This window comes from Canis aureus, chromosome 27, assembly GCF_053574225.1.
Source record: "Canis aureus isolate CA01 chromosome 27, VMU_Caureus_v.1.0, whole genome shotgun sequence".
NCBI lineage: Eukaryota > Metazoa > Chordata > Mammalia > Carnivora > Canidae > Canis > Canis aureus.
Window position 1 is genome coordinate 43,494,252 of NC_135637.1, and position 144,179 is coordinate 43,638,430.

Genomic DNA, 144,179 nt, shown 5'->3' on the forward strand with positions numbered 1-144,179 from the left:
CAATTATTGTATGTCAATTGTATTCAATTAAATATAGTATAATTACCTATTTTAATTCTGATAGGTTATATTAAAATAACATATGGATAATGCTTTTTAATTGTTTATTGACTTTTTTGTCTATGTATGTCATTGCTAGAACAATTACCAGAATTCAAATGTGAGTAAATATATTTTAATGTACCAAATGAATTCAGGTATTAAAGCTATTAATGATAATCCAATTATTTCCCCTTAGAAATTTAAAAAATCACAAACCCACCCTTTCTCAAGTTGCAGTGGTTGATAGCTTTACTATCACGTCTTACTGGATATTGTGAATGCTATTTTGAGGAAGTCAGTACAATTTTTGGTGACATAAGATAACAAACCAGGGGGAAAATGAAGCATCTTTGTTTCCTGAAGTTTTGTTGATATTGTTGTTGCTGTTTTTCTTATTTATATTATATGCCACAAGACTCAGCCAAATAGCCGTCTCAGCTAAAAAGTGAAACATGAAAGCACCTTCAGCTTCAGTATAAAAACCAAGATCCCACTGCACGTTTCACTCTCTTACTTTCCCTATGTGAGAGGTGAATTAGGTCATCTCCAAGACCTACAAAGAATCACGGGGACTATTAATGAGCCTTAGTAGAGAGGAAAACCACATAAACAAAGTTCTAGACTGTCTGATCATAGAGATAAAATAAAAGATGAAAAATTATATGAAACTCCTTGCATCTCAATGTAGACTTCTAGTGCTCTGGCTGACAACTTGACTAAATATTGAAGCCTGGGGGTTAGGTGGTAACTTGGAATATTATTTGCCTACTGAATAGTCATAATGAATACTTTGAAATTAAATAATGAATCTAAAACTCTCTTTTTTTTTAAATATTTTATTTATTTATTTGAGAAAGAGAGAGAGAGAACACAAGCAGGGGTGAGGGGCAGAGGGAGAAGCAGACTCCCCGCTGAGCAGGGAGCCCAATGTGGGACTTGATCCCAGGACCCTGAGATCATGACCTGAGCTGAAGGCAGACACTTCACCGACAAAACCACCCAGGCCATCCAAGTATCTAAAACTCTTTAGTGCTTGAATATCAAGGTGACAATACTCTTTTAAAAAATCCTTTGGTATTAAAAAATTAAACAGAAATATAAATTTGTGAATATTCTGTTAATTCTTAGGGGTCAGACCTTAGCTCTACTTCTGTGTATTTGTTCCTTTCTTACACGTAGATCATGTTGGTGGTTTGAGGTTTGTTGTTGTTGTTTTTTTTTTAAGATTTTATTTATTTATTCATGAGAGACACCGAGAGAGAGGCAGAGACACAGGCAGAGGGAGAAGCGGCTCCCTGCAGGGAGACCCTGGGATCATGACCTGAGCCAAAGGCAGATGCTTAACCACTGAGCCACCCAGGCGCCCTGGTATTTTGAGTTTTATGTTATTATTAAGTCAAAAAAATATTAGATTGTTTACAAAGTCTTTCCTGAATATAATTTTGAATCACAAGAATAATATAATAGGTTCATTCAAAAACTTTTGTGAAGGTTTATATGATTCTACATATTATATTTTAAATAATTCTATTTCCTATGAATAATTTAACATGCCACCTATGATGTTTATTTAGAAGTTTCTCAAAACTACTATACCTAAATATTTTCACCTCTCTTCATATACCTTTTCTTTTCGTTACCTTTAGCAAAAATACCTAACTTCTACTAAATTCCTAAGATATGTCAGAAGATTTTATCTTTACCTCAATTCATCTTTACAACTAAACATCTTATAGGACAGGAAAGAGAATAAGAATCTGCCTTCATTGGATGCCTTGTACAGGACATATCTCAATTTCCATCTAACCCTAAAGTTTTCTTAATTTCCATCTAACCATAAAGTTTTCGTGCTACATATAATGCTCCCTAATAAGGGGAACACCTAGGTGGCTCAGTTGGTGAAGTATCTACTTTGGCTCAGGTCATGATCTCAGGGTCCTGGGATCGAGTCCCATGTCGGGCTCCCTGCTCAGCGGGGTGTCTATTTTTCCCTCTGCCCCTCCATCTGCTCATGCTCTCTTTCTCTTTCTCTGTGAAATAAATATTTTTTAAATTAAATAAATACATCTTTAAAAAAAAAGTACTGAATGCTCACTACTGTTTTCTTGTCCCATTAAACTTGACCCAAACTCATTTGTCTATAACTGAGATTCTGGATGTTTGTACTTGTTGCCCTAACACCCATCACATCACAGAGAATTAACATTCTCTTACCACTTTAATGATTTGGAAATGCAGGTCTTATTAGAGCTACACAATGGCAAATATCACCCTTGTGTTGTCACTTTTGAGGAGAGTGCAATAGACAAAGATATTCACTTAAAATATTTGGTTATTCATCGAAAACTTCAAAATGTTCAATACTATAAAGCCAGCTTCAAAAAATTACAATTTTTCCCAAATATGTATTGCACATTTGAAAACACAACTTCTGGGGATCCCTGGGTGGCTCAGCAGTTTAGCGCCTGCCTTCAGCCCAGGGTGTGATCCTGGGGTCCTGGGATCGAGTCCCATGTTGGGATCCCTACATGGAGCCTCCTTCTCCCTCTGCCTGTGTCTCTGCCTCTCTCTCTCTCCCTCTCTCTCTCATGAATAAATAAATAAAATCTTAAAAAAAAAAAAAACACATCTGCTATTGGTTATTTTAGCCCTAACCAGTCTCCAACATCTCTATCCCAATTAACCGGAAAATGGGATGTCAACTGTACAATGTTGAGTCCTGAACTGTGAAGGATCTGATATGTTATGCTAACTTGTAAATTAAGAAATCTGCTTGTTACTATTGTCAGATTCTCTAGTCGGTTAGAATTCAGACTCTTGCAATGGTTTGGGAGGAGAGCACCAGAGCATCTGCCTTCTGAGTAAGGCTCCACGAGCATTCTGAAAAACGGAGATCATCAACACACCTCTCTCTTGCACCTTTTGGGGTCTAACGTGTTCTTTCCTTAGATATAAGGAAAGATATAGGGACTTGTACCATCCCTCCAACGTCATAGAATCTCATGTCAGTAGTTATAATTTCATTTCTTCCCCAATCTTCCCCCACTTACAGATAGACCTTTGCCCAAAAGGGTTGAAGGCAAGATGCAAGAGGAACAAGACATTTTCATAAAAGTTAACCTGATTTAGTTTCAAATCCCCTAGACAATCCTTCAACCAGGCTGCCAGCCATGGGGTTTTCCCACCAGAGTGGCCTAGTTGCTGTGACGATAAAGGGATACATTATGCCCAGGACTGATCACAGCAAAATTTTCAAACTACCTCTATGTGATCCCCGGCTCTTTCCTTGTGATCACTACTCTGGAAGCCGCTTAGTGGAGATTATCCCATTGTAGGAATGGCTGCCTTTAATAATCAAACTGCCTTATTAATGCATATGGACCAGGAAAAGGTGAGGGAAGTAGATGACCAGCTTGCTGTTGAATAGCTTCTGCCTTTCTTACAATCATTTTTCATGAATACAAAATGAAACGCTGTGACAGTGAAATGCCAAGTAAATAGGGCTCTCTGGGCTTCTGGGGAAGTAATTTTTATTTGATAAGGAAGGAGATAAGGCAAGAACTTCCCACTCTATCCTTCCAAGGAGGTTTTCCAAAGATGGCAATATATCTTCAGGTTTCAACATAAATCACCATCATCATGGTATCCAAGTGGATATTGGCAACGGCCTGTGCTTTGGGCAAGCCTCGGACTCTACGGCATAGTCCAGACCCACGGCTTCCTGATTCTCAGGGCTTCTGTAGGATTGTAGCAACTACTGTGGGATCTGCTCTGCTGTTTCTTTAACTCTGTCCCCGTGACTCCAGGTGCCCACCAGTGACTTAACGTGTCCTGCAGTGTTACCTGCTATTGAGTGGATGGGGAAGGATGTAAGAATTATTTTTTTTTCTCACTACAGGTTTTACTTCTGCTAGTCATTATCATCAAGATGCCAAGTACTCCAATAAGCAACATGAAGCTATAATCTAATTTATTCCTAATCTCCTTAATCATATATTATAGTGATTGCTACAGTTCATATTTTACGAATGGGAAAACTGAGGAATGATGGATTCAATCACTTACACCAGGTCCCACTGCTGAAAATGCTGGAGCAGCTTTTTTTTCTTTTTTTAAGATTTTATTTGTTAATTCATGAGAGACACAAAGAGAGGCAGAGACATAGGCAGAGGGAAAAGCAGGCTCCCTGCGGGGAGCCCGATGTGGGACTTGATCCCAGGACCCCAGGATCACATCCCGAGCCGAAGGCAGATGCTCAACCACAGAGGCACCCAGGTGTCCCATTGGAGTAGCTTTTGAATATGAGCCTCAGACGCCAAATGTAAGCTCTTAACATGGACCTATAGTTTTATATTTTACAAGATACTCACCGATATTTACTTAAGTACAGTCCCAAACTATGTGTCCATGACTACCAGGAATAAGAAGTTCAATAAAATCACTATCCTAAAAGCCATGATCAACTTTGCCATATATAGTACAGTTCTGTGGACTCTAGTCACGGAGACGTGCATCACCTGGTCACAACTTCTTCATTTTACAACTGCGGGCTGGTCCCCTGTGACCAGCTTCTCCCTGACTCCTCCAACCCCAGCCCCTGCTGACCACACTCTACTCTCTGTTTCTGAGAATGTGGCATTTTCAGATTCCACACATTGGTGATATCATACAGCCCTGGTCTTTCTCTGATTTATCTCCTTTGCATAAGGTTCACAAGGTCCCCTCAAGTTGGTGCAGATGCCAGGATTTCTGTCTGTAAATTGCATTGCAGATATGCCACATCTTTATCTACTCATCCATCGACGCTTGGGTCGTTTCCAAGTCTTGGCTGTTGTGACTGATGTGATCATGGAAATACAGATATCTTTTCAGAGCCCTGTTTTCATTCCTTTGGCTATATACCTAGCCATTGGATGGCTGGAGTACGTGGTAATTCTATTTTAAATTTTTTGAGGCATCTTCATACTGTTTTCCAAAGTAACTGAGCCAGTTTGCATTCCCAAACAAGACCCAAAAGTGTCTTTTTTCTCTACATCCACACCAACACATTATCTCTTGTGTTTTTGATGACAGCCATTCTAACAGATTTAAGGGTGTACCTCACTGTGGTTTTGACTATTGCCATTTCCCTGATAATGAGTGATGATGTTGAGTGTCTTTTCATGTGTCTGTTGGCCATCTGGATGTCTTCTTTGTTTTTTTTAATAATAAATTTATTTTTTATTGGTGTTCAATTTTCCAACATACAGAATAACACCCAGTGCTCATCCCGTCAAGTGCCCCCCTCAGTGCCCGTCACCCAGTCACCCCCACCCCCCGCCCTCCTCCCCTTCCACCACCCCTAGTTCGTTTCCCAGAGTTAGGAGTCTTTATGTTCTGTCTCCCTTTCTGATATTTCCCACACATTTCTTCTACCTTCCCTTATATTCCCTTTCACTATTACTTATATTCCCCAAATGAATGAGAACATATAATGTTTGTCCTTCTCCGATTGACTTATTTCACTCAGCATAATACCCTGGATGTCTTCTTTGGAGAAATGTCTATTCAGTTGCTCTGCCAATTACTTATTTATCTATCTATTTATCTATTTATTTATTTTTAAATATTTTATTTATTATTCATGAAAGACACACACAGAGAGAGAGAGAGAGGCAGAGACACAAGCAGAGAGAGAAAGCAGGCTCTATGCAGAGAGCCTGATGTGGGACTCAATCCCGGGACTGTGGGATCACGCCCCAGGCCGAAGGTAGGCACTTAACCACTGAGCCACCCAGGCGTCATTCCTCTGCCAATTTTTTAATCAGATTTTGTTGTTGTTGTTGTTCTTGAGGTGTATAAGTTCCTTGTATATTTTGGATATTAATCATTTGCAAACATTATCTCTTGCTCTGTAAGCTGTTTTCTCATTTAGTCAGTGGTTACCTTTGCTGTGTAGAAGCTTTTCCACTTGATGCAGTCCTGTTTGTTGATTGCTGCTTTTGCTGCTTTTGCTTTTTGTGTCTTTGCCAGGAAATCACTGCCAAGACCAATGTCAAGAAGCTTATCCGCTGTGTTTTCTTCTGGCACTTTTATGGCTTCAGGTCTCATGTTTAAGTCTTTTAATCTCTTTTGAGTTAATTTTTGTGAGTAATGTAAGATAGAGACTAGATTTCAAATATTCTCACCACAAAAAAGAAATGATGATCAATGTGATATGATAGAGATGTTTGCTAACCCTGTGCTGGGAATCATATTGCAACATATAAATGCCTCACCTCCAAATAGTACACCTGAAAATTATACAATGTTATATGTCATTTATAGGTCAATTTCAAAAAGACGTCCTCAACTCAGTGATCTTACCTCATTTCTCAGGTTAAGGGCCTCAATTTTACCTTTTGTAAAACATCAGTTCCTTAGTGCTTTATGCTAATCTCTGGTGGAGTTAAGGTCGTGTGTTTTAATTGCAACAGTAGATCAAAATCATTGACTCTTTTTGAAACAATGGGAAATTTCCAGTTAAATGTAAATCTTAGGTGTGCAGTGGGATCACAAACGAGAGCTACATTTATCTTGATTTTGAAGCCTGTTAAATGATTCTGGATTGGAAGACTCTCCAGCAGTTGGTTCTCAGTCAGTTGGTCACCAGAGCTTACTTGAGCTGACTAAAAGTCAACATTACATTATTGGAATAATTTTAGTTCTGTTTCCATAGAAATAGTTTTGCACATAAGACAAATGCTAACATTTGTATTTAGCTTTCTATTTTTTCTTGCAGATGACAGCAGTGTTGTCTTTTAAATCACACATCTGAAGTAGTTGAGCTTTGGGGGTAAAGATAAAAGCGCCATCATATTTCATCGCATCTGTCATTCTCAATATGATCTTTAGGTAGGATCACATACTGCTAATTCTTTCTTCTCCTTGATGTGTTTTTATCTGAACTTTAATAAACATTATTAGGAAAAGTTACCCTATAGAAATGGCTATTGAAGATGAGATGAAATATAATATATATAAATATATAAAATATATAAATATAAATACAACCTGTATTATGTAACTAGATTGAAACATCTCACATACAGCAGCTCGTGTGAAAGGAAAATAAAGATTAAGTGTGGACAAGCTCAATATAGTCATTGAAATAGAAAACCTTTCTGGGGATCCCTGGGTGGTGCAGCGGTTTAGCGTCTGCCTTTGGCCCAGGGCGCGATCCTGGAGATCCGGGATCGAATCCCACGTCGGGCTCCCGGTGCATGGAGCCTGCTTCTCCCTCTGCCTGTGTCTCTGCCTCTCTCTCTCTCTCTCTCTGTGTGACTATCATAAATAAATAAAAATTTTAAAAAAATATAAAAAAAAAGAAAACCTTTCTGCTACACTGGCCATCTTTAATGGAAGTATTCTGTTGTAAACAAAGGGGACCCTCTTTCTCAACTCATACTTTGAAATCTATTGCTTGAAGGTGATGCTCATTTCTATCTTCCATTCTTAGACCAGCTGAGGAAACATAACTCAAAGAGTTAATGAAGGATCTTGATGTCTTAAAACAACTCAAATGTTAAAGAAACTCAACAGCCAGACCTGGGGGGAGGGGGGGGGCTAGAAGATACTATGGGTATCTTAAAATCGTGTCCCTTTCGAGGGCAGAGGTAAACTTCATTAGTTATCTGAAGTTGTATGGAAGCAGTTTTTGACACCAAATAACAAAACCTCTGATTTTTACTTTCCTTTTCTATAATCACTTAACTAGCTCTTTTACTATTTTTTAAGATTTTATTTATGTATTTGAGAGAGAGCGATCGCACATGAGTGGGGGGGAGGGGCAAAGGGAGAGAGAGAGAGAAAATCTCAAACAGACTACCGGCTAATTGCAGAGCCCAGTGCTGCTAGGGTTAATCCTGGGACCCTGAGATCATCACCTGAGCCAAAATCAAGAGTCCATTGCTCACCAACTGAGCCACCCAGGTGCTCCTTTACTAACTCCTTTATATACATTATGACATTTAATACCCCAACAGTTCCATAAATGTACTTTTTCATATCTTTTATGGATCACAAAGTTGTAGTTCAGAGAGGCTAGGTAACTTGCCAAAAGTCACACAGCTTCTAATTATTGGTATTGAGTTTGTACTACCTGTTCCCTGTTTCTTTCACTATTCCAAACTATCTCCTTACAGACTATCCTATACTCTGATGAATATTATATGGATAGTGTTTTCCTATTAGGTTCATAAGAAAAATAAAAAATCCTTTTCAATTCCTTTAGCTTTTTTTTTTTTTTCAGATTTTATTTATTTATTCATGAGAGACACAAAGAGAGCCAGAGACATAGGCAGAGGAAGAAGCAGGTTCCCTGCAGGGATCCTGATGCGGGACTCGATCCCGGGACCCCAGGATCACACCCTGAGCCAAAGGCAGATGCTCAACCCCTGAGCCACCCACATGTCCCACAATTGCTTTAGCTTTCAATAAACTCCTCCTGTACCTAATTTTAGTTGTTTGAAAATACCTCCCAAGCATACATATTCTTATACTAAAACTTAAGGATCTTGAAAAAACCTTCAAATTTCCTCACAATGAATAGGGTTCCATCTTTTGAAAGAGATGAATTCAGAGACACTTCAAAGTCCCCTAGACACTCTCCACTTTTACAATGGGTAGTATGTTTCTTTAAATTATGCTCATAAAATGATGAATTAAGTCAAGGAATGACTAGTCCTATTGTCAAATTTAATGAATTAATGTTTATTTCTATTATGTTCTCTCTCTAAATAGATGGCTTACAACATAATGCATTTTTTTCATACATTCCAGGTTACACAATTTGAGTTAATTCCTCTGCCTACTTTAATTCAGAGCCCACAACCTAATCCTAGGAATTGACGGCAATGGTTTATAGCAATTCTATAGCCAATATTTGCTCAAATAAACAAACAAAACAAAGTCCCATACCCAATACAACATGCATCACTGGCTATTCTTCAAGATCTCTGATTCTTTTCTAAAATTAAGCGTTATATGCAATGTAATGTGTGTGTTCACATGCATACGTGTGTGAGTAAAATAGGGTAAAAAAAAGTAAAAGGAAGATAGAATTGGAATTGTTTGGATCAAAGAAGAGGAACTATGTCCATTTCAGGCAACCGTACTCATTTTGCAATTGTTATTGTTGACTGATCAATGGTTGTTTATTTGTAAAAGGCTGGCCAGCTTTGTAAACAATGACTGTGTTTTAAACACATGACTTTCTAAACCCCGTCTTCCACTTTATAATTTGGAGCAAACTCAAGTTCTAATTCGACCATTTTCTTGACTGAAGAGAGAGGAGGCCACTGTAAAAACTCTCATGCGATCCCAACTAAAACATGACATTACCATGAACACATATTAACCATGTGACATGGCATCCCTGCAGAGCTCTGATTTAAAATATCTGAAAACTAAACTAAGGCTAACCTGAAAGTAAACTAATTGCATGATGTATAGCTACAGAGTCGGAAAATGTATGGACGTTGGGTTTGCTTCTGAGATCCGAAGCTGCTGGAGAGTAACCGGATACCATTACAGCACCCGTTGACGTAACCTACACTCTAAGCTCCTAAGGGATCCCTAAAGGGCAGGGCACCTCAAGGAATGAATATCCTGCATATTCCATATGAAAATACAAAACAGATTAAGCCATGGTTTACACTTGAGATCATCAGTACATAACACCTGTATTTAGAACTGTGAATCTAGGAGGTTGAGTTATGCAAATGGAAATTTATATATCACTTTTTAGTTATCAAATGCATTAGGTTAGAGCTTGTTCTCACAGTTGAATATAAGGCCCATAATTTTACTGGCAAAAAATAAAAAAAAATAAAATAAAAACAGCTATTTTCCTCTGACAAGACAGCAGCCATCAAGAATAAACTCATAAAAGCCTCCATAATATAAAAAAAAAAAAGCAATTTTGTGCTGAGGTCAGTATAAGCTAAACCTAAATGTGGATCCATACCAAATATTGAAACAGCCTGTTATAATTACTACGGCAGCATACTTACACAATCAAACCTATTCTTGAAAAAAACATCGGTTGGTTAATTTTAGTTATCTTTAAATCTAAATTAACTATCTGCGCAACGGTGTTTGGCATATTGACAACCTGGATCTGGTAGTCGGAATTCTAGAGCGGCTCCACCCCTTGGTATTATTCCTTGGTTATATCATATCACAGGATGGAAAGCATTTTCCAGATGTTGCTAAGGTCATTTATCAGTTAATCTTAGAGGATCTGGACACTGCTCACCTAATCACATGACTGCTTTCATAGCAGAGCGCTGCTGGCTATGTAGTGTAGAAGTTCATGATTCTTCCCTGGAGGGGGATCTGATGTCTTGTGTTTTCTGCTGCGTGAAGGACCCACAGCACAGGGACCTGCAGGCAGTGGAAAGAGGCACGCAGCACACAGCCGACCAACAAAGCAGGACTGCAGTCCTGGAACTTCAAGGAGCTGAGTTCTGCCAATGACATACATTAGACTAACAGAAGGAGCCCAGCCTAGCCAACACCCTGATGAGGGCTGTGACACCCCGAACAGAGACCAAGCCACACTATGCTGGCCCGCTGACCTACAGGACCATGAGCAATACAAGCAATACATAGGGGCTGTTTTCAACTATTGTGATAGTTGTGATACCTTGTTAGGCAGAAAGAGAAAATCAAGTCAATGACCCATACTGAGTGAGTCTCAATTAATTGTTACATAATGTGTATCTTGTACCCGATTAGCCAAAAAATCCTATGGGCACACACAGAAAATCAAAACCTCAGACTAAAATACTTGTTTTAAAAACCTCACTCTTGCAATTCCAAGATCCTCACACATTTTTTGTTCATCTATCCATTCATTCATCCATCCATAGATTCTCTCAAAAAATTACGAGGAATTGTATTTGTCTCTACAAATTCAATGCTGAACAACATCATACATTTTCTGCCCTTATTGATTTTATAACCACCTCTATAAGAGTGATTTCTTCTTTGCTCACTTAAATTTGAGCCAAGTGTGATAACTGTATTTTTAGTAATATAAGTTGCATGACATTCCCATACTTTTGAACTTAAATTTGAACATATATGTTGTAGGGACGTGAGTTTTCATAAACTCTAATTAACGTGTTTGTCATTAGTGATTCTACAACAGCAAATTATATATTATTAGAAATGAAAAAAATGTTATGAGGTAGGGTAGGCATACATATTAAGATGAATTTGGCCTGTTCTACAAATTATTTGGACAATAATGGAATGTGTAAATAACTGACAGGGCACCTTTGAAATATATCAACTAAGAACATCGTGATAGTCTAAAATCTCTGTGTGCTGCAGATAATTAGAAACATTAGAGTGGAATCTTCAAAACTTCTCTTAGACGTTGATGTATTATTCCTAGTTTCTTAGAGAAGGGAAGAACAAATAGGGGATATTGTGATACGATAATGAAGATCTATTCTGAGGGTAGGACAAGATTCTAGGAAAGATGAAACTGTTTGCTGGAAGATACCAAAAAGTTCTCAGTGACACAGTGTACCTGCTTGTACCACCAGCCCACCTCACTGATAGAACGGGTAAGAACCAGGCATGAAAGATGATAAGGATGGTGAAGAAGAGGAGGAATTCCAGGCAGGCAACGTTATTTATCATATTTGGGAGATTCTTTTATGTGCCAAGATCTCTGGGAAGAACAGTATATATATTTTATGTTTATTCCTCACTGCATAACAGTAAGTTAAGAATCAGTTATTCCTATTTTAGAAATGTTCCTATTTTATATAAGTGAGCAGCAAACTGTTAGATTTTAAATAATTTGTCCTGCCTTTTTTTTTAAAGAGATTTTATTTATTTATTCATGAGAGACACAGAGAGAGAGAGAGGCAGAGACACAGGCAGAGGGAGAAGCAGGCTCCACTCAGGGAGCCCGAAGTGGGACTCGATCCCGGGTCTCCCAAGATCACACCCTGGACTGAAGGCGCCGCTCAACTGCTGAGCCACCGGGGCTGCCCGGTAATTTTAAATGACCCATTTTCCTGACATATTTATCCTATTGTATTTGTTACACAACATTGGAAACATTGAATACACATTTTTGAAAGTGCCCAACTTCATTTAATAATATATCATGCGGTCATATAATTAATGACTAAAGCATTTCAACAAAGGATTTGAACCAAAGACCATGCCAACATCTATGCCCTGAAAAATAATAACCACGAATTTGCCTCTTCCAAAGCCGCTTGTCTAAGCCAATCCACCCAGACTTCTAAGTCAACTTTATGAGAACATAAAAAATCTCCAGCTCTGGAAATAGGAATAGAAATCAGAGCAGACGGGCTTCCTGCAGGGAGGGATGGGTGGCACGGCCTGGGAATCAGACTCCACTTCAGCCTTCCTAGCCTTTGGGGCGTCTTTGTAGAACAGCCTCGTGTCAGACTCGTACATTCAACTACTTACTAAAGGTCTCCCCCTACATTTACAAGGTCTCAGCAGACAGTATCATCTCCCCCTTTTTCTTTGCTTTCCCACATTTACACCCCCTCTCTTTGTAAATCAGAGTGATGCCGTGTCCCAGGCCAGCTACGTGACTCATTCAACCTACGTCTCCATCCCCGCCCAAGCTCTCCACCCAGCTCCAGCCAGGCCCTCATTGTCTCTTTCCTAACCTCCTCCCACCACCTCGTAGCTGCACTCTCTTTGTCCAGCGCCTTGTTATTATGATCACACTGATGCCGTGATGGCCCTTTGGGGGATGCATGGCCAGTCGTCTGCATGGCAACCATAGACTCAACTTGCCTATCACACAGGACCTCACGTCCATCTTCCATTCTCTTTAGTCTCATCTCACGTCATCCTTGCAAACTCACTGCTTTCTGCAGCTGTACTTCAGTGCCTGGGTTTGGGGAAGGCGTTACATGGTCCACGACTCTGTGTTTTTGATTCGTTTGCTCCCTGTCCTTGTGTCCTCCACACTGTCCCAGTTGCTCCTCTGCTATTGGGCACAAATCTTCAGCTTTCTTATGTCTCTCTGCCCCTGGATCCTGAGTCTCTGGAGGGTAAACTAGTACCAAGTAGTTGAATACCTGTGGTTCCTTACCAGATACTTGAAGGGTCAAGATGAGAGAAGAAAAAACACTATTTACATAGAGCCCTCCATTATGCCAAGTGTTTTCAATCTGCATAATTGGTGCTTTGAAAGAGAGATTCAAGCCAAGTATCAATTCAATCCTGAAAGAGAAACAAAGGTGTTAGACTAACATTCATGAGAGTGGTAGACATTGACTTACACCTAAAAAGAGACAATTTTTAGTAGCATGAGTGATATTCTAGGGCACACGCAAAGGCATTGTCAGGAACGCGTAGATTGTGGCCAGGGAATACAAATCTAAATTCCATTTTATTGGGCATTTACACAGGAGTCCTAGGAGACGACAGTAGAAAGCTTGGGTCATGACATCAAACGCTTTTAGAAACGAGCGGGAAAATCTATAATTAATTCTGAAAGCAATAGGGAGTTAGTAAAGATTACTTCTGATTTCCTTGAGACCTAATTAAATCTCTGTTTAAGCAGATCATGGAAAGTTCTTTTATGACTCAAAATGAGATTTATCAATATCCAAACTTCCAATCTTATTTAAAAGTAAGAATATTTCAAATTATTACTATCACACAATTATATAAAATAGTTGGATATTTACTTAGCCCCACTACTAAATGAAAAACAAGTTGGGAAAGTGTCCTACCTTTTTCCTAATGAACCTAAATCTAGTTTATTCCTCTTTTTAATTTTTCCAGGCACTTTGGGATTTTGCAGTCATCGGGGCGATCGTTATAAATTCTCACTCACTCTTTAGGATTAAAAAAAATGAGTATATAAGATTTTTTTCTTCCTGTTTTCAATTCTGAATACGTTCAGTGTTCAGAAAGAAATCTTTGCTCAGGGTTCAACTCAAGAGTCAGATCTGTACTTACTAAACATCTCCATTCAGACTTACCTTACTATACTATATATTTAGTCCATTTAAGAAGTTTTACCTGCTTATTACTGCACTAGACCATTCCAAGGGTTCTCTGTTGCAAGCACCAGCTTCACGTTGTTTAGGAGATACTTCCTACATTCTGTTACCCCTACAGGCACTTCTGTGCTTGTCACACTTCTGTGCATTGTGGTTTCTAGCTCTTAGGAGGCTGCAAAAAGGATAATTTTTTTTTTTTTTTGCATTGAAGCTACACAAGGAACTTGGTAGCTATTTTACAGTTAACATAATTCTTCTTTTTAAAAATCTTCTATCCTCTTGGTTGTGTTGGGCACATGATATAGGATAAGGGGACACAGAGTGTACAAAAGACCAGATCAAATATGATCACCTAATAGGGTCTAGAACATTCAAACAGTTCTCCATGTGTAGTTATATAATCTCTCCCAGGGTAAGTGTTGCCTCGTTAACTTGCTTCATTATGTAAGTGCCATCATCAACGAATTAAATAAAAAATATCAAGCCAACAAAAACTTATTAAGCACCTTTTAATGTGCAAATTGCTTCCCTGGGCACCCAGAGTAAGATGGGTTTTCAAATAGGTAGATGAACATACTCTCTCCTCTGTTTTATCTTTTTTTTTTTTTTTTTAAGATTTTATTTACTTATTCATAAGAGACACAGAGAGAGAGGCAGAGACACAGGCAGGAGAAGCAGGCTCCCTGAGGGGACCCCTCTGAGGGACCCCGGGATCATGCCTTGAGCCAATAGCAGAGACGTTCAACCACCGAGCCATCCAGGTGTCCCTCCTCTGTTTTATTTTATAATTATTTTCTAATGATCACCGGTATGTCTTTAAGTCTCTTTATCTATTTTCATGCTTTCTTGTGGTGAAAGCTTGGGTATTTGAGAAAGTTCAGTTCACTTTGCTGAGGATGTAACATGGCAGAGAAAGTGGCAGGTAGACCTTCGCTTGCCCTGTCTCCATCCGTTGTGCCTCCACCACCGTGTTACTGGGCCAAGGAAGTGACGGACATTCCCAGGAGGATACGCGGAGCATTTGCCCAGTGCGGGGCCACTTCACGGAGAGTACACGAAGTTGTCCACACCTTCCAGGCGCCTGCACTTAATTGGACTCATTATGACTGGAATGGAGCACTTCCTTTAGGGTAAGACATTACTTCTCTGAACGAGGTACTGTTGGGTCCACTAGTCTCATTTTATAGATGACATTACCTGCTCTCCTTTGTAGGTGGCAGAAATAAACATCTAAAGGGCAGTCTGCTGGACACCAAGCTCGCAGCCTAGAACCCTGTTCTATGCTCGGCTCCCTGTAACTTACTTCCTTCTGAGTCTGGATCCAGAAGACAGTGCAGCCCCGCAGGGCCCAGATCCCCCATTGCAACACACAGCCCTACGTACAGTCTCCTTTACCCTCTCAAAAATGAAACAGTTCAGGGAAAATAGAATCAAAGCATACTCTGTGATATAAGCAAGTGCTATCCTCAGAGAATAGCCTGGAAAATTTGGGGAAGAGTGTACATCGGGCTCCCTTCCTACCTAAATTCCAACAGAGCTATCCAGCAGCTACAATGATGCCCCGATGAGAAGGACTGGATGCTGCACAACTTCTAGTTTGAACTCAGTAAAAATGAAACTTCCTGAAAGACGTTTTTCTGTCATGTTTAGAAGCCCAGTGGGTGACGGAGTCGGATATGAACAGTTAGGATAGCTGGCTGTTTTGAGGATTTCCGAACGGAGTTAACTTATTGCCATCATCTGCTTCCTAAGCTCATTTGCAGTCACCAGCTGTTAAGGGGAGGTTTTTATATTTAACAATAGGAAACATGCATCTGGACACCAGATTTCTTGTAGTTTTTACAGACATCTATAATATACTACGAGAAAGGAGAGAACCAATTCAGTTTTAGTTGTAAAATTATCTCAGAATATTTATTATGGATTCGTTTTATTTATGTGTATGTTTATGTGTGTCTGCATATGTGTGTGTGGCTATAGTTTTAGTTTTAGAAGACTCCTCTAACCCATAATTCTAATTTTTCATTGATCCTGAAGTATACTCAGTGATATTAAAAAAATAAAGTAGAAATTACCAAAAGATGACTATAGTACAGTTTATTGATAGTTTTCCATTCTCTGAAAATGAGTTCAACAGCACTTGTGAATTTTCTATATAATTGAGAGCAAAATCTTTCATGTCCAGTATAACAATTTTTTTTCCAGCAGAAAATACATTATCATAGATTTGTAATGTTCTTTGGGAATAGATCCTAATGCCATTTTAATTCTGTTTTGCTGACACTTTGATAAGTAGTTAGCTTATCTAATGAGGTAGGACATATTGTAAATCATCCTATACATATCAATTAAAGAAAAGTAATTCTGAGTTGTGGATTGGACAGTGCCTGGGCTCTTGCTCTCTGCCCTCCATTCCTTCAAATATTAATGTCATTTAGATTTTGTGTTAGATTTGTGTCCCAAATAATTACGTAGTATGGAACTTCAAACTCAGTCTTGAATAATAAATACCACAAATATTAAAAGTAAAAGAATTATTCTGGCTGTTTTTAGGCTCTTTTCAATCACTTTTTATTTTTGAACCATGATCTATAAGCTATAAATGACATAAACATTAAATAAGTGAAGTGTGGTTTCTCCAAATACATTAAAGACTTAAAATTGTCAAATGGGCTATTTGTGGGAAAGAAGGGCAAGGAATAAAGTATTCTAAATATATCTGTATTATAGATATATAATTACAGCCTGCTTGGAAGAAATTCAGTAAAATAGAATCTGATAGGCATGTATATTATTTAATTTATGATATCTAATACATTATTTCTGGGGCAACTGGGTGGCTCAGTTGGTTAAGTGTCAGACTCTTGGATTAGGTTCAGGTTGTAATCTCAGGGTCATGAGATCGAGCCCCACATCAGGCTCTGTGCTTAACTGAGTCTGCCTGGGATTCTCTCTCTCCCTCTTCCCTTCCCCCTCCTCTCTCTCTCTCTCTCTCTCTCTCAAATAAATAAATAAATAAATCTTCAAAAAATAAATAAAATAACACTGCACATGTAAGTAAGCTCATACAGCATCACATACTAATTGACCACATAAGCTTTAGGTTTATTTCTGGGCTCTCTATTCTGTTCCATTGGTCTAGGTGTCTATTTTTCTGTCAATACCATACTGTCTTTTATTACTATGACTTTGTGATATACTTTGAAATTACGAAGTGTGATGCCTCAAGCTTTGTTCTCTTTACTCAGGATTGCTTTGATTAATTTAAAAAAATAGCAGAATTAAACTACTAGGGCTATACCAGATTTGAAAGTTTTTGCACAGCAAAGGAAACCATCAACAAAATAAATAGGCAACCTATCGAATGGGAGAATATATGATACAGGAGAATATATAAATGATATATCCAATAAGAGGTTAATATCCAAAATATATAAAGAACTTATGCAACTCAACACCAAAAAGCCCCCAAATAATCCAATGAAAAATGGGCAGAGGACCTGAATAAACACTTTCCAAAGAATGCAACAGACACATGAGAAGATGTTCAACATCATGCATCAAGGGAAATTCAATTTAAAAATCACAATGTGGTATCACCTCATACCTGTCAGAATGGCTAGAAACAACAACAGAAGAAACAAGTATTGACGAGGATGTGGAGAAGAGGGAACCCTTGTGCACTGTCGGTGGGAATGCAAACTGGTGCAGCCATTCTGGAAAACAGTATGGAGGTTCTTCAAAAAAAATAAAAATAGAATAATCATGGGATCCAGTCATTCCACTACTGGGTATTTACCCAAATAATGTAAAAACACTAATTCAGAAAGATATGAACACTCTGATGTTTATTGAAATATTATTTACAATAGCCAAGATATGGAAGTAACCCAAGTGTCTATGAAGATGTGACTCTCTGTCTGTCTCTCTCTCTCTCTCTCTCTCTCCCTATATATATATATATATATGTATATATATAAAATCTGTCAGGAATATTATTCAGCCATAAAAAATGGAATCTTGCACATTGTACAGCAACCACATGGATGGATCTAGAGGGGATAATGCTAAGTGAATAAGTCAGAGGATGACAAATACCATATAATTTCACTCATATGTGGAATTTGAGAAAAAAAATGTACAAAGGAAAAAAGAGAAACAATGGACTCCTAAATACAGAGTCAGATACAGGGGATTGCCAGAGGGGAGTTGGGTGGGAGGATGGGTAACATAAGAGATGGGGATTAGGGACTACTATCCTTGCTGTGATGAGCACTGAGTAATGTACAGAAGTCTCCTTTTTTTCTTACATCTTTATTTCATTTATTCATGAGAGAGAGAGAGGCAGAGGGAGAAGCAGGCCCCCTCCCAGAGAGCCCGATGTGGGAATCCATTCCAGGACCCCAAGATCACACTTTGACCCTAAGGCAGATGCTCAGCCACTGAGCCACCCAGGTGTCCCAATGTACAGAATTCTTGAATGGCTACATTGTACACTTGAAACTAATATAACACTCTATGTTAATTATACTTCAATAAAAAAAAAAAGAAGAAAAAGAAAAAAATTAAAAAGGAGTAATTGATAATATCAGAATTAATTAGTTAATTAATGAGCTTATTTACTGACTAACTGACTAACCGGTCACTTCATTATTTAAATTATTTACTTCAATAGACTACTTTCTCCTCACCCTGTTAGATAGGAGAGTACCCTGATCTTCCATTAGCTAAGTCATTTTGCCAGCTAACGTCACTTTCAACCAGTTCCTAAGTACCTCAACAGTACCTAAGTACCTTTAGGGCTGTGTCTGTCTTTATGCCTCACTGTTACCTTGATCCCTATGGGTAAATTATTAACATATAATGGAAATTATATAGTTTTGGAAGTTCGGTGGTGCTGGGTCTGCATCCTAGTTGAGACGGTCCCTATGTGTGTAACTTAGAGGAAGTCATTTCTCAAGCTTAGGCTGTATGAACGTGAAGTGCACCACACAGTCCTGCTCATCCAGCACATTCACAATACACATCCGGCACTGTTTTACCACTAAACAGACTCAGGTTTTGTGTTTAACAATCTAACTCTCAGTAAGACAAGATGACTCCCGCCTGTAGACTCACAACAATTAGTTGGAATCCTTATTTATTTATTTATTTATTTATTTATTTATTTATTTATTTATTTATTTATTTTTACATCTCTTATCAGACTGGTTCTCTGGGGAGCTGAACGGTGGTTCCCATCTGGCCCACTATCTTACGGTCTCATGCAATATGCGGACTTCTCACCAAGAACCATGGATGACTTTGATGGCTGTTGGCTACCTGAACAGGTTCTACCAGGATGTTTATCTGAAGCTTCTTGGGTATGACATGTTGTTTGACCCACAAAAATGTCTTACTTTCCTCATCTCTACACTGGAAATAATACTATGAACACAATGCATTGTTTAATTAACTATCATTACCAAACATTTATCACGATGCCTGACACACGTAGACTGTTCAAAATATGGTAGCTGCAATTATAAATGTCTTTAGTGTTATACACGAATGAATATTGTAATATTCCTAAACCAAGGTCAGGATCCTCATGTCCCTTTTGTCCTTAAAGGGCTTAGATGATTTAGCTACCTAATAGAGGCAATTCTGCATTTCAGCAATTTTCCCTGGGCCCTTACTCCATTTGGTTTTGCTTCTTTATCCATCTTATTCATTGATATTTGTAGACCTGTCAGACAATCTTATAATGTCATTTATTTAAATAAAGCAATGCACCTTGTACATTAGGGATTGCTCTATAATCCTGATGGTACAAAAGAGATTTACAATATGGTTCCAAGTGCAGTGAGACTTTGCCCCACCCTAGACCAATATGAATCTGTTAAAAGTAATCTAACAGTGATACCTTAGATCTTCCGATGCAAATCGACCTTCTTTTACATTTAAATTATACAAAAGTCTCAGAATATTCTACTCATGAAATTCTAATATTTCACCTTCATGTATTCTTAAATTTCCTGTTCTTTTGTAGCTGACTGGATTCAATCCCTGGAGTTCTGAGAAAAGTCTTGTCCTGAGAAAATGTAGGGAAGAAGCAATACCCATCCGTACATGTGGTTCTTTGATCGGGTCTAGGTAAAACATCTGAATTATTTTAATGTTTGTTCCACATGGGTGTAGGTTTTGAGGCAAAGGGTATATTCTTTAATCCTTTCTATGTTTCTCTTTATCAGAATGCTTGATCAAGAGCACTGATAATCTGCTGCCTGGTATTTCCCCAATCATGCTATATTGACAATGAAAAATCTAGAATGAAATGCCTGAGAATTTTTATTCCCTCCTGAGGGCATATTTTTATGACTATATGTTAGCACGCTAATTATCTTACCTAATGCCTGTGATTGCAAGTAAAAAAATAATGATAAAATTTGCATCCAGAAGTGATAAAAGTAATTGTTTAATGTATATCTTTAGGTCTTATTCTCACAGCTGAGTGGATAAAATCTTATCGTGCCAAATTAATGTGATTTAAAGACCTAGGCAATTATTCCCAACCATCACCAGTCAATCAGGACCACGTTAAGTACAAGAAACCCCACTATTTAGTAGGATTTAATGTCAAGATACATGGACTTCAAAGTCTTTGAATTCAACAGGCATCATCTACCATGAGTCTGGCTCTGTACATACCATCTCTGTCTTGCAAGGATAGCCTGTGTGCAAACATCTTTGAAAAGATAATTGAGATAAAAAGTAGTTCTTCTGCTCACATGACAGGCAGAAACACAAGAACCTGTGGCGCGGTCTCCCCCAGAAAGCATGCAGTCAATTCATCCTGAGTGATCATGATTTATGGAGATTTAGTAATATATTTGATCAATTCCACTCACCAGTCTGGAATCAATATTAATGATGCTGTTGAAGGAACATATGTCACAGGAGTAATAATGGGAAAGCAGAGGAGGGGGAGGGGGAGGTAAATGAACATCTGATCAACACCCTTGGGTCCTCCACTTCTGGCTGAGGCAGAGTAAGAGGCATAGCAGTCACCCTTCCACCCAGAACAGGGAAACAACGGGACAAAGACACAAAACGACTGGTACCACACCCTGTGCAACAGATGGGCAGGACAGAGATCTCTGATGAGGGGAAGAAGAATGAAGTGATCCTGGTGATGGCCCTGGCTGCCTCGAAGTAGCTCCCAGGCTGTGGCTCAGGCCCGAGGAACACCCAGCCCACATGTCCTGCTGGAGGGAGGGGACAGAGCTGGACGTCCAGGGAGGCTCGACGAGCTAGGGCACATGGGCAGACACAGAGGGGAAAGCAGCGAGCAGAGCGACGCCAGCTTCGGGGGTGTGAGTCCTTGTCGTGTCTTTTTTTTTTTTATATATAAATTTATTTTTTATTGGTGTTCCATTTGCCAACATATAGAATAACACCCAGTGCTCATCCCATCAAGTGCCTACCTCAGTGCCCGTCACCCAGTCACCCCCACCCCCTGCTCACCTCCCTTTCTACCTTGTCATGTCTTTTGATGAGAACTGGCCTCCAGAGGGAGGACCACCCTGGAAGGGTACAGGGCATAAATACAGGGCCACATGGGGCTGAGAACAGCAACGCTTTCCAGCAGCCTGACTGGAGAAAATACTTGCTTCAGGCAAAGTTTTATTGCTCACAGCACCACTGCAGGGACCATAAAAAGAAACAATTGGTCAATTAGAATTTCTGCTCTTCCGCAGACAAGAGAATGAAAAATAAAACTATAAGTTGTTTTCAGATTATATATTTAATAAAGAACTTGTATTTGCAATATACAAAGACTCACAAAATGAAGAAGACCACTGATTTCTGACAAATAGGCAAATGATCTGAGCTGGCACTTTAGCAAATAAGATATACGAGGGTAAATGAGTACATGAAAAGATGCTCAGCGTAATTAGCTACAAACTAATTAAAAATTAAAACCTCAGTGACACACCTTTCAGAGTAACACTACCCCCTCCAAAAATGACTAAAATTAATGAAGCTGGCTGTACCAAGTGTTGAGGACAAGGAATGGCTGGGATTCTCTTTCACTATCATGAGATTGTAAAGTGGTTTTAGAAACACTTGGAAAGACAATCTGTCAGCTTCTTCAAAAGTTCCTGACACGTCCATATAATTCACCTTAAGCAGTTAGAGGGATTTACCCCAGAGAAATAAAAGCACAATTTCACACAAAGAACTGTACAGGAAAGGTCACAGCCACGTTACTCATGATAGCTAAAACTACGGGAAAAAATAGCTAAAACCAGGAACACCTCAGATGCCCATTAACAAGCGACTGAATTAAAGAATCATGGTATGCCTGTACAATAAATTAAAAACATGCAAAAAAATAAATAAAAATAAAGAAATAAAAATATAAATAAAAATAAAATGCAATGAGCAAAGGATCCACACAACAACACGGTGTATCTCAAACCGACTAAGCTAAGTAAAAGAAGCCAAACAAAACAAAACAGAAGACTGCATATTACACGATTCTGATTATATAAAGCCCTAGAAAGTGCAAACAAACTCATGGTGACAGAAAGCGCATCAGTAGTTGCCTGGGATCAGGAGCTTGGGAGGGAGGGGTTGCCAAGGAGCAGGGCAGGTGTCTCAGGTGACACGTCCAACACCTTGGCCGTCACCATTGTTTCGTTCCTGAACATGTCTGCGGAAACCAATCCAACTGTACATTCTAAACATGTGCAGTTAATTGTGTTTAAATAAAGTAAAAATGTCTTGACAAAAGACTCAAATAGTATTGATGATCAAGAAACGGGAAGTGGAAACCATGAAAAGTGTTCATTTTGTAAAGTTTAAAACTAAAATTTCCCTTTAAATCTCACTTTTAAATGATCTCAGTTTAGATTATATATATATAATCTATCTATATCTAGATATCTAGATATCTATATATATCTATAGATATATCTATATATCAAATATATATATTTGATATCTATCTATATATATTTGATATCTATATACACATAGATATATAGATATACCAAATCCAGCAGAAAAAAAATACTCATTTTCCTGCCAGAAGCTTTTTTAATGGGATGGCCATGGTGATATTAGGAAAAAGATGTATATAATAATATACATAGATACACTTATGGGCTTTTCCAGGCAAAGTACTATAATCAAAGCAGCTCATCAGGACATATAGTTCTGTCCCACGCGATGTTGCATCAGAGACGCTTACACAGATGATAAATGAGTAGGCTAAAACTCTGCAAAGTATCCTGATCCTGGATCCAGAGAGTAGGCTGTTTCTACAACTCACCTGCTAGACCGAGAATGACGTTTTGTGCCGTCGCTACCTGCCCCCCTAATGATATATGATAGCTGCGCTGTGCTCTGTTTTAACAAATGACACCTGACACAGCAAAGGACATACATAGGTCATCGGGTCCAGGTCACTGGAACTGCCTGGAAAACCAGGTTCTCTTGAAGGGAGGGGGTGAGAAGTCTGAGTCCAGCGAATTTACAAGTGCTCGGCGCCCTCAGCTGCCAACAGCAGGGGCAAAACCTGCCGAACTAGGGGCAGAGCAAGGAGCTAGGCACCTGGAAGTAAACGAGCCCGAGTTCACTTTCCATCATCAGAACCGAGTGAGAAGAGAGGAGCTCCAGGCTACCCCCAAAGAGCTGGGCCTGTGAGAATGTCACAGTGGCCCCTGCGCTGGGACTCCTGGAACGGAGACAGGATGGAGACAGAAGGTGGGACCAGACCACCCACCGTCGGGGGGAGGAGGGGAACTGAGGAAGAGAGTGACGTAATCATTCTTGATTTCACGTGTAGAAGAACCTCTTGGGGGACTTTGTGAAAATTCGGATTCCTATCCTGGCTCACGCTCGCCCACTGGAGTCAGATTCGTTCGATCTGGGCTGGGGTCCAGGACTCTGTAATTAGAGAAGATGCGTGTGGTGTGGCCTGCGGACCACACTGGGCAGAAGTACTGAGTGGTTACGAGGAGGCCTTTGTCCCAGTCCCGGCCGTGGGGGGTAAGAGCAGATCTAATCCTCACCCCCTCCCAGTTTCAGCGAAAAAGAGGAATTCCCTTATCTCCAAAAACAGTGTGAGGATTAAGTATAAAACATTAAGAATAGAGCATAGCACAGAGAAAACACTCCAATTATTTGTAACCAATGGGCTTCCTCTTTATCATTATGGAGGGAGAACCAGGCAAAGGCCGACACGTGTTTGGTAGCCGCATAATTATGCAATGTTCGACTCTCGTTCTGAGAGTGCAGAGCACACTGTGACAGGGGGATGGAGGGCCGGTCCCCTGGGTGAGGGCCAATGGCATCGGCTGACAGCCACAGCTGTAGCCAACCAAGGTTACTCTGGTAAAACAAGATGGCGGTAAAAAAAAAAAAAAAAAAAAAAAGAGAGAAACTAAATTCTAAAGCAAAGGATAAAAGCAATCTGTAAAGATTTAAGAATTCACATCATGAAGGAAACAAGTAAGTTCTAGATGTTTTATATAAAAATCTAAAATAGTATTGTATAATTTTGTCCTTTTTATGCATTTCTGAAACAATGAAGACCACACTTCAGCCAGTAGGCCTCCATTTATGCTAATGTGAATAGCAAAGGCCAAAGGAAATAGTTGTAGGACCACAGGAGAGAACATAATAAACGTTTTCAAAGAATAAAAATGGAATTGTTATCATTCTGTGTCTATTTGTAAAAAAAAAACGTTAATACCTCAAATAACTTCAACTGTGTTTTAACCAGAATCTACAATGAATTTTTTCGATTATTTCAATCTTACGTTATGGTCATTGATGGAGCCAAATGTACACAATCTTTTTACAGTGGTAACTTTCAGCAGTTTCTTATCTATATTCAAAGCAAAAGGACAGTAGTACTTTAGGGATTTTTTTTTTTTTTTTTTCAAAGCTCTGAGGTGGGGCACCTGGGAGGCTCAGTCAGTGAAGCATCTGCCTTCAGTTCAGGTCATGATCTCAGGGTCCTGGGATCAAGCCCCGCATCCGGCTCCCTGCTCAGCCAGGAGTCTGCTTCTGCTTCTCCCTCCCCCCACCCCCCTGTTTGTATTCTCTCTCTCTCTCTCTCTCTCTCAAATAAAATCTTAAAAAAAAAGCACTATTGATCATTAGGTTATAGTGACAAAAGATGCACATAGTCATATGTCACCAAGCTTTTGAAATTAAAAAAATGTAATGAATATAAACTGATGAAAATAAATCAGGCAGACTGTATTTTTAAGGGAGATTTCATTTTTTAGCAGTTTTAACTTCACAGTAAAATTGAGTGGAAGGTACACAAATTGTGTTTTTCTTTCCAAGTAACATAAGAAACTGACATACTTATAAAAAGGACAAATATCACAACTGTGAATTTATCTGAAAAGCCCAAGCAAACAACCTTCCAGCAACATCAGTGGAGGTCAAGGTGTGTAAATTGTGTGAACACATTATCATCTCAGCCCAAACAGTCTTTTATTGTTTGGAGACTCCAACAAGGGAAAATGCTTACTTTGGGACGGTATCTTGAAGGTTGCTTTTGAGGTTTGAAATCCAAGAGAATGACCCATTTTTAACGTTTCCATCTGCTATGGACCTTGAAATCCTGATAAAAAAAATTGTGTGCTTCAGAGGCATTACCTTTGAAAAGTCACCCAGTTCTTTTTTTTTTTTTTTTTTTTTTTTTTTTAGATTTTTATCAATTTATTCATGAGAGACAGAGAGAGAGAGAGAGAGAGGCAGAGGGAGAAGCAGGCTCCCTGCAGGAAGCCCGTGTGGTGCTCGATCCCAGGACCCGGGATCACAACCCGAGCCGAAGGCAGATGCTCAACCGCTGAGCCACCCAAGCATCACATCCACCCAGTTCTTTAATGACCACATCCTTTCTAGTAGATGTAATGATCCCCTGCGCTTGTTTTCTGCAGCTCCCCGCGGAGCCCTGCTCAGCCCCCCATCCTCCACACTCCAGGGTCCCCCATCCCCGTGCCCTCAGCCCCTCTCCTTCTCCATTCTTAGATAACATCATCTCCTAACTCAACCTCATCTCCTCTATCTCTGATTCCTCAGGATTCTTGGTGATTGAAATCTTCACACAGATAATGCTTCTACGTCGTGTCCTTCATCTGACCTCAGCCATTTATTCCCGCAGGCCCATGCCTTGTCATTAGGTAGGACACCCTGGATCCCAGTGGAAACAGAATCACCAAAGCTCCGCGGCTGCAAACAACACAAGGTTCACTGCTCTTCTCATAACATTTTCCGTCAGCCCAAGTCCTCCCGGGAAACGCCCCCCACCCCACGTAGTAAGTAGCTCAGCATCCGAGGCTCTTCAACTTGCACCAAGTCCTCTTCAACACGACATGACAAGGTTCTGCAGCATCAAGGAAAAAGCATGGAGAATTCTGGGAATTAGTTTACAGACGCATCAGCCCAGAAATCAGAGAACTACTCTCAACTCTGGCTACAGCAAATCACATGGTCACACTACTCCCCAAGGGTGTGTGTATATACATATATTTTTTATTATGCCGTTTTCTTGGTCAAGACTTTAATTCTGCTTAAATTCCATCCTTAGCCTAGGCTGTGTGTCCACTTGTTCAGGGTGAGCTGGGTACTGCTGAATCCACCCCACGGACCTCCACCAGGCAACCTCACCACGTTTCTGGGATTCAGCAACACTTAACCATCCTACGCAACATCTACCGACCTTCCTCTCTTCCCATAGCTTCAGCACATGCTCGGAATTCTCATTCTCAGCTCAGAATGTCTATCCCCAGGACAATATATTTTTTTGCCTTTTCGTAAAATATAAGTTACATAAATCGCTGCGTAAGGGCTGATTCTCCTGCCCACTGGGGGAATGGTGAGAAGCCTACTGACTCCCCCTCCATCAACACCCTTCTCTGTCCTGTGTCTTTCACTGGCTGCCCATCAGGTCCTCTGCTCTGAGATCTCGTCTTGCCGTCTTGCAGGGTTGGCATCCTCCTGGGGTTTTGCTCTTTTCTTCCGACGGTTCTGGACACATCCATTCCAACAGTTACAAACGAGGCCTATGGCAGAAGCATTCAAGATCTTATTGCCATTGCAGACCTCACCCCTGATCCGCACACTTGCAAACGCAGCTGGTGACTCAGCCACCCCTTGACTTCAACCTCACACCTACCCCTCACTCCACCCCCCTGAACCTGAGCTCCTAGCAGGTGACCCACATCTTCACTCTACACGGTCCTTCCACATCCCAGTGAGTGGTAAGTCCACCTTCCCAGCTCCTCAGGACAACACAACCTTCAGCCCCAATTTAATGTGTCTTTAACCAAACCTTACCCCATGATAACCTCCCGTCCTCCCCTGGCCATTCTCCCCCACCCCTGTACTTTTATTCATAGCACTTTTGCTGCTATGTTTTACTTATCAGTCTGTTTCAACATCTGCACTAAAATGTAAGCAGCAGAAAACTGGGAAAGGAGGTAAGAATTCTGAATGCAACTACCACGTAGGGAGTTGAGTTTAATGAGGTCCTAGAGCTAGGAAATGATACAAGGAGGGAAATAAAGCTGAAATAACATGAAAAATAAAAAGAATCGCATTTCTGCAATGGTATTTTGGCTCAATATCTTTTGAATGGAGTTCATTTTCTAAAGTTATATGTCATATAGAGAATATCAGAAAAGAAAATGGATTCTAAAAACCAATATCACATTACGCTAACCCCAGAGTTTATTTTATACGGTTACTTCCATTTTGCAGTAATTATTTAGGCACAAGACATTTTGGAAAAAACCTTTCTGGCATTGTAAAAAGAATGTGAGTTTTGGGAAAAGAAAACCTGACATGTTCTGTATCTGACTTCATTAGCGATTCTGAAAGTAGTCTCTCATCTGAATTATTTTTATAAATTGCTACTGGGAAAAGTATTTCCTATTGTGTGTGTATCTGTGATTGGCACGCAAGCATATCCTGAGACACCATACAAATGAGCAGCGTCAAAATTAAAATGGAGACGATGTGCATCAAATGTGCCAACAGTCATCCTCCACGGCGGTGCTCCCATCTGTGCGGCCCCAGCCGGCCCATCGCTTGGCGGGGAGACCTCATATTCTTCCACACCTGGCTCATGCTTATGATAATAAGCCAGGTTCTCCTCAGCAGGATGGCAGCCTGTCCAGCAGCTAGAAATGGAATTGTACTGTGGGCACATTTATCTTTGAGTTTCTGAAAGTGCCTCCATGTGCTTTATACGCCTTCATCACATCTTGGCATCCAACTCCTAGGTTGTCCATATTTACAAGATACAAAAGGGCAAACTTTGTTAAAGTTAGTGCTTTTCTTCTTAAAAGTTCTGAGGGAAAGATGCTCAACATCACTCACCATCAGGGAAATGGAAATCAAAACCACAATGAGGTATCACCTCACACCTGTCAGAATGTCTGTATCAAAAAGACAAGAAACAACAAGTGTTGGCAAGGATGCAGAGAGAGAGGAGCCCTTGTGCACAGTTGGTGGGAATGCACACTGGTGCAGCACTGTGGAAAACAATATGGAGGTTCCTCAAGAAGTTAGAAATGGAATTACTCTCCTATCCAGGACCCATACAAGTAGGTATTTATCCCCCCAAAATACAAAAACCACTTCATTCAAAGGGATATGTGCACCCCAGTGTTCACAGCAGCAATGTCCACAATAGCCAAACTATGGAAGGAGTTGAGATGTCCATAGACTGATGAATGGAGAGAGAAGATGTGGTGTATACACAATGGAGTACTACTCAGCCATCAGAAGGAATAGGAATGAAATCTTGCCATTTCCAATGACATGGGTACAGCTAGAGGGCATTATGCTAAGTGAAATAAAGTCAGAGAAAGACAATTATCATATGATTTGACTCATTGGAACAGAAGAAACAAAACAAATGAGCAAATGAGTGAGAGGGAGAAACCAAGAAACAGATTCTTACAGAGAACAAAGCAGATACCAGAAGGGAGGTGGGTGGGTGAAACAGGTGATGGGGATTAAAGAGGATAATTATGACAAAAATATAAAAATAAACACAAAAGCAAAAAAGGAAACTCAGTTTGTGCTTTCACACCCTTCATTTTATTTCTTTCTTTTTTTAAGATTTATTTTTTAAGTTGGGGAGAGGAAGACAGTGAGCGTGTGAGCAGAGGGGAGAAGCAGAGGGAGGAGGAGGAGCAGACTCCCCACTAAGCAGGGACCCTGACAAGGCCTCTGCCCCAGGACGTTGGGATCATGACTTGAGCAGAAATCAAGAGTCGGTCAGCCACTTAACCAACTGAGCCACCTAGATGCCGCTCTTCCTTTTCATAAAACGAAGCAAAAGCAGACAGAAATGTGAGCCTGAGACTTCGGGGAAACTGTAGAGTCATAATCATCCTGATGCTCCACAAGAAGTTGCATTTAAACCAACCATCACTGTATCTGGACATAATTTCTAAAGTTAGAGACAGATAACCTTCCCATTGTATCCTCCCAAACATTTTATGCACAAAATCATACTTTTAATACAAGAACAAGAAAAAAATGCCCTTTTCCTCACAAAAAAAGCTTCCAGGGGATGCTTAGGAAGCAAGTTTTACTGTCAGCAGCTCTATTAAGTTATGGAACGATCACTGAATATCCAGCTTTTCCAGGAGCAGCTGGGATCCTCTCTGCACTCTGCTGGAGCCAACAGGGAGTGCAGGTGATCAGGGCCTGGGGCCGGAGGCCCTACTCGATCACTTAACTAGTCATTCTGAGTATCACACAGTTTCCCTACCTTTACAACACAGGTGACCTGTCTCCAAATCTGAACGTATTTAGCACAGTGTTTGGGTCACTGAAGTAGGCGTCTACGAAGGGTTGTGACCATGGATTAGTAAATGCTGGTCATGACACTCACTTGTAATTTTTAATGTTACTGATCAAGACCAAAATGGCTAATGCTGGCTTCACCCATCACTTTAATGGGTCATTACTTACGGATACGTATGAAGGAACAGGACAGCGAGGGGCCCGGGTGGCCGCGAGGGAGGGAAGGGCGCACTGCGGGGCACTGTAATCTCGGGCTCCTGTGGGGCCCGCAGCTCTTCTTCCCATCAGCACTCCCAGCTTTCTGTTACAAATGCTGATTCTTTTCCACATCTTTTGTAAGAGCGTGATTTTTGCAATTAGTTTCCCTAGTGTGACAATTTTGAATAGAAAAAGTCACGTGCAAACATGCAAAAACGAGACAAAACACCATGGCTGGTGGGCGCCAGCGTGAGTTGAAGAAACCAACAGGAACACTCATGAGTGGAAGGCCCACTGAGTGGTTTACCTCACACAGGTGCTTACCTGGCTCTGACCAACCGGGGGAACGTACTAATGCAATCACTTATGCCTCACAGTTGACTGGCAAAAACTGGGCTAGCAAAATGTCCTCTCCAACGATCTGTGAGGAGTACACATCCAGTTTATATTCCAATTCTCCACAAAGAGAAGAACAAAACCCAGGATGGTTTTTATAAATGTTTAACATGAATTTTCTGGGGACCTAAGGTACAGTTTTCTAGAATAGAAGTTTTCAACATTATTCCTTTTTGGTTTTTGGCTCTTTCTGTTCAGCTTTTTTGAGAAATAATTCACAAATATAATTCTAATATGTTTGAAGTGTATAATGTGATTTGATATAATGTGAAAGGGCGCCCACCAAGTTAATGAACACATCCATTATCCTACACATTTACCTTTTCATTGGGGCGCAGAGCAGAGAACCAACTGAGCCACCTAGTATTTGAGTTGTACTCTATTAGCAAATTTCAATTATGCAAAACAGTAATATCAACCACCGTCGCCACGGCATACATCAGGTCACCAGAACTTACTCGTGACTACTGAGAGTCTGCACCTGTTTGAGATCCAATTTCCGTCATCCCTCAGCCATGGCAACCACCATGCTAATATGTTTCTATGAATTTGCTTTTTTTTTTTTTTTTAAGACTCCTCAAAAAAATGATACCAATACAGTATTTGTCTTTCTCTGTCTGGATCATTTCACTTTGCATAATGCCATTCAGTTTTCACCCATGTTGATGCAAATGGCAGGATTTCCTTTTTTTTTTTTTTTTTTTTAAAGCTGAAAAATATTCCTCTGTGTGTGTACTGTAAATCCTCATATTTCCTTTATCCAGTCACCCATCGACAATTAGGTTGTTTCTAGACCTCAGCTACTGTGAATAATGATGGATGAACACCGGATTACAGATAAGTTCTTGCAATAATGATTTTATTTACTTCTAGAGGTGGGATTGCTTTAGCATACTACGGTCCTATTGTTAACTTCTTGAGGAACCTCCATACTGCTTTCCACCATGGCTGCACAAGTTTGCCCACCAAGAGTGTAAGGATTCACTCTTCTGCACATCCTTACCAGCATTTACCTTTTGTTTTTATGGTAACAGGCCTCCCTCCCAACAAGTATGAGATCTCCCCTCACTGTGGTTTTGGATTTCCCTGGTGATGAGTGATGCAGAACATCTTTTCACATACCTGTTGGTCATGTCTAGGTTTTTATGTTCTTTTATTTTTTTTAAGATTTTATTTATTTGGGAAGAGAGACAGAGAGCAACAGAGAGAGCAAGAGAGAGCATCAGCAAAGGGGTGGGGGAGGCAGAAGCAGGGTCCTCGCTGAGCAGGGAGCCCAACACAGAACTCGATCCCAGGCCCCCAGGATGATGACTGAGCCGAAAGCAGATGCTTAACCCACTGAGCCACCCAGGTGCCCATTTCTAGGTTTCTTTCAAAAAATGTCCTTTGCCCATTTCGGGAGCAGAGGGTAATTTGTTTCTTTGCTATTGTGTCATAGGAGTTCATTATAGATCTGAATATTGACTCATTGTCAGATTTGTGGTTTGCAAATATCCTCTCCCTTTTCGGAGGCTGCCTTTCATTTTGTTGATAGTTTCCTTTGCTGTGCCGAAGCTTTTTAGTTTGATGTAGGCCTATTTGTTTATTTCTAGTTTTTTTTTTTTTTTTTTTGCCTTTGTTTTTGGTGTCAAATCAAAAGAGTCATTGATGAGACCAATGGCAAGATGATTTTCCTTGTTTTCTTCTAGGACTTTGATGTTTTCAACTCTTGTGCTCATGTCTTTAATCCATCTTGAGTTGATTTTCATGTATGTTATAATACAGGGGTCTAGATTTGTCCCTTTATATGTGGGTGTCCAGTTTACCTAACACTAATTTACATAAGAGACCATCCTTATCCCATTGTAAACTCTTGACTTTGTGGAAAGTTCATTGACCATATATGTAGCGGGTCAATCCTTAGGCTCCGTGTTCTATCCCATTGATCTATGTGCCTGTTTTTACGCCAGGACCATGCTATGTTAAGTTTGAGGTCAAGAAGTGAATGGCTTCCAGCTTTGTTCTTGATTGCTTTGGTGTTCATAATCTTTTGTGGTTTCATAAGAATGTTAGGATTCTTTCCTCATTTCTGTGAGAAATGCTATTGGAATTTTGATAAGGACTGTATGCAATTTGTAGATTCATTGGGTACAATATTTATTCTTCCATTTACTCCAACCTATAAACACCAAGTATCTTTCCATTTATCTTTTTAGATTTCTTTCATTGATGTTTTATAGTTTGCAATGGATATATCTTTTTACTCCTCAGCTGAACTTATTCCTAAGTATTTTATTGTTTTTGATGCTATTGTAAATGGGACTTAAAAAAATTCTCTGGTAATTCATTGTTAGCTTATAAAAATGCAACTAATTTTTGTATATTGATCTTGTATCCTACAAGTTTACTGGATGCATTAGTTCTAACAGCTTTTTGGCCATCTTTGTGGCTTTTCTATATAATACCATGTCACCTGTGAACAGAGGCAATTTTACTTCTTCCTTCTTTTTGGATGTCTTTTATTGCTCTTCTTGCTTAGTTGCTCTGGCTACTGTTTCTAGTCTGTTGAACAGAAAGTGAGAGCGGGCATCCTTGTTTTGTTCCTGATCTCCACTTTTCACTGCTTTTGTAAGATTTTAGTCATGGGCTTGTCGTATACGGCCCATACAGGACTCCCCTGCTATCCAAAAGTTCCCTTTATGCCACTTTGCTTTTACAAAAGACCTACATTAGCATCTATTTTTGCTAAGCAAAAATCCAAAGATGGTTTTTGCTTTTATGAAATAATTGCTTTACAATCAAGGTCTCCTAGGAATGATCTGCTTTTGGGTACTAGAGGAAATCATCATGTTGAGGTGCATTCCTTCTACACCCAATTTATGATTACACTTTAATCCCCTTATTACTGATCTGTTCAAGTTCTCTATTCATGATTCAGTATTGACAGGTTATATGTTTCTAGGTACTTGTCCATTCCTTTCAGATAATTTGATTTGTTGGCATAATTGTTCCTAGAATTTAGTACTTAGTATTTCTAGGTATTAGCTATAATGTCTTCTTTAATTTCTGATTTGAGTATTCTTTTTTTTTTTTTTTTTTTTGGTTTAAATATTGGTCAATTTTCTCATTTCATTGATCTTTTCTATTATCTTCCTAGTCTGTATTTCATTAAATCTCATGATCTGAGTTATTTCCTTCTTTAATTTGTCCTTCTTTTTCTGGTTCCTTGAAGTGTAAATTTACATTTATTTGGAATATTTTCTCTTAATATAAGTATTCATCACCATAAACTCCTGAGAACTGCGTTTGCTGCATCCCATATGTTTTGGTATTTTGTGTGTGCATTTTCTTTTATCTCAAGATATTTTCTGATTTCCTTTTTGATTTCATCTTTGACCCATTGGTTGTTCACTAGCATGTTGATTAATAACCACATATGTGTGGATTTTCTAGTTTTTCTTTTCTTTTCTTTTTTAAAGATCTTATTTGAGAGAGAGAGAGACAGCATGAACATGAGCACGGTGGAGGGGCAGAGCAAGAAACAGACTCTCCGCTCTGCAGGGAGCCTGATGCAGCACTCGATCCCAAGACTCTGAGATCATGACTGAGCCACCTAGATGCCCCATGCTCTTTTCTTGTAATTTTCCGTTTCAAATCGTGGTCAGAAAAGATAATGAACATAATTTCAATTTTTTTTTTAATTAAGATTTGTTTTTTGGCCTAACACATGATCTACCCAAAAGAATATTCTACATGTGCTTGAGAATATGTGTTCTGTTGCTGTTGGATGGAAAGTTCCCTGTATCTTTTAGGTCCATCTAATCTAATTAAGTTTGATTTTGTCCTTACTGGTCTTCTTTTGGAGTGTGGAGTACTGAAATCCCCTACGATTAGTGCCTTGCTGTTCATCTCTCTCCTGGGATCTATTAGTATTTACTTATATGTGTTTCAGTGCTCCTATGCTGCTCAGCTGGTTTCGGGATTTCTCCCAGAGGGAAATGCTCTTCTGTGTGGAGCTACATACTTGGTGCATACATGGAGGACAGAAAACTCAGGAGCCTCTTACGTCGCCCTCTTGGTCTGGATCCATCATGACTCATTGTTAACTATTCTTATAATAAAATAAGACAAAGGGAAACATCTGGGACTAATTTTCAGTTAAGTGTCCAAAATAGATGAATAGAACTGTTTTTGTCAAAGCTAAGAATAACGAACTCACGTGAATAATTACATGTCCTGGCATTAAAGATGGAATTCAATCCAAAAGGCACTGCAGTTACAGCTCCTGTGGGATAAAATCTTCACATATTCAGACCGACTCTTAAAGGAAAAGCCACTGAAGGTGTAAACTGGCCCCAGCTCTGCTTCTATTCGACTGTGTGGTGACAGTGAATTACCTTTGACATTTACACCTTAGTTTTCTTCTCTATCAGATAAAATACTAAGTTCCCCACCCCCCAACACTTAAACTACAAGATTCTCTGATCCTGAACACTGGAAAGCTCAGTATCCAGGAAAGATTGAGAGATTGCCAGAGGTGTGTGATGTGCTGGTGAGAGCCTTTGCATCACCGCTGGTTAGTACAGATGGGGGAGCTAACCTCTGTCTGGAAGTTCAGCAAGCTCCTTCCCAACACAGAAATGTGGCTGCACTTCTCTCGAGCCTATCAGGTCGTGAACATCAAGGTGAAGGAGAGACACATGATTAGCAGACCATTACATTCCGAGGGCAGCAGAAGGACAAAGGAAGTGCGAACAAACGCTGGAAGGCTGGTGTAACAGGCAGTCTGAGGTTGTCCCAAGCTAGAACAACTCCATCCTCCCCTGTCCAGTCATAGCATTCTCAGTTTTAAGAAACAGTCTATGTGGTTCAAGACAGCTCTTTTATCTCACCCTATTTATTACTTTGGATATATGCCATGTGGTATCATTAGAAGTACTCAAGGAGTATGGAGACCCTGGCTAGATAAATTCTATCAGAAAAAGCAGGGCCACAGCAGGCCTTCACTTCACCACAGGACACTACTACACCTGTGTACTTGTCAGGAACTCATGGCAAACACATCCTGTCAGCCTGAACCTCAAAATCCGTCCGTGATCTAACAATTGATCCACACCTCCAATGGTACTCGCCAATCCAAGCACCATCACCTTTGCCTTCCTGCATTTTATCTGTTTTATTTTCCATGTAGTAGCCATGTGCTCTCTTAAGGTATGAGACAGACCATGCCCATTCCCTTGCTCGAAATTCTTACCAGCTTCCTAACTCACTCAAAATAAGCACAACTCTTTACCATGGGCTACAAAGCCCCCTACTGTCTGGCCCTGAGCTTCTCCTCAGACATTCTGTACTTCCATCCTTACTCTCTGCTCTAACCATCCCAGTCATCAAACAATCCACAAAGACACGACACACTCTCCTGTCCCAGGGGCTCAGCTTTACTACTTTATTGCCAGGACACCATTTCCCTCAGTCATTGGTTTGAATTTCTGCCACATTTTGTTCCTGTCTCTGCTCAATGTCACCCTACTAGGGTGGGCCATCTATCTAAGAAAATTTTCATTATATCCCTTTAACTTTTGCTTCATCTTTTTACAGAGTACGATATGATGTTGTAATCCATGTCCCCCATTTGCTCAGTCTCCTCCACTAAATTATGGTACTAAAGTCAGGAACTTTGGCTTCACTGCTGTATCCCACATGGTGAGAATAGGGCATCACACTAATTAAGCACTGAATGTGCTATGAGAATGAATACCTTTACTGCTGTTATTTAAATGTATTTAGGGAGATCATAAAAAGAAAAGGAACTTAGTGAAATGAATCGCTGGTCCAAACGATAAACACGTATATTTTTCCAGCAGAGCTGGAGTCAACAGAAATGCAGTCATGTCTGAAAAGGTGAAACACGGATACAAGAAATCCAGGTAGGAAGACCCCAAAATTTGAGTGCTAGGCTGTGGTGTCTTCACATTCTCACCACCACATACGAATCCTTCTTAAACACAGTGCTTGTGATGGCGGTGGAGGCAGTGGAAAGGTGGTAGTGGTGGTGGCGACGGAAGTGGTGGTTGTGGTGATGATGGCAGTAGTGGAGGTGGTTGTGGTAATGGCAGTGATGGTCGTGGTGGTGACTGATGATGATGGTAGAGATGCTTTGCTTCTAAAACTAAAAACCATGTATGGCAGATTGTTTAAGAACATTCTGCATACTTTAATACTCTGGGAACTTATAAATACACCCATTTAATAGTTTCTGAGGTCATTTGAACCTGGGTTAATCTGTGATTTCAGTGGATAACGGCACAAAACTCTGAGCTTTCTTTGTATTATTAGTTACTAGTTGAGACTAAATGTCTGAAATTCAGGTTTCCCATTTATGAAACTGGATGAAAAACAATTTAGCTTATATATGGTATTTGGAGTTATCAAACAAGAGTCTGATAATCAGTTGTGCAATTTAATATCACATAATGGAAATGGTCTAACCTGGCTCATACCTGAGACTCTTTGATGGATGGGTGCAGACAAATTTTGGCGAAAATTTCTATTCAGTCACATGTTCTCAATGTTCTAAGGTTATTGCTTTCTTTGGTGAGGCTAGAAATTTTAGCTCCTCAGAAATATAGTGATGGTTAATACACTTGAATGCATGAAGGGTAAAATAAAGCATAACTTCCTTCTCTTTGTTGTATTTAAAATAAATAACTTTTCATCCAGGAAAGTTTGCATTAATTTGTTTAAAGAGTAGTATAACAATACTAAGAACCTCACGTCCATATGTACTCATAACTTTTCTTTTTTTTAGATGTATTATTCATTTTAGAGAGCACACATGTGATAGGAGGGGCAGAGGCAGAAGGAGAGAGAATCTCAAGCAGATCCCACCCTGAGAGCAGAGCCTGACAGGAGGCTTGGTCTCATGACCCTGAGATCAAAACCAAGTCAGATACTTAACGGACTGGGCCACCCAGGTGTCCCTGTACTCATAACTTTTCTATACGTATCAATTATTTCTTACTGCAAGAAATTGCAGTTCTTTTGGTGATGAATGAGGACTTTCCCTGCCCAAGGAAGTTTTCTGGGCACATATGCAAACTGCCAAGTTGATGACACTGATGAGAGCAGTTCTCAACCAGTGATGATCCCTTCCTCATTCTTTAGATACACCAGCTCCCTGGGGTCTCGAGAAAGTGTGTTAATCAGTCACCCGTGCAAGGAGCAGTCACTGATATACCTGTACTCGATTCCTTCCTTTCTCACCCATATGACTCCCTTCCATTGCAGTGCTGTTTGGGATCATTTCCTAAATAAACTACTCAAATCTATGTATTTATTTTTTGGGGAGACCCAAACAAAGAGCACTGGTGCTACATGTGGTCTTAGAAATTGGATTTTTAGGATGGGGTTAGGTGATCTCAAAAAACGCTAATGGGATTGCAGTCGCTAATGGTAAGCTGCATGTGTTAGCCTATGATTATCTGAAGCAAACAAGTTCTGAGGCTCAGAACCGGGATGAGGCACAGCAGACGGAGCTGCATTCACCTTCAAGGTATCCTGAGGCTTATCAGATTTTAAGCCAAATGTAACTGTAAGCCAGGGCTCTGAAATTAACTCAACAAAAAAAAACAAAACAAAAAAAGTAGGCTAAAGCCAGCCTTCTCACCCTGTGCATGCTGTGCCAGCAACGGCCAGTGAAGGCCTCCTTAGTAAGCTTGAAAAGAAACTCACTTCCTCCTTCTACAGCCAAAGAGCAGAACGTGTTAAAAATGAAGATGAAGACTTTATTGCTGGGGGTGAGGGCTTACAGTGAGGCTGAACTCCTAGCTGCAGCAAGCTGCCCAAGCTAAAAGACACTGAGATGCTGAGATCTGGCAGGGGACAGTTGAGCGGATGCTTTGGAGAACTCCAGACTGCCCGTGACAATAGCATGACCTGCTTCTAGTATGTACTTTATCACCCTGAGAGTTCCTTCCCAGTGGTTACTGGACGGTTGGAAGGGCTTCATTAAGGTACAGCTAAGGTGAGATGGCCAGCTTGGAAAAGACACCAGTGGGGCTGGAGTCCTGTGCATCAATGGTCCTGCATCTCTGGAGCTCAAATACATGAGTCAAGGAACCAAGGGTGGTGGTTAAGAGTGGCCAATCTCACCATCATGTTCAGTGACCCAGGGCGTAATCTATACTTCCCATCCCTCTAACATTAGAGTCTATGCAATCAGGTTCTATACTAGATGAAGGCTGGGTGGGAGACATTCCTCCTAGAAGAGACTTCAATTTCTATAAACATAAAGCTATGAAAACCACTTAGTTATCTGCGGTTTCTCTTGCCAGGACCCCTGCAGGTGGCCGAGAGATAACACACTATACTACTGACTGGAACCAACTAACCCTTAGGGGCCAGGGGATGGGATAGTGACAAGCAGGGACAGAATATATGTATCTTGAGCTCAGGAGACTGACTGGGGCACCTTGTGGGACTTCCATCCATGGGGATGACCTTCAGCGGGCAACTGGAGAAATCATGGTCTGAAGGGGCAAGACCCCCAGTGTTCTTATACTTTAAGGTCACGTATCTTCATTATTTTGCAAGCAAGCAACCTGGATGGTCAGATGTGTGGATGCTGGCTGAGGTTAATCTGGAATCTATGGGATAAAAGGGAAAAATGATTATTAACGATACGCTCTAAGCTAATTGCAGTTGGAGAAAATGAGTGAAATACCGATCTTTGTGTTATTTTTTAAAGTGCATGTGAATTTACAACTACTATTCCAAAACACACAGTTTTTCAAAGTGTGTAGGTAAAATCTCAATGGGCCATGATCTCACTAAAGCAAAGATGAGACGTGAGGGACAGAACGTGAGATGACAATGGGTCTGAGTAGCGCAAGTGGGGGCTGTAGAAGCAGCTGCCGGAACCCCACTCATTCCTCTTGTCGTGCGAGTTTGTCCACTGCCCCGGCGGGAAGCATGTCCTCTGTCTGTGCACAGGGCAGAGGCTGAGCACCAGAAAGCCCATCCTCTGAACAATCTTAACACAGGACAACTGAAAGCTGCCCTTCTACCCTGGGTCTCCGCACTTAGGACAACTCTACACGTTTCCATCATCACCTGGAGGCCACAGTGGTAATACCCCATTACCCACAACAGCAACGGGCTCGTTAAACTCTGGGTATTGGCTTCCCTCCTTCCCATCTCCGCGCGGCCCACACTCAAGGCCAAGACTTCCTCCAACTGCCTCCCAAACTACGTGTGCTCAGATCTTGATCACAGGTCTCCTCAGGCGGACATGAACCAAAGACAAGTAATGCTATGAAATTCTCTGAGGGGACTTACTTTTACATCTAGTACTTTGGGGAATATTGAAAATGGAGACAAACAGGTTTTACTGCAAAGCACATCAGGAAACACAATTCAGAGAACAGCACAGTGGCTTTAGCCCTGTTACCAAGCAGGTGCATGAGAGTTGTGAGTACATTCGTTCCCTCTACTCAACCTCCCAGCTTCGCTGAGGCTCTTGGGCCACCATGAAATCCGGAAGGCTGGGGAACCCTCTGCTATGCCCTCCAGCTGAACCACCCTTTATACTCAGTCCCCTAAATCTTTAGTTGTTAAGATGGCGATCTTTTGAGAACCCACAGCTGCACAGGTATTACTTCCCCCGTGGCACTCTCTACTGGACACGTGATCCCAAAAGTATCTCCACTGTTGGTAAAGGGAATAGATAGGTCCTCGTTATTTTTGCCAGGGTCATTATCTTTCTGTCTAGGGCGAAAAAGTTCCTTATTCTGCAAATTAATTTCTTTTTTTTTATAGATTTTTTTTTTATTAATTTATGATAGTCACACAGGGAGAGAGAGAGAGAGGCAGACACACAGGCAGAGGGAGAAGCAGGCTCCATGCACCGGGGGCCCGATGTGGGATTCGATCCCGGGTCTCCAGGATCGCGCCCTGGGCCAAAGGCAGGCGCCAAACCACTGCGCCACCCAGGGATCCCTGCAAATTAATTTCTTCATGTGATTCTTATTCCACTCAGGGTTAAATGTCTACAACCATCACCATGAATTGGTCTTATTTCAAATAATATTGCATCGCATCCACAGAACTTTGAGTTGGAGAGACAACTGGTTTCCCTGGCATACAGATGAAGAGTGCAGTTGTGACTAGTTTATGAAGAGACTGACGCTCACATAACGTCAGGGACTCGCCTAAGGTGGGACCGTCAGCTAATGAGAGAGCTTAGACCTGAACAAACAGAGACAGGAAGGCACAAGCGAAGGCATGAAGGACATGGCACGTACACGGGGAAAATGGGATAGTTACTCTAAGACAAGAATGAGGACAGCTGTTAATCAAGATGTGATGTTTCTAACTGCACCGGTTGCTAAGACTCATACTGATTGTAAAGATATTAAACTGTAGAAGTGAGCATGTTAGAATCAGTACCATGATGACGACAAGGACACTCACAGAATGTCACGCCCAAGTGACACACGTACATTACTGAACCCTCACAGCAATTCCTGTCAATTTGCTCTATTAACAAAATCTGTACCAGTAACTCAATACTAACCTACTTGGGAATTGTTTCTTTACTCTTTTTAAAAGAATTCAGATAAGTCTTACCCGTTATTTTGCTATTGGAAAAAAAGAATTGAGCTACTGGCTTGCACATTTTATTTTGCACGAGCATTACCTGGGTTATTTACTAAAACACAGATTCACGGACTTCACTCAAAAGATTTCAGTAAACCTGGGTGGGAACCAGAATATACTTTCTAAGGAGTGTCCTGGGGATCCTGCTGGTCTTCAGACAATGCTAATAGAGGGCTGGCTTAACTGTCCTTTTTTACTTTTTTTTTTTTTTTTTTCATATTAGTCTCTTGTTAGAGACAGTAATAAAAGTTGTGCTACGGGCAATGGTTTTTGCAGTAGGTATGGTAGCCTGAGTAGAATGGGATGAACACTGATAAAGTTTACAAAGGCAACCGAATTTGAGCCTTTGAAAGGAGAGAAGCAGGACCGTGGAGGAACTTTAACACAGCCAAAAACTCAGCAATGCAGAGAGGAAAGATGCCACTGTAAGTTTGCGTCATTTCTCTGAGCAACCCGAATACTTTCATTTATTCACCATGAATACAATGTATGCAGTATCTTGTAGTAAGTGCAACAGCAACTCTCTGCCTGGTTTCCCACCTAAGATATGCAGAGGGGATTACAGGGTTGAAACCAGGCTCCCCCCCGCCACCCCCCGAATCACTGGTGCTAAGAGCCTGAGAGGGAAAACTTCCACATCAAGCCCTAGGAGACCCAAAACACAAGTCCCTAGGCCACGAGTAAAGGGTAATAGCACACTCTTTATGCCTTCTAGCCTCCTCCCCAGACACGTGCCCGCACCTCTCCACACACGCACATCCACACAACACGTTTGCACTTATTAGGTAACAGCATTAAGCAAATGGCAGATGCAGAATGCACGAGAGAATAGTTGGGATAATCTGGTTAGGTCTCCAGAGCTAACAACGTAACGCAGCCTTTTTGATTTTCCATAACATCTTAGGCAGCTGCCAAATGGCCTCATATTTACAAATTACTCATAACTAAGTGCATGAGTAAGAGACTTAATGACAGGAAGTTTCATAGCTTTGGAGTTAGGAAGGGAGGGAGGATGGAAGGAATCAAACACCTAGACTGGCTCCCAGGTAGGCCACGTGTGACATACAAGCTCTTGAAAAACTACTTGAATGTTCATAACCTCATTCTCCGCTTTTTAAAAATACTGGTTTTCACGTTTGTTGTAATCCTCAAATAAGATCAACACAGATACCATCAGACAGCATTCTAGTAAGATCAACCGTTTTGAGCTTTATGACAGCTTACAAATAGCAAATAATATAGCAAGATAACTGGTGTATGTTACTTATTAGCAGATGCCTCTGTTTATATGTTTGACTGTCTGTGACTTTCAAAATTTGTCTTTTTATGTAACCTGAGTGTCTCTTGTATATGTCTTAGATCATTTTAAAATTTCTTCTCAGAATCTGTTTTATCAAGTAAATTTAATCTATATACATTTTCCATTAGCAAGTTTCTAATTTCCATCTTATTTTATACGTCCCTTTATTATGTTTTTGTTTTTTTAGGCTTCTCTTGGATTTTTTTCCCAGCAGTGAAGAACTGTAGTACCCACAGCACACTGAGTAGCAGAAGCATCATGCTCCTGGTGGTCCCCTCGCCCTCGCGCTCCATGGGGCCACCATGGAGGTGTCACCTCTACACCACACCTGAGTGGGTTTGTGTCGCACCTGAGGAACACCGACCATGGAACACCCTCCCCTCTTACCGAAGGCAGTAGGCAAGCCTGCTCTTTCTCCTAGAGGGAGAGACGGCTGCATTCCTCAGGGCCACCTGCTGCACATAAAACACTGGGACACAGACCAAGCAGAGCGGTCAGGGCTTTGTATTCCTGCCACGCCCAGCAACAACGTTCACGAGTGCTCAGGGCCTGTGGCAGTTTGCTGTCCCCAATACCTGACCCTATGCTTTCTTGGCTGAACTGGAATAATCACATGAGTATACGACTCCACCTGCCGTTCTGGTAAATCTGACCAACAGGGACTGGGGCTAACAATATTTGTCTTGTACAGAATATGATCAAGGCTATTCTCAACGGAACGTCAAGCAGCAAGATGAGGCCAACCCATCATAGTATCAGCTTCAACAGTGCTGCCCAGGGTCCCAAACTCAGGCCCTTGTGAATAAGCCTCCAACAGGGCCAGTGGGTCTTATCTCAGATACTGGGGACATAGTTAGGCAGCAGTCAGTGATCAGAGCACATTATGGGTACTGGAGGACGGGTCCTCACTGCTCGCCCCGGCTTCCTGCAAGCCGCATGCAATGTGCTCCAGGAACATGTGAGTGGCTGTGCGCTGGGGCCTGGGCAACAGGTAAAGTTGCTGAGTTCAGATACGGGGTGACTTTGGAATTGGTCACAATTTACCGTCTGAGTCATCACCTGAAAGTTGTAATGTCTCCAAAGTCCCAAAACCGTTAGGTTAGACAGGTCCTACCAGGTGACTGGTTGCCTGGGTGGGGAGACAGACTCCTGGAGCTTCCTATTCCGAATCCTCTCCTTGAAGCCCTTCCTACACAGGCTTGTATGCGACCGGCCTGGTTGAAGGACAGACCCAGAAGGATATGGCCACATTTTTTCCATACTTGGATCATTTCTATTTTGCCTGAATCCCACTTATGCAGGAGTTAGGACCAAGTTTTCTTGACCAAATTTGCTAGTTCTTAACTCACATCAGTGAGCTTCACTTTTTGAAACACCTCTGCAAAACTTAGGAAGTTTTCACCTATTTTTGAACTGTTTTATTCACATTTTGATGGACTCTTCATCATTTCATTATTCTTCAGTTCTCTTTTCTCTATCATTATTGACATTCATGAGCAGAAAAAATGGTATAAATTAACAGTATCATATGTAGAAAATGTGAACTAAAGAAATATCTGAAAATAATGGAAGACAGTGGCATTGCACATTTTATTAATAACAGAAGCATCTATAAATAGCAACGCACATTAGACATTTATAAAGTGTAACCATCTTCAGTTATGTATAATTTTATAAGCAAAACGAAAAGTGTATTATTGCCCAAAAGACGTTTGTGGCTATTATTCATGAACATTACATTTTAACATCTAAAGTAAACTCCGTGTTTATAGAATTTTGTTTGCTTTTAGAAGCCTCAAGTATATTTTGTTGTATTTTCCATGCTATGATTTCTGAAAATAAAGAAGAATCTCCTTTTGTGTACACAAATTTTCTTCATGGCAGTGTAACACAAACAGGCCTCAAGTCCTAAAGTAAACAATAATAATTTTTTAGGCAATAAGCAATATTAAGCAATCTTATTTTCTTTCATATTTGAATGGCCAGTTTCTGGGAGTTTTCTGGGTGGATCTTGCATATGAATTCCATATAGTTTCTTCCATCTTTATGAACCTAATTTCTTTCTTTTTTTTTTTTTTTTTAAGATTTTATTTGAGAGACAGAGTGCACACTCATGCACACATACAAGTGGGAGCGGGGAGCAGCGGGGAGAGGGAGAAGCAGACTCCCCGCTGAGCAGGGAGCCCAACATGGGACTGGATCCCAGGACCTTGAGATCATGACCTGAGCTGAAGGCAGACCCTTAACCAACTGAGCCACCCAGGTGCCCCTAACCTCTTTTATTAAAGAACTTGAACCATATTCTCCTAGGACAAAATCAGAGAGTATTTAGGGTGTATCATACAGTGTTATTCCCCAACAATCCACTCTGCCAACAAAGAGCATTTCCTCCAGAAAAATGTCCAGATATGTGTTCTATTTTACCTTGAGGGCAAAATCCCATACAACCTATAACAGTAAGGCTGGGGTAGGCGCATGTTGATTTAAGAGTCTTAGATCCCAATCTTCAATATTTTCATAAGGGCTACTTGTTGGCCTAATCCAAAATGCTTTCAGTAGGTGTGCTCTGAGTAGGTGCACACACAAATATTCTTAAGCTCACTCATATAGCTTTAAAATTTAAATTACTACCTACATTCCTATGTTATAGAAACAGAGAATTAGATATAAAAGAGCCTTCAAAAATCATTTAACAGTCATTCTCATTTTACAGATAAGACAACTGAATCACGAAAATACTAGTGTTGTTCATCACCAGGTTTGGAACATGAATCCATGTTTCTCAAAAGCAGGGTCACCACTCTCTGCACTATGACATGTGCCCTTAGTGTAAACTACACACTTTCACCACAGCAAGGTAAGTGATAGCTACTAACCACTGACTTTACTGGTGCAAACACACATATGTAATAGTGCAAAAGTGAGAGACAGCACTTAGCACATTAAGCCAATCCCTTCCTTCCAGAAAATTGAGGAGGAGGAAACACTTCTGCTAGATTGTGTCCCTCCCACAATTCACACGCAGAAACCCTCACCTTCAAGGTGATGGTAACAAGAGCTGGGGTCTTTGAAAGCTGACTGGGTCATGATGGTGGAGACCTCGTGAATGGGATCCGTGCCTTTATAAAGACCACCACGGAGCTCCCACATCCTTCTACCATGTGAGCACACGATGGGAAGGTGCTGGTTTGAATCAGAAAGAGGGCCCTTACCAGACACAGGATCTTCTGACACTTTGGTCTTGGAGTCTCCAGTCTTAAGAACTGTGAGAAATATGTTTCTGTTGTTTACAAGCCACCAGTTTATGGGATTTTTTTTATGGCAACCTGAACTGACTAATTCATGCTATGCAGCTAGCATTACCCTGATATCAAAGCCACACAAAGAAAAACAACAAAACTACAGACAAGTTATTTCTTATAAACATCAATATAAGAATTTTCCACAAAATACCATCAAAACAAAATCCAAGAATGTGTTACAAGAACTATTCACAAAACCAAGTAGGATTTATTCCTGGAATGCAAAAATGGTTTAACATATGAAAATCAAACAATGACATACATCACAGTAACAGAATGAAACAAAAAATCCCATGATTATCTCAATTGGTGCAAAAAAAGCTTCTGACAGAATAAAACAATCCTTCATGATAAAAGCACTGAACAGACCAAGAATAGAAGAAAACCTTCTAAAATAATAAAGGCCATATATAAAAAACACATGGCAACCATTATACTCAAATGTAAGAACCTGAAAGCTTTTCCTCTAAGATCAGGAACAAGGCAAGGGTCCCCAAGGCATGTTCCACTTTTATTCAACATAGTAACGTGAATCCTGCCAGAGCAATTAGACAAGAAAAAGAAATAAAAGTTATCTAGATAAAAGAGGAAGAAGTAAAATTATCTTTGCTCACAAATGACATACTCTTATATGCAGAAAATCCCAAAGATGTCACACACAAAGTCTACTGGAATTAATAAACAGATTTAGCAACGTTAATAAAAATAAGCCCTTACACATATGGTAGTAAAATATCTGATAATGACACAGAACCATTCAAGGGGGAAAAGCCTCATTTCAACAAATGGTGTTAGAAAACTGGATACCCACATGTAAAAAAGAATGAAGTCAGATTCTTGGCCTGTATCACATACAAGATGACTCAAAATGGATCAAAGGCTTTATATTAAGAACTAAAACAATGAAACCTTTAGAAAAATACATAGGAGAAAAGCTTAACTACATTTGCTTTGGCAATGATTTCTTGGATAGGACACCCAAAGCAAGGCAACAAAAGAAAAGAAAAATAGGTAAGTTGGATTTCACCACAATTAAAAATATTTGTGCAACAAGGACATAGTCAATAAAAAGGTAATCCACAGAATGGGAGAAAATGGTTGCATATCATATATCTAATAATGGGGATTAACAGAATTCAGCCAAAAAAACAAAACACCTGGGATCCCTGGGTGGCGCAGCGGTTTGGCGCCTGCCTTTGGCTCAGGGCACGATCCTGGGGACCCGGGATCGAGTCCCACGTCGGGCTCCCAGTGCATGGAGCCTGCTTCTCCCTCTGCCTGTGTCTCTGCCTCTCTCTCTCTCTCTGACTATCATAAATAAATAAAAATTAAAAAAACAAAACAAAACACCTGATTAAGAAATAGTCAAAAGACTGAACAGACATTTCTCTAAAGAAATGACCATCTAGTGTATGAAAAGATGCTCAAGACGGGCAACTGATAATTGATAGGGAAATGCACTCAAAACCACAATGAGATACCACTTCATATCCATTAGGGTGGCTATTATCAAGAACAAAAAAACTAGAAAAGTAAGTTTTGGTGAGGATGTGGTACAGCTGGAATCTCTGGGCACGGCTGGTGGGAATAAAAAATGGTGCAGCCACTGTAGAAAACAGTATGGGGGTTTCTCTGAAAATGAAACATAGGGTTACCATATTCTCCATAAATTCCACTTTTGGAATTTCAAAATAAGTGGAGACAGGGACTCCTAAGGATATCTTTATCCACATGTTCACAGAAATGCTGCTCACAAGAGTCAAAAGGTAAAGCAACCAAAGCACCCACTGGTGGATGAAAAAAAGAGGCAAAAAGTGGACTATTCATGCAGAATGGTCTTCAGCCCTAAGGAAAAAAAAGTTTGACATTCAAAAAACTGTGCTCAACGTCAGCCAGTCACGCAGGAACAATTATGGTATGATTCCATCTACATGAGGTATGTATCAAATTCATAGAGACACAAATTAAGAGTGGTGGTCGTCAGGGGCTGGAGGGAAGGAGGAATGGTGGGGCAGTGGTTAACGGGCAAGGAGACACAGCCTGGGAGCACGGAGAAGTTCTGGAGGTGGATGGCGCTGACAGATGTACAGCAGCGTCAATGTACTTCATGCCGCTGGACTTTTAGTTAAAATGGTAAATTCTGCTATGCATGTTTTTCCACCATGAAAACAACTACATCGATATATCACAAAATGTTAACACTGTAGTGTGAACAAGCTTCCCTCATTCACTGGGAGATTTCCTCAAAGGCTCCATCTGCCCCAGTCCATCTGTATATCCTCACATAGTGCCTGGCTTGAACGGAGTCCATGTCCCTGAGACACAAGGTTCAAAAGTCATGAAAAGAACAGGCAAAGGAAACAACTCTTGGATACCTTCCATGAAAGAGGCACCATATTTTGTAGTAATAAGATACAAATAAATAAATTTGATAAAGTGTTAGCACTACATTCCATAAAATATGGTGAGTGCAGAAGCACAGAGGAGTGGATCCTGGGTCTCTGCTGGGAAACGCCAGAGATAGCTCTGAAGAGTACACACTTTTCCAAAGGTTTGTAGAAATACTACAAATGTATCTCATATTTTACTATTAAAAATTATAAAGTTGCAAGTTTTACTACCTACAAAACAACTTCTAGCTGATGATAAAGATCTACCGCATAAAGTCATAAAAACAGCCAACGGAAATACGCAGGGAGACAGTACCAATTAGGGACAGATGCGATCAGAACATCTTAAGTTTTCTTACGTTTGCACAGCTAACAGGTTGCTATGGCAACTTAGTTACCTTGAGATACTCAGAGATTAAACAACTATAATGTAGAAAATCCCCATTTTCACTTTTATTAATTACTTTTATTTTTTTATTAATTACACTTTTAACAAAAAGATGAGTTACTGCAGATTATTATTATTTTTTAAAAGACAATATTAGAAGATGTTGTTCACAGACCAATGAGTTCAGGAAAATAAACGAGGAAAAGGGCCACCCCCAAACTCTCATCACCCTGCAGAGCTCTAAGCCTGTGTGTGCATGTCTGCCTGGGGACGGGGTGAGAGGGGACCCGGGAATGTAAAACTTAAAACGTGACATGTGACACGTAGCTTCTGAAAATTAGAAAGCAAGAAAGAGGAAATCATTGCAGCTTTTTTTTTTTTTTTTTTTAAGATTTTTATTTATTTGTTTATGAGAGACCCACAGAGAGGCAGAGACACAGGCAGAGAGAGAAGCAGGCTCCGTGCAGGGAGCCCGATGTGGGACTCGATACCCAAACCAGGGATCACACCCTGAGCCACCCAGGGGTCCCTCATCTAAGCTTTTTAAAAAACATCCCACTGACGCATGAAGTCTTCAAGAGCACCTGAATCCAGAACAGAGCCGTGATTTACGATGCTGCAGGTACCGCGGAGACCACCCCGGAGCACCACGGTGACGGCCGTCCCCATCTGTCCTAGACTCTGTGCTAGCATCAGGGAGAAGGCAGCTTGGGTGATGGGAGGGCGCCAGACCTCGCAGGGGCGCATGGGACCATCTCAGCACAGAGCACACAGCCACCGAGCCAACAAGGACACTCTGAGGCCAGAAGCATGAAGTGTTTTGGGGTCGAGTGCCGTCCGGCAGCCTCCCCGCTTACAGGCTGACGCCCCTGCCTGGTGCCTGGTGTCCGGAGCAGCCAGAGCAGTAGCTCTGGGATGACTCGCTGCTCACATCCCAACCCCTGCTAGGGGGATCCGTAAACTTCCTCCTCCTTCCCAAGGGTAGGCAAGATGATTGGAGCTGCTCAGAGTTCCTAAAACTCAGGGTGATTGTAGGACTTCCTACGGTTTCTGCCGTGAACAGTTCAGGGATGGAGGCTTCTAGTGAGGCAGGTCGTGAGGTTTCAGCACCACCGGGAGAGGGGCTGCGGGAAGAGCGAGGCCAGCTGTGCGTGCCCTTTAGTGTGAGACGGACCACCTCGGGAAACTGCCAACCGTCTTCAACCAACACTCCATCTGCTGCCTACAAACCTGTTCCTGGGCACGAGGACCCTCGGAGGAGTGGCTTTCCCAGTCTGGCAGACGTTTCATTATTCACTGGCAGGTAAAGGGGCCTTCCTGGGGAAAGCAGAGGTGTCAGCTGTCTGCCTCAGTGGCTCCAGGAACACAGAACACTGGTCCTCACAGGGGGGCCCCAGGCCCCTGCACACACGTCTGCACCTTCCCCACCATCCTCAGCATCCGCCCTGTGTAGCCAGCAGAGGAAGAGAGCAGGTGCTCATGTCACGTCTTCACAAGCCAGGCTTGGAGGTCTCGTCCGTCCCCTGTGTCCCCACCGTAGCTCAAGTCCAGATATAGGGCCTCACCGGATGAAACAGGCCAGTAGGAATTTAGCTTAGCTGTGGGCTTGGGGCGCGATCTATAAATTTATATTTATATTTATAAAGGTAGGCAGTTTATTTCCTCACGGAGAAACATTTTCATTTCCTGAATTTATTTTCTGGGGGAAGAGAGTGAGGAGGTGTACGGAGCCCACACACTTCCGTCTGCATGTGCAAGTGTGCACGCCGGGCCACCCCGGGGGTCTCGAACCCTCACCCCCACAGCACACGTCCGCTTCCGCGCCCTCCCACTACGCCCTCAGCCGCAGGCCGCGTGTCTTCTCCCCTTCAGGCTCCTGCCGCAGCCCAGAGCTCCCATCCTCACGTCATGTCCGCCTCGCCCAGGGTCACCAGTCCTTTCACAGGCGCCCACTGTGTCTCAGGGATGACCTGGCAAGCTGATAATACAATGAACGCTAAAGTCTTAGCAGAAACCAGGGAGGGTTTCCCACAAAACAGTCCCTAAATCCAGCGCATCATAATCCCTGGAGGTGTTTGTTACGTTTGCAAAATCTAAACCATGACCTGGGAAGTAGGATCTTTCGAGGCAACTAAAATCAACATTTAGAAACAGCTCCAGGTGACTCTACTGCATGTGAAATCTTAACAACCAAAGGGTTCGCTCTACGTCTTCCCAGATAACATATCGGATCATCGCAGCCAGGGACTGTGTGCGCGTCAACCATGGTGCGAGGGAAGAAACCGGGCATAATGGCCCGAGTATCACCGGGATTGAGTCTACAAAAGGTAACAATCCTATTTAACCAGTTAATGCCTAAGAGCATTACATGTTCATCTCTTTAAAATTTGTGAACTGACAAAAATCTGCTATTTTCACGGAGATAACTGGAAGGTGACAAAATCAATACGAAGTTTTGACATCTACTTGCTTTTGTCTCTAACCTTCGAATTTTGAGGACGTCACTCAGCACTGGTTGGCCAACCAAGGCCTCTAACATCTATCTCCCAGTCACCCCCCCCCCCCCACAGCCTTCCTGTGGCCATGTGGCGCCTCCGGGGCTCCTCCGCACGGTCCTGTATTACTCTACTCATCCCACACGTGGAATTTTGCTTAGTTTACCTTACTCTAAAATTCCCCGGCAAAACATACATTTTACAAAGGCTTCTTTCTCACCTCACTATTTCTAAACATTCCCTGGATTTATTCCAGAAAATTAGCTCCCCACTTCACATACTTCTGTAACACACACACGTTATGTTATGTTGATTTCAACATATTTTAGCAGGCAGAGCAAAAATATTTTCCTTATGTGCCAAGGTCTATCAATCAGGAGTGGCTGCATGGGGTCCTGGGGCAGGGCAAGGGAGTGGTTGTCCATATTTATGGCCATTATGGAAGAGCCAGGATTGAGTAGACGTTTGTTCTGTGACTGGGGCTGGGAACGGCCGGCAGTGGGAACTCTTACATGGAACAATTTACACCTGCAAGCGTCACGGATCATTAGAATCAGCCCCACCATAATTCTGCAGCAACCTTTCATTCAAATTCACACCATAAAACCCACTGTCACAGATTGCCAATGATGTCTGTGGTCAAAGGATACTTGAATTGTTATGATTAAACCAGAAGAGTCTCATTTGAGCTCTCAGACCTTCATCCTCTTAGTCCGTGAACTTCACATAGATTTTTGAAAGAACACTTCGGGAAGGCAAATGCAGAGTTCCAGGCGCCTGTGCTTGCCTTCTCAGAGCTGCTCACATGCCAGGCTGACTGAAGTCAGCACAGGCTACATAAACAGAGATTTAGCAAGTTCAGGCTTCTCTGTTTTCCCAGGTATTGGCCGTTCAGCCACAATCACCATTACAGAAGCAGGCAACCATGGCTGACGAGGTCTGAGCAGTAATAGTTCAGGTTCTTTTTTGTTTTCCTTAAAGATTTTATTTATTCATGAGAGACACACACACACAGAGGAGGCAGAGACACGGGCAGGCTCCTCACAGGGAGCCTGATGCAAGACTCAATCCCCAGACCAGGGATCACACCCTGAGCCAAACGTAGGTGCTCAACTGCTGAGCCACCCAGGCGTCCAAATAGTTCAGGTTCTTATTCAAAAGCATAAGAAGAGTAAAACCAATGAGACAGTTGGTCCAAGGAAGATGTTAACGTTAAACATCAATACAAAATGCCTTAAGGGGCTACAGAAATTGCTAATCATAGGCCTGAGGATTTAAAATATAAAACCTTTTGGAAATCTCTGGAGATATGATACAAGGATGGAGATTCCTCATCCACACTTCTGTGAAGACAGTGAGGCCTGGAGGAAGACATTAGATTTTTAATTTTTCTACATTTTGTATTACACATATTTTCATATACTTAACCATCTAAGAAATATTAGATAGGCCTCAACTGACACTAAACAAAGTAAGTAAACTGCTCTTGCTTCAGAACTTTAACACTGTCCAACCAAAACATCCAAGAAGCAAACATCTCTCGAGTGAACTCTGCCCCTAATACAAACTTTAAAGTGAGCTAGTATGTCCAGTCAATTTTTTACAAATAAACTGGATACTCAGATAAAAAGCAGCAGACTATGGATGGCAATCACTACTACAATAAAGTGAGAAAGGTTTCCCATAGCTGCCAGGTGTCTTCATGATTAGAATAAACGACTCCTTAGAAAACAACAGTAAAATTAAATTATAAAGAGAGAATAATACCTGCCTTCATAGCTTAGAATATATGTAAGATATCTAGCTAGAAGAAACAACACAACATTAAACAGCTTTAAACCTAGGCTTCCAAACAAAAATTAAATATTGTAAAAGATGTCTGAAAGAAAACACAGTTTGTGAAGAGTATTTAACAAAGATATCTCACCCTAGCGACTGAGAACTAAGTTCTAGAGATACACACACTGCACGGCAAAGGCCCACACCATGCCCCTCGTTGGCAGAGTGACACTGGAGGCAGCTGCAGAGGCCGTAGCAGGACGGACCCCTCGCCCCCCAGTAGCACGTGGGTTTATGAGGAGGGACCTGTGACTGAGGGGACAAGAGGAAGGGGAAGAAGTCAACAGAGAATACCAACATGCAGTGAAGGAACGGGTTTCCTGCCATCTGCTTCAGAGTTTCAGCAGGAGGACCACCCATGGACCTCTGGATACGCCCCACGTGAGGATGCAATGCCAGGCCCAGGGCACCCCAAAGCCCCAGATGCCAAGCCCACAACTCCCCCCACTCTGCCACCAGCCAAATGCATCCACAAGAACCAACTATTACAGGAAAAACCACCAATGAGCTACAGCGCCACCTTCCACAATGAAAAAGAAAGGTTTCTAATGGCCACCCTGTTAAATCAGAAGATCCAAAGTACACATAAAACCTTAATTAAGGAAGGTGATTGCTACTTCAAACGCTGAAGCAGAAGTCCATGTCTTCAAACACCATGAACAATCAAGGAAATAGGATAGCACACAAATAATTATCTGGCAGCCAAACCCAAAGGCACAGAATACTACAATCTAACTGATAAAAGAATTTGAAGTAGTTGATGTGAAGATATTCAACAAGCTACAAGAAAGCTCAAGACGGTAATTCAGTGAACTCGGGAACAAGATTAATGAACAGAGTAGTTATCAAAGAGATTATTAAAGTTATAAAGAAGAGCCAAACAAATTCTAGAACTGAATAATTCAATAAATGAGATAGGGAATGAAGCATAAATAACTGGCAGACGAGATGGAAAAGAGAGTAAGTGACCTGGAGGATAGAGATGTAGAAATAATTCAGTTCAATGAGGAGAGAAAACTAAGATTTTAAATAGTGAAGAAACCCTGCAAAAGCTGTAAATTTCAATCAAAAACGCCAAAAAGGCAAATACAAGAGTAACTGGTGTACTAGAAGTAGCAAAGGGGAGAACGGAGGTAGAAATAATAGCTGGAAACTTCCCAAACCTGGGAAGAAATTGGTATGAGGCCACAAAATGACAATACCCTATTATCTCAATGCAAAAAGATCTTCTTCTTATAATGAAACTGTTGAAAATCAATGCTAAAGAACCTTAAAGGCAGCCAGGGAAAGGAAAGTAATCCAGCAAAGGAACCCTATTGGCAGATTTCTCAGCAGAAACTCCACAAGCCTGGACAGAGTAGAATACCATATTCAAAGTGCTGAAAAATAAAAATTGCCAGGCAAATGTACTTTACCTGGCAAAACTACCCTTCAGATATGAAAGAGAAATAAAGGCTTTTCCAGATAAACAAAAGCTAAAGCAAAGTCCCCACAAGACTTGACTTGAAAGAAATGCTAAAAGGAGTTCTTCGAGCTGAAATGAAAAGATGCTAATCAGTGACGCAAAAACCTATGAAAGGACACTACACCCTGCTACAGAATCGGAAAACCCTAGCCCTGCATTATAACAGCACTGTTGCTACTATACTTTGTCAACAAATTCACATTATAAAATCAGTAAACTGACATTTAAAAAAAAGGGGAGGAATAAAAGGGTGGAGCCTTTATAAAGGAATGAAGATAAGCTGCTTTCAGCATAAAATGATGTTTTATCTATGACATGTTTTACATAAACCTCATGGCAGTCACAAAGCAAAAATTTAGACTAGATTCACAAAACAGTAAAAAAGGAGGGGCAAGGGGCACTGAGCTAATAATCACCATGGAAAACCACCAGAAAGCAAACAGTAAGTTGGCCATTGCAAGTCCTTCCCTATCAATAATCGCTCCAAAATGAGTGGACTGAGTTATCCAATCAAAGGCACAGAGTGACTCAATGGATAAAAAAACAAGACCCAAACATACGTTGGGTCATTTCAGCTCTCAACACACACACAGGCTCAAAGTGAAGAGATGAAAGAAGATCCTCCATGCAAGTGGAAATCTAAAAAAAGCAAGAGTAGCCATATATAATCAGAGAAAATAGACATCAAGCCAGAAACAGTAACAAGGGACAAAGAAGGCTGTCATATAATGATAAAGGGCTCAATAAATCAAGAAGATAAAATCATAAACATTTATGCACTCACCACTGGGACAACTAAACACAGTAAGCAAATACGAACAGGTATGAAGGGAGAAACAGACACCACCTCAAAAATACTAGTTAACTTCAACGCTCCAAGGTCAGCAATGGAGAGATGATCTAGACAGAAAATCAACAAAGAAACACTGGTATTGAACCACGTCTTAGACCAAATGGCTAACGGACATACATACAACATCCCATCCCCAGCAGCAGCATACACATTCTTCTCAAGTGCACGTGGAACATCCTCTAGGGAACATCGTATGACAGGATGCAAAACAAATCCTAGCAAATTTAAGGAGACTGAAATCATATCAAGGATCTTTTCTGGCCACAATGGTATAAATGAGGACTCAGTAGAGAAAAGCTGAAGGGTGCCTGGCTGGCTCAGTTGGTGGAGAGTGCAACTCTTGATGTGGGTGATGTGGGTGATGTGGGTGATGTGGGTTTAAGCCCTCTGTTGAGTGTGGAGGCTACTTTAGAAAAATAAAATAAGAGAAAAAGTGAAAATTCTTCAAATATGTGGGAACTAAACAACACTCTTCTGAACAACCTCTGGATCAAAGGAAAAATCAAAAGGGAAATAAAAAATTATCCGGAAACAAAAGAAAATGGAAATATATCAAATCCTATGGGATGCTGCAAAAGCAATTCTGGGAAGAAAGTTTATAGTGATAAATGCAAACATTAAGAAATTAGAATGATCTCAAATAAAAAAACTAATTTTACATGAAGGAACTAGAAAAAGAAGAACAAATTAAGTTCAAAGTTAGCAAAAAGAAGATAATAATAATGATCACAGGAGAAATAAATGGAATAGAGACCAAAAAAACAATGGAAAGGATCAATGAAATTACAAGCTGGCTTTTCAAAAAGATAAACAAAATTGACAAATCTTTTGCTAGACTAAAAAGACAGAAGATTCAAATAAATAAAATTAGAAATCAATTCATACAGAAATATGTAGGATCTTAACACACTATGATAAACAAACATATGCCAGCAAGTAAAACCTATAAGAAATGGATGAATCTCTAGTAACACAATATACACAAAGACTGAATAAGGAAAAGAGAAAATCTGAACGGACCAATAACTAGTAAAGTAATTCAATCAGTAATCAAATACCTAACACAGAAAACTCTAGGAGCAGATGGCTTCACCGGTAAATTCTAACAAACATTGAAAGAAGAATTAATGCCAAGTATTCTCAAACTATTCCAAAAACAAAAATCAGCAAATGGGAGTATATAAAGCTTAAGAAGCTTCTGCACAGCAAAACAAAGAAACAAAAACAAGTAACAAAATGAAAAGGCAACCTACAGAAGGGGAGAACATTTTTGCAAACCACATATATCTAACAGGGGTTAATATCCAAAAAATAAGCAATTCTGACAACTCAGTAACAAAAAAACAAACAGTATGATTAAAAACAATATACGGCTACAGTAACTAAACAGACACTTCTCAAAAGACATCCATTGCAGACAGGTACATAAACAAATGCTCAACATCACTTATCAGGGAAATGCAAATCAAGGGGCAGCCCCCGTGGCTCAGCGGTTTAGCACTGTCTTCTGCCCGGAGCCTGATCCTGGAGCCCCGGGATCGAGTCCCATGTCAGGCTCCCTGCATGGAGCCTGCTTCTCCCTCTGCCTGGGTCTCTGCCTCTCTCTCTCTGTGTCTCTCATGAACAAATAAATAAAATCTTAAAAAAAAAAAAAAAAAAAAGACCACCCTGAGGTATCACCTCATACCTGTTAGATGGGCTCGTATCAAGAAGACACAACATGTATGGATGTGGAGAAAAGGGGACCCTTTCTAACCGTTGGTGGGAATGTGTATTGGTTCAGCCAATATATAGAATAATACAGACGTTCCTCAACAATTAAAAACATATCTTCCACATGACCTGGCAACTCTGTTTCTATGTATACACCCAAAGGAAATGAAAACAAAAAAAAAAAAAAAAAAAAAAAGGAAATGAAAACAATTTTTGAAAGACATATCTGAACTCCCATGTTTACTGCAGCATTATTCATAATAGAGGGGATGCGGAAACAACCTAGATGTTCATCCTTGGATGAACTGATGCGATGCATTTATGTTATATTTAATATTATCCATGTATATGGTATCTATTCACGTATATACACATATTATACGTTATCCAGCCACATGAGGGAAATCTTGCCATTTGAGACAACATGGATAGACCTTGAGTAATTATACTGTGAGGTAGGTCACAGAAAGGCAAGTAATGGATGAGATACTTGCATGTGGAATCTAAAAAAGCCAGACTCCTGAAAACAGAATTCGTGATTACCCAATGATGAGGGGGTGAGAAATAGGACTGACACTGCATAAGGGACACACTTGCACTGAGAAGTAAATAGGGCCTAAAGATCTAATGTACAGCGTAATGAACAGAGACGGTCTTGTAAGATCCTCCTCAAACTTGCTGAGACTAGAATTATCCCAACCACTAGAAGAAATGATAGTGTGACAGAGGTGCTCACTATGGACCTCTACACCACAATGGCAATCACTGTATAAGACATATACTATCAAATTAAGATGTTTTACATACTAAATTTACTCAATGTTACATGTCAAAAATATTTTTTATTAAAAAATGGAAGAGTAACTGACATATAGGTACTTAGAAAAGTTTAAGTCCATCATCAACAAATACTAATAGAAAAAAATTATCGAGTCAGTAGAATTCTGAATATACATGTAATTATCAACTTTTTCTCAGAATATAAAGGAACACATCTTGCATGAATATGACTGGGTATGTGCACACACATGCACATACACACACACACACACACACACACAATTTCAGAAGAACAAACAAGTCAAGATATTTGCCAGAAATTGCAAACCCTGTAAGGAGATTCTCACTACCATCTGCCAGACTGTCCCCCGTACAGCTCGGCAACGTGACTGCTCGACGGCAGGTGCTGTGACTCACACCAGTAACACCGTGGATAGTATCCAAGAGCAAACAAAACTAATTTCATTACTTAGATAGAAAACAAAACTGTTTCCTGAGGCACATGGAACCCCACAGCTTTAGCTGTTCTCCTAGACAAGAGGTATACGACTTTTAATAATGATTATCAGAATTACTGAATCCCTACCAGCCCTTCCTTGTTATAAACGTCACATTTGTTTCACTACCCACTTCTGCAGACCGCCGCCACCACCGCTCCAACAGTTAGAATTAATTAACGAATTAGTTTCTGAAAATTCCTGAGATGGGGTAGAGATGTGTGGAAGGAGTAAAACAGAAAATCTCATGATAGCAACCAAACTTTTAATCAAATACGATTTCCCTTATTCTTCTTCAAAAGAATAGGAACAGCAAGCCCAACAAACTGCAAGCAGAATTAATGAATAAACAAATGAATGCCCATAGGAGAGCCCTGACGTATAAAAATCAAGTGGGCAAAACAAACCAAAGTAAACGAGTGAATGTGCACAAAACACCGTACAGAACAGGAAGTCCGGCTGCGAGAACAGAATAAGCTAGAAGGAATACACTGCACAGAAATACCTCATTAGTTCAGGGTATCGTCAATGGTCAAGTCATCTAAGCTTCCGTACTTGTTTAGGGAGATGGAGACCCCTTACACTTAACTCTAGACTTTACTGACTACCAAAGCTAAGCGGGAATAATCATCAGTGAGGCACTTCAGAAGAAAAACGATAAAAGGAATGAACAAAATGATAAAAAAATAAAACCAAAGGCAAAAAAGGAATTTATAAAACACAAGAGAGAAAGTAAAAATGGACACAAATACGAAATCTTAGGGACAAAAATTATGAAACTAGATGTTTAAATATAGACTAAAAGTGACAAACACAGGATAAAGAAAGGTTGAAACTGAAAACGTTGTAGGAGCCGTGCAAGCAAAGGATGAATGGGGAGCTGCCAGGCGGTGCTGGTGTCCATCAGACCTGGAGCCGGGGCCCAGCCGGGGATGAAGGTGGCCCCCACGGAACAGCCACATCCAGCCTGGAAGAAAGACACGGTGTAAACTTGTCGCGCCCGAAGAAAGTAGCCACAGAGCACATAGAGCCATTGACCAGAACTGTAGGAAATAAATCCACTCTCCTACCTGGAGACCCCAACACACCCCTCGGAAGGTGATCATCAGAAAGCAAAAAGTAAGTATATAGAAGATTAACGGAAAGCGTAACAAGCATAACCTAACAGATGCACAAAAACCACCACAGGTGGCAATTCCTAAACAGACACGCTTTTCACCTCCACGTGAAACACAAAGACACAGAGCCAGACCGCATTCACGGCCGCAACTACTTTCCTCGTCAAATTTCAAAGTTTTTATTATATAGATGATGTTCTCCGACCAAATTAGAATAAATTTACATTATCTTCCCAAGAAACTCACAAATCAAATCATTATAATGAGAAACAGAAAATTCTGTGAAGTGAATGTACAAATATTTAGAGAAAACTAAAAGAAATGTATAGCCTTCCAGGTTTATTTGAGAAAACACATCAAGATCCAAATACACACAGTTATCAACCGATACAAATTAGATGTTTACAAAAAAAGTACGAGAGAGAACGTAGGAGAGGCCCAAGACAGGAGTACAAACCGATGAGTGTCAGAGTAGACATACGACAGTGGATCACGAAGCCGGCCTTGACTCTTGAAATATTTGAGATGAATGAACGTCTGAAGATAGATCAAAGGGAAAGTCAGATAAGGCGCAAAACACCAGGAATATAATCAGGCCATCCTACAACAGGCTGCAGATCTTAAGATAAAAAATATCATGACAACTATACCAATAAGTTTAAAAAATTAGAAATGAGAAACTCATAGAAAAATATTACAGTAGCTAGGAAATAGGAAGTAAAAACTCAAAAAAAAAAAAAAAAAAAAAAAAAAACAGCCACAGCAAAATAGTATTTGCCACCAACAGAAATTTTGTTTGAAAGGAAAACTTCATTCTTATGGAAATCAGAGAGCTTTTCTGTGGTGGGACTAGGGCCACTCCCCGTTTTGTGGTGAACAGAGCATCCCTCCCTCCCTGTCCCTCACTGGTCTCCCTATCCCTTGACCTTCGACCTTGGTCACATGGAGGAGGAAGAGGACACCATCCACTCACAGGGCTCTGCGTCTGCGTGCAAGACACAGGTTCCCAGGGGAAGCCCCCCACCCTGCACATAGTGTACCAGGGCCTCTGAGATCCAGCTCTACATGAAACCCCAACTCCTGAGTGGGAGTCAGACCCAAGGATCCAGGCAATGGACCACCCCGGCCAGGAAACACCCAGGCCCCTCTCCCCTTCGGCCTCACAGGTGGACTGTGTCCGTCTCAGCCCCGTCTCTCCCAGTCCCTGACTCGCCAGGAGCATCTCATGGTTATCATCCTTGACCTCTGCACACAGCCCTGCAGGGGGTACATTCGCCATGTGCAGGGAATGTGACTCAGCACTATCCCACCCCACACCCCAGTGGCCCCAGCAGACCCTCCATTCCCAGGGCATGCTCCTGCTCCCTCTGCCTGCTGTAAAAGCTTCAGGGTCTACGAGATGACAGGCATAAACCTGAACGTGGGGGATGGGGCAGGACGGAGGCAGGCAGACCTCTAGAAGGCTGCATTCAGGACCACGTGCAGTCTCATCAGATGCTCTGTTCTTCCTTCCAACGTCCTTTTAAATGCCTTGGCGCCCTTACGTAGGCACCGAGTGGGGTGGATATTAGAGGTCTTCGAGGACCACATCAGGATGGAGTGAGGGGTCTGAGGATTGAGGGCACTTCTCTAGGATCAGGATCTGTGCACGCCCTACGTAATGAGGCCAAGGCATTTAAGAGGACAACTGGGGAGAGGAGCAGAGCATATGATCCGAGTGCACACGAGGATCCCAACCTCTTCCCAAGAGAAGGCACCTGGCCTGAGACACCAGACCATGGCCTCTCGCCACAAGGCCCCGGTGCGTCTTTCTCAAAGAAGCCTAGGTCTTTCTTGCACACACTAGTCCTGTCTGCAGGTGGACAACGGGCTCCCAGGGCCCTGGTCTCCCGTCTCCACGCCGTCCCCATGCTGGCCCTACGCCCAGCACCGCACGCACACACACAACACATATTTGTGTGTGTGAACTCACAGAGAGAGGAGGGTCTCTCCGCTCTCTTACCACGGCTCTGAATTCATCATGCTCTTGTTATAGCTGGTGTTCAGCACGTTTGCCACACCCTGCAATCAGGTATTGACCTGTTTACACGTCCGTGCTCAGGATGCTCCACAGAGCGCAGGACTCATCAGACAAGCCCACTGCTGTAGCTCCAGTTCATGGCAAGGGGCCCGGCGCAAAACACAGATTCCATCAATATCTGGGTCAGCAATTAAAATGACCTTCCCACATCTAGCCACCTGCACAAGGCCTTCTCCCCCTCCCAGAACCGATCAGCTCAGCCCGTGTGATTCCTATGGACTTGGACGAGCAAGCCCCAAGGCTCCAGGCCAGGGCCCCGTCCCACCAGCACCCTCTCCATTCACGCCCGTCCCAGCACCTGTCACATTGTTGGCCTTTCAGTGTGTGGCTCTTCCCACCAACATGTGAACACAAAAGAGAGAACTCACAGAGCCCTACGGCTTTTCATCAACAACCCAGAGCCCACCTGCACCTGGGTCACGGTCAGAAATCAGGCTGTACTCAGAAGTTTCACGTCCACCCGGCAAAAAGGGTGGGACCGGAGGGGCTGGGAGGACAGAGAGGGGTTAGCCCAGGGCAGACTGGGCACAGGACACGGGGCTGTGCTTCAACCACACAAGCTAAGTCCCTGCCCCTTCCCACCTGCAATCCCCTTGGTGGAAACAGAGCTCTGATGCAGAGACAGGAGACACCAGGTCCTCCCTCCACCGTACCTGCAATCCAGGACACAAGGGTCTGAGCCAGTGTCTTACCTGCTCTACGTTCCTTTCCCATGTTGCTGTCCCTCAGGAAACCAACGTGAGCTTGTCCCTCGGGCAGGCTGCAGGCCATCGGCCTTGGGAAGGGAAATGTGGTATGGGTCGGGGGTGGGGGTGGGCAGTAAGGCCTGTCTCCTGCCTTCTTCATCCCCGTCCCTGCTCCTGCCCATCGCTCACTCACCTGGGATGGCACACTCCTGTCTTTCCCCACAGCATCCCCAGTGTTCTGCTCCTGGGGCTTAGCCTCAGGAATACCCAGCTCTTGAGGCCGCTCCGTCTCTGCCCCGGGGAGCAGTGGCTCACCCTGCAGTATGTGCAGCAGCTGGAGGAAGGTCTGGTGCCTGGCAGGAAGAGGTGGGTGGTAGAGGGAGGAAACTGGGGCACGCTGGGTCGGCAGCCCACACTCCCAGCCTCACCTCTGAAGCCTGTCCCGCTTCTGCCCGGCCTGCTGTTGTAAGGCTCCAAGTTCCTGACGCAGCCGCTCAAGCTCCTGCTGAGCTCCTCTCTGCCGCTGTCTCACCTCTGCTGAAGCCTCTGCCAGATGCTGCAGACGCTTCTCCTAAGAGGAATGAGAACCAGACACAGCTCGCCAGGTTCGCCCGTCTCAGAGCACTCCAGGCTACATCCAACTTGGGGCGGATACCCACAGATGGAAAGAGGGACCCTACCCACCCTCAGGCAAAACAAGGGGCCTAGAGAAACAGTAGGGTCAGAACACACTATCCCAGTGTGATGCATTTTGGAGGACACAGACACAAGAATGGTAACACTTAGTTTGCTACCTGCCATATGTGCAGAGTGTTCCTTCCAGTACTTGCTACACTAATGACTTGATCAACTTAATCCTACAGAGCAGGTGCTAGTGTTGCCTCCACTTCACAGACATAGGAGCAGCACAGGAAGTGAGGGGACGGCCTGACGTGATGCACAGTGAGCGGCAACACTACCACTGAGGCCGTGCTGGCACCTCTATGCTACCACCCATGCTACATGCCTCACGAGGGAAGAGGGGGGCAGAGGTCTTTCAGGCAGATGACAGAGCCCATGCAATGGCGTAGTGGTAGGAATGGAACATGCTCCTCGGGGTGTGGACCTACCTGTTGCAGCTGCCACTGCTTCTGGGCTGTTCTCGCTCTCTCCATGGCCACTTGCTTCTGCAGGTAAGCACAGGAGGGGAACAAGCAGAGGAGGAGTGTTCTCCTAGCTGGATTCTGGGAGGTGGTTGGTGGGTCCCACCCAGCACCCCTGCCCTCTCCCTCCATCCCTCAGCCTGGCTGCACCTTGGCCTGGAGCTGTTCCAGGGCTTCCTGAAGCTGCACCCGCTTGCTCTGCGCCTCCTCCGTCTTGGCCAGGGCCTGGGTCAGGGCACCTGTGATGGCTTCCACGTGCTCCTGGTAAGTGGCCTTCAGCTCTTTCCATTGCTCCTTGACTGCAAGTGCCTTCTGCCCTGGGAGGAGCCACCACGGATCAGAACACAAGGGAGACTGGCCTGCCCGTCGGCAACACCGGGGCCTGGGTCTTCCCATCAACCAAGGAGCTGACCTGACAGGCGTCTGCTCCTTTCCCATCCCAGCCCCCCCGCCTACTCACGGCTCGTGTCTTCAGAAGCCAAGGGGTCTAGTCCCTGGACGATGCCCTCCTGAGCCAGGAAGTTCTGCAGGAAGTCTACTACCTGAAGCTGACTGCAGAGCAGCTTGTCCTTCTTCCGGGAGTCCTGTTCGGGGAGTGGGCAGGGGACAGCACAGGCGGAGTGGGCGCTGCCCCGGGGCCCTGGGGGCGGTCCCTAGCTTCTCGTGCTGCACTTACCATCACGAACTCCGCCAGGATCTGGGCTGGCAGCTCTACCTCCTCTTGCCGGCCCACGGGCTCCAGGATGCCCCCCAGCGCGGCCAGGGCCCTGAGGGCAAGAGATGGGGCGGGGCGGAGGGGGGGGCGGGTGCTGCAGACTCAGGGGCGCCGGACAGGCCCCAACGGCTCTCCCTGCGCGGAGGCGCGGAGCTGCCCTGAGCTGCAGGCCGCGGGGCTGTGGGCACAGGCACAGGGCGGACACGGGACCGCTGCCTGAGCACGGCGGGCAGAGCCGGGGGCGGGGGGGGCTGCCCTCTCCGGAGTCAGTCGGAGACGCGGGGCCGGGAAGGGAGGGGCCGCGCTGGGCTGGCGCCGGCACCTTGCCCGCCCCCCCGCCTCCCCCGGGACCGCGGCGCCCCGACCCGGCGGCCCAGCGGGGCCCGTGTGCGCGCGCCGCGGCCTCGGAGGCTGAGCGACCCCGGCAGACGCGTCCTGCGTGGCCGAGGCAGGCGGCGCGCGGGGACCCCGGGCCGGGAGCAGCCCTCCCCCCCGGCCCTCCCCGCCGTCCCCCGGCTTACTCGAGCGCCTGGGCGCGCGCCCCGACCTCCGCCTCCGCCTCCGCCATCCCCGCCGCCGGAGCCTCGGCTCTTCCGCCCGCCGCCCCCACCGCCCTTTGAATTCACCGCCGCTGCGCGCCGGGACCGGCGATTGGCTGCGCGCGCGGTGGGGCGGGATCTAAGGGCCAGAGTGCACTCTGATTGGCCAGCGCGGACGAACGGTCGGCCCGCCGGATGTTTGGCGCCGGCGGGGTCGTGGCAGGGCGTGGCCGGCGAGCGGGCGTTCTGCGCATGCGCGCGGCCTTAGGCGGTGCCGGAGCTGGGGCGGGGCGGGGCCGAGAGGCGGGGGCGGGGCCGAGAGGCGGGGGCGGGGCCGAGGGGCGGGGGCGGGGCCGAGGGGCGGGGGCGGGGCCGAGGGGCGGGGGCGGGGCCGAGAGGCGGGTGTGGGGGCGGGGCCGGGGCTGCGGAGCGAGGTCTGTTCCGACTTCGCGGGACCCAGAGAACGAGTCCCCGAGTGCGGGTTTCAGGGGAGACTCTGGGCAGTGAACTTGCTTAAAAAATTATGTTGCGGTAGAGGGAGCACACCGCGTGTGCCTCTGCAGACGCTCGGCCTCGCTGGGGAGGAACAGGCGGACGCAGGGGCGGGTGATGCCGGGGCGGGGCCTGCCGACTGTCGGGGCAAGTCCTCTGGCCCCGGCCTCCGGAACTGGGGTGCGCCCCTCCGCCCACCTGCCGGGGTCCGCCCACCTGCTGGCGTTCCTCCCACCTGCCAGGGTTCGCCCACCTGCCGGGGGCCACCCACCTGCTGGCGTTCCTCCCACCTGCCAGGGTTCCCCCACCTGCCGGGGGCCACCCACCTGCTGGCGTTCCTCCCACCTGCCAGGGTTCCCCCACCTGCCGGGGTCCTCCCACCTGCTGGCGTTCCCCCACCTGCCGGGGTTCCCCCACCTGCCGGGGGCCACCCACCTGCTGGCGTTCCCCCACCTGTCGGGGTTCCCCCACCTGCTAGGGTTCGCCCACCTGCCGGGGTCCTCCCACCTGCTGGCGTTCCCCCACCTGCCAGGGTTCCCCCACCTGCCGGGGGCCGCCCACCTGCTGGCGTTCCCCCACCTGCTAGGGTTCGCCCACCTGCTGGCGTTCCCCCACCTGCCGGGGTTCCCCCACCTGCCGGGGGCCACCCACCTGCCGGGGGCCACCCACCTGCTGGCTTTCCCCCACCGCCCGGGGTTCCCCCACCTGCTAGGGTTCGCCCACCTGCCAGGGTCCGCCCACCTGCTGGCGTTCCTCCCACCTGCCGGGGTTCCCCCACCTGCCGGGGTCCCCCCACCTGCTGGCGTTCCCCCACCTGCTAGGGTCCGCCCACCTGCAGGGGACCAGGTGTGTCCCCTCAATCCACCTCCCAGGCTCCGCCTACCTGTTGTGGGGCCCAGGGGGCTGCCCCTAAAGGGCTTAGGGAGCCAGGAGATGCGGAGAGAGGAACCATGACTGCACCAGCTGGGGGCGGCGGCTAGAGCACCCACATGTGTGCCTTCCTGGTGGGGAGCGGTGACCTTAGACTGATCACCCCTCTAATGTGATGTCGCATCTCAAAAGCAAGACCCAAGTGGGTGAGACTGTGAGCAAATTAACTAAATATGTGACAGACCAAAGCACAATATTTATAGAAACAGAAAAATGTCCAGCAGCCATTAAGGTACAATTTGCAGTGTCTGCCTCCATTAAAAACTATAAAGTTTGCAAAAAAAAAAGGAGGAAAAGAAAACCCATAATGAGAAGAAAAAAACAAACACTGATCAGAAGAGAAATAGATGTCAAAAACAGTTAATGTTCAAAAAAATAAGTAGAGTTATAACAAAAAGTATAATGAAAGGTAAGGACTTACAGAAAGTGGAATGTTGGTTATTGCTAGTTGGAATAGAAAATGATGCATCTACCTTGGCAATTTAGCAGTTCCTCAAAATGTTAAAAACAGAGTGACCATGTGGACCTCAATTCCACTTCTAGGTATATATCTAAGAGAAATGAAAGCATGTTGGCAAAAAACTTGTACACAAGTGTCCATAGCAGTATTATTTACAAGGGCCAAAAAGTAGAATCAATCCAAACATCCATCAGCTGGTGAAGTGGAAAACAAAATTGACATCCATTCAAAAGGGTATTTTTCAGTAATAAAAGAGAATGAGGTATACGTTCTGAAGCATGGATGAACCTTGAAAACTTTGTGCAAAGTGAAAGAAACCAGTCGCAAAAGACCATATTGTGTGATCCCATTTATATGAAATGTCCAGGTCAGGGAAATCTAAAGAATCAGAAAGTCGACTTGTGATTGACCCGGCTGGGATGGGGGTGAGGGAGCTGGTGGGAAATGGGAGGCGGTGGCGAGGGTATGGAGAGGACATGGGATTTCTTCAAATTAAAGTGTTCTAAAATTAGATTATGGAGAGATCACACAATTGTATACAAAAAATCCATTCAATTTAAATGAGCCTCAATAAAGCTCTTTAAAAAGTTAATCAGAGATATGAAATATAAAGACCTAAGTCAAACTTGTACAGGTGAAAACTATAATGTGATAGATGAAAATAGGGTAGAAGCAAATTAAACATTACATAATGAAAAAATGAAATTAAAGACTTAGCTTTAGAAACTAACATGAATTATAGAAAATTAAAACAAAATAAAAAGAACAAAGTAACAGTGAGCTGTGGAACAATTTGTAACATCCTAATTACACTTATAAATGAAGTCCCTGAAGGAGGCAAGAGAAGAGGAGAAAAAAAGAATTAAGTAATGATAGCTAAAGATTTTGAAATTTGATGAAGACTTTAAATTAGGAGAAAATCCTGAAAAAATAGAGATAAATACATATAAAATAAATAAAAGAGAAAATGTTGAAAGCAGCTTGGGCAGACAGGGAGGTATGTTATATAAAAATAAATAAAGATAATTACAGTAACTTCCTTAATGCCAACAATGCAAGAAATAGCACAGCAGAGCAACATCTTTAAAATACTGCTAGAACATAAATGGACAAGTAAATAAGTAAATGTACTATTAAAGGAAACAAACCTTCCAGAAAATGAAGGTTAACGAAAGACACATTTGGACACACAAAAGCTGAAGGGTTTTATCATTAACTGATCACAAGCACTATGAGAGTCTATTAGGAAGAAGAAAATGACACTAGATTGAAATCTGAATGTATCCAAAGAAATGAGTAGCACCCGAAATGGTACCTACATGAATAAAATGTGCCTTTCTTAAATACTTAAATATTTTTTTAAAAAGATAAGGAATGGAGTACCTGGGTTGTTCGGTCGGTGAAGCATCTGCCTTCAGCTCAGGTCCTGACCTCAGGGTCCTGGGATTGAGTCCTGCATCCGGCTCCCTGCTCAGCGGGGAGTCTGCTTCTCCCTCTCCCTCTGCTGCTTCCCCTGCTTGCATTCTCTCTCTCTTTCCCTCTCGTATAAATAAATAAAATCTTTAAAAAGAAAAGATAATGAACTGCATGAATAGAAATAGCAATATTGTGGGGTTTATAACATATACAATAGTAAAATGTAGCACAAAAAGAGTATGGGGGGATAAAAGAAATAAAAGTAAATTATCTATCTTTGTCATTTATGTAAAGCTGCGTATCAGATGAAAGTAGACTCGGGTGAAACAAACCGTGGACTACAACTCTTTAGGAAGTGGTGCTGACAACCCCCAGGGTGGCCACCAATGCCACTCAGATCATCTTTCTCGGTGAAATCTAGGACTTTTCTAAACAATGGAATAGAGCACTAGTGGTGGGGTATCATCTGTCCATTAGGCTACCTTAGGCAAAACACATCACTTCTATGACTTCACCTCATCATATAATGCTCAACAGCAACCCGGGGACAGAGCTCCCTTTCTGGCCTTGAAGAAGCAAACAGGCCTGTTGGATCTGCCAGCGGTGAGGATCATGTGGGCTCGAGGACCTGAGACTAGATTCTAGCTGGTAGCGAGTAGGATAGGGCCCTCTGTCACACAACCACAAGAGGCTAAGGTGGTGCTTGGAAGCAGATTTTTTTTTCCCTAATTGAGCCTACCAAAAGAGTACCGCCAGGTTAACATCTTGATTGCCACCTTATAAGACCCTGAGAAGAATGCAAAAATCCTGCCCAACAGAAACTGCCTGAAATCCTGACCCATGGAAATTGTGAGATAACAAATGAGCCTTGTTTTAAGATGCTGAATTGTGGTGATTTGTTTTGCAGCAAAAGAAAACAAGTGACTTCTAAAATAAGAAAGCAGAGAGTTATAGCTACTAAGCCAATAAAATCGATAAAATAAAATCTAAATAATATTGACAAATCCAAAAGAAGACAGAAAAAGGGAAGAAGGAGGAAAAGAAGAGATGAAGGAAACCGAAAGTAGGAAAATAATAGATTTTAAGCCTGATTACATGAATAGTTACATTAAATGTAAAATACGCAATGGGCAGAGATTAGCAGATTGAATCGAAAAGCCAATTACATTAAGAGATGCAACAAGGGCGCCTGGGTGGCTCAGTCAGTTAAGCATCTGACTCTTGATTTCAGCTCAGGTTGTAATCTCAGGGTCCTGGGATGGATGTGCTCTGCATGGAGTGGGCTTGAGGATTCTCCCTCTTTCAACCTCTACCCTCTCCCCCTCCCCACTTGTGTGTACTCGCTATCCCTCTCTTTCTCTCTCTTAAAAATAAATAAAGACTTATTTTTAAAGATGTTATTTATTTATTCGTGAGAGACACAGAGAGAGAGGCAGAGACACAGGCAGAAGGAGAAGCAGGCTCCTCGCAGGGAGCCCGATGAGAGACTCTATCCCAGGACCCCAGGATCACACCCTGAGCCAAAGGCAGATGCTCAACCACTGAGCCACCCAGGTATCCCTAAATAAATTAAAAAAAAAAAAAAGGAAAGAAATACACTAAATATAAAGACAAATAGATACAAGTAGAAGGGTGGAAAAAAATTGCCATGCTAGTGCTAATTAAAAGAATGTTGGGGTGGTTATTTCAGTATACATGTGAGTATTCAGAGCAAAAATACTACCAGTAATATACAAGGTGATTTCATAATGATTGAGTGGTCATTGATCAGTTCATCATGTGAACTTAATAATCACATTGATTTACACTGTATAAGAGAGCATCAAAATATATGAATTGAAAACTGGCTGATTTGAAAGGAGAAATAAATCTATAGCCACTTACGTTGGGATTTCAGTAGGCCTTTTACAACACTCGATAGAATACTACACGTAACAGCAGTATATTCTTCCCCAGTGCACACCAAATGACCAAACAAGTCCATATTATGGATCATAAAGTGCATCTTAATAAATATAAATGAATAGAACCATACAAGTATGTTTTATGTCTGTAAAAGATCTAAATAATTTCCTCTACATGTTTTTAAAATGACGATGTACTCTAATAGAGCAGTCTATTTTTTTTTATTTTTAAGAAAATCAAGTTAATTCTTAAACTTTATTTAGATTTCTGCTCCAAATGCTTCACCTATAATCCTAGATCAAACCTCTTTATCATAGATACACAAAACTGTGGATTTTATAATACTGATTGCAGTTGCATTTTTACATTTGATTATACAATTATTTGATTGATATCTTCCTCCTTTCCTAATCAGCAAACTCATTGAGGGCATGAGTTGGATATATTTTTGCTCATAATCAATGGTAAGCAATTAATATTAATTTGTTTTACGCATGTCATAAGAGAGGAAGCTTTAAGCAAGGTCTTAATAAGCCGTTTTAAGAATGTTGGTTTTATCCTAAGAGTAATTACAAGCTATCAAAGGTTCCTTGGTTATTAGATGGTCAGATTTCACTATTAAACCTGAATTCTGGGTGAAAAAGACAGACTGAGAAATGATTCTATTATAGTAGTGTTAGTAAAAGATGAGAACATTTTTGGAGTATATGATTCAATCTGGTGAAGTGGCAGTGGCGGTAGAAATAACTTCATGTATTTGGGTGGGATAATCCATACATGCATGATAGAGTGGATCTGGACATATTGAAGTTGCTAAAATGTGTATTAAACATGAGCTTAGGGGATCCCTGGGTGCCGCAGCGGTTTAGCACCTGCCTTTGGTCCAGGCCGCGATCCTGGAGACCCGGGATCGAACCCCATGTCGGGCTCCCGGTGCATGGAGCCTGCTTCTGTCTGTGCCTGTGTCTCTGCCTCTCTCTCTCTCTCTCTCTCTCTCTGTGACTATCATAAATAAATAAAAATTAAAAAAAATTAAAAAAAATTAAAAAAAACATGAGCTTAGATTTCTGACTATGCAACTGGGTGAATTATGTTACAATTTCTTGGAATAATGATTCCTGGAAGAGAATCCCATTTGGGGAATGACAGGGAAAGATCTTTGATTTGTCTCTGTTGACCTAAGTATTTTGACTGACCAAGTGAGTATTTTTAAGATGCTTGGACAAGTAGGTTTAGAATGTGGAAAGAGACCAGAAGGGGAAATCTGAGTTTCCTAGTTATAAATACACAGGCAATTGGAGCCATGGAGATGGATGCCGTCTTTTGGGTTAATAACATGTCTCGGAAAACAACAGATGGCTGAACCAACGCAATTGAGAAACTCTGGTGTCTTATGGATTTCTGGAGAAAGGATGGATTTTAATTAGAAGAATCTACAGTAATTAAAAACACACACACACACAATCAAGGGTGATATGCTGTAGGCAAGGGAAAAGAAGGTTTCCAAAAAGAGAGAGACACTGAGCGGAAAAGTAAGCCAGGATAGAGGTTACTTACTGAAGTTAGCAACAAGGTGATTATTAACTCACCCCAAGAGATGTTTGAGAAAGTAGGAAGAACCTAGAAACTGGATTATGTAGAGTTTAAATGAAATAAATTAGAAGTATTAAAGCCAAGAAATGGAAGTATGTTTCACATAAAGTTCTTAGGAGAATGTTGACAGAAGACTTTGGAAGGTGGCCGTGCCAACTCTCAAATCAGTAGTATTTCACCAAAGTTTTAATAAACTCTACTCTAATTTGTATCATATATATATACTTCTAGTGGGAAATGCTTTCCCTATGGTTTCAGTAAAGAATCTTCCTGCCTGACTACGAAGAGTCCTTCCTGTTTCATGCACTTTGTAAATATTCTACATATATATAGTGGAGACAATAAATGATACTTTCTTGTGGGGTTCTTTTTTATGACACTGTAGGCACATGTGATTAGACTAGCAAGAATTGATTTTGTTAATCTGTTTATGTTTGAGGGTTTGGGTCTCTTTTATCTATTTATTACAAATTTCTCTGGAAATATTGACTTTTGAATCATTTTTTTTTCCCACATGTATTAAATGACCTCACATCTAAATGTAAATATTAGTAGGGTAAACTAAATAAAATTTAAAATTTAGTTTCGAGATCACATTAGCCACATTGCAATGTGCAATAGCAAATGTATGACCAATGGCTACCATATCACACAATGAAAGTTTTAGAAGATTTGCACTGATGGTGGCTCCCGGGTGGCTCAGTGGTGAATGTCGACTCTGGATTTCAGCTCAGGTCATGATCTCAGGGTCATGGGATTGAACCCCAGGTCGGGCTCTGTGCTCTGCATGGAGTCTGCTTGTCTCTCTGTCTGCCTCCCAGGCTTGAGTGCACTTGCTCTCTCTCTCTCTCTCTAAAATAAATACATAAAATCTTAAAAAAAAAAAAAAAGAATATTTTCACCGATGGAAAGTTCAATTGGACAGTAATGGTTCAAAAAAACTCATAGATACGTTAGACATGTATATCCTGTACTCATACAAAAGTTTACATTTTATGTCAACATTACTAACAGGTTAAAAATTCTATAGTTTAAAAAATACCACATTTGCAAAATATTGTGTTTATAAATTTATAGATTTACAGAGTGCTTGTTTGCAACTCTAATGCCCTCCATAAATACATACAGAAATTTTGTGTTCCTCAACCAATCCTCCTGTTGCAGAAGTAACAGTACAACCAGAAAGGAAGTGAATTCCCTTCAGCATATAATTGATATAGGTATTGTATTTTCATTATTAAGATGGTGACATCTATTCAGTCATTGAACAAGCGGCAAATAAAAAAAATAAAGCGAATGTTCCTGGAAACAGAAAAATGTCCTCACTCATTTTGAAGCATTTATTGTGTAGCGTATGTGAGATGGTTTTGAAAACAGTACTTATGCCAGCATTCAAATGGAATGTGCTCTGTTGTAGTGGGATGCATGACGTGATTATGGGGCAGATCCAGCTGAAATTCATAGAGCATTAAGCAAATAGAAGTAATGTGATAAGACATATCTTTGCAATTGCCCCCAGTACTTTATAAAACATTACAGACAACATAGACAATATCTCATGTTTTCAAGACTGATTTCCAACCACACAGAAACTTCTGTTTGGTATGTCCAGCCTTCTCACATCATTCTAGGATTTGAAATTGCATTTTCAGACCTCCTCTACCCTGTGGCAAGTTCCTCTAAATGGGTCAAGGGGAAATCCAATGAGTAAAACATCACATATAAACAGGTACATATATTCATAACGATCTATCTATGTCTTCATACAAGTCTTAATATATGTGTTTATATATTTCACGCCAGAAATACCAACTGAAAAGTCATATTTTAAAATCCCTTAACTTTTCTCCTCGCATATTAATACTAGCCTTTTTTCTCTGTAGAAATCCTGATTTTTTTTGCTTTCCATGTCACAATCAAGCACAGATTACTAGTATGTAATTCCATTGTGATTTTTATTAATTCAGAGGCTCAAGTGATAGTGATTTGTGCCAGGATATCTTTTAAAAATGCTTAAAAATGTGTTAAATTTTATTCATTGTTGAGATACAACTGTCAAAGGTGTTTCTTCTTTCCTACCTTCCTAAACATGGGAATACATGTCTATGTTTATATCATTTTAGACCATTGCCTGATGGATTTTTTTTTCTATATCTCAAATATTCTCCAAGTAGGGCTTCAGAACTTACCTAATTTAGCATGATGAATTTTTTTAACAAGTTATTTTTAGTAATAGTAACTTTTTAGGGTGTTTTTCAATAGCTAGCATTATGAAATATAAAAATTTTATCTAAAAACTTGATTATTCCTTTGGTGCAGGTGTTTTAATTAAGGTGAATTGTATATCTGGTTGGAACATCTATGCAGCAAGATAATCATACAGCAGACAATACAAATAGTTAATCAAAAAGTGTTCATAGCGACTCAAACTCTTAATGAGGAAATCTTTTGCATTTATCAACCAATAAATATATCCTCTGTGGTGTGTGTGTGTTTGTGTGTGTGTGTGTTCAGTTTTGCTCTGGGAATAAGGGATTCCAATTGGCTTACTTGCTTTATAAAATAGCTTTATTGAAACATGAATTAAAATTTTAAATATAAATGTAAAATTCAATGATGTTATTATATTTAGAGAGTCATACAATCAGTTTTAAGACATCTCTATCACTCCTAAGAGATCTGTTTTCCTGTTTGCAATGAATCCCTGCTACCACTCATGCTCCCAGATCGGCAGCGATGTATTATTTTGGCTCTAGAGAGACTAGCATTTTCTGGACAATTCAGAAACATACAATATGTTGGGAGTTTTTTTGTGTCTGGATTCCGAGCCTTAGCACATGGTGCAAGGATGATCCATATTGAAGCATGCATCAGTATTTTGTACTTTTTTATTGATGAATACATTCCAATGTGTGGATATGCCACATGCAACGTATCTACTCAACATGCAATTTATCTATTCCAGTTGATGGAAATTGAATTATTTCTAGTCATTGACATTTACAAATAATGCTGTTCTGAACATTCCCTTAAAAGCATTTATGTGAACATATGTGAATAGTTCTCTCGAGTGGATACCTAGTAACAGGAGTATATTCAGTGGTTTTGCCTTATAACCACTCTAGTGGGTGTAAAGTGGTCTCTTGTGGTTTTATGTGCATTTTCCCCTGAAGACTCATTATGATGACCATCTTTTCATATGTTTATTATCCATTTGCATACCTTCTTGGATGATTGTACTCATTTAAAAACAGTTATTTGTTTCCTTAATATTGAATTTTTAACAGTTATCTCAATCCTACATAGAAGTCTTTTCTATCAGGTATAGGATGTGAAAATATTTTTTCCCAGCATGCGCCTTTTCTTTCATTTTCTTAACTGAATCTTTATTAAGTGCAATTGTAAATGGGATTGACTCCTTAATTTCTCTTTCTTCAGTCTCATTGTTAGTGTATAGAAATGCCACTGACTTCTGGGCATTGATTTTGTATCCTGCCACGCTACCGAATTGCTGTATGAGTTCTAGCAATCTTGGGGTGGAGACTTTTGGGTTTTCTATGTAGAGTATCATGTCATCGGCGAAGAGGGAGAGTTTGACTTCTTCTTTGCCAATTTGAATGCCTTTAATGTCTTTTTGTTGTCTGATTGCTGAGGCTAGGACTTCCAGTACTATGTTGAATAGCAGTGGTGAGAGTGGACATCCCTGTCTTGTTCCTGATCTTAGGGGAAAGGCTCCCAGTGCTTCCCCATTGAGAATGATATTTGCTGTGGGCTTTTCATAGATGGCTTTTAAGATGTCGAGGAATGTTCCCTCTATCCCTACACTCTGAAGAGTTTTGTTAAGAATACTTGCATAGCCAAAGTTATATAAGGTTTTTTGTTTTCCTCAAAAATATTTAGTTTTAATTCTTACATTTACATTTATGATTCATTTTTAAGTTAATTTTTTAAGTGTGTGGTAAGAGTCTAAATTCATCTTTATGCATGTGAACATCCAGGACATCCTATGGTTGTATCACCAACTATTAGTAATAGTAAAATAGTATTTTAGTAATAGTAAAATAGTAATAGTAATAGTAAATAGTTTTTTACTATTAGAATAGTAAAAAAAAAATTCTTAGTTTTTTACTATTCTTTCTTCAAATAGTTGTCTTTGCACCTTTTGTTAAAAATCAACTGGCCAGGGGATCCCTGGGTGGCTCAGCAGTTTAGCACCTTCCTTTGGCCCAGGGTGCAATCCTGGAGTCCCGAGATCGAGTCCCATGTCGGGCTCCTGGCATGGATCCTGCGTCTCCCTCCTCCTGTGTCTCTGCTTCTCTCGCTCTCTGTCTATTATAAATAAATAAATAAATAAATCTTTAAAAAAAAAAAGTCAAAAAAAAAATCAACTGGTGGTAATGTGTTGTGTTTTCTGAACTCTCAATTCTGTTTCATTGGATCAACATTTTTACTCTTACGGCAGCACCACATTGTTTGGTTATTGCACCTTTAGAGTATTTTAGAAATTGGGAAGTGTATGTCTTCCAGCTTTTTCTTCATTTACAGAAACAACTTGGCTGTTCTGGGTCTTTTCCATTCCTATATACCTTTTAGAGATAGGTTATCTATATCTGCCAAAAGGCCTGATGGAATATTTTATGGATTGCATTGAATTAGGGTGGAAGGTATGTGGTATGGTCTATTTGCCTCTGGTTCTGTTTGTTTTTCATTTTGTTTTGTTTTAATTTACCTGTATTTTGACCACTCTATGGCATTTCAAAGTTTGGCTGCCAATAGTTTTTAAAGAAGATTTAGTACCCTTACAGCGTGAGACACTGAACCTGCAGGTGCCCCCAGGAATATCCTGGAGCTGGCGAGACCAAAGTCAGGCCATTAAACTCTTCTTTCTCCAGACAAATATCTTAAACATGGGGATGGACCAGTTAGATTTCTAGAAAGAATTTTATACTTATATCAAAGAACTTGATACAATAAAAAATCACCATATTTAAAAGAAAGTAGGCACAGAGATTAAATACTTCATTAACAGGACACAGTAATATATTGATAAAGTGAGATAATTTGCTCTGACACATTAGGGACTTCTTTCCCTTATAAAAATGCGAGAAAACCTACCCTGCCTGAAAATTTCAGGAGCCAATCATCTTAGCGTTTTGTAAAAAGCAACAGTGTATTCTCAAATGAGGTGACTGTTTTGAGATTTGGAAAAGAAAATGGACCAAACCTGATATCTATGGGAACTGTGCGCCAGATGGCTGAAATTCTCATTTACTAATCCAAAAGCACTGCACTAGATTTTCAAACAAAGCAAACATGTTCTCATTTAATTGCCACACAGGAGCTCTCAGAACTAACTTGCATTACTTCCAAATGAATATTAAGGACACAGAAACTCAGGGAAGTGTACACAACCAGAGTCACTTAGCCACAGCCCCAGAGCTACTGAGTCGCAAAGCCACATCTGAAACAAGTCTGTGTGGCGCCATGTGGAGTTGGACCTGGGAGCTTTGGGGCAATGGAACTTCGTGGAAGGCCCATGTGCCTGGGCGGCGGCAGCATCTGACTTGCTGCCTGGTTCTTGGTCCACATGTTTGAAGTGGGTTTGAAGGGTTTTGCTATGTTGTTCCTTTCTGTTCTACTACATGCAGCTCTAGTGCTTTACCCCCCAGACTCATGTGCCTTATCTGTATGGTTTCTGAAACTTTAAACTTAAGCTTTCCATGGACTGATGGTTTCAGATACTAAGACAGCCAAGAGGGGGCCTATGTTAGTATGTACAGATTTTGGATTAGTCTTCATTACAGCACTCCAAAGACTAGTTTGTTCAATGTTTTATACCTTCAACTGTTTTTTTTCTATAAATGCTTTGTAGCAAAGGTGAGAAGGATAAGGAATGCACCTCAGCTGCTTCAAGCTTCCTGACCTTAGTTGACACATCCTTCATCAGAGGAAATTTGGTTATGCCTGAGGTGCTGGAAACCAGGTTTCTAATAGCACCATTCACAGCACAGCACAAAGCATGTGGTCTTTGACCTCCAAGAGGTTCAGGTTCAATCTCAACTTAAGGTTCTGATAGAATTTGTGACCTTGGACGATTTATGTAAAATCAAGAATTTGCTTTTCTCATTTCTTTTTTCTTTCTTTCTTTCTTTCTTTCTTTCTTTCTTTCTTTCTTTTTTTTTTTTTTGCTTTTCTCATTTCTTACAAAGGCATAGTGATGAGCAGTTTTCTTTTTTTATTTCTTTTTATTTTATTTTATTTATTTATTTATTTATCTATTTATTTATTTATTTATTAGATGAGCAGTTTTCTTGTGAGAAACCAGACAAAATAGTTTCTAGGAAATATCTTGCCCCATGTTTGGCACATAGAGAAAAAGATTACCATCGGAGTCCCCACTTCTGTGAGTCTCCTTTGAGAGTCATATTCAAACAAAGCCAGAGCATGAACAACTGCAAGAATTCTGTAGGAATAGTCAGTGGTGTAAGTGCTCAGTAAATGCGTAGGTGTATACAATGTGGATTAGACTTGTTTTCTAGTAAACTGTATCTATTCCAGCTGCATTAATGCTTAGCATGATCCACAATCATTACCTTTCACGGTTTCCTGTGGTTCATTATTCAGCATCAACTTGCTCAATAAACTTAGAATTCTAGTTCTGAGTTTCAATAAAGCAAGTAAGTAATAGTCTTCCTGGGGCCGTTGGGTGGCTCAGTCAGTTGAGCGTCTGCCCTTGGGCTCAGGTCATGATCTCAGGGTCCTGGAATCAAGTCCCACATCAGGCTCTCTGCTCAGCAGGGAGTCTGCTTCTCCCTCTGCTCCTGTGATCTGTCTTGCTCTCTCTCAAATAAATAAAATCTAAAGGAAAAAAAGAGAAGAGGAGAGGAGAGGAGAGGAGAGGAGAGGAGAGAAGAGAAGAGAAGAGAAGAGAAGAGAAGAGAAGAGAAGAGAAGAGAAGAGAAGAGAAAATACCCCTCCCGAGGCTTAACTTTATCTCATAAAGCCATTACTACTTCCCCAGGAACTATGATTCCAAGAGTCAGTGATAGTCTGGTGTTAGCTACCGCTGTGCTTTGTTGGAGTTTTCAGATCAACACACAAGTTGTCATTTGAGGGCGAATTTCCATGTTCAGCATCTAAATTGCAGATCATAAAGCAATTCTCACCTTGATTTGCTAGTTCCAGATGGATGGATTCCCACTCTGCTCAGCATCCTATATCAGCGCATCATGCTTTTAACAATGCTCAGCATCCATTGCAATTTGGACACGAACCATCAGAGCTAAATTGCAAGACCCCCGTGAGAAAGAATGTCTCGCTAGGAGCATATGCCCATGAAAGCCTTTTGAATCTTTTCTAATCACTGTCTCACCCTCCAGCTTCTTACTCTTTGTTTTCTGACAGTAATGAACCAAAACATGGTGATGAAAGCCTGAAAGCTAAAGGGATTATTTTTTAATTCTGAAACTCATTTTTATGGATCTGTTGCACTTATAATCAGGTTTAGATTGTTCCTGTTGCTTTCCCCTTAATTTTCAAGGGAGATAATTTCACTTACTATAAATCTTTCCCTTTCGGTTCAAGAAGAGTTACCTGTTTCCCTTCATAGATTAAGCTGAGTACTCAGTTGATTTGGTTTTCATCGCTGAACAGCCTTTGAGACTCACCCAGGCACAGCTGTGTCCCCCAGGTGTGCAAAGTGAGTGACTTGGGAAAACAAGCGGGGAGTAGACGTAATTCAGGGATTTCCCCCCATTTCATTTATATCCATCTGCTCTACAATATTATGATATTGCTATAGAAATTACTAATCCTTTTGGATTATTTTTGGGTGTTTATACACGATAATGGGAGAAAGGTCATAAATCTTCATGTAACTTCACATTTCCATTAAAGACAGTGCATTAAAAAAAAAAATAGAATTCAAGTCACTGCCAGCAGTTTCTCCTTTATGTGTCTCTTTATATCTCATGGACACGCCATGTCCAAAAGCAACATGATTTGGACAGTTATTTTAGTTTCTAAGTAAGTAAACATTTTTACAAGTCATGGCAATTGCAATACACGCTTTCACTATTTCAGTGTCACAAAGTACTGTGCCATTATAAAAGTAGAGATTTACTTGTAATGAGTAAGTGTATATCCACTAGCTTTGTTCATTTTCAGAATGGCTTTGGCTATTTCAGGCACTTTAAATTACCATTTTCATTTTATTTTAGTTTTATTATTTTTTAAAAGATTTTATTTCTTTATTCATGAGAGACACAGAGAGAGAGGCATAGACATAGGTAGAGAGAGAAGCAGGCTCTATGCAGGAAGCCAGATATGGGACTCGATCCCGGATCCTGGTATCACACCCTGAGCCAAAGGTAGACGCTCAACTGCTGAGCCACCCCAGCGTCCCTTGACATCACTTTCTTTAAAAGATTCCCTTAGTTTTGGATCGTGTTTATATGAAAGTTGTAGGACGAAGTTTGTGAGGATTGCCATATTAACAGCATCCACTCATCCAGTCCACGCACAAAGATAACCAGCCGATTCTTCATGTGCTCTGCAATAATTCTGGAAATGCTTGGCAGGAACACTTCTTGTACTTCCAAAAGTTTTCTCCATTTCTTTTTTTTTTTTTTTTTTTTTACGATTTTATTTATTTATTCATGAGAAACAGAGAGAGAGAGAGAGAAAGAGAGAGAGAGAGAGGTAGAGACACAGGCAGAGGGAGAAGCGGGCTCCATGCGGGGAGCCTGATGTGGGACTCGATCTTGGGACTCCAGGATCACACCCTGGGCCGAAGGCAGGTGCTAAACTGCTGAGCCACCCAGGGATCCCCCAGTTTTCTCCATTTCTTCTAGTTATCTGAACTATTGGTATAACAGGTTAATGATTTTTCATTATCTTCTATGTCTTGAGCATCTGTAATGATGATCTCTCCCCATACCCCTCAATTAGTTGAGCAAGAGTTTTATCAGTTTGTAGATTGCTTTTTCATAAATAGCTTTGGGTTTATTGATTTTCCTCTATAGATTTTATTTTCAGTATCATCAAGGTAAGGTCTTACCGCCATTATTCCCTGGAGCATTGTACACAAGTGAAACAGAACTATTGGCTGATCGCATGGTCCAGAGGGCCCTGATCTGGCCCCTTTTCCATGGTGTGGCTTGCTGAGCCGCTGAAGGGGAGTAGGAAATCCACCTGCCCTTGTGGACTCTTCTCCCTTCAGCCCCACCCACTGTCCTCACACTGCTTACACCTGGTTTGGTGCACACACATGTGGGACCACTGCTTCTTATTGGAGGATCTATCTTTTCATTGTTACATGATGTCCATCTTTGTTCCTGGCAATTTTATTTGTTCTTAAGACTATTTCTTATAATATTCATTTAGGTATTGTTGTACTTTGTATCAAAGTATGAGTGATATTTTTTCCAATTAGTTTACTTTCAATCTTTTTTGTTGCGTATGATTTTCTTGTGTACAGAGTATAGATGGGTCATGAATTTTTATCTATTCGGTCAATCTCTGTCTTTTACTTTATATAATTAGATATTTTCATATATAAAGTAAGTATGTGTATGCTGGGGCTTAGTTTTGTCATTATTTGTATTTTTCCTTGTGTTTCTTGTTCATTTTTTTTTCCTTCTTGTCCATCTTTAGATTACTAGAATATCTTTTAGGGTTATATATTTTTAATTTATTTACAATGATTTCAAGTATATCATTTTGTACAGTTTCTATGAATGGTTATTAGCAGTCTTGCTATGATGTGTATAACTTATCACAAGCCGTCAGTGTCAATGTTTCACAACTTAGACTGGGGTGCAAGACATTTGTTTCTCTTCAGGTCCCTTTCTTTTCCACTTAAAAAATATAATTATCTTAAATATTCCTCTGCAAACATTTAGCACCACCTCAAACAGTTGTAACTTTTATTCTAGCCAAAATATTTACTAAAAGAAGCTCGTGCAATGATGGACAGTTGATATTATATTAATAAAAGATAGTTGGAAGGCAGGTAGGGACAAGGGGTCCCAAATTCTTTCCCATGCCATAGGTAGATGACCCAAACCTGACTGAGTGACAGGTACATGGAGAGCTAATCAGATTAAAACCGCCTGCCAACAAGTCCCCAAAACCCCTTAGAAACTCCAGTGGCAACACTCTCAGGTCCCCTCCCTCTCTGGGAGCCTTGTACTACAGCTCAGTAAACTTTGCTTTGCTGCCCACCACTCTTGGGCTGGTCCACCTCTTCATTCTTTGAAGCCATCTGATCAAGAACCGAGGGTGCCAAAGGAAAAGAAATCCTGCAACAAGATTTCCTTCGATGTGCCCATTGTTTTTTCTCCTTTTCTGAAGATCCCTTCCTCTTCTATCACCATTTCCTCAGAGTTCGGAGAATTTCTTTTAGCCCTAATTTAGGGGTAGACTTAGTAGCAAAGAATTATTTTTGTGTTCCTTTAACTGAGAATGTCTTCATTTCCTCCTCATTCTGGATGGACAGTTTCATTACTGGATGTAGAATTTCCAGTTGTTGTTTTTTGGTTTCGTTTTGTTTTGTTTTGTTTTATTTATTTATTTATTTATTTATTTATTTATTTATTTATTTTTGTGTGTGTGTGTTCCTTGAAAAACTGTCTTTTCTTTTCTTGCAGCACCCAAAGGCATGCTGGCCTCCATGGCCATGGGCCACAGATGGGAAATCTCCTGCACTTCCTATGGGTGTTCACCAGCAATGCAGTATTTTCCTCTCCTATTAAGATGTTTTTCTTTTTATTTAATTTTTGGAAGTTTAACCATGTTGTGTGTTGGCATGGATTTCTTTTGGGTTATTTGAAGTTCTTGCAAATTCGAATCTGTACATTTATGACTTCTGACAAATTGGGGCAGTTGTCATTGTTCCTTCAAATACTTTTTCGGTACCACACTCTCTCCTTTTCTGTGTTATGAACGTTTGTGCCCTTTTACATTTTTTCTACAGAAACATGAGACTTAATATTTTCTCTACATTGGTCAGACTGAATAAATTCTGTTGACCTCTGTTCCCATTCAGTTGCTCTGGCCTTCGCAGCGACACTCTATGGAGAAAAGCTAGTGAACTTTCTGAAAAGACCTCAGTTATTACAGCTTTCAGTTCTCGAGCTTCTTTTCAGTTCTTTTACAGAACTTCTATTTCATCGTATGGTTTCACTCATATGGGGAATATAAGAAATAGTGAAAGAGATTATAAGGGAAAGAAGGGAAAATAAGTGGGAAAAATTAGAGAGGGTGACAAAACATGAGAGACTCCTAACTCTGGGAATTGAACAAAGGGTAGTGGAAGGGGAGGCTGGTGGGCTGATGGGTAACTGGGTGACGGACACTGAGGAGAGCACTTGATGATATGAGCACTGGGTGTTATATGTTGGCAAATCGAACTTCAATAAAAAAATAATAATAAAAAGAACTTCTATTTCTCTGCTGAGACTTTCTATTTACATGCATTTCGAGAGAATCTGCAATTGATTTAGAAAGCATTTTTAAGCTATTTGTTTTTTAAATTCTCATCAGATATTTCTAATATCAGATTAATCTCCATCTCAGAGTTTGTTGATTGTCTTTTCTCATTAAATGGTAGTTGTCCTGTTTCTTGGTATAAGGAGTGACTTTCTGTTCTATCTTGGGCACTTTATTTTGGTGAAGGACTCCTGTTCTTATCTGAGGATTGTATGCTAGCAGGTGGCTGCCCTGTTCATGTTTAGTGTGTGAGTCATAGTAACTTATCTGAGAGTTAATTCCCATGAAAGTTTTGTTTTTGAGTCTTTTCAATGTCATGTTTATTGGCTCGTGTTCTGCTGTTGCTGGGACTCCTGTTCAAGCCCTTCCAGTGCCATGTGTGGGGTCGCTGGGCAGTCTTCTGGTGTGGCTAGAAACCACCAATGGTTCTAGTCCTCATACCACTGGGTGGTCAGTGAGCCTCAGGTTTTTCTCCCAGGGCTGGGCTCTGGACCATGACTCTACTGCTGCAGCAGCTAGAAGATCACACCGGTCACCTGACCTGAGGCATGAACCAGGGCCTGGGTAGCTGAGCCTTCACTGATGTAACTCTCTCAGTGATGCAGATCACCAGCAGAGGCCCCACTGGTAGAGAAGCATGCAGGGCAGCCCCTGTCCCCCGTCTTTCCTGGGCTTCTACTTTCCCAATTCCTTTGTCAGAAAGAGTAGGTGCTACTTTTCTCTCCTTTTTTCTTTTGTCTTCTACACCTTCTCTTCATTACTCAGTCTAGAGTGTGTGAGCTCCATCTCAAGTATGCTGCGGTGCTTGGACAACATTGATGCCATAGAAATTGAGCTGTGTGTATGAGTCTTCGCCGATTAAATAGCAGTTCAGGGCTTCAACAAGGTTTTAGAGTCTGTGCTAATTTTAATAGGTACCCAGGCCACAGGAGGCACAGGCAGTACTTTTGACAAGGGGTTTAACTTCTCCAAGTATTAGTTTTTCTTATGTCAATTACTAAAAATATGTCTCCTTCACAGAATTCATAGACTTACTAGGAGGGTCAAATAAGATAATATTTAAATAGATGAGCAGAGTACCCGGTACATAGTGTGTTCTTCATATTTAGACACTAATATTATTATCTGCATGACAGTTGTGCAATAAGAAGGACAGGTCAGACTCTTTTCCGTTATGCTACAAAAAGCCCTCACATGTCTTGGCATGGGACCATCCATTAAAATAGCTGAAAGGAGGGATGCCTGAATGGCTCAGTGGTTGAGTGTCTGCCTTTGGCTCTGGGCGTGATCCCAGGGTCCTGGGATCGAGTCCCATATCTGACTCCCTGTGAGGAGCCTGCTTCTCCCTATTTCTGTGTCTCTCATGAATAGATAAATAAAATAGATAAATAAAATCTTTAAAAAAATAGGTGAAAGAAGGGACCCTACAGGTGGTCCAAGAGTAGTGGCTCTAAATGTAAATTGTAGTTACTGCTATTGATCCATGGAATACAATACTTTGTTTTTTTTTATATAAATTTACTTTTTATTGGTGTTCAGTTTGCCAACATATAGAATAACACCCAGTGCTACCCATCAAATGCCCTCCTCAGTGCCCGTCACCCAGTCAACCCCCACCCACCGCCCACCTCCCTTTCTACCACCCCTAGTTCGTTTCCCAGAGTTAGGAGTCTCTCATGTACTGTCTCCCTTTCTGATATTTCCCACTCATTTTTTCTCCTTTCCCCTTTATTCCCTTTCACTATTTTTATATTCCCCAAATGAATGAGACCATATAATGTTTGTCCTTCTCCGATTGACTTATTTCACTCATCATAATACCCTCCAGTTCCATCCACGTCGAAGGAAATGGTGGGTATTTGTCGTTTCTAATGGCTGAAGAATATTCCATTTATACAGAAACCACATCTTCTTTATCCATTCATCTTTCGATGGACACCTGCACCCCGATGTTTCTAGCAGCAATGTCCACAATAGCCAAACTGTGGAAGGAGCCTCAGTATCCATCGGAATACAATACTTTGTAACAATTGTTCAAGTCCATAGTGATATGGACTGAATTATGTCCCCCTCAAAATGTGGAAGCCCTGACCCTGTGGTTATGTTTGGTTGCAGAGCCTTAGAGGAGGTAATTAAGGTTCTATGAGTTATAAAGGTGCAGCCCAATCCAGTAGGACTGCTGTCCTAGAGGAGGAGATGCCAAGAATGTTGGGTACCAGGATGAGGCCAAGGTAGAGAAGGTAGCCATCTGCAAGCCAAGGAGAGAGGCCTCACAAAATCCACCCTGCTGGTACCTTGATCTGGGGTTTCCAGGCTCCTGAACTATGAGAAAATGAATTTCTGTTGTTTAAACCACCCAGTGTATGATATTTTACTATGGCATCCCAAGTGACCAATATGTAAACTTTTTTAGTTTGAAACAGGATGTGATTCCATCACTTTGAACCATCCATAATTATCTAACCATAGCCTCGAAGGTCACATACCTTTGACTATTTAATTATTGATCAGATCAGTCTTTTTATTCCTACGATGTTTTAGTATCACGACATATTTGTACTTTGGAAATGGAATTGCATTTCCTATTATAGATAATTGCAATGGTTTTATCTCATTGCTCTGTCCGGAAGGATGGATCATGGAAAGACATTAAAAGTAATAGCATATTACTATTACTGTTAATAGTAGACACAAATAATAGTTTGTGTCCTGAGACTGAGGAATTGAATTAACTTGAAGTGACAAGTACCTGTACTTAATCATTATTTCTTTTTATTGAACACCCACATTCATACTTACACTCTCTCTCACACACACTCTCAATTACTCCATAGGACAGCAGGAAGGGAAACCAGATGTGTGTTCCTACAAGTGGCTAATTTATTTAAATAGAAAAAAATTTAATGCAGGATATATTTAATTGAAAATATAAAAAATATATGTAATAACATTTGATAATTGTGAAACTTTACTATGTTTCTCATGGAAAAAATACATTTAGGTTGCAAAATGGAGGGAATTCTCACAAAATGAATAGAGAAGTAGACTCAGAAGAGAATGAGTGTTTCTCTCCCTGAAAACTTTTCAAACTGAAGCTCTGTTGTAATTATCCACTTTCCACTAGTGAAATTAAATTCCTACTGCATCTGTCCTTTTGTTTGAGAGCGAGTCACATCTGTCTAATTTGCCATCATTGTCGGATCTTAGGTTAATGAAAATACAATAAAAATATAAGCAGAGTGATGAAACACAGGGAAAAATATTTTGGAATTCAAATAAGAGAGGAAGATAGGGTCACCTGCTTCTGGACTTTGTTTGTAAAGGATAGGATGTGGGTGCAGAGCTTCTAGTGATGTCTGGCAATTGTCTTGGGATGTTATTAAATTAAGTAACTTTTTCCTTCACATCGGACCATGCAATAAAAAGAGAACTGGATCCATAATTAAGAGACTAGTACCTAAACTGGGTCCACCTTCACCAAGATGATGATTTTTTTAAAAAGATCAATTTGTTTATTGGAGAGAGAGAGAAAGGGAGAGAGAGAGTGGTGAGAGTGTGGGGGAGGAGGAGAGAAAGAACCTCAAGCAGACTCCCTGCTGAGCACAGAGCCCATGGTGGGGCCGGAACCCAGGACCCTGAGATTGGGACCTTGGCCTAAATCAAAAGTTAGGTGCTCAAAGAACTGAGGCCCCCTGGGCACCCCCCAACTGATGACTTTGAATGAGCTGGACATGTATAGGCTGGATGGCTTCAAGTGTAAGACAAAGACAACTGTTTCAACGACCTTGAAAGAACTTGAGACTCTAACAACTAGTAATGTTGCGAGTCTTCATTTACCTTCTGTTCTGATAGCGTTTCCTCTCCAAATCCACTGAGTGTCCCCTCAAGTGAGAGCAGAATCGAGGTGCTCTTGAACTTGAAGCAGACAGTAGACGTTGTCTGCGGAAGAGATTTTTCTCTAGGAAAGCAGCCTCAAGTAAGTGTTTTTGTGCCTCTAAATTTTCATGTTTGTGCAAAAGTAATCTTATCCTTGTGATAAAAATATTCCCATTGTATCAATGCCAAACTCGAGGAAAAGCTGTGGTGGGCCTTCCGTGAGCTGGTATCTTCAGCCGTCCATGAAGAGGGAAGCCATCAGCTATCGGGAGTATGGGTGATGAGTTTATGCTGAGGATATCCTAAGTCCTGTCTGGACACTGAAGACCATGAGACCATGAGCACTGATGTAGGACATCCCTTTGCTGCCTCTTCTGTTTCCATTTTTCCCTCTCCTAGAAGAACAGAGACAGTGAAATAAAGGCTTTGGAGCCCTGGCTTCACCTCTGCCTTGTATCCAGGCTGTCACCTGCATGCATGCATGCACGCCAGGGCTTCCCTCTCTCACAGATACATGGTAAAGATCAACGAGGTATATGTTCAAGGTTACTGGACATTATTATTTCCTCATTGTTGGGTCCCTGGGCTTGTCTCTAGAAATGCTGTAACTATAAGCTTCATTAACCAGAGACAATACTGTATAGGTGGGAAGAGGGAAGATGCTCCACACTTGGGAAATGCACTACTGAGCACTAGGTGACCACACTCCTTAAAGATGGTGGGAATTTACCACCTTTATTCCCTTTAAGAAAGGATGGAACACCCATTCCCAAAATGATGTCATTAACACAACGTTGGTAGAAGTTCATTCAGTAGTAGCTATTGCCTAAAATGCCTAAAGAGGGTTAACACATCTGAATAATTCATGAAGTGGAAAAAATAATACCAAGTAAGCAAGACAACAAAACCTAAAGACCAAAAGGCAAGCCCAGGTAGTCTAGATTTCAAGGGTGACTTAGCTGAGTTCCCATATCTGAGTCACTTGACTCTTACCTCTAAATGGGAAGAAGTCCTTATTAGGCTGAAAGTAAAGGACTATGTATCTCCTTGTGGGCTTTAGGGTTATGGTTATTTGTGTTCACAGGTTCTGGAAACCTGGACTCTGTCTTGCAATTTTTACGATTATTTATTTTCTTCTGCTGAGACTTTTTAAATGTTGAAATAAACCTATTTATTTCCTTGATTTCTCCCATTATCAAAACCAAAGCCAACTGTTCACTATCATAAATCCTTTTTACCCTTTACCTCTGGTCCCTAGCTCTGGTTTCACTCTGAAGGAGCCACACAAATTTGTGTTTAGCTGCAGATCTTAATAACTCGTCACAAGGCCAGAACCCCCCCGCCCGACTCCTTAATATCTACCAACACATTTGCTTTTATCTTTTTCTTTTTTTTTAAAGATTTTACATAATCTCCACCCCTAATGTGGGGCTCGAACTCACAACCCCAAGATCAAGAGTCACATGCTCCACTGACCGAGCCTGCCAGGTACCCCCATTTACTTTTTGTCTGACTTCATTGATTTCTTGATTTCCTACAAAGCTCAATCCCCTTATGGAACTCTGCAGGAAATGTATATCCTCTACAGTGCAGAGCCCAGGACTTGTATTTGCACAAACTCTCAATGCCTCAGCTAACTCTTTGAGGAACCTCCACAAGTTTTCCAGAGTGGCTGTACCAGTTCACATTCCCACCAACAGTGCAAGAGGGTTCCCCTTTCTCCACATCCTCTCCAACATCCTCTTGTTAATTTTCCCCATTCTCACTGGTGTGAGGTGGGATCTCATTGTGGTTTTGATTTGTATTTCCCTGATGGCAAGTGATGCGGAGCATTTTCTCAAGTGCATGTTGCCCATGTCTGTGTCTTCCTCGGTGAGATTTCTCTTCATTTCTTTTGCCCATTTCATGATTGGATTGTTTGTTTCTTTGGTGTTGAGTTTAATAAGTTCTTTATAGATCTTGGAAACTAGCCCTTTATCTGATACGTCATTTGCAAATATCTTCTCCCATTCCATAGGTTGTCTTTGAGTTTTGTGGACTGTATCCTTTGCTGTGCAAAAGCTTCTTATCTTGATGAAGTCCCAATAGTTCATTTTTGCTTTTGTTTCTCTTGCCTTCATAGATGTATCTTGCAAGAAGTTGCTGTGGCCAAGTTCAAAAAGGGTGGTGCCTGTGTTTCCTTCTAGAATTTTGATGGAATCTTGTTTCACATTTAAATCTTCTATCCATTTTGAGTTTATCTGTGTGTATGGTGCAAGGCAGTGGTCTGGTTTCATATCTGCAGGTGGCTGTCCAATTTTCCCAGCGCCATTTATTGAAAAGACTGTCATTTTTCCAGTGGATGGTCTTTCTCGCTTTGTCAAATATTAGTTGACCATAAAGTTGAGGGTCCACTTCTGGATTCTCTATTCTGTTCCATTGATCTATGTGTCTGTTTTTTGTGCCAGTACCACACTGTCTTGATGACCACAGCTTTGTAGTACAACCTGAAATCTGGCATTGTGATGCACCCAGATATGGTTTTCTTTTTCAACATTCCCCTGGCTATTTGGGGTCTTTTCTGATTCCACACAAATCTTAAGATGATTTGTTCCAACTCTCTGAAGAAAGTCCATGGTACCCTATGACCCAACAATTGCACTGCTGGGGATTTACCCCAAAGATTCAGATGCAGTGAAAGACACCTACACCCCAATGTTTATAGCAGCAATAATTCCAAACTGTGGAAGGAGCCTCGGTGCCCATCAAAAGATGAATGGATAAAGAAGCTGTGGTCTATGTATACAATGGAATATTCCTCAGCCATTAGAAATGACAAATACCCACCATTTGCTTCAATGTGGATGGAACTGGAGGGTATTATGCTGAGTGAAGTAAGTCAATCGGAGAAGAACAAACATTATATGGTTTCACTCATATAGGGAATATAAAAAATAGTGAAGGGGATTATAGGCAAAGGAGAGAAAATGAGTGGGAAATATCAGAGAGGGAGACAGTACATGAGAGACTCCTAACTCTGGGAAACGAACAAGGGGTAGTGGAAGAGGAGGTGGGCGGGGGGATGGGGTGACTGGGTGATGGGTACTGAGTGGGGCACTTGATGGCATGAGCACTGGGTATTATGCTATATGTTGGCAAATTGAACTCCAATAAAAAAATACACAAAAAATGCCTCCGCTAAAGGTAAGATTTACACATTTTATACTTGTCTTATGTCTTTCAGAAGCTAGACTGCAAGAACTTTGAACTCTGGGTCTTTCATCTCCCCTTTCTGTCCATTTGTGTAAGTGGGGCAGGTGGTTAATAAACTGACTTCACACAGACAGGAATTTTAGATGCCTTCTCTTTTGAATGAGTTCGAGGGACTCAGCGGTTGAGCATCGGCCTTCAACTCAGGTCATGACCCTGGGGTCCTGGGATGGAGTCCTGCATCAGGCTTCCCACAGGGAGGCTGCTTCTCCCTCTGCCTATGTCTCTGCTTCTCACTCTGTTGTCTCTCATAAATAAATAAATAAATAAATAAATAAATAAATAAATAAATAATCTTAAACAAAAATATTGGAAACAAAGGGTAAAATAATAAGATTATCCAGAAAACTTCAGCATTTTTTTATTCATGGGGCTTGTTTGTTTTCTGAATCTTTCTTTTCCTTTTTCCTTTTGGTTTTATGGCTAAGTGTAACTGTCTTCCCAATTTTTTAAAATAGAAAATTTATTTTTAGTTATTGATCAAAGTTAAGGTCTTTGCATACAGAATATACCATCTTGTAACCCATTATAATTAATTCATCAATGTTATTTATTTTTATTTATATTACTTGTAGGTTATTGCTTAGCAATTCTGTAGGTCTTTATTGAGATTCTTTCCAATTTTGTGCCATTCTTAATAAAGCATAGAATAGGTGCTTGAATATGAATTGATAATAAAATTAAGGGGGAAAAATAAACTGCCTGAAAAAAAAGCTTAAAGGTGAAGTGCAGTAGGGAACACATGGTTGCTTTTGGCCATTCATGTATGGAGGCCACGTGAGGGGTAAAGCCAAGGAGAAGGAGGAAAGGTTGTCTGCCCCCCCCACCCTCCCCAGAACAAGCACAGCCTTGGAGGGTTGTAACAGGAGGGAGCCACATGGCCGGTGGAAGGAAGACAGAAATCACAGGGGGTAGGATAACAAGGCAACGAGGGGCTTCTGAGGGCACCAGCTGCCATGCCCCTCTCGCCACGAAGGGTGATGTGGTCAAGCTGTTGGGATTTGACTTTTGGAGTTGCGAAGTGAGACATCAGATAGAGCAAGGCATGAGTGGAAATGTGGAGGGGGAGTTCAGAGAGGGGAGGTTTCCCGAGCCCCAGGTAAAAGTTGGAGAAAACAGTATTCCTGATTCTTGTTAAAAAATACAACATAGGAAATGGACTTTCCCTTGGGGTTCAGGTTTATTTATTTTTTTTTATTTATTTTTTTTGGGGGGGGGTTCAGGTTTAAGTGGGTTTAAGCTGAGAGGGCTTCAGAGAACCATCTTGAGAATCTGACAGGTCCCCTGCAGGCCCAGTGTTGATGGGTCAGTGTCCCGACTGGTGCGAGTTGGTGTTCACGGGTGCGAGGCTGGTGTACACAGGTGTGAGCTGGTGCCCACAGGAGTGAGTTGGTGCCCTGCAGGTGTGAGCTGGTGCCCCGCAGGTGTGAACTGGTGCCCCACAGGTGTGAGCTGGTGTCCCACAGGAGTGAGCTGGTGCCCCACAGGTATGAGGCTGGTGCCCCGCAGGTATGAGACTGGCTTAGGACCTCTGGGGGCCGGTGGGCAGGCAGAGACAGTGCGTGAGCTCTGCACTTGAAGGGGCAACAGTACCCATCCTGAATACACACGTGTGACTTAGATCCAAAGTGGGGCCCTTGGGACCCCATGTCTCCTGCAGGAGGAGATGTCTGTGAGGGGAGTCTGAAGAGAGGGGCACAGGGCTGCAGTGCCTGGTGTGGGGACAGAGCGGCAGGGGTGGGGGACAGAGCACACCCAGAGCCCAGACTGGTCACAGCCCACCTCCCTCTCTGCACTGGCTAAGTCCAGTGGGAGCCTGGGAGGCAGGGACAGATGGCAGAGGAGCACAGGTGGGCTCGGAATGCCCTGCAGGTAGCAGCTCAGGCCCCGTTGTCCACATCAGCTTTATGACCTACATCATCTGGCCTGGAACATTAAATCCATAGGGGTATTAAAACTTTTGTCCCCAAACCAGGCTTCTTAAAAAGCCTCCTGCCCAAAAGGAAGGAATGCTTGTCCATCCCTGATACTCCTCTGATTTGCAGCATCAGTTGATAAAAATTGAATTCCTCTGCATGACAATGAGTGCTTTCCATTCTGGCCATCTCAGGAGGTTCCCAGATTCCCTAGACACCCTGCCTCAACAGATCACATTTTAGCAGATGATGATGCAGATCACAAATCCCCAGCATGGGTTCTTTAGAATGACAGTTCCCGTTGGTCCTGACTAGGCAGTGCTTGCACTAAGTGTGTTATTAAATATCGGAATATTGTTCAGGCCAGAAAAGACTGTGGGATAGCCTGATACAACAGTGAGGAAGGTACTTATTTCTCTAATCGCATGATAACAAATGTAGCTCATTAAAAAAAAAAAAAAGAAAAAGAAAAACTAGTGGGGAAAGAATACACACTATTGATTTTGCATTGTATTTTCTGCTGTCGAGTGTTAACTAATGTATTTCTTAGAAGAGTTCTTGCAGGTAAGCATTTTCAAACCCATTTTACAGATGAGAAAATCAGGGCTCCGACAAGTGAATTTTTCTAATTTAGCAAAATGAACACGTGGTGACCTTGGTTCTCAAGCACGGGTGTGACTCCAGAGCCCACTCTTGAACCTGATGTACGTAGGCGTATATATCATTTCTTTACTTCATTTTATTGCTCCTCATAGATACTGCATTTTTTTTTTTAACAAATTGAAAACTTCTGGCAACCCTGTATCATTGTCATTTTTCCCACAGCCCTGGCTCTGTGTCTCTGTGTCATGTTTTGGGAATTCTTGCATTATTTCAAACTTCTTCACATTATTTACTTGTTCTGCTGGTCTGTGCTCAGTGATCTTTGAAGGTACTATTGTAAATGTTTGGGGGATACCACAAACCATACCCATATGAGACAGTGAATGGACGCTAACTGTGTGTGTGTTCTGACTTCTGCACCGACCAGCCAGTCCCCTGTCTCTCTCCCTCTCCTGGGGCCTCCCTACCCCCTGAGACACAACAGTACTGACATCAGGCCAGTTAACACCCCTACCCTGGCCTCCAGGTGTTCAGGTGAAAGGAAGAGTCACAAGTCTTCCACTTTCATCACAAGCTAGAAATAATTCAGCTGAGTGAGGAAGGCACGTCCAAGGCTGAGACAGGCCGAGAGCTAGGACTCTTGCACCAAACCTTAGCCAAGTCGTGAATGAGAAGAAAAAAAAATTTTTTTTAACTTTTATTTATTTATGATAGTCACACAGAGAAAGAGAGAGAGAGAGAGAGAGAGAGAGAGAGAGGGGCAGAGGGAGAAGCAGGCTCCATGCACCAGGAGCCCTTCGTGGGATTCAATCCTGGGTCTCCAGGATCGTGCCCTGGGCCAAAAGCAGGCGCTAAACCGCTGCGCCACCCAGGGATCCCAGAAGAAAAAATTCTTGAAGGAAATCACAAGTGCTGCTCCAGTGAACACACAGGTGGTAAGAAAGCTAAATAGCTTTATTGCTGATGTGGAGAAAGTGTGAGTGCTCTGGATAGAAGATCAAACCATCCACATCCTTCCCTAAAGTCACAGCCTAACCCAGAGCCAGGCCCTGACTCTCTTCACTTCTGTGAAGGCCGAGGGGAGTGAGGAGGCTGCAGAAGGAGAGTCTGGAGCCAGCAGAGGTTGGTCACGATGGTGAAGGAGAGAAGCGTCTCCATAACATAAAGGGGCCAGGTGAGGCAGCAGGTGCTGGTGGAGAAGCCACGGAAAGCTCTCCAGAAGGTCCAGCGGGGATAATTCAGGAAGGTGGCCACACTGAACAACAGACGTTAACGTAGATGAAGCCGTCGTCTGTTGGAAGCAGATGCCATCTGGGACCATCCTAGCGGGAGAGGAGAAGTTGGAGCCCAGCTTCAGAGCCTCAAGGGACAGGCTGACCTCTCGTTAGGGCTCAAGCAGCTGGTGACGTTGAGTTGAAGCCAATGCTTATTTACTGTTCCAAAAACTCTAGGGGCCCCTAAGAGTCATGCTGAATCCCCTCTGCCTGTGCTCTAGAAATGGAACAACGAAGCCTGGATGATGGTATATCTGCTCACAACATAGTTTACTGGATATTTTGAGCAGCTGTTGAGACCTAACTGCTCAGAAGCAACATTTCCTATCAAAATACAACTGCTCATTGAGGATGTTCGGGATGATATCACCCAAGAGCCCCAATGAAGACGTACGACGAGGTTAATGTTGTCATGCTTGCTCACACGCATCCATTCTGCAGACCGTGGATCAAGGACTCACTTCAACTTTCAAGCCTCATGATTTCACGAAAGCATTTCTTAAGTCTACAGCTGCCATCAATAGTGATTCCTCTGATGGATCTGGATAAAGTAAGTGGAAAACCTTCCGGAAAGGATTTCCTACTCCAGATGCCATTAAGAATATCTGTGATTCATGGGAAGAGGTCAAAATATCAACATTAACAGGAGTTTGGAAGAAGGTGATTCCAACCTTTGAGAGGTTCAGGCCTTCAGGGGAGGAAGTCACCGCAGTTGTGGTGGGAACAGCAAGAGAACGGGGATCAGAAGTGGGACCTGAACATGGGACCAGATCGCTGCAGTCTCAGGATGGAACTTGAGCAGACAAGTGGCTTCCTGTAGATGCACAAAGAAGTGGTTTCCTGAGATGAGTCTCTTCCTGGTGAGGATGCTGTGAAGATGGTTGAAATGACCGCAAAGGATTGAGAAGATCATGTAAATCAGGTAAACTGAGTCAATAAAGCAACAGCAGGGTTTGTGAGGATGGACTCCAATCCTGAGAGGAGTTCTGCTGTGGGTAAAATGCTACCAGACAGCATCACATGCTGCAGGGAAATCGTTCATGGAAGAAGAGCCAATCGATGCAGCAAACTTGAAGGTTGTCTCATCGTAAGAACTTGTCACAGCCACCCCAGCCTTCGGCAGCCCCCACCCTGGCCGGTCAGCAGCCTCCACCAACGAGGCAGGATCCTCTTCCAGCAAAAAGATGACAAGTTGCCGAAAGCTAAGATGATGGTTAGCATTTTTTCAGCAATCACATATTTTTAAATTAAGGTTTGTACATTTTTTTAGACGTAATGGCTGTTGCACATCAATAAACTGCAGTTCTGTAAACATGACTTTTATATGCACTGGGAAACCAAGAAATTCACGTGACCTGACTTATTGCGACATTTGCTTTATTGCAAGGATCTGGAACCGAACCTGCGGAGTCTCTGAGGTACTTCCTTTGAGTCAGTCACTGTGCTCTCTCTTCCATCCTCCTCACTCCTGCATAAGCAAGTTTTTTTTGTTTGTTTGTTTGTTTTTGTTTTTTTTTTTTCCGTCGGGGAACTTTTGTGTACACATATAGGAGCTCCACGTAAATGTGTTTTCCTATAACATTCCTTTTAGGTGGTCAGGTATCGGAGAGGAATCTGGAAAAATCTGATGTGAAAGAGAAGAGATAAAACGTTCTCCTTTTTAAAATTTTGCTTTTCTTTTTTTTTTTTTTTTAATTTTTACTTATTTATGATAGTCACACAGAGAGAGAGAGAGAGAGAGGCAGAGACACAGGCAGAGGGAGAAGCAGGCTCCATGCACTGGGAGCCTGACGTGGGATTCGATCCCGGGACTCCAGGATCCTGCCCTGGGCCAAAGGCAGGCGCTAAACCGCTGCGCCACCCAGGGATCCCAAAATTTTGCTTTTCAAAGTCAATTCTCTAGCAGTGGTTTTGTTTTTACCTTATAGTAATCTCCTTTTGCAGAGAACAACTGAGTTGAGAACATTTAAACAACTTTATCATGGAGCTTAGCCACTGTCACTCTAATGTGCAACATCGACACCAAATATACGGAAATTATTCGAATTATATAGGTTAACTCTTGATTCTGCTGTTCCTGTGGTCAAGTATCTCCCATTGCACAGAAGGCTAAAGGTATTTTTCTTTGTAACTTACCATCTGTTCATATTAAGTCCATTACAGTGGTATTTCTTATTGTTTATTCTCAATATAAATATATTTTATTTTTTTAAATATTTTTATTTATTTATTCATGAGAGACAGAGAGAGAGAGAGGGGCAGAGACACAGGCAGAGGGAGAAGCAGGCTCCCCATAAGGAGCCCAACGTGGGACTGGATCCTGGGTCCCAGGATCATGCCCTGAGCCGAAGGCAGACACTCAACCGCTGAGCCACCCAGGCGTCCCAACGTAAATATATTTTAAAAGATGAATTAGCAAATAAGCCATCGCTGGCTACAATCAAAGTAACACAGCTTTCACCTGTTCATTCCTGGTGTAAAATCTTATCCTCTGAAGGTCAGAAAGCACATTTGGAAGGTACACATACCAAGTTGAAGGCCCGGCAGTTGAAAATTAAAGCCGTACGCAACGCCCAGTGTGACATTTTAAATGTTAAATGCAATACAGATTGGATGCCCATTGTCAATCCAGATCACTGTTTGATCTGCAATTTATATTGAGATGAAGCAGAAAGAATTTTTCTGCCTCCGCTTCTTGGCTTTTAACACCATGTTTCACAGATGTCTGACCTTTGGGTTTTAATGTGCTAATGCGGCTTCCTCCGAACAAAACCTAAAGGCTGATTGTCAGTCAGAAGCTGTTTTTCAAGGAATGATCCTAAACTGTGTACACACACACACACACACACACACAAAAGATGCCACCTATTTTTTTTTAAATGCCTACACATAGCACCATAGTTTCTCCCAGGTTTCCAGAATAGTAGATAAATATAAAATGTTGAAAGCAGTAATTGATTATTTTTAAAGTTTAATCACTTGAGAAAAACATTTACTTCTCCTTGGGAGGCACTTTATTCTTTACCATAGTCGTCACCTTTCCTGGAAGCTGTCTTGTGCACACTGCTCGCCGTCACCTGCGCTCACAGCTCCTTTCCGTCCTCACTATTTCTGTTCCGCGTCATTTCTCTGTACATTGACATGTTGCTGGCTGTTGTGTTCACATCCTCATCCGCATCCTCGCCCTGCAATGGGCTGCATGCTGAGCTTCGATCGCTTTCCTAGCCTCTTCCTCACAATTTCCAAATTGATGACAATTGGAAGATGGGAACAAAGCCATTTTCTACATCGGACAGCTTTTCATCCATGAATACTCCCCGGTATCCTCCATGTGAGTGAGAGGTGTATGGTTTTAAGACCTGACGTGAATCCTGGCTGTCGATGATGAGTCTGAAACAGTTGTGCTGTTGTTCCCCGACTAGTATTTAGTTTCCATTCTGGTTTTACTCTTTCAAGGCTCTGACGGTGGGCAGGGCCTGGGTCTTTGCGATGCTTCTCTCTGTGTTCAGTGTGTCTTGCTATTGCTTTAGGGGCGCTGCTTCTAACCCCACTGTTGGTTTTTCCTTCGATCCCCTTATTATCTGTTCAGATATAATTTTCCTTGGAATTAGCAAATATTTCCTCACTCACATAGGCTTCTTCTTTTCCTGTCTGCGCAGTAGGGGTCACGACACTTGGAAGCCAACCATCAGCAAAGGGAGAGCAGACGACACTGTTTTCCATCCCCCCTGCAGTGACATGCTCCCTCTGGACCTTCTGCAAGCCACCACCTGCTTCAGTTCCCCAAGTCACCTGACTCCACAGCCACATCCCTGCATCTCTCTTCCACCCTGGACAGACTGCCTCCTATGTGCATTACTCCGTCTTCCAGATGGCTCCATGCCTTGGGCTCTTCCCTCCTGTCCCACATCCCCATGCTACTATGTTCCGTTTGCTGTGCTACCTGCCTCCAACCCACAAGGTCTGGCAACACCTGTGTCTGCATGAAACCCAGTCGTCCTTTGTGCTGATTCCTATGATTCGCTCTTGATAACTCACTGCCTTCAGAACCTAACTGGACATAGTCACCAGCCCTTCCGTTTCCTGATCACAGATCCTCTCAACTAGCTTTGACGCAGAATTTATTACACATATGAATGACAAGTCCGTCGACTTTGCACTATTGTCCTCCTTCATACTCCTCAACCAAACTCAAGTCTCTGTGTTCTCATTGAAGCATTTCTCATCCTTAGCTTTCCGTGGAGATTTTTGTTATTTTCTCCTCACTGACTGATGATGTACCATCATTTCTCATTCATGTTCATCCAGCCTTGGATGAACTTCCACCCCATGCTTTGACAGTCCGGGTAGTAACCAGGTTCCTAGTCCACATTCCACATATCCATCCCCATTATTTTTTTTAAATTTTTTTAATTTTTTTAAATTTATTTATGATAGTCACAGAGAGAGAGAGAGGCAGAGACACAGGCAGAGGGAGAAGCAGGCCCTATGCACCGGGAGCCCGACGTGGGATTCGATCCCGGGTCTCCAGGATCGCGCCCTGAGCCAAAGGCAGGCGCCAAACCGCTGCGCCACCCAGGGATCCCATCATCCCCATTATTTTAAGGTAATCCATGGTTCACATTATTTCTCTCTGGTCTTTGTGTGCACGTGCAACACAACCTTAGTCCAGTTTTCTCAGGTATAATTTACACTTTCACTCTGTAGGCTTTTCAAAATTTACATCAATTTTGTTTTTTTTTAATAATAAATTTATTTTTTATTGGTGTTCAATTTGCCAACATGCAGAATAACACCGAGTGCTCATCCCATGAAGTGCCCCCCTCAGTGCCCGTCACTCATTAACCCCCACCCCCCGCCCTCCTCCCCTTCCACCACCCCTAGTTCATTTCCCAGAGTTAAGAGTCTTCATGTTCTGTCTCCCTTTCTGATATTTCCTACCCATTTCTTCTCCCTTCCCTTCTATTCCCTTTCACTATTATTTATATTCCCCAAATGAATGAGAACATACAATGTTTGTCCTTCTCTGATTGACTTACTTCACTCAGCATAATACCCTTCAGTTCCATCCACGTTGAAGCAAATGGTGGTCATCAAGACAGTGTGGTCCTGGCACAAAAACAGACACATAGATCAATGGAACAGAATAGAGAACCCAGAAGTGGACCCTGAACTTTATGGTCAACTAATATTCGATAAAGGAGGAAAGACTATCCACTGGAAGAAAGACAGTCTCTTCAATAAATGGTGCTGGGAAAATTGGACATCCACATGCAGAAGAATGAAACTAGACCACTCTCTTGCACCATACACAAAGATAAACTCAAAATGGATGAAAGATCTAAATTTTTTTTTAAGATGACATCCCAACCATAACCTGTTGTTTTATAATCCACAGGTTTTATGTAGATGACAACTCTTACGTATTTCAAAACACCATGTAGGTACTTCTAAATTCAACAAACTTTATAAAACAAGACACAATGCCAGGAATGAAGGTGCAGATAATTTTTATACTATCCTCAAGGAGCTCATGGTGCAGTAGGATTACAGGAACGTAGATGAGATATCTCCCTATATTCTGATGAGAGTTAAGATGGAGGTGGGCATAGGATGGTGTAAGGAACCAGGAAAGAAGCTGGGCATAGGATGGTGTAAGGAACCAGGAAAGAAGCACGGAATGCGGTTGGGGGAAAGGATAAAGCACCTGTTGATCACTTAGTTCCTTAAGGAAAGGCATTCTATCTCCTCCTTCTTGCTCTGTCTCCCATCCAAGCATTTCTCTGTGCACACTGAATACCTAAGAAATAGTCTGCAGGCAAAGGCACACGTGAAATGACACATGTGTGGGTTTCTGGAGTGTGCATAGTGGTTAGATTGTGCCCAACATGAACAAATGAGAGAGAGAGAGGGAGAGAGGGCACGGAGCATCAGGACGACCACAGGGACAGGTTCGTAGATGTGGGCAGTTGATCCTGAGGAGTTCAAAGGTAATCAGAAGCCATGAAATGAGTTTAAGTAGGAAAGTGACACGGTCAGATATGTATTTTAAGAAAATAATTCTTCTCTGCCTTGTGAAGAACGGAGTTGGTTGGTAGAGAAAGTGCGGAGGAGGGCATGAAGACCCTCAGGTGACACAAGAAGACTTGGTGGCAGATGGACTGGACTCGGTGGTATCAAGGCCCACCATCACCCAGAGTGATGCAGGGAACGTGTCCCCGGGAAGGGGACCTCCAGATTTGTTGTTGCCCTAAATGACTTTTTCTGAACCAAGGGGGAGGTGGAGATTCTGTGCCCTCATGCCTGTGCAAGCTCCCCAGGCTCTCGCATTTCCTTTCCATCTCACCCACGAGGAACGACAGTCTATGTTATGTTCTCTCTCTGAGATGTCCCTTCCCACTGTCAGTCGGGTTAAAAGCTGAGATTTCCTTCTCTTCTGCTTCCCTGAGGAAACCATATGTCACGCCCCACTGCATCCGTGGGTCTGTCCTCCCGAGCCTTTCCCCTTTCTATCCATGTTTGGTCTTGCCCACTTCTTCGGCAGATTTCTACAACGAGCGTCACTGGGATCATATCCCTTAAGGAATCCTTCTAACCAACACAGACCGCTAATGAAGACGAGGTGGTTATTTTTGGAATTGATGGCTTCAACCTGAATTGGTATTTCAGATAGTTGTTCTATGTATAGTTGTTGACAGCTACCCATTAAACATATACATTTTATTGGCCCCTGGTTTTTCCAGATATTTTACTGCTTTGATTTGCAGCATCCACTTACAGCTCTAATGGGGTGAGCTCTGGGCTGCAGCCACTTTTTGTGAGTCTAATTTCTCTCCTCTTACCATAGAGATGCTGAGAAGCCTCGTTCCTTTCCTCCTGAAAATTGCAGCAAACAGAGTGGAATATTCATCACAAGGAAATCCACAAGTAAGTATAGTCATGATTAACAAACTGATATTTCGACAGTAGTATTCAGGCAGACGGCAGGAATTCACTATTAACACATCAAGAAATCTCTTTTGATTGAATAATGCATTTACAGGGGAAAAGAAATCCTTTTTCTTTTTTTAATCAGTTGGAATACAGTTGGATGAGAGATCAATGTAAATTTTTGAATGAGTCATTTGTCACTCTGTCTCGGAAGAAGCTGAGACCAAAATTTTCACATGATTGACTTTTAAAAAGCAAAGGAGGACATTCTTGAGATTTCCCTGTAGGAGGATGGTGACAGGATTTCAGATCTGTACAAATATCAATATTTGCTTTTATCTTCTCACAGAAATTCTAGGAGGGTTTCGTTTCTAGCCCTTTGTAAATAAAGAAAATACGTACTCAAGTATTTCTCATATTTCTGTTCCCAGGGTATTTTTTTTCCCCCAGCAAATGAAAACAAACAAGCTTCACGTGATAGATAAATGCACCTGTGTTCTCACCAGACAGAGGAAGTCAACGGTGCTGATGATGCCCCCGTGAAGGGTTATTATGATTCTATCACATGCTTACCGGAGGGGGAAAACACAGCTAATAATGAGGACAGAAGCTAACGAGTTACAAATCGGTTTGAGATTGAGATGCCACTTAGAACAGCCCTCCACGTGCCCGGGCATGAGGACTGCGAAACACTCGTGGGGCAAGAGTGGAACAGGTCGCCCCGGGGTCTTGTACCTGGACTGCCTTGATGCCTTGGCTGCCTAAGCATCTGTTCCTACTCCTTCCACTTTTATTTTTTTATTCTTTTTTAAACATTTTTTTAAATTTATTTATGATAGTCATACAGAGAGAGAGAGAGGCAGAGACACAACAGGCAGAGGGAGAAGCAGGCTCCATGCACCGGGAGCCCGATGTGGGATTCGATCTGGGTCTCCAGGATCGCGCCCTGGGCCAAAGGCAGGCGCCAAACCGCTGCGCCACCCAGGGATCCCTCCTTCCACTTTTAAAGAGTCCCAGTTTGGAGAAGAACTTGTGTCATCACACTGATGACACCTAAATGCGTAAAAGAAATAAATTGATAACTTTAGTATTACACCAGTGACTCTGATCTTCTCACCCTACCGTGTGATAGCCAGGGTGAAAGGTAATTATTTTTTTCACCTAGTTGCTCTTTTGGACCTCTGCTTCACACATGCTCTGGCTTTGGATACCTCCAAAGATGAGAGCCAGAATTAGTCCTTCATTCCCCATCATGAAAGTCTTTGCTGAATGTTACGCCCAGGTCAGGACACACGTGTTGGAGATTAACACCCTGGTAGGCACCGTGCATCTGGCTTCAGGACTCAGGATGCAGGGTAACTGAATGCATTTCAGAGATCTGGTCTCTGGTCAACACAAAATAGAAAAATTGTGGGTTTTCCCTCTGGCACTGGAAAAAAGACAACAGGATACTGATGTGCTCTGCTACAACTGAGGGTTCACTCATCTGTGGCCAGTCCTTCTCTCTTCTGGAATCCTCTGGGGTCACAGCAGTGCTCCCCCAGGTGCTCCAGCCCCCACCAAGCAGAATGAAACCTGCTCATCAAAATGTCTTCTCCTTCCCTTAAGTTTCTTTTTCTTTCTTGCTTGCTTTTTTATATTTTATTTATTTATTTATTTATTTATTTATTTATTTATTTATTTATTTATTTATTTATGAGAGACACAGAGAGAGAGGCAGAGACACAGCCAGAGGGAGAAGCAGGCTCTCTGCAGGGAGCCCAATGTGGGACTCGATCCCAGGACCCCGGATCACGACCTGAGCCAAAGGCAAACGCTCAACCACTGGGCCACCTATGTGCCCCTCTTTTTCTTTCTGCTTTTGATTGAGGGTCATCTTTATTGGAAGGAAATATTTTACACATGATTTCTTTATTTTTTTCCCCTCCCTGAATTTCTGCCTCTACTTCTGCAGGGGGCATAAATAGCATCCAACCCTCAGAATGTTAAATATATTTATATTTTTAAAACCTACTATCTTGTGCTGGCTTTTTTCTTGATCTTCAGGATGTTCGAGTCTTTATTCCAGGACGTGACGGCTCCACACACCTCGACCATGATCATATACAAGTCCGTCTAAGCCTTTGCTTATTCTAAGCTGCGGCTCCCAGCAGCCTTGGCACCCAGCCGGCTCAGACATTCCCCTGGGGCTGTTCCTGCACCTGTTCCAGGTTATCACCAGTAGAGGATCCAGGACGGGGTACACATTTTGTGTCTTCCAATTGGGTCAATTCATCTGCTGCCAGATTTACCTGGAAATACACAAGGCAGCCTTAAAAATACTTATGCTAATGAGAGGTCCCTAAATAATTTGGCAATTATGTTTCCTATATTTACATGTTAATTTTTATGGGCTCTGTATGTGCAACTAATGGCTTTTTTTTTGGTCTTCGCTTTAATATAGAAATTTATTAGTTACAGGAATGAATCAAAATACAATTTAAAATAAAAGCCATGAATAACCCATCTGCTTACCCTTAATTAACCACACATTTAATGTGGTTTTTAAAAATATTCATATGTATGTGTCGGCATGTGTTTGTGCAGAGATTAGAGAAAGTCGGTGCTGACCAAACAGAAGCAAATATTTAGAAGGAAGGAATGAGTAAGTGGTGCATTTATTCTACTCTTTCCTTTCAGACTCCTGTGAAAATCTTCCCATAGCAGCTCTACGATTCTCTGGGTGCTCTTTCAAATAGCAAACAATATATTTTACAGTTTGAGTCTGTTTGATGAGCTTTACGTGGTGTCTCTAATGGAGGCAGGAGGGTAATAAAATATATCACTAGAAAACATATATATATATATATTTTTTTCTATAAAATCTAAGATCAGAAAAGGTATATGTCTATGTATATAATTTATTTAAAGTCTGAGTGGTGGAAGTGCTTTCTTTGGGGAAAATAACTTCCAGTGTGCACACACACGTACAAGTTATTACAGAAGAAAGGTTAAAGTAGACATTCCAGGACTCATCGTTGTGATAATCCTAACTTTTATTTCTCAAAGGTTTTGCCTTGTCAAATCTAAACAGAAAAAACATGTTTTCAGAAGATACAATTTGTGGAAAACGGCAGAACCAGGAACACATGATATAATTCATTTGGTTGAATAAGATCTATATGATATCAGTTACAGCAAGACTATAAACAAATTAATGACCTTTGAGATCCAGTGACACAAAGGGAAAATATATGAAGATAAACTCCAAGCAAATGATTTCACAGCCGAGAAGTCTCAGGAAATAAAAATCGCTGTTAGAATTACGAATTTTATTAAATTATCAGTCGAATTTTTCCTCAGAGGTAAAAGACTTAGTTTTTTTTTTTTCTTTATTGTAATCTCATATCTAACCTATTGCTATGCAGGAAAGCTACATTTGAAGCTTTTGCTTCCCTCTCACCTTGGTGTCTTTGCACATTTTGGTGTTTAGCTGGAATCCTAGACGACCGACCATTCCATGGCTGCCTGGTTGTCATCATTTGGCTCAGATGACATCTCCTTGGAGACAGGCCTTTCCTACTTACTCTGCCCAAGTCCTGTGGCCATTCCCTGGCTCCCCTCGTTAAAATTCCTAGCACATTGCTCGGATTCAGGGTCTTCTCTGCACTCCTTCAAAAACATTTAAAAGTGTTTATTTATTACCTGTCTGCATCGCGTCTAATGTAACCACTAGGAGAGTTCATATTTGTCTCTCTTCTTACATCAGAGAAAAAATGACACAACACAACCCTGATACTCATTAACTACGTGTTGGAAAGTTCCTGTTAAGATATCCCATAGCTTCTAAAGGTCTACTTTTCATGCAGTTGTTTACTTTGTTCACAGAAAAAAAATACAAGTGGAGAAATAATAGAATCTTTGAAAATTCCCAGCTTCTGCAGCTGCCAACTGATGCTAACTAAGATGCTGAAGTGATTTTTGAACACAGGTCAGACCCAAGTCACTGCCGGAAGACGAAGCCAAAGATGTAACTCTAAAATTCTTTGATTAGCTATCAAGTCGATCAAAGGTAGTGCTTTGGGAGGCTATTGAGTTAGACAAAAGGTTTCCTAAGATATAAAGTATGTGGTACTTGGAGCCACTCAAGCAAACAGTAGAGCCCATTGGGAGGCTTCCACAGCCTTCTCAACAGAAGCCTGATGCAAGGAAGAGATGATTTTGCAGAGATTAACAGGTCTGCACTTGTTTGATAGACTGAAGCCCAGTAAGAATCACAGTAAACTCAAAAAGTTTTAAAGAAAATTGCGGGGATCCCTGGGTGGCGCAGTGGTTTAGCGCCTGCCTTTGGCCCAGGGCGCAATCCTGGAGACCCGGGATCGAATCCCACGTCGGGCTCCCGGTGCATGGAGCCTGCTTCTCCCTCTGCCTGTGTCTCTGCCCCTCTCTCTCTCTCTCACTGTGTGCCTATCATAAATAAATAAAAAAATTTAAAAAAAAATAAAGAAAATTGCATATGTACAAACCAACAGTTTGGCCTAGAAGAGACAGAGACATTTCAAAATGGATCCCCAAATGTCTTCAAGCAGGCAGTAGGCTTGGTGGATCCCCCAGACTCAAGCATGTGCTGACGTTCATGAAGAGAGAGGGATGGCTCAATGAATAGAGAAAAGATCTCAGAGAGTGGAGCCAATTGCTGCAGAGGGTCCTCTCTGGGCAGGCACCACATCAAATCCCAGTCAAGGAAAGCCCAGCTTTCGCCTGGCTGGATGTCAAGAACTCTCATGGGCCTGTGCCTTCTGCAAGCCTCTCATGCTCCTGGTTGAGCAGGAGCACCTAGGGGGATGATCCTACATCTGTGTCACCATTTTATGATGGAGCAGGGAGGACTTGTATCTTTTGTCTCAGATGTCTTCAGAATGAAGGAAACTACTCAAGAAGCTGTATACATACAGCAGCTGGACCCGATGAACCATGTATGCAGCTACGCTGATTTAAATGACAAGATTCTGGGCTCCTAGCAGATGCTCTGATGGGATGAGGGTTTCAGGGACTTGGGATGCCCTTAGTGGGAAGTGAACAATGGGTGGCCAAGGAGCAGGGAAGGCTGACATGGCTCCCGATGGTCATTACTTCTTGGCATTCACACCTGTGTGTCATTACCTACCATGGCATCGCAGGGTTGGCCTTTGTGACCAACAGCACGTGCCAGAAGTGATGGCATGTCACCTGTAAGATGAGGTTAGCCTCTGGAGGAACATGGGGTTGGGATATGAAAATTGAGAAACTGAAACAATTTTACTTTGGTTGCCGTATGGTTTCATTACCGATTCTCTCTATATGTTTCTGATTGGGTTTTCATAAAAAGCTTCTGATTCTCTCCACAGCACCGTCTTTCATACGCTATTTTCAAAAAAATATTTTTGGGTACCATAGGAATCAATTGTATGTCTAATCTTTCTACACATACATATATATATAGGTGTGCTTATAAGTTCATAGATTAATATCAAACCTTCCAAATATACAGTTTGAATTTTTCAAAAGGTAAATAATTCAGTTTTGTACTACTTTAACCACCTTTTTCCTATGAAAAGATCCAATGGTCCATATTAATTTCCATATTAATCTGTGCTCACGCACACTATTTTTAATAATCCTTGATTTGTATGGATTTGTTGTATTGTCCTCTTGTTTTGTGTTTTTAAAGTACTTGAATATTAAGTTAGTAAACTTAGTTCTGACCCCTTCTAGAATTTCCATATAAATAAATGCACTGGATGGCATGAGCATATGTATGACAACAATGAGATCCTACAGCCTTCCAAAGGAGGTAGGTGCATTTAAATTCTCTCCAATATGTGCTACTGGTGCATTTGCCTAGTGGAGTTTTACATCACATAAAGGACTAAATTTTATTTTGCATTTTTATATCAGTTCCTGAATGTACCATTATTATGTGGATTTAAGAGCAAAGACCATCATAATCTGTGCTAGAAAGAGAAGATAATTGTTTGATTGTCAAGTCCTAGAGTTCCTCTTGGGAGTAGAATAAAGTCCTTGAGGATAGGACTCTTCTTATATCCATTTTCTTTATCCTCTGCAGTTTTGCACATCCAATATGTATTTAGTGAATTGAGCTAAATCCACCTAGACTCACAAAAGAAGCAGATTTCTGCTTCTCCTCAGCCCTAGAACAGCAGGGATGTCTGCAATATGAAAAGGTGAGAAACAAGAAGTGATTTCTCATCCCTCAGCATAGGGACTCATTCTCTCTGATACAACCTCTATCAGGATTCTTGCAGTCACATGGTCCAGCCTTGTGTTTGTGCCATTAGGACTTGTAGCTAGGAAAGTGAAGGTGTTGGAGGAAGACAAGTCACGGGAAGCAATGTCGGAAGGATACATGAATCTCCCTTAAACTGTTTCTTCTACATTTTCCAGTTCATGAAAAGTTAGCAGGGCTGCCGTTTATTGAATGGAAATATCTGTCAGCATATCCTCAGAAGGCCTAATTAACCCAATTAAGACTTTTTTTTCCCCCTTTTTCAATACCATTAAACTTTCTTTCTCTTTGGTAATAACAGAAGAAGACAGAGACACTTGATATGATCTATCACATGCATAAATGCCGAGGATGGTCATGAGCCCTCCTCCCTAAACAACATCCTTATTAGCAGTGTCACTCTTCAGAGCTTCCCTGAGTTTTCTAGCTTGCTTCTTACCTCTCTTTGGAATAATAAACCATTTAAGAAGAACATCATCAAAGAAAAAGTCAAAGCGAGCATTGGAAGCCTATTCTAGCTACAGGATTTGTATCCCAATTTCCTCCATCATTCACAGTCCCAGGGAAGGAAGATAATCCTTCAGCCTAAAGGCCACGATTACCATTATTATTATGGCCATTAAGTTAGGGTGTGCATTGGAATTATAAAGAACTTGCCAGTACCCTTTCCTTCTTACTACTTTTTAAATGACCACAGAGAACTTAGGGGGAGAGTGCAATGCTCTTATTCCTTATTCTGATCTGTAACCTGAGTATGACTACTGTGACTTGGTAGAGATTGTCCAAACCCAGTTTTGATGCCAAGCGTTTTTACCCTCACATACTTGAAAAAAAAAAAAAAGCCAACAGAGTGCTTGCCTGTTCCTATTATCCTGCACCATTATACTTAGCAGGAGGCCTTTCTATTTCACCAGCAGGTGAGCAGAATGGAGACTAACAGAAGGGCATGAGGGCTTAAATAAAATAAATAACAAAACCACCTGCCTAATGGCAAGACCAACGCTGGGAGCCGAGTCCCTTTACTCAGGGTTAGTGGCTACAAAATGGGCTGTTTCTGAAGCAGCACTCTTCAAGGAAATATTAAAATTCACCTCTGTTGTCCTTCCACTAAGAGGAATAGAGTTCTTTTTGTAATTTTCACCTTGTTACAACAGATGCTACACGAACTCAGGTGGAACTCTGGCTGCCTTGAGAGCTTGAATGACACATGTCCTGCCGTCCACAGAGGCTGCGTCGGGTCTTTTTCAAGAGGTGCAAGTTCAACAGCATGTGGAATGAGACATCCTGGGAGGAGTAGCAGTAAATGCCTCTAGTGTCATTGAAAGAACAGAAAACCTAAGGCTCACGTGGAGGTCTGCTAAGGCTGTAACACATTAGCAGCCGATCTGTAAGAAATATAATCTAGAACAGGTGACGTTGTTTCCTTTCCTGCCTCAAACTCATCAAAACCTTTGACCAATTTTCCTGGGGGCATTAATTACTGCTACCATATTTAGTTGAGTTCACATGTTTCTCAAAGCAGTCATATGGTGTTGCAGTATATATTACACATTAAGTGCATGTTTGCGTATAGCGACGTCATTTCTGAAAAACCTATACAACCATGATCAGTGTATCCATAGATGATGCATTTCCAAGGCTAAGAACCAAAATGCTGTGCATGCCAATATAAACAGTCAGAAGAAGCCATCCATTGTGTTTTCACAGAAACCTCTGTTTCTAGAGATTATTGTTGCACGAGAACCTCTACCTTTGTGAAGGAAAACCAACTAGCTGTTAGAATGTCTGTGCCCTGTGAAAGAAAAACATGCTTCTGTACTAAAATAACATGAAAAGTCCCTAATTAAATCTTTAAAATTACCATGTGGATCAGTGAGGGAGCCCTGTCATCTCCTAAGTGTTTTGTTATTTAAGAAGTCAGTCTTCGATGAGTACTAGGACCTTCCAGCAACAGATGAGAAAGGGGTGCATCCGTACAGGGGGAGATCTCCCTGAGACACTGGGGTCATCTTCGAGGAGCTTGCAAACTGTGAATCTGCTCTTAGGCTACCCACAGGGAGGCCTGACTTGCTCCCTCAATCCTGGTCAAAGGGATACCTTTGCGGCCTCTCTATGCAGCTCATGGTAGCCCATTCTTGTCCTTGGCCAAACCCCTGGCCCATTGGCTCAGGACCCTACTTTGTTTCTTCACCCCATTACCCAGGGAGCTGTTTTCCCCTAGAGGTAATTGCTTTTTAATTCCTAAGTTCTGGAGATCTGGAGTTTGTTTCTTTACTGTGTTAGTGGCATGTTTGGATCTGCTCCCTGGAACCTGATGGATTAAACCGTTGGCTTTGTTGTCTAGCTCACATTCCCAGAATCAGACAAATTACACAGATTGGACTGCTGAAATTATTTCAAAAGATAAACATCTACAGAGTGGAAATAAACTATGGAAAGCAGGAAATTTGAGTAACTGAATTTTCTAGAAAACATTTCCAGCAGATGGTAACCAGTCTTGCTGTTATAAATGAATTTCAGAGACACTCACAGAAGCTTTATAAAGTTTTGCCACAATAACCAACAGCAGCCGACCTGCACATTAAACACAAAATGCTCAACCACTGCATGCACCCCTTAAATTAAACCCAATTCCGCTTATACAGAAAATCTGTCTGTGGCCACACACTGCTTAGAATATGCAAGAACTGCACAGAGGAGGAAACTTTCTCCTTCTTCTCTTCTCGGTTCATTGTCTGGTCTAATAATTAAATCCTCATAAGATAGATTTGCAGGAGAGAAACCAATTTGATCCTGTGTGTCTGGTACCCCAAGATAGGAGTCTCAAACAGGGGACAGAAATGAGCAGTTTTAATGCCTTTTCAATAAAGAAACAAGTAAAATTCAAAACAAAGGGGTTTGGCTGGGGTGGCTGATTAGTGAAGAAGCAACAAGGTTCATGTCGGCAGCCTTCTCTGCCCTGGATCCTCCACTGGAGACCAGGGTGTCTCTCTACCTCCTGGTGTGAGGGGAAGACCTTCCACTGCGTACAAGTGTCCTTGTACTTGCTGTTTCTTAAGCAATTTTAACCCAAAATAATCTAATCAAAAATCCATATGCTACCCCAAAGTGGCATGTTTTGGGGTTGCCTATTTGGCTCCCTTTCAACGGTAGTCTAGAAGGCATGGGAAAAACTTGCTTTGGAAAACTACATAATACTTCCCTTGTGAGTTGGTTTTTTTTTTTTTTTTTTTTTGGCTTTCAGATTATAAGATTGTTTTTTATCCAATTGCAAAGCAAGATAAGACTTTAGTTGTTGCTGTAACTGTGCACGATCTACATGTGTGCACTCTCCCACAATGGCTCTGGAAGTTTGGGCCCAGACGAGCTCTGAGCCGTTGGACCACTAGGTTCAAAACCCAGCGCCTCTGCTCACTGGCTATGTGGCACGGTGATGCTCAAACCCTCTGAGGCTTAGCTGACTCGTCTGTTAAATGTATATACCTTGACTTGCCACATCACCTATTTGAAAAGACTAGAACACTCCCTGAGTCATAACAAATCATTATTATAGAGGCAATATTTATCAGTATGTAGCTTTAAAGAGGATAAGACTAATCCCTGTCATAATTGATACGTCAACGCCAGAATTAAAGTATGAAGGAAACTTTGGATCAAAATCAACTGCAAAATTAGTCCCATGATTACTTGTTGCACGTTTGGCTCATCGGATAAACAAATGCCCGTGTTCTTAAGTTACATTAAACATGTTTATTTATGCTGTTAATCGAAAGTTCTTTCGCTCAGACCTAGAACGGATTCTTGGGTGTGCCACTTAGCAGCTATGTGTTCTCAGACAAGTTGTTCAATGTCTCTTACCTGCAACTTTCCTCATCTGTCAATTATAAGAGTACTTACCTCCCAGTAAGGAGGTGTTTTGTGAGAGAATCCACAGAAATAGCTTAGCACACACCCTGGCCTTCAGCACGTGGAGCAGGTGCTCAGCGAGTTTGAGTTCTGTCCACCGTTAATCTATCAAACCTCCACACTGACTATCATCTCTAAAAATGTATGTCTTAAAAAAAATAAATAAAAATAAAAATGTGTGTCTTTGGACTGCTCGTTGTGTTTGGCCCCATGTCGTGAATGTATTAGGAACTGGAACATATTTCTTAACTACTATTTTCCTCCTCTCTATGCCCATAAATATCTGCCACTTCAGTTAGCAAAGCACCATGTTGGAAAACCACTGAAGGTGTTTGCTTCTATGCTTTACTGATTTTTATAGAGCTGAGCTGACATTTCCTTGCTCTTGAGTTGCTAATGCACACCTGCTGCCCTGCTTTCCTTGGGAGTCTCTCTGTGACCCTGTCTCCACACACACCCAGCAGCACCAAGCCCACCCTAGCCACAGACAACACGTTTAAACCTCCAAATATGCATGTAATTCACTCTCTGGGTGCTTCCGTTTTACAGAGACTCCGGCCTCCACTAACTCGATGGAACTTGAAAGATGATAAACTAGTTCCTACGAAATAACAAGCTGGCTTTGTGTGAAACAAACAAGTGAATCTGTTCAAAGGATAAGGCTTTTATCGCCCACAAATAAAATTATAATTGTAGAAATTAAAACACTATGACCAGGTTATTGATTCTTTCCACAGATAGTAATAAACCAATTGGTTGGAGGTATAGAAAAGGCAACTGTTGTATCTATTTTTTCATTTGTATGTATTATTTCTAAACTGTTGGAATTAAGTATTTTTAGTACCAGTGGAAGATTTAAGGCTATTATAAAATAGTTTTCCTATTTCTGTTTTCCTCTCCTATTCATAAGTCACGCAAAGCAAGTTGGTAGCACATACTGTGATATTTCTCCATTTATCAGTGTGTTTTGAATAAAGTGAAAGTGTGTTTTACGAACACCACAGAAAGTACAACTGCCCTGGGACACCTGGGTGGCTCAGTGGTTCAATCTGCCTTTGGCTCAGAGCATGATCCTAGGGTTCGGGATCAAGTCCCGCATCCGGCTCTACGCAGGGAGCCTACTTCTCCTTCTGCCTCTGTCTCTGCCTCTCTCTGTGTCTCTCATGAATAAATAAATAAAATCCTTAAAAAGTACAACTGCCTGCTACACATTGACCTCCGGCAAATATATCAGCTTCTGGGCAGTTGGTCTGGTTTATTTTCCTTTCGTTCTGTGGTATTTTTTTGAATTATGATAATATGTATTAAGCTGGGAATGAGGAGACATTTTCTTACATTTTGTTGTTGTTGTGTTGGTTTATTTCTGTAATTTGCATGATGGTTTTTAAGGTAAGCTTGAGATATCAGGTGGCATAATGTTTGCAAGTCAAGTTCTAGAAGTAGACAACGTGAGGTGCAAACCCAGAGCCAAGTTTCTTGGGCACTCCCAGCAACAGTTTTCTCCCTTTTGAAACTGGAACAAAGTGGAGAGCCATTCTGAGGGGCTGTCTCAAGAATTAATGAGATAAGGCCAGTGCATAGTTTGTAACACAGAACCTGAGCGTGCATGAACCGATTCATACAAAGTCTTACCACTAAGACCTCAACCCTTTTCTATCAGGTTATTATTCATCATTGCCTCCAGGTAAAAATAAAGAAGCATTCAAAACTTAAGGATTCCTTTTTAGAATTTAGTTTTCAGACCCAATAAAATGCACCTGAGGGGCAGAGAGGCAGCTGATGAAGGATGAGGGAGTATAGAGTGTGAGAATGCATGAGGGGCTACCACTCGTGCAGGTTGAAATAGAATTCAAAATTATATGTGTTATGCAATCAAGTAAAATTCAGCATTGTTTTTATAGAGGAGAGATTGATCCCTCCACCGTGTCTGCTTAATTCTGGAGAATTTTACACATTGAGCACGTCACCGCCTTAGTGATGCCAGCTACCCTTCGTGTGACGGGGAGCAAAGAGTGAGCAGGATGATTAGTTCTGAGGTACGGAGGAGTGTCTAAGGGGAGTCGTCTTGCAAAGGGAGGAGCCAGGTGATGCCATCCAGCAACAGAAGCCTGGAAGAGCACTGAGCACCCACACACGACAGTCTACAGTAGTGGTTAACATGTACTGTGTGGGTCCATACAACTCAGGTAGAAATTCTGATCTTCCACAAGATGACCTTGGGTATGACCTCCAGCCTTTCCATTAAATGATCCTCTAAATGGTAAGCAATCAGAGAATGGTGACAATTAAACTACCTAACTCATGTAAAGAATAGTGGCCTTTTGTTTAATATATGAGGGCATTTAGTCAAAATATAACCTACTTTCATCAGCCGGTGATCACAATTTTTTTTTTCCACAATAAACAAAAATACTTTATTTCCAAATACAAGCAATAAATCTAAAAAAGACAGGCTAGGGCAGCCTGGGTTGTTCAGTGGTTTAGCGCTGCCTTCTGCCCAACGGTGATCACAATTTTGCCTAAAGCTGACTCCCTACCTAAAGTTACATTTTGTAAGAAACCCTTATTCATCAGAAGCAGACCTGAGCATTCTCAAGGAAAACCTAAAGTGATGCAACGCGGGTCACACAGAGACGTGTACACCAAGCCCAGGCAGGTGGCACGTGTGCTTTTGTACATGTGCGTCCACTCCTCGCGGGTTGTCTTGCTTTGAAAATTCTCCAGAGGGGTTCTTCTAGAACGATGGCCACGCTGACAGTCACGTCCACTTACTACGTGGGTATAGTTTTCACTGTGAAATTGTGTGCATTCCACTGAAGACTGAGAAGGTTTATAGCGTCAGCCTGTTACAGAGGAAAACATTACTGACTTTGTGACCAGGCAAATCTTGTTTGCATTTTGGCTCCACCACTCACTAATTTTGTGATGAGGGCAATTTATATCTTTTCTGAGCCTGTTTTCATCTACAATGTGGAATAATAATTTCTGCTTTGCAGGAGTGTTATGAAGGTTAAGTATAAATTGCTTTCTGGTTCATAATGTTGGTACATAGTACTCAATGAATAATAGTCAACATTATGAATATGATTTTAACAGTAAGCTAGAGGAAAAAAGAATGTCATACGGATCCTTACAATCCATCAAAAGAGGTTGTAAAAATGACTTGCAGAAACATCCACCATGGCAATGACTAACATTTTGAAAAGCTTTATTTTTCCTTTGAGAACCGTAGCCCAGCAGAGTGCCCGTGATTCTTGTCCCTCCTGCCAGGAAGGATAATATCCGTGATGCATCGACTGACTCTAATGAAAACTTTTATTCTTAAGACACAAAGTATTTCCCAACACAGAGCGTAAGGTCTTTCTGCTCATGTCAGCAACGGGAGACAAATTTCTGGGAAAGAAATAGAGAAACCTGCTCCTTCCGTGGACAACAAAATACCAAAGTAAAAATGAAGATAAAAGCACACAGCAGCATTAAAAAGCAAAACGAAACAAAACAAAACAGAGCAAATCCACCTGAACTGAAAAATACACCAATCGGGAAACATCCAGTTCATGAATTACAAATTTTTAAAGCCGGTAATTTCGCTACCTACCGACAGATCCACGCAGCTCACCTGCTGCTCCCTTGGTGTTTGTTCTGAGCGTGGAACGCTGTCCGTGGACACATTGGCAAGAAAGTGGTTTCTCCTTCTGTTCCAACAAGAGGAAAACAGATTGACCATTCCAGCCACACACCTTGGAGGGCTTCTCTCTGTGGACTTATGATCAACAAATCATGTCAAAGAAGCCTTTCTGTTGTTTTTGAACTGTGTGTTCCTAGCCAGAGGTACTCAGAGATTCCCAGGGACTTGGCTCTCGTGTAAATTCAACATACTCTCTTTTATTAAAACAGGCGAGCTGTTTATCCCTGGAAATTATTGAGTCTATGTTTCATTTTACACGTATGTGTGGACACAGCGGCCCTTTCCTCCAATTGCTTAAAGAATAGTATTCATTAAAAGTCCCATGTTTATGTTTTTTAGGCACTAGATGAGCAGATAAATTCATCAGATGGACCAAGTGTGAGATGAGCAGCTGATGTTAGGAGGAGTCGAAAAACAAATCTGAATTAAATCTTGAAGTAATGAGGGAAAAATTCCACTAAAATCCATCAACAAAAGGAAACATCATTGTTTTGGCTGTTTGACAATTGTATGGCTTCAAAATATATGCATATATATATATAATATAAATATAATCTATTTAGGAATTCTTTTATCTACTTGTAGCTCCATTTCTAGGAGGTTTGTGCAACACTCACATGTGTGGTCTTCTGAGTGTGACTGGCAGGTGATCTCTCTGCATGGCTCCGTGCGGACACAATCCTTTTCATTTTCAGAGAGTTCTAAATATTTGCACGTTCTTGCTGATTTTAGTCAAAACATGCCTTACTGTAAAACTGATCATCTCTCGGTTTACATTTTAAATGATGCAAGATGAGACCAAGCTATTCCTCCACATGATAGACTCTCAGAAACGTGATGCAATTTATTTGACAGAATTATCCTACCTAACTTAACCTTCCCTTCCCCATTCCTTTAGAGGAAAACGTCTCCGGTTCTCTTTTCAGCCACAAGTGGCAATATTATTATTATTATTTTTTTGTTTTAGTGTTTTTGCTTCTTGGTTTTGAGAGAGAGAGAGAGTATGGGCACGCACCCATGAGTGGTGGGGAGGGGCAGGGGGAAAGGGAGAGAAGGAATCCCAAGCAGACTCACAACACGAGGCTCGATCTCAGGACCCTGAGACCATAACCTGAGCTGAAACCAAGAGTCGGAGCTCAACCCACTGAACCACCCAGGTGCCCCCGTGATATTATTTTGAACCCCTGTATCATTTCATATCCTGCTTTTGGACACCGTCTAGTTTCTTCTTAAAATATGTATGAAAACTATGCCTCCAATAAGGTCTAACTAGAGAAAAGAAGGGCTCTCACTAACTTTATCCAGACACCAAACTTAGAAGAAAAAGTCATCACTCTCTGATTGTAGCCAGATCGCTCTGCTGGGATGATAAACATTCACTGTAAAGGGCCAGAGAATCAATATTTCAGGTTTTATGGGACAGATAGTCTCTGTTGAAATTATTAAACTCCGTTGTTGCCGTGAGAAAGCCCCTGTAGATGACACCTAAACAAAAGGATATGTGGATAGTCAATAAAATTTCATTTATAAACTTGGTTGTTGGCTGGATCCCGCCTGTGGGCCAGGGTTTGCTGACCCTTGGTTTCAGTCTGGCTGGATAAACACTGCTCGTCACACACACATCCTGTCATCGTACAGCATGTGTGTTCCTTTGAATATATGATGTTTAAGTAAAAGCTGGTTGATCATTGTAATTCACTCACGTTTATTTTGCCCTTTATCTTATTATTCATCCTGTTAGCTGGTCCTTAAAGTTCAGTGCCATTCCTCACACCTCTTTGGCAATTAAACAAATCACAGGTAAGACGTTACCAGAACATGGGCAAGAATGAATTTGTCAGCTGAGAATTATTTGATTTGTTGGTATTTTATGAGTGTGTCTGCCCACAATTGCATAATTTATGAACTTATTCCATGAAATGGTTGATATTGGTCCTTCTCGCCCAAGAGAATCTTGTGAGGTTCCTTTCCACACAGTGCACCGTGTCCCATGTGTCACTAGATGATCCTTATGCCCATGGGCCTCAGACACCCAGCCGTGTGGTGACTACTGCTTCACCAGCACCAGAGTTGGAATAAACCCCACACTGAAATACTCAGCGATGTGACGTGGGATCAGTATGATTCCAAGCGCTTATTTCTGAAGACATGTTTATGTTCTCTACCGAAAGTTCTGGGAGAATTTGGTAAAGTCAAGAGGTTTGATGTCTCTCTGTTGAGAAGATGGCTCCTTGCGTTTTGCTATTCCCGGCACACGGTTTGCTGCCTCACACCTAGACAAGAGGCCTTGCAGCAGCTGCTTGCTTTGTTTTTGAGCATCGTGGTTAATGGCTTTTTCTGCTCTCAGAATTTTTTTAAGCCATTAATTTTATCTGAGCCCTTTTTGCCTTCCCCAGCATGCTGCATACTAATTAAGTATGTGTGTCTCTTACGAGCACATCTCTTTACCTGCCCAAACCAATTCATCCCTTCCTTATCACATGTCTTCAGGCTCAGGGCATTCTTCTATTACCTTGGTGACGAGCCGACAAAATACAAGGCTTTACTCCTGCCATTTATTTCTGGTGGTTAAGTAATGATACGATGGGTTTAGATCCTCATTTTAGCCATCACTCAATCATGGACCTGAAGGCTCGGCCAGAGCTCAGACGGTATTGCATGTCCAGCTCTGTCCCTTGCACAGATTCCATTGGCTCAGTGAATCCACACACGCTCGGGGAAGCGACAGCAAGCATAAACTTAATTCTTTTCTATTAAATTACATTGTATGTCAACTATAAAAGTTGATTAGGTCAGTGATTTCATAACACAGCTGCCTCTATAAAAAGATGCAGTCTGATGACTCGGGATGAGACAAGAAACTATTGTAATAAAAGCATGCTGCACGGCTCTCAAAGCCTGGTGCATCCCAATCCTGGATTCCATCATTTAACTCAAGGACTCTAATCTCCATTGCCCAGATTTTACAAAGCTGTGACTAGAGGCTGCTTGTTTCACAGTTTTTCCCAAGGAATCTTAGGTCCTTGGTCAAAAAGTACTTTCAGGTTCCCAATTTAGAGGGAAGAATATGAACCTGTGCTTCTCTACCAAGATGCTCTTCAATGGGAATAAAGACATAAACATAGTATAGATCTTCAACTAAGAAGAGAATGAAAGGAAAAATTTCAGCAAAAATTTCAATGTGAGTAATGGGCATAGAGAAGAATATGGTAATCGATATAGTAGACCAGGAGAAGGTTTATCCTGGAGTATGTGAGGAATGGGATATAATCAAGGAGGAGCAAGTCCTTGTAGCAAAACCATGGAGGATCTTGGTGTTCCGAACAGTGAGGCCCTCAGTAGACAGGAATGAAGCTTGTGACTGCAAATATTGGGATTTGCGTCTCAATGGTACTTGAAAGATATAAAGAATTTGTACATATATTTGACTTCTGAAATTTCTGTGTGCTTGGGTGGGTAGGCAGTGCAAATGCTTCTAATTTCTGTTGTTTAGTATCTTTCATCACTGGGGAAGCTCATTCAGTGAGAAGCTCCATGCTGAACTCAGCATTGTCAAATACCCCCCCTTTTTTACCCCTTAAAATGCAGAAAAAAATGTGGTAGAAAAAAGTAAATTGTATGCATAGAAACATCTGAATACAATGTTCAGTCCACAAAGTAAGAATTGGGTATTTTGAAAGAAATAACAATAGAAAATATAAAAGAAATCCTCTAGAAAATTTTAAAAAATAGCTAAAAAAATATTTAATTAGAAAAGTAATTTGACAGTCCACTGAAAATTATGAGAGAGAAATATGAGTGAAAGATCAATCCAGGGGATTCGATACAATGCTAATAAATGTTTCATTAAAACAGAGAGCATAGAAGCAACAACTAAAACAAAAGTACAAGAGAATTACCAAAACTTAAGTTCTTTAGAATGAATGTGTTCATCCAATGCCCATGACAAAAAAATTGTACCTAAACATTCATGAATTTATAGAATATCAAGTCTAAAAATATTCTAAATGCTTCCAAGGAATACGAGAGGAACTTTTACTTTGGGTAATGATTGCCTAAATTTACATGACTGAACTCGTCATGAAAATACCTGGTCCGGATAAAGAGATTTAAAATAGACATACATCAGAGGAGCTAAGGGAATAGTAAGGAGTTAGATTATATTTTAATGTAAAACCAAACAAATCAGTAGCAAAACGGCAGACAATTCGCAAAAATAGGCAAAACTTTCATAGAAATCTCACAAAAGGCAAAATCCATATGGCGGTGAACACCTGAGAAGCATTTCACTCTATAAATAATCAGGGAATTCAAGACTGTGCATCTGGTGATTACAACATAGGCTTGCAATTCTTTATGTTGGTGACATTGGGTGTTAGGGATCTCTGTCCCTCCGCCCCAGCCCGGCCTGGTTTATGAATGTTGTGATAAGAGTGCGGCAGAAATGATGCCATGTGTTTCTGCAAGGCTAGGTGATGAAAGGCTAGTAAGTCAACTCAGTTTACTAAGGAGCATTGGTTCTCAGAGCCGATACCTTCCACGGGAGAAATCAGGCAACCCCAGGACCACTATGCTGTGCGAATCCCAAGCCACATTTAGGAAAGACTGCCTGTAGGTGCTTTGGTCAAATCTCGACTGAGCCCACCTCTGCATCATTTCAGCACAGATGCCTTGCATGTAAGTGAAGAAACCCTAAGCTCACCAACTTATATAATAGGATACCTGGTTTTATAGACCATTGTAAAAAATTCTTAGGTTGATTTTATGGAACACTGAAAACTATTATGCTGATTTTCTTTTTGATTTTAAGGTGTTCTAACACTTGTTTGTAAATCCATGTGAAATTAATTTTGGGGAGAACTCCCTGATTTGAAATAGGTTGTCTTCCAGTTGGAAGCTTCGCATCTTTGAACATAGACTTTGTCTCATTTTCATCTACGATGGGCTGTCTGGAGACTGGTTCTCTTTTCTCCAGGCTTTGTCCATGACTTTCAGACTCTTTGTTTTTAGCTCGTGTTAAACATTAATTATGTCCTAAGATTTTCCTCAACTCTTTCAACTTTGTTTCTGCACCGATCATTATCAGCTTTTCTCCCTAATGGAGTCGTCCAAACTGGCCATGTGAATGGGTTTCTTTTCCTTCTCCTTCTCCTTCTTATTCACTTCCTTCTCATCTCTTCTCTTCGACCTATTCTGAAACCACAATAAAATACTTCTGAAATTTTACTTCTGCTTTTCATCTTAGATCATTTCTAAATAGTAAATTCCACCTTTATTTTGAATGCAGAACTAGCTGTTCCAACAAACACAGATTGTAACCAAGGTGCTCTAAGAGCCCCATTGCAAGAAACCAGAGTCGTCAGTGTTATTAGATATGGAATTATTCCTGGAAGTAGGGTAATGACCAAAAAAAAAAAAAAAAGGAAAATGATATCTTCTTGCACTTTTACATGCTGATCATAGAGCAAAACAGACTGCCGAGTGTGCAAGCTTTCAATGATTTTGATGTGAAACTACTTTCTGATTGAACCAAGAGTGAGTAAGTGATCACCATCAGTTTGGAAATAGGAAACAGTTATGCTGATAGCCCACTTTGTGCTACCTAGACAAAGGTGGTGGGATTGTGAACAAGGTGTGCTCTTTGACCATAAGGGACATCCTCTCATTTGGAGAAAACAATTAAATTGGCAAGTACAATGCAGAATAAGGGATAATAGTAAAAAAAAATGTTAATGACGTGGTCCTTAGGGACCATATGGATGGACATGGAGTGTCATGGTCAATGTACCAGGAAATGGAGCTGAAAGGGACAGGAGAAGTCCCTGTCAGTAGCACTAGAATGGTCCACACGTCTATGACTGACTTGGCTGAAAATGAAAAGGCATGAATATCAAATCTGTGAGTACTCAAAACTGAAATAGACACATTTTGTTAAATATAATTAGAACCCAAAATGACATCATTGGGCTAAACTAGATGGTCAACCAGAAAATGAATTTGAATAGACAAAAATCAAAGAACTGCATTCATCTTTAAAAAAAATAAGATAAGTTTAAAATTGGATACTGAAAATTTGGTTTAACAAATAGAAACAAGAAGGGGATGAGGAGGACAGGAAAGAGAGGATATCTGGTTGGCAAACAAGAACATGCGAAGCACTTACCTCAATCAGCGTACTGTTTTAGGTGATTTCATATATGCTATCTGTAGTCTCATATTAACCCGACTGATGCATATTCTTTTTATTTTAAGATTTTTTTGTTTTGTTTTGAGAGAGAGAGAGAGAGAGAGAGCAAGGGGAGGGGCAGAGAGAGAAAGAGAAGGAGACAAGCAGACTCTGCAGAGCATGGACCCCAACCAGAGCTCAATCCCACGTCCCTGAGCTCACTACTGGAGCTGAAATCAAGAGTGGGACCCTCAACCAACTGAGCCCCCCAGGCGCCTCTGATGCATATTCTTTAATCAACATTTTCTAGGATTAATTTCTCCATGGCCATCCTGCTGATAGTGGTGCAACCAGTACTTGACTCCAAAATGAATCATGAGGAATCTAAGTGATTAATACTGGTTTAGATATAATTTGTCGTAATAGAAGAGGAAAATCATTTGGTTACCTTTTAAATGTATAAATTGTATTTGGTGAAAAATACTGTAAAGAAAATTCTTGTGCATATTAATCAGTGTGTGTAATTAGTTGACTTAAAATATTTTGACATGCGTTAAGTCATATTTGTCTCGGTCCAAAAGGTAGTGAGAAGTCTGTCCAAATACAGAGAACAAGGCTGCCTATGCTCAGCAGATGCTGGTCCCAATACACTGACCTCCTGACGTCTCAGGAGAAGGGCCAGCAGGTCACCATGAGCCCCTGGGCCCCGGAAAAGCATGTCTGTAAAAGGGACTGTGCAGGACTCTTCAGATGGGTAATTTCCTAAGTGCCTCAGATGTTTCTCATTTAAGAACAGTGTCAATAAATCAGTGCTCATGAATCTGTATCTGACTGATTGGAATTACCAGGTGAAAGTGTCCCTTGCTTGAAATAGCACTCATTCTCCCGATGGCTTTTACGAGTTGGCGTTGATGCTACCAATTTGGCAGCGTATGGACTCGACTGTTTTCCCTCTCCTCCCTGGGACAAGAAAGCTGGGGCTGCTGACAGGGTGCTGAATGGGTTAACACAGTGCTTGAAAAGGATCCAGAGGAAGAAGCCCCAAGAAAATGAGACTTTGGGGTGAAAATTGTTTTGGAATATGTAGGACTGGATGTTCAACATAAACGCATTTTTCTTCCTTCAGAAGGTTGAACCAGACACAATGCACAAGGTTTCTACTAAAATAGGAAATAAGGGGCAGCCCGGGTGGCTCAATGGTTTAATGCCACCTTCAGCCCAGGGGATGATCTTGGAGACCCAGGATCGAGTCCCACGTCGGGCTCCCTACATGGAGCCTGCTTCTCCCTCTGCCTGTGTCTCTGCCTCTCCCTCTCTCTCTCTCTCTCTGTGTCTCTCATGAATAAATAAATAAAATCTTTTTAAAAAATAAAATGAAATAGAAAGTAAGTTTTGAATAATTACCGGAGTTCAATGATAGAAATGGCTGCATTGTTTTATCCATCACTGATGGAATTAAATGAAATAGAATGGTGTTGGGTCCGGAATGCTTTGCAGGTAACTTTCCCCAGGGGAGAAGCTTATCACAAACGAATGTGGAAGTCCCTGTTGGCATTAAATTCTTTGATACCAACCATGATGAAAAAAAAAAGCAATAAACAATTCAACAAGTAATAATTAGATATTGAACAATGTGGATAAATGGAAAAACTGCCATTTAGTTAAACATGCTCTCCGATGAAATCCCTTCCCTTTATCGAAGTGTGTCTCCAAGGGTCTTCGTAACGTTATTTGTAATAAAGAGACAGTTGCAGAACTATTAAGTAGAAAGAATTGAAGAGTATATAATGTACCTGTAACTGTGAAGATGATTGGGGGAAGGATAAAGACCAATGTACAAGATGAATCAAAGCGCCGATCAGCTCAGGGACACGTGCTCACACGTTAGGCAGCAAAGTTAATGGTTACTTGCTAATGATTGCACGCAACACTTATTCGGGAGGTGTAGTCCCATTTTAATATATAAAATCAGTTTAATACGGCTCTAACTCCCACCTCAGGAGACAGCTTTAATTTAAATGTGGCTCATACGCTTTATGTTAGAGCTGTGTCTACTCTGGTTGGTCATTCCAATAAATTGGGGCTTGGGATAGGAATGTGAGTGGGAAGGAAAGTTGAATTAGCTCGAGGCAACCCTTCTTTGTGATCATCAAGTGTACTAAGCAAGTTTAAAAACTAAAGTACATAATTTGCCCGAAACATAATTTGAATTATGGGCTATCTCTGTCTGGGAACACTGAAGCAATGAGTGAGATCACTGTGTCCAATCTGCCTAAATAAGCATTTTATATTACCCCATTTACAAAATTTTAATAGGACATACATTCATGTGTAGAATGGTGTATAGTTAAAAAATATATATTCCTTCAAAGTTATCGGATTATGGTGAAAATGTCTTTTGTGTGTGTGTGTGTGTGTGTGTGTGTGTGTATATATGCATAGAATATGCAAAATCAGTTTGATTTTTTTCAATTAAAATATGTGTGTGATACACAGAATTCTAAAATGAGCTCCAATGAGTCAAATGCTCGTATGTTCCCCTTTCTCCCAAGTGTGGGCAGCGTATGCAAATGTGATAGAATATTGTTCTTGTGATCGCTTTACATTATATGGCAAAGATCTACAGATGTAATTCAGATTTCTGATGAGTTTAAGTGCGTTGAAAGGGATGATTCCCTGGATGGGTGCGGCCTGGCAGGGGACCATTTAGAAGGGGCAGGAAACGCCAGCAGACACCGTCCTGCTGACCTAGAGAACAGGTGGGCTGCCTCTGGAAGCCTCTGGCGGCCTCGTGCCCAGGAACTCTGGGGGGTCCTAGAAGTTGGAGGCTGTGCCCGCCAGAGAGACCACGGAGACTCCCGATGCCCCTCCAGGCAGCAGGTCTACTGAAGGAGGACTTGGAGCCTCAGACAAAATTGTAACTCAGATGGGACCTCGATTTCAGCCTGGATGGGCCCTGCGCAGAGTGTTACTATCCTCTGGATTCTTTATCCTCTTCACACTCTTATTTCTCAGAGACTATCCCCTTACATTGATGCTCTAGGACTTATCAGGTTATCCATGAATCCTATTGATTCTCAGCTGCTAAGGATGAGAAAATTGGCCTTGCTACACCCTCTCCCGACTTTCCCTCTTGACTTCGTAACAGGTGCCGTACCTTTTCTACAGTAAGACTTTCTATCTGTAACAGAATCCTCACACTGGTTTGGGTCTTGGTTCTACCATCAAACAGGCTCACTGCTCTCTCCGGGTCCTTGGATGTAGCTTCTGCTAGTCGCCCTCCAGCTGGGTGAATCTCTTCCAGCAGGCGATTCAAGAAGAACATGCGTGGCCCTAGTATTCTCTGCATTATTGCCTGGAACAAAATATCACTGACTTTGTATCTGAAAAGGAGTTTGGGTGTGCATATAACTGTTGGCCTCAGTTTCCTTCCTTGAGGATTTTACAGGTATTGATCGTTGCTTTGTTTAGGTCTCAGACCCTGTATAAATAACCTGCTGTTTTTACAGGTGCAAAAAGAATGATCTCTGGAAGTTTAGTAACTTCACTGGCTTATGTCCTTCTGCTCTTGTGGTGGTTGTTGTTGTATTTAAGATTGTTTTTAAGAAATCGGTACACCCTGTGTGGCTCGAACCCAGGACCCTGAGACTAGGAGTTGCCCCCTCCGTGGACAGAGCCAGCATGGCGTCCCCATCCCGGGGTGCACTGTGCCCTTACAACATGTCCTTTTAATCCAGAAGCATATTTCTTGACTTAGGTCTTTGTGTTAATTATTTTTCCTTTATTGTCTTAGTTATTTTAAGGACACTACTATTCGTATGTTGCTTTGCCACTGCCTCATTTATGTCTGTCGTTTCCTCTATAGTAATCTTAATCTTCATTAAACTTGATTTCCTCTTGCTGATTTTTCTCTGTTTTACACATTTTCCTTTTTTTAAAAAAATATTTTATTTATTTATTCATGAGAGACACAGAGAGAGAGGCAGAGACACAGGCAGAGGCGGAAGCAGGCTCCATGCAGGGAGCCCAATGGGGAACTCGATCCTGGGACTCCAGGATCACTCCCTGGGCCTAAGGCAGGTGCTCAACCACTGAGCCACCTGGGTGTCCCTTTACTATCCTACATTCTCTCTCCTCCCACCCCTCCCATTATGCAGGCCTTCTTGGTGACCGTTCTGTTTCTGTCTTCATTTTCAGACTTTTTGGGTGTTGTTCTTTTGTTTCCTGCTGACTCATCATGTCACCTTTTCCCATTGGCTCCTCTCCTTGGAGATGTGAAGTGTCTGATTTTCAGGTAGAGTGGATTAGTATACTACTAATAGTATATTACTAATAATAAATTCCACTACACTTTAGGTAGTGGATTTTTTTTTTTTTTTTTAGGTAGTGGAATTTATCACCAATTCTGTTTTGTGAACAGGGGAGATTGGGTTAAACATTATTTCCGTAGAAGCACTAGTTTTTCTTCTATAGCCAGCAGGATATTGAACATGTTGATGGTCGGCAGGATGGAACCCACAGAGCCAGGTACAGGTGCAGTGGGGCATTGCTGCTGAGGTCAGCCTCCTAGACTTCTGGGAGGCTGACGTGGAGAACTTGAAATGGCACAGCACATGAGCCAGCCTTCCTCACTCGCCACAAGGACACCATCTGCTGCCAACTGCCCCCTCTTGATGTGGCATGACTAGGTGGTTTAAGATCCACTCTCTTCCAAGGAACTGATTAGTTTTCTATTTTTTTAAGATTTTATTAATTTATTCATGATAGACAGACAGAGAGAGAGAGACAGAGACAGAGACACAGGCAGAGGGAGAAGCAGGCTCCACGCAGGGAGCCCGACACGGGACTCAATCCCGGGTCTCCAGGATCGTGCCCTGGGCCAAAGGCAGGCATCAAACCGCTGTGCCACCCAGGGATCCCCTGATTAGTTTTCTTAGAAAACTCTCTGACCTCATTAAATGTGCAATTTTAAGGTGCAGAAGAGTTTGTGGTTTAGGCAAAGGCTGTTCCTCTTCTCCTCCCAAACCAGCAGACAGAGTTTGGACTGGATTCAGAAAACTCTGAGGCATGTGTACAAATGAACTCCTATTGAATTTGAAATATAAACATTGATTTTTTTTTTCCCAGACATTTGTGTTGAGGAAAGGCTGAGAAGAAAAGGTAAGCTACATTTAAGTATTGAATTGTTTATATATGTACACGAGGCTCTTTAAAAAGATTGTATTTTTATTTATTTGAGAGAGAGAGAGAAAGAAAGAGGGGGCGAGGGGAGGAGCAGAGGGACAGGAAGAGGCAGGGGAGGGAATCTCAAGCAGACACTGTGCTGAGTGCAGAGCCCTACATGGGGGCTCGATATCGGGCTCAATCTCCGGTCCCTGAGGTCATGACCCTATGGTCATGACTCTGGGCCCAAACCAAGAGTTGCTCCTTTAACCAACTAAGCCACCCAGGTGCCGCATGTACTTAAGACCCTTTCTAAGAAGGACAATGATATATCTGCATAAAAACCTAGAAGCAGTTGTGTAAACTTGTTATTCAAAATTTTCTAGATTATTCTATGACTTCTCTGATGGCCTAATAGAAATTCCTATACTTACGGCTTAACTAAGCGAAACCTCAGTAGTTATTTTTATACATCCAGAAAAACAATCCTCCAAATCTTCTTCACTTCTAACTCTTCTTCACTTGGACGTGAAGCGAAAACACGCATGAAAAGAAGTCCTGCATATTTGTAATAGAATCCCTGGTTTGACAAAATGTTTGGTAATTGTCGAATCCAGCATATTGCTGTCGAAGAATGAAAAGGCATAACATAACGACTAATGGTCAGCACAATGCGTAACATGGGACCTGGCATCTGACTGGTGTCTTGTCCACCTTGTGATGCTGGGTTAGCACAAGCAAAGTCTGAGGCAAAGATGAATACAATTAACTAAAATGATACAAATGTTGACCTTCTTCGTGTCACAGATTTTCTTGGTAGACACGCAATTTTGTGTATTTCACGAGTCACCATTTCCTAACAATATTCTCCTTGGATGGGTTAACGAGAGTGACACAATGTGATCTTTGGAAGCAGGCTGACGGGGTCTAGCGTTGATGGGCTTGTGACCCTGAGCGGGTGAGCTGATGTCTCCGAGCATCAGATTCAGATGATCACAGTTCCGAGGACGAGGGTCTGATGTAGAAGATGGAGCAGGTGAGTGTGCGCATGCGGCATCAGACTCCATTCCAGGCCTACCTACATGCACACAGCCACCCCAGAGCTCTCAGTATCTCTCAGAAAGTCAGCATCTCTTTTTCTATTTTGCTTTGGGGCTTTTCGAGATAGGTGATTTTGGATGAATTTTAAAAATTGTTAGGGTCAAAACAAAACAAAAAAAATTGTTAGGGTCAAACACTTGAACGCACTCCCAAGATGAACCACTGAGTGGTCATTATCCCAGATTTGTGATTTTTTAATAAATTGTGATAATAGAGCAGTTAGGAGTTAGGCTGTCTAGATTCCAATTTTACCACAAACGCTTACGAGCTGTGAGACCTCAGGAACATTTGTCAACCAATATGTGCCTCAGATTTTCCATGATCAATAGGGTTGTTGTGGACTAAATGCATTCAAGCAAGTTGAGCTATTCAGGCCTGTGTTTCACATAATGCTAAGAAATCCATGTTATTATTTCCTCGTAGTTTCCCAATCTAGAGTCATTTCATCAGTCTCTTACAGCCTGATGGGTCTTTTGAGAAGATGCGACGTCTATTTTCACTTTCATGCCTAGTTCCAGTGCAGGCTTGCTCGCTAGAATTGGCACTCAGCAGATCAATTTAATTCCTGCATAATGACTCTTTTTGTGATTATATCTAGCTCCTTAGATTTCATCAACATTTTCTTCTTTCCATCCTTTTTGCCTTAAAATGCCGTGGTAGGGAGGGCACTCGTAAGTTATGCCCAGTTAGATCTGATCTGCTGTCTGGTGGAAGAGAGAGAGAGAGAAAGAGAGAGGGGGTGGGGGGAGGAGCAGAGGGACAGGGAGAGGCAGGGGAGGGAATCTCAAGCAGACACTGTTTCCACCTTGTGGAAACGAGCATCGTCCTCACAAATGTGACGATGAATTAGCCACCGCCGGGGTCTTCAAACTGCTCGCCAGCCGCCGTTCGCCCAGTGTGGTTGGAATCAGCTTCAATTCCAGCCCCAGAGTCACATTCCTCAGTGCAAGCGTGACCTCAAATCCCATTTGCCTCCTCGAAGGTTTCTAGAGAATTTTTCCCACTGAGCCCTACATTTCCATGTCAATCAGTGCCTCACTTTCTAACAGGTGGGGTTTAAAGTTTGTTCACTCTCCACTGGTACTTTGTTTCCTATTTTATTATTTTATTTTCTATTAATATCTTATTGCCTTTTCCCTTCTGACTTTGTAAGAGCACACTGCACCCCAGCCCATCTCTGCAAGCTGCTGATGAGCTGATTATTTGGAAAGATGGGTCTAAACCTCCCCTTTGGCAATTTGAGTGGCTAAACAGAAATGCAATACATGCGTACATGCATAAAAAAAGGCACCACGTTTCTGAAGATATTATCAAAGGGCTAGATGTGCGTGTGTGTGTGTGTGTGTGTGTGTTCCCTTTGTTGAGTGGAAAGGAAAATCACTATTGGTACCTATTTTCTCAAATAATTCAGATCTATGTTAGTGTCTGGATGATTTGGAGAGAGAGCCTCTGACCACGATCCCCTGAAAGGCATCAGCTGTGCAGCCTGCAGTGTCCTAACTGGGCCTCACGTGGCTCCTACACTTCACTGGGGCACAGACTCTCTCAAGGCTGGGGTTCCTAGAGCACAAGGGCAGGAGTGTGGCTGCAAAGCCGAGCTCGACAGCTGTCCTACGTTCATGAACTTTAACAATATGAACCTAACCCATCAGTTGTGTCTGTAACCTCTTTCTGGCAGTTATGAGCATATTCCCAGGACTGGGACGTCTTGCCTGTCCTTGCCTTCATGCATGCTCCTCTCTGCTTGGCGCATGCTTGCCTTGTCTCACGTTTACCTGTGCAATCCTGCAGCCTCTGGAAGCTCAGTGCCTGTGTGTTTTGAGAGGCCTGCCCCAACCCTAAAAACCAGAGGTGAGCCTGTCTGTATATTTAGGTTATAAGGGTGATATGTGCATACGCATTGCTGGCTGTCACTGCTCTATTAGCTGTTTGTTTTCTAATTTTGATAATCAAGCCCAAACGTGGGCACCTCCCTGCGCTTCAGAATTAGGTCAGTTGGTCTGCTTGAAAAGAGAGGTGAGCAGCAGGTGAATGGCTTCCCAGACTCAGCCCATCTTGAAGAACTCACAACGTCCCATTTCTGTCTGAATGAACACATTTGTTTTCCCTGTCAAGAGGAAGTAGGAATTACCGCTGGATTAGGAACATGATACCTGCAGGGGGCACTTCAGGGATCTACTATCAGTGATGCTCCGTGTCCTAGTCAGAAAGTATTTTTTAAAAAGCAAATCAGCTATGGTCAAAAATATATAAGATACGTATCACTATGTTTGCTGCTTTAAAAAGAATGACATGAAAAGAGAGCTACTAGGAAATCTTCAAAAATGTTAGACTTCTGTGGAAACGTAAAAGGCATCAGTATTTTCATCTAGTGCAAACATTTTTGTCAAGGATGGGCTGCTGACTTCTGAAGAAAAATTCTTTGAGCTGTGTTAACAATCATTGAACCACCAGATACAAAGTAGAAAAACTAAATTAATCCAGGCAGTTTACGCACAGCTTACATGCTCACACCTCAGGCTAGATTTCCAATGAAGGCATTCTCTGAGGAATTTCCCTTAGCCTTAAATTTATTTGTATTTTAATTTGCAGGCAGGCATGCACACCTCTGAACTATCACAGGTCTTTTCAGAGAACTACTTCAGATGTTTTATGGACTGAGTGGGTGTGAGCAAAATTTCTCAATTTATTAATGTTATAGCTGCAGAGGCGGCCAGAAAATAATACTCGAGATGTTATTCCGCTGTTGACTTAGATGAATATTTTAGACCTGCTCAGAAATGAACATGCATGTACATAAAGCATTTTGCATATATTTCAAGTGATTTGTGGGATTCAAGAAGCTCCCAACTATGAGAGTTTTGAAATCAACAGTCACAAGTTTAGGAAGATCCTCCCTTTCGGAGATAAGATCTCAAGCCAGGGACTCTCCTGGATTTGGGCCTGGCTGCGGTTTGCTTGCAACCAACAGAATGTGTAGGAGGGATGGGGCATGGCCAGGTCTTGAGACTGGATGCATCTGGAAGAAGTCAAATGACACTTGATTTCACTTATATGAATAAATGGACACAAACCAGACACAGACTCCCAGAAAATGAAGCTAGACTGGTGGTTGCCAGAGGGGAGGTGCTGGGGCCTTGGTGACCTGGGTGATGGGGTTAAAGGGATGAGTCTTCCAATTCTAAATGACTGACAAGTAAAGCCTGGGGAATACAGTCAATGACTCTGGAGGACTTGGCGTGCTGACCGACTGTAACTGCAGTGATGGTGGACGGCATTCCCAACGGCAGGATTGCTGAGTCATGAAGTTCTCTGGCTGCAACAAACACAATATTGAATGGTAGCTACACCTCAGTTCACAAGGGAAGTCTTGAGACATCTCCCACCTTGTGTGCTAGAACACGTGTGCTTGAGACTCTGAGATGCTGTGTGAGAAGGTGTAGAACCCAAGGCCATTGGGGTAAGGAGGTCAACCTCAGCAGAGGCTGTGAGGACTGGGATCTCACTTCTGTGGAACCCACATTGGGTAGAACAAGTAAGTAACCCTCCTCATCAAGTAGGTCTTCTTCTAGGCTGGATATGTGGACTCCACACTTCTGAATGATAGCTATTTGGTATTTGTCTAGCACAGAAGTCACTGTGCTCAGAGTCCCACGCTCCAGGCTCTTGAGTCCTTATGCCAGACCTAAGGACAGAACACGACTTCTCAGGGCTCAGGTCTTGAACACTCAGTCACCTCCAGGATGTGAATCTTTGGAGCTGACAAATCTTGGGCAGACACATGGTGCTTCCCCTGTGCCCTTTGCCAATGTTTAATCCACAGAACCTATGAACAAGTGCCCTTCTTCTCCCTTTACACAACGAGGTTGGGGGCGTAAACAATCAAAATTAGAAAACATATGTTTTTCAATATATGTTTGCACAATAATGCTCCTCAGAATGACAAGCCCTGTTGGAAAGCTGAAATCTGTAGGAAACAGAAATCCAGAAGCACAGAATTTGACTGCACTCAGCTGGTCATAGGGTTTGAGAATATGGGCATTTCGATGTTCTCTCTATTCCTGGAGATGCAGATTCATGAAAACGGACTAAAATGAGCAAATCCAATGTACTGTTGATATTTGCTAATTAACAACCCTCAATTGTAATCTTTTTAAAGTTAAGGTTTCAAAAGAAAAAGACATGATGTGGGCACTTGGGTGGCTCAGTGGTTGAGCATCTGCCTTTGGCTCAGGTCATGATCCTGGAGTCCCATTTTAGACTCCCCACAGAGAGCCAGATTCTCCTTCTGCCTGTCTCTGCCTCTCATGAATAAATAAAATCTTTAAAAAAAGAAAAAGAAATGACATGATGTAATCATTAAAAGCAATAAAGTTGGTTAATTTTCAGAGGGTACATCCCCAAGTTTTGGCGCATGGCCACCATATTTCTTCTGTGTTCCTCAGGATACATTATACCCAAGCATGAAAACAAATTAGCCCTAAATCTTCGTGGTTTTCATGAAAAGCTTCATGATTGTTCATGGTAGATACAAAGCTCATGGCCAGTGGTTTGAGGAGTGGGAATCAGTGACTCCAGAGCCAGGCTCAAAGGGCTCATCAATCCATCATTAAGGACACAGATCTCCAAATTTTGGTGAGAAATTTAAAGAAAGAACTTAAGAATTCTATGGGATGCTAAAAGAGCTGAGTTTGGAAGAAGATAGGAGATTTCTGGCCTTATCTTTTGCAACACCCAGATAAAATCTCAAACTTAACTATAAAAGAAGCTGCAAATAATAATAGCTTTTCTGTACTCTTGGAAAAAGAAAAATGTAATGGAATTACAATGTCTTGTGAAACTTTGTTGAAAGCTAGATTATAACAATTTTATTTATTATTATTTTTTTGTTACATATATTCTCCTTTGGGCACTGATGCATCTAACTTTAACTGCAATATTTGTTTTCAGATCTTTCATGATATGAATAGCCTGTTATGCTGAGGATTAGCAACAACCTAGAGTAAAAAAACAGGATTTATTGAAAGTATAGGAAGTATGTTTCAAAATATTAGAAGGATACACTTTGGTTCAAATTTTTAAAAAAGTCACACCATTTTGTATTTTTTTGACCAAGGAAGGATATAAAGAGAAAAAATGAAGAGTAATTTATCATATCAAAAATATGATAGATTTGGCAAATGCTAAGTGAAAAAATTAGCACAAAAGCAGCTTATTGTCACCCATGATATATAAATTCTGTGCTCTAAGAATGTATGACTTATAGTGTTCTAGCATCTTATTTGCAGTATGGAAGTGATAATGCAAATTTATCTTCTGGTTCCAACTGCATTTAATTATTTTTAGTATGGTTATTTCCCCAGTGAATCCAAGTAATTATTGATTGGTCTGCTTGAAATGACTGAGCAACAAGCACTCTGGATGGTTCCTCATGTATGTGATCCTCCCTTCGTCAAAATTATTAATATCTGCCTTCCCACCAGAAATACACTTGGTTCTTGTTTCTTCTTAGCACGGTTCTTTTAACAGAGGTTTACTGTTACCTGGAATTTTTTTTTTTTTTTTACAAATTTTATTTATTTTTTGGGGGGGGGGAGAGAGAGAGAGAGAGGGAGAGAGAGAGAGAACACGAACTGAGAGAGGCAGAGAGAGAAGCAGACTCTTCACTGAGCAAGGTGCCTGACATGGGACTCAATCCCAGGACCCTGAGATCATGACCTGAGCAGAAGGCAGACCCCACTGAGCCCTCCAGACACATCCATCTGGAATTTATATGACATCTAAAATGATGAAAAACAGAAATTAGTCAGCCACCACAAATCATCCAGCTTTTCCTAAATAGTCCCTATTGAAATGATCATCATTCAGGTAACAGTGTAATCTGGGCAAAATATTCAGGAAGCAATAATTCGAGGAGGAGAGACTTCAAGCAGACAGTGATGGGGGCGGGGGTGAGGGGGTGAGCCCGAAGGAGGGGAATTTCACTTGTTTGTCTTATGGCTTTAACTCATAGCCTGAAGACACTCAGTAGGCCAGGGGTCAATGGGGTTGTGGGGGCAGGTAGCTGCATGCAGAACCCAGAGTTATGGTCATTCCAGCTCTAGGGGTCAGAGGACACAGTTGAGCTTCTTGGCTCTTTGGAAACCAATGAGAAAAGTAAGATTTATGGTTTTAAAACTTTTTACCTGAGGCACCTGGGTGACACAGTAGTTGAGCATGTCTTTGGCTCAGGGCGTGATCCTGGAGACCCGGGATTGAGTCCCACATCAGGCTCCCACAGGGAGCCTGCTTCTTCCTCTGCCTGTGTCACTGCCTCTCTCTCTCTTTGTTTCTCATGAATAAATAAACAAAATATTTAAAAAATAAAAAAAAAAGATTTTTTGCCTAAAACAACATCACAACCTGGGTTGGGTGTGAGATTTGGGGGGTTGGGGAGTTCGCTGTATGAGCTACATATAATAATCAATAGATGGAAGTGATTATTGTAATTATTAATATTATGTTATGGGTTCTATTTGTCCTATTACCAAGCATCAACCAGGCACTTACAGACCCTGGAGAGAGAAAAGATGTGTATATAAGTTTTATCACACAACAGGGCTTGAATGGAAGGCCCATTTTTGTTTAAAAGTTCATTACAGCACCAAAAATAGACCCAGAAAGTCACAAAACACAAATGTTCAGCTCAGTGAGTATTAATTAGTGTGTGAACGCTGCTGCACCCCCGCCCGTCAAGACCAGATCCGCGGGCACCACAGAGACCCTCCTGCCAAAATAGCTGTTACCTGACTTTTACGGGCAAAACTGCCTTGTGTTTTTTCTTTTTTTCCAAAGTTCATTTTATGTCTTTTAAGTCTCTTTTATTTGACACAGTCCCTATTCGACCATTCTTCTCTATTGAAGAATCCAGACTATTTGACCTGTAGAATTTTGCAGAGAAACCACCTCTGCATTCTCTACAAATTGGAAGCTAGCCTCATATTTGATACCTTTTTTGCCAAATTATCGTTTTCTTTTGTTGGGAGGCCTGTCGTGTCTGGCTAGCAGCTGTTGAAGTGCAATGCCTAGATCCATCATTCCATCTGAGGTTGATAGATGCTGATATCCTAACTCTTTCTCAGTGATTAGCAAATGTGAAGAGAAAATTCCACTAATCTGTTATTTGCTCACCCACTGGTAGTGCGCTTGTGTAGGAAAGAGAACAAATGCTTGATTCCTTCCCTTTCTTCACCAGTTTTCAAGAGAAATAATTAGTTCTTAATAATATCTCAAATTAGTCTTTAAAAATATTATTAAGAATTTATCCATTAAACCTGTTTGATGGGCCTCAACAAATTTTAATTATTATCCCTTTTGAGGATTAAATTATTCCAACTTTGCCAGTGGGTTCTTCAAGGTATGAATTCATTATTGCAAATTGACCCCCAGGTGACACACAGAAGGAGGAAAATTGGCATTGGAATTTATTTTTGAAAAAGAAACAAGTATCATGTGAATCATCAAAATACCCTGTTAACTGTTTCTACTATGTGGTATGTGTGCATGTGTGTGCACGCACACTTTTTTGTGGGTCCGTGTGAGCACATATACTTGCATGTGGGTTTTGTGTAAGGGAGGAACTCCGGGGCACTCTTCCCACAATGATGCACCACGTGACCTCAGAGAGCTTTGTTAGCATTTTCTTCCCTTGTGCTTTAAAAATTCATTCCATTTTCTTCTGACCTAAACCATCACTACTAAAAACAACTGGTAATTTATTTTTTTCCTTTATAAATAATCAGCTATGTCAGCTAGTGACGTAAAAACAATTATTTTACATTCTAGCACTTTGTAGTTAGTAGTGATTTCCTGAGTTACTCTTATCAAGCACATGGTGTGCTCAGACTATATATACATTCAATTTTTGTAAGAAAACCTTAAAACGTTCCGTTTAGTTCTAGTCTGTTCTATTTCATTTTTTTTCTTCAGGGACTCCCATTATCCATATGTTGGATATATTTTCCTGTCCTTATTTTTATCAGTTTCTCTCAAGTCATTTTTTTTAAAAAATCTTTTTCTTGTTTTCTCTTTAGTTTTGGTCCTTATTATCTTATCTCCTATTCTTCTGAAGGCATGATGAGCTATGTTTATGTTTTTTTATTATTTGTAATGTGTCTTTGATTTGTTCTGAAACAAGAATTGTGGTCTGGATGTGTTCCCTGGGCATGTCTCCCTGGTATGCTTCTATTTTCTGAATTATCTTTTTCTTGCAATGATCGGATACTGTATTTAATTTCCGTGTTGCCATTTTCGTTTGCAATTTACTTTTCTGAACGTCTAGGAAAAGCTGTGATTTGGAGTAACTCTCCTCACAGAGCTCCCTCTTCTGTTTCCTTGTGATATGAAGAGACGTGGTATCCTGCCTGGGGACTCCCTCACTGCTCTGCCCCTGGTTTTCCCCGAGCTTCTGTTTCCATCATTTCCTTCCCACACCAGCAATGTGATCCCACCCCCAACATCTCAGTCTCCCAGACCTCAGACCCTGGGCTGGAAAGGAGCTGATGGAGTCACTCCCTCCCCAGAGAGGCAGCACTCCTACCCCCCTGTTCTGGCTGACTTTCCTAGACTGACTCGTGGAAACTTCTAGAACTGGCCTGCAGGCAGCCTGTGGTCTCAGGATCTCAGGACCCCCAGACGCCCTGTGGTTCCCTTGGGCTTGTCTCCTGCAGATGCAGAGACTATGCTACCTTTGTAACATTGGTGTTCGTACTTTGGAGCTTGTGGCTTGCTCTGTCATAACTGCTATCCATTTTTAAAATATTTCTTTTTAAGGGACTCCTGGGTGACTCAGTGGTTGTGCATCTGCCTTTGGCTCAGGTCATGATTCCAGGGTCCTGGGATCAAGTCTCACATTGGGCGCCCTGCAGGGATCCTGCTTCTCCCCCTGCCTGTGTCTCTGCCTCTCTCTTTTTATCTCTCATAAATAGATAAATAAAATATTTAAAAAATATTTCTTTTTAGGATTTTTCTGTATTTATTTCAGAAAGAGAGAGAGAGAGAGAGAAAGCAGGAGCAGAGGGAGAGAGAAAAGCAGACACTCCACTGAGCAGGGAGCCCAATGCAGGACTCAATCCCAGGACCCTGAGATCACGGCCTGAGCCAAAGGCAGACGTTTAAGCAATGGAGCCACCTAGGTACTCCATTTGTTTTATTTCCAATGCCCAAATGTCTTATCTAGATATTCTATGTGATGTAAAATCCTCCTGTCACCATCTTCTGTCTTGTAAGTGTATTACTAATAATTAGCAAATACCTGGCATAGTACTTGGCTTATAAAGACTTAATGAAATACTTATTAAATCCACAGTTTAATTGATATATGAATTCTATCATATACAAATAGATGTTTAAGTATTTGGTTTCAGTACTTTATCATTTCCAGTACCTAAATAGGAGATGGTGAGTCTTACCTTCTCAGATTGATGTATCTAAGATGACTATGCAATTTGTCCTCCAAACCAAATGTATTTAAGTGTGAAAGGAAATATTTTTAGGGATCCCTGGGTGGCGCAGCGGTTTGGCACCTGCCTTTGGCCCAGGGCGTGATCCTGGAGACCCGGGATCGAATCCCACATCGGGCTCCCGGTGCATGGAGCCTGCTTCTCCCTCTGCCTGTGTCTCTGCCTCTCTCTCTCTCTGTGTGACTATCATAAATAAATAAAAATTTAAAAAAAGGAAATATTTTTAGTAATCATGCTGGCTTAACAGATGGAAATAAAAAATAGGGGTCCATGGTCCTCATCTATACATTAGGTTGTTTATAACGGTCCCCTATTTACACATAAATAAGCACTTCACCTGTTCCAAGAGGGTAATACATCTTTCCAAAATCACAACCATCACCTTCCCACATTTGCTGCTTTGAAATCTTGTCTAAAAAAACTGTAACAAAATCGTTCAAAAAAATATGCATTAAATTCAGAAGTACAGGAAACAATGAATTTCCAAGTGTGATCCTAAGATATCTTAATAGACATAGATTATATTAAATTTCAAGATTTAAATTTAATTTCAAGTTCTGTAACATTGAAGAGTAAATATTGAAGGAAATACTATAAAAGAAATACATCAACCTGAAAAAGAATAAGAAATGGCTCCTATGAATAGTGTCTCTTGTTGCTGGGATACCTTGGGCAAAGTGGAGTTAAGACAAGACTGGCAAAGACTGTATACTTATAATTCTGTCAAAGAGCTAATTATGCTCTGATGTCTATGCTATCGACAAAGAAATGCCTAGTGGAGCTACAGTACAACAAATGCCTGTACTGATCAATTGATTAGCATAAATGTTGTAGATGTCGTTGACTATGCAAAAATATACAGCATCAAAAATCAGTATGGCATCTGGAGGGCCTGTCGCCTCATAGGAACATTTATGTTCTTCTAACCATGTTTCTGTACTCGTTAGCTCAGAAAAGCTACTGTTATATGCTTAGGTTTTAGCTCTAAGGAAATATTTAATACTTGGTAACAATGAAATTTAACGACTAATTTTCAGGGAATATAATTTAAATTTGCCTGTATATTTTAATGGTACAAATCCTACCTTTATTTAAAGTCCTAGGATCCTGAGTGTTAATTTAGAGCAAGATACTTATGATTTATGTGGAATGGGAAATCCTCTCTAGAATTTATAATAATAGCTACTGCCTCGACATTTAGGTTTTCTTGGAGTTAAAATCTAGACAAATATTAGAATAGTAGGCCATCCCTGATTTTTATCTTAGATACTATTCCATAATATATTTTTCCTTTTTATCTTAGACTACCTAGGTATTCTTTCAGAGTCTATTTTTTGGATAACAATTAGGCCCTCTTTTTCTTACAGGAAAAAGAGAAGAACATACCCTACTGGCATAATTATGTCAAAATTTCGAAGATTACAAGAATTTTAAAAATATGGGGTTTCCTGGACCCTGACACTTTTCCCCTTGGTAAACGTAGCTGCATTCAATCTGGCTCCCTTCGTCTGGCAGCCCTGGAGTACAGGTGGCTGCTGTGCCTTTGCTTTGCCCTTTCCAGTGTCACTAGACCAAAACTCAGTGCTTTGCTTTTTTTTTTTTTTTTTTTTAAAAGATTGATTTATTTATTCATGAGAGACAGAGAGAGACAGAGACACAGACAGAGGGAGAAGCAGGCTCCAAGCAGGGAGCCCGACATGGGACTTGATCCTGGGTCTCCAGGATCACACCCTAGGCCGAAGGCAGCGCTAAACCACTGAGCCACCCGGGCTACCCAGTGCTTTGCTTTTTATTCATCCTACTGACATAGTCAAATGCTCCCAGATGCGCTCCTGAGTGGGATCAAAATGCTGTGGCGCTCAGCCAGGAGCAAGCCACCTGCACGTGGGCACCCTACCCCCTCATGCCCACAGACAGCCTACCACCCCGTTCAGGGATTTTTGACCATGTTCACAAGCCACCCATGTCCTGTGGGTGGGGGTGTCTAAGGGTATCTAGAAGGAGATGTCTTATGGAAAACAACATGTCAAAACTCACGAATGATTCTCTGAACCACCTTTCAGGGAATGCTCAGCATCATTGGGTCTGAGCTCCTTAAAATGGATTTAAGATTGCTTCTACAGACAGAGGTCCATTGTTCACCTTGTAGCCAAATGCTGTAGGGACTTCGTCTGAGCTCAGGATTTCAGGGAATGGCTTGATAAGAAAGTGGGTTAGGAAGACGGTCTCAGGGAAGAGCTGCCGCGTAATTTCCCAGCTTCCCATGGCCACTCTCAGGATGTCAGCTTTCCACAGGTCAAAAGTGAAGTAATTTGTTTGAACCAAATGTTTAGAACCTTGAACTTGAAAACTTAGTGCATATATCCTATTTCTCTTCGATGAAAGAAAAACACTGTTCTGTTCAGATAGCGTTTTTACCGGAAAATCTCTGAAATAAGAAAAAGTACTAAATTGACATCACACTTAAACTATACTATATAAGAGGGCTATTGTGGCGTCAGCAAGAGCAATCTAAGCAATTAAAAAGTATTAAATTTAGAGATGCCGTTTTAAGCTCCGTGTACCCAAGAAAGAACTCAATCAAAGCTGTGGCCCTGCTGGAAAATAAAAGTCAAGGAGAGCATGCAGGGCACATGGCACCCAGGCAAGGCTCTGCTGATGACAAAGCTGCATTATCACTCAATACACTTCAGTTCTCCATTTTTGAGGTAGGAATTCCAGTTCCTTCTGACCTCCTCACAGAATGTTTCTACATATCAGATGAAATCAAAGTATGTCATGGATTTAAACAGGTGATGGGGATGAAGGAGGGAGCTTGTTGTGGTGAGCAGGGGGTGACATACTGTTGAATCACTACACTGTGCACCTGATGCTAACATGACACTGGATTTAACTATCTGGAATTTAAATAAAGTCTTAAAAAAGAAACCTAATGAAACAACAGCAACAACAGCAACAACCCAAAAGTGTGTCATGGGGAAATGCTCACAATAAGATAAGTAAGAACAAAAAGGTAGGATATAAAATGATAAAATTGTATTTACAAAGCATATTCAATCTTATAGAAATAGAAGGTATATATCTGAAAATCTGCATTTAAGTAAGAGCAAATATATGAGTGACATTTATTTTTTGTTTGTACATGTCAATATTTCTGAAATCACCGCTGAAATCAATGTTTAGTCATGATGCTGCTAAGACTGTATTTTAAAAGTTAGGAGTATTATGTGAAAGGAAATGCATTGTTACCATGAGGCAAGAAGTAGATTATAGTAAAAGCACAAGATTTAACCTCACGTACATTGGTTCAAATCCTAGGTCCGTCCTGTCTTCACCGTGTGCCCCGGAACTCCTCTCAACCAGTTTCATCATCTACAAAATGGCAACAAAAATGTTGATTCATTGATTATGAATCCATTACTGTAAACGATAATCAATAGATTGATAATCCCCAAGTACTATTCTTTACTAGTTTTATGTCTCAGATTTCCAAGGAAGGATTCAATTTCAACACAGAAGTTCCAAACCCATTTCAATGAAATGTAGTTAAGAAAACAGATGCTTTCTCTCATTGATTCGGTTGAATTTACCATGTGAGTCCTTTTGTCTACGCAATGATATTTTAAATTTTGTTTACCTGATATAATGCTTAATGTTGTTCTCTGAGATGCGGGTGATGTTGTCCTCGCTCATGTAGGTATTAGGAAAACAAAATTGAATGAGACACCGTATGTAACATATCTGACTTGAAGCAGGCACTCTTGTTACAGAGGAAGGATCAAGACAGATCCGGACAACTCATGGAGGTGACCCCACCAAGGGTTGCCCAAAATGCCCATCTCAGCCCGACTCAGCAATCAGGTAGGAAACGACCAGATCCAGGAGCTACTCAGGCAACTTGCTGAGTGTATCTGCACTGAGTAAAGAAAGAACTTCCTAGATTTTCTTTCAATGCTTCAGTGCAGTGTCCACACAGGCTTATAAAACATCCCTAAAGAAAGTAAATCTTTGGGATCCCTGGGTGGCGCAGGGTTTGGCGCCTGCCTTTGGCCCAGGGCGCGAGCCTGGAGACCCGGGATCAAATCCCACATCGGGCTCCAGGTGCATGGAGCCTGCTTCTCCCTTTGCCTATGTCTCTGCCTCTCTCTCTCTCTCTGTGACTATCATAAATAAATAAAAATTTAAAAAAATAGAAGGTAAATCTTTATTAATTATGAAATGATTTTCTCCTTTTCAGTTCAATGAGGACATAGACTTCAGAGATGTACGGTAAACGATCTTTGGAAATATCTAAAGCAAGCTACCTTTCCCAGCAATAATAGCTTTATCAAAATTTGCCTGAAAGTGGAGCCTGAATTCTGTAAAATGAAAGCACATTATGAAACAAGGTACTTGCCTAACACTACCGACTATCTACTGCTCTTGTTTTCCTCTGGAGATAAAACATAAAACAGTGTCTGATGGGCTATTGTACGCTCGTTCAATTATGAAAGCGTTAAAAATCAGAATGCGGAGAACCAGCGCGCAATCCCTGATCATCCGCCCTCGCGTGCCCACCATATGCTGGGCCCCTGCAAACTCAGCAATTCTCAGAAGGCCCTACCTCCCTCTTCTGTTTTTGAGTTTGCCTAAAAAGCCCAACAACTAAACTCTGAAATTGAAATCCGGCCCATAGTTTACATGAGCTTGGCTCTCTTTCCAATAGAACAGCCTCAAAGATGGGGAAACTTTCTCAATGCACTAGGTTTTCCTATCCATAGCCATCCTTGGAAAATACACCGTGGACGATGAAGAGTAGAGACTCGGTGTTCTTATCTGCTCTTCATCGCCTTCGATGACTGTTTGCTTAAATGCATCCCATTAAATGACGTTTCAACAGAGTTATGATAAAATGGACTGATGTCCATTCAATAGCATAACCAAATCAATGTCCTTAAAATTAACCAAATGAGCCTGTTACCTGTCCCTCTGGTCCATCTACCTGTCCATTTACTTAAAGGGGATGGAGCACAGTTGAAAAACTGAGTCAGGCTGAAGGTCCCGCCATCCTTCCTTTACTGCTCTCTCCTCCCCAGCATGCGTGAATGGGTTTAGTTCAACCAGACCAAATATTTGCAGTGCGCCTTATAGCCCCTCCATGTTATGCTAGGTGCTGAAGGGGATTCAAGGATGAGTGGGTCTCAGGACCTCGCCTCATCGATTTATGAGGATTAGAGAAAAACAGAAATATCAGAATATGAGTGTAAGAAAATTACTGTATAAGAAGTGTATGGAGAGGTCAGTCAGGATCCAGAAGGAGAGAAGCCAAATCTGTTAAGGATAAGAACATTTGGGGGATCCCTGGGTGGCTCAGCAGTTCAGTGTCTGCCTTCGGCCCAGGGCTTGATCCTGGAGACCCAGGATCGAGTCCCGTGCCAGGCTCCCTGCATGGAGCCTGCTTCTCCCTCTGCCTGTCTCTCTCTCTCTCTCTCTCTCTGTGTCTCATGAATAAATAAATAAAATCCTCAAAAAAAAAAGGTCCTGAAACTGTGTGGTACAGATGCTTTGCTGAGGCTGAACACACCGGCCACAGGTGAACATCTTGAGAACAGGACCAGGGAGGAGTGTTGGGACACAGGGCAGTGGCGTCCTGGACCTTTGATAGCATGATGGAAAACAAGAATAAAAACTTCTATCTCAGAGATATAGGAGAGCCTCTTACAGTTCTGTTCCCAGGGCACCGACAGCGACAGCCAGCCCTGGCCAGGGCCTGCAGTGATGCCCATCACCCATGTCTGCACATTTCTGTAGCACCCGTCCATCCCAGCCACTTGGTCTGTGAGGCCAGCAGAACACGGAAGGTGGACGCACACCTTCCAAGCACTGGCTGCACAAAATGCTGCGGCTCCTGTCTTGTCCTTCCATCCCTTTGTCCCCCTTTCCTATCACCCGTTCTCAGGGAAGCCATGCCACGAGAAGTCCTACAGGGGATACATGGAGAAGAACGGAACATTCCCGCCAGTGACTACAGGAGTGAGCGTGGAAACAGGTCCTCCCTCTACAGCCAGGGAATCCCACCCACTGCCCCGCTCAGCAGCCACAGGATAAACCCTGATCCCAACCTTGGAGCATCTTCCTCCAGGCCCATGACCTCAGACATGCTGTTGGTACCAAGGCTGCCGTGTTTAAGGCAGCACGTTTGGGACTATTTGTTATGCAGCTGTAGACAGCTACTACAGTTACTGCTGGGCTTGGTGATGGACTCTTAGTCACGTGGCAATAAAATTCAGGTATATTAGAATTTAGTAACTTATTGTTACTCCTGCCATGTGCTTTTTAGGTATTTCCTCATTAAGTGACCCAGGTATTCCTTAAAGAGCAGTACCACTTGTATTTTTATTTTATAGAAACTTAAACCACCAAGCAGCCTGGTCTAGAGCTAGTACGTGATGAGCCAAAATCCAAACCCTTACTTGTTTACACAAGTAAATGTTGGTTGAACGACTGCACAAACACGTGGGTACACACTTCATGTGCTCTTCTAAGGTCCTGCTAATATGTTTCTCTTGTCTTCAGGAAAATTTAGAAAGATTCTGAATTAATCCTATGAACATTTTTTTGTAGTTCCTCCATAAATGGAATCAAAGAAAGATTTTCAAGTAAATTCATGGTTTGGCATACTTCACTGGCTCAAATGTAGTTAAAGATTTCGCAGTGCAAATTTTTGCAAAAACCATCTTTAAAGTACCTTCTCGGGCCCTTTATGTATGAGTAATTTCTGGGAAGTGCTTGCTTATGACCTCTTTTGAGGTTTCAAGTGATAATAACAAAAAAAAGAAAAAAGAAAAAAGAAAAACCACTCCAGGAGAAAGTTTGAACTCCTGAAATAGGAGTCATTTTGACACAGTTAAAAGAAGTTTTCATGTGAGATCCAAGCAAAGGTCAAATAAACACTCAAATGGAGGAATTGGAGGGGGTGGAGAGGAGCAGCAAGCAAGTAACAGCAGCATTTAAAGAACTCAACAAATAAACATGCAGCTAAAAATACTGAGATCAACATTAATACTTAGTGTAAAACCCCAACAACAAATTGTCTTAAAGATATATTTTAAGAGGCGATGTAGCACAGATGCCCAAACTAGCTAGCCTGCCTGGGTTTAGGTCACAACCCCACACTTTATGGAACAAGTGACTTTAGGAAGTTACTTGCCCTGAGCTCATCTTGAAAAGAGGTTAATAATTGTGCTTAACTCACAGGGTTGTTGTGAAATTAAATGAGACAAAATACGCATGGTGTTCTCAAGAGCGACTAGGATGGATTATCTGTTCCATATCTATCCTGATGGGTCTGGGGAGTTAGGGGGTGGCATTTTCAGGACAACCCTGTTGCTTCTTACCTCCAGTAACATGTGTAACCCATGTATGTTTGTGACGCTTGATGATGCTTACAGGCAAATTCTGGTAACATACATGCAGCCAAAGCTTGAAAGAGATGCATTTTTTAATGTGAAAGATTTTATTTAATTCATTAATTAGGGGATCCCTGGGTGGCTCAGTGGTTTGGCGCCTGCCTTTGGCTCAGGGCACGATCCTGGAGTCCCGGGTTCGAGTCCCGCATCTGGCTCCCGGCATGGAGCCTGCTTGTGTCTTTGCCTCTCTCTCTCTCTCTCTCTCTATCATGAATAAATAAATAAAAAATCTTTAAAAAATAATTCATTAATTAGTGCAGTAACCGATCATGTATCACCAGATAGAAGGGAATTTCAAGTCACCACACATATGGAGTCAAATAAGGGATGACAAAATGAATTACAGGCTGATCAAAAACATGTCG

At 41.8% G+C, this 144,179-nt stretch overlaps 1 protein-coding gene across 28 annotated transcripts; it reads right to left on the reverse strand.

Moving 5' to 3' along the window:
• Window positions 1-8,748: 8,748 nt before the first annotated feature.
• ZWINT (ZW10 interacting kinetochore protein) lies at window positions 8,749-64,505 on the reverse strand. Of its 28 annotated transcripts, XR_013366076.1 has the most exons (13): window positions 64,426-64,501; window positions 63,866-63,956; window positions 63,650-63,773; window positions 63,340-63,506; window positions 63,157-63,213; window positions 62,476-62,618; window positions 62,241-62,400; window positions 61,944-62,014; window positions 38,948-39,130; window positions 25,618-25,710; window positions 17,689-24,017; window positions 14,101-14,253; window positions 8,749-13,293 (listed from the first exon to the last, which is right to left on the reverse strand). XR_013366076.1 is itself a non-coding variant. In XM_077874889.1 (10 exons), exons 1-10 carry the CDS (start codon window positions 64,470-64,472, stop codon window positions 58,943-58,945), a joined length of 1,128 nt encoding a protein of 375 aa, XP_077731015.1. In that variant the 5' UTR covers window positions 64,473-64,505; the 3' UTR covers window positions 57,824-58,942. The 28 variants fall into 28 exon arrangements, 16 of the variants coding, with proteins under 16 accessions (XP_077731028.1, XP_077731029.1, XP_077731016.1 ...); XR_013366075.1 differs by having other exon boundaries at window positions 8,749-14,253; XR_013366078.1 differs by lacking the exon at window positions 17,689-24,017 and having other exon boundaries at window positions 8,749-14,253.
• Between the last annotated feature and the right edge of the window lie 79,674 nt (window positions 64,506-144,179).

What these genes read in the sequence shown, in the direction of transcription:
- ZWINT (XM_077874889.1), bottom strand. Translation starts at nt 64,472, where the DNA reads ATGGCGGAGGCGGAGGCGGAGGTCGGGGCGCGCGCCCAGGCGCTCGA. An exon ending in GCGCGCGCCCAGGCGCTCGA is followed by an intron (nt 63,957 to 64,425) that starts GTAAGCCGGGGG and finishes TCTTGCCCTCAG; the next exon opens with GGCCCTGGCCGCGCTGGGGG. An exon ending in ACAGGAGTGTGCCATCCCAG is followed by an intron (nt 62,015 to 62,240) that starts GTGAGTGAGCGA and finishes CCTGGATTGCAG; the next exon opens with GTACGGTGGAGGGAGGACCT.